This window comes from Protopterus annectens, chromosome 3.part1 (assembly GCF_019279795.1).
Source record: "Protopterus annectens isolate FY-2018-M chromosome 3.part1, PAN1.0, whole genome shotgun sequence".
Taxonomy (NCBI): Eukaryota; Metazoa; Chordata; order Ceratodontiformes; family Protopteridae; genus Protopterus; species Protopterus annectens.
The window spans coordinates 1,858,417,743-1,858,561,921 of NC_056732.1; positions in this window are offsets into that span (position 1 = coordinate 1,858,417,743).

Sequence of the window (144,179 nt, forward strand, 5' to 3'; positions counted from 1 at the left end):
GATTGGATGGGAGAAAGAAAATTCACCCGGGGGATCACATCAGTCACCCTGCTAGACAGGGGTGCAGGGAAGTAAATAGTGTGGGAAGAAATAGCCATGGAATTGTTATGGCTAGGCTTGTATAGGCCCTAGGGCCGATAGCCTAGTACCAACCTATGAACCTAAGAAAACATAAATTGTATTGCTGGAACTAAATTCATCCTCATGTCTTGGTGAGTAGCTTCACGTGGTAGACCCTATTTTCACAAAATCTCACCAAGGTGATACTGATATATAGACTAAAGTTTACATATCATGAAGAATGGTAAGTTAAACGAATAAAGATGGCTAAGTTCTCAGGTCCCAAGAAAAAAAGGTGTAGACTCCTTAGGACATGGAAGCATTCTTATAACAGGGTTAGGCTAGGCTGAAGGGGAGGATAGCCCCCCATTGTAGAAGGAAGAAGTAGTTTGTTAAAACCACAAACACTGACAGACCAAAAATAAGACATAAAGATGACAAAATGTTTTGTTGAGGATAAGGAAGAAGTTAGGTATTGTTAATATTATGAAAGAGGCCCAGATTTCCAAACAGAATATATTTAGAAAGATGAAGAAAGAAATTACAAGAAAGAAAAATACTTGCATAAAAAAAGCTTCAGATAATATTTGTATTCATTAATACAAAATGTATATAGATGATAAACCTTTGGGCTATCTGGAAAAAGAAGTGACAGAGGAAGTGCAAAAATATAAAGAACAAAACCTAGAGATTTTTGAAAGGTATAGCAAAGAAATATGGACATGGGAAAGAAAAATATATCATATGGTGTAATATTTATGCAAAGCAGAAAGCCAAACTAACCAATACAAAAAGTGGTTCCAAAGGTATTTGAAGAGAAATATATACAAAAGCAGCAAGATATGGAAACTTAAAAAAACATAAAAACAAAGGGGAATGTCAAAAAGATAATTAGCAAAGTAGAAGTTAATTCTGTGACACTGAAGGATTTAGTGTGGAGAATCTAATGCAGACAGTTTTCCAGCATGATTGAATTATGATTCCCCAGATTAAGGAGCAATAGGTGGAGCAGAAGGCATCTGGAGAACATTTACAACACGATGATGCTCTGGAGCTTTGTGTAGGAAATCAGTACAAAATCCAGATGAAGTTTCAAAGGAAGGAGCAAGAAACAATCAATGGGTTCCCATATGTAAGAACAGCAGATGAAGCAGGATATGTCACAGGAAGATTTTCTTGAAGCTTCTGAAGATTACTCACAGGAAACAGACAGCAAAGAAGAAGTACTCAATTCAGAAGGGAATGATTGAAGGGAAGACCTAATTGATTTAATAGAGATGGATAGACGTTTATTTATTTATCATTTTGTTGAGTGGGTTAGTAGCCCCTTTTCAGGGAAGACCTGACATGGCATTTTTACTACTAGGGGAGATTTAGCCAAGGCATTGGGGCACTTCTCCTGCTCTTTGTGATAGGTGTTGAGGGATCATTTACATCCACCTGAGCTACCACTGACTGAAGCAGATGGGTCCTCGGTTTAATGTGTTATCCGAAGTATTCTACATTCAGGAGTACAATCCCCATTTATACTGGACAGCAGCATCAGCACTCCATCTACCTGGTGTGGGAAGATATTAAGATAAATGAAAGAAAGAGATTACAGAAAGCAAATAAGACCCAATATGTGAGACCACTAGTAACACAGATGAACATAGTAATCAAGACTATTAAGAGAAATTCATGTGATGTAACTGAATAAATAAAATGTATTACTGTGCTGCTAAACTAATAACAGAGAAATTGTCCCACAAAAATATAGAGTAACAAAGGAAGGGAAGGAAACAAGTAAAATGCCACCATGGAAGCAATGAATGAGGAAAACTATAAAGAAATGAAGACAAGAAATTTCAGTGTTGGAAGAAAAATGTAGACATTGTAAAGCACAGCATCAAAACAGATGAAGATTTATCATACACTGTTGACAGTAGTAAGCAAAAAATATCCCCAGAAGCAGAAAAACTGGAAAGTATGCAGATAAATATAAAGGAATAGTACAAAATAAGCAAGTCATTGATGACCCAAAAAGATTTTATAGAAAATAGAGAAATAAAGCAAAAAGAACACCAGCTAAAAAAAAAAAAAAAAAAAAGAAAGAAATAGGCACACATTTTGGAGAAATATTTATGAAAACCCTGTTGAACAGAACAAAAATGCTGAATGGACAGAAAGAAGAATTAAAAGAAACAGTGAGGAGCTCCAACATAGAGGAGAGGAGACAAAATGGGCCAGAGAAACTGAGACAAAATTAAGAAATGCTCCTTACTGACAAAACCCCAGATCTAGACACAGTACTTAACTTAGAGATAAAAGCATTAACATCTTTACACAAAAATTTAACTCTGAGTAGGAATTATTTATATGAGCTTCCCAGATACCAACCTGCTAGCAAAATCTGCAAGTCAACCTAAGAGCTATAGAGAAATATCTTGCCTTCCGACAATATGCTAACTATATCTTGTAATGGATGCAGAGAGAGTTTATAATAATTTAGAAAAAAAAACTCAGGTATTACAATAGAAAAAAAGGGCAACAAAAGAAAGCCACATGGAACAAAGGAGTATTCATTCTTATATAAAACAATAATAAACAACTTTAAAAAAGGGAAATAATTTAAGTATAACATAGAGAGATTACAAAAAAGCATTTGACAGCATTCCACATTTGTGGATAAAGAAATGCTTACATATGTATAAGATACACCCTGCATTGATCAGTTACATTATAGTGAGTATGAAACAGTGGCAAACCACTTTGCAGCTGAGCTATAACAAAAGCCAAATATCCCAGGGATAAAAATTCTGAGGAGGATAGTCCAGGTTGATTATTTGTCACCACTGTTGTTTTGTCTTGCCCTTAACCCATTAAGCTATTTACTTAACAGATTAGGCTATAATTGCAGTTTGGCTCCCAGAAAACAACCTTATTTAAAGATATCTCATCTGATTTTTGTGGCTGACTTAGAAATGGTATAGTTCATCAGATGATGAATTGAAAGCACAACTTCAAATGGTTAAAACTTTCTCAGATGATACAATAATTAATTTTGGTCTTGATAAATGTGTAAAAGCAAAATTTAAACAGGAAAGCTGCAGAACCAAAAAATACCAACCTGTGGTAGCAATGTGATATAAAGGAACGTGAGCTGAAGGGAGTCTGTTAATATTTAGAAATAGGTGAAGGATCAAGCATGAACAATTGTGAAAAAAACTTAGTAAGGAATACTTCAGAAGATTAAAACTGATACTGAAAACAGCCTTAACACACAGGAATAAAGTTCAATCTATAAATCAATTGGCTCTTTGTTTTTTCTAACTTATACTTTTGGGGTGATCAACTATCCCCAAAAAGTATTGTATCAATTGGATATAAGAACAAGAAAAATATTTCATGCTTATTAAATGATATAGAAAATCAGTTTATATCAAGATTATATATTCCTCACTCTGAAGGAGGTATTGGCCTCCTCAAATTTGATTACACATATATATCTTCAGTCATGGACTATATAAACATCTACTAACCTAGCAAAAGCATTTAAATGTCATATGAGAATGGAAATCAAACCAAAAATCACACAGCAATTGAATGTTCCAGAAAACAAGGAAATGCCTCAACTGAGAAGGAAAGAAAACTTGAAAAGCAAAAAAATCTAGTTGGAGGTGCAGAGATCTCCTGGAACAACCTAATGTTGACCAAGATTTGATACAGGAATAGTTAAGGAGAGGTGAATTGATACAGATGGATGTAAGGTTAATAATGACGTCCCAGGATAGTGGATTATGTCCTAAATGGTTAACAAAACCCATAGACAGGGTAGGAGAAACAGACAAATGCAGGTTCTGTAAACAGAAATGGAAACAGTTGGACATCATGTTGTTGGGTGTGATGCACTCATGGGGAGGGTCTGCAAACTGAGGGGTACAATAATGTACAAAGTCTGCTGCACTGGGGATTATGCAAACACTACTATAAAGAAGTAACTGAGAAGCATTTGAAACATGAACCACAAAGCATTGTAGAGAATGACACAGTTTATATTACATGGAATCACCCTTTAACAACAGTTCAAATACTATATGTGAGAAATACAGATGTAATTGTCCATAAAAAAAAGTAGCATTGATCATTGAAATTGTTACATGTGATAATTATAGCGTCCTATGCACAGAGACACACAGAGTCATAAAATGCCAGAATTTGCAGGCAGAAATGAGAGCAATGTTGAAGAAAGATACCCAGACAGTTCCAATAGTATTAGGAGCAAAAGGTCAAATAAATAAAGTCCTTCTTAGATATGCTACCAATACATATAACTCCATATGACTTATATAAAGAGGGAATTCTGGTCACATTGCAAGTGCAGACAAGAGCACTGCTGGCTAAGATAAAGACTGAAGTAATACTAATGTAATGAGCTCTATTGTACCCTTACTTATGAATGGGGTCCATTCCCATCATGCTAGTAGAAACCCAAAATACTTGGAGAAATTAAGCCGAAAACAAAATGGTGCCTTCCCCATGAACCTTCAGTATAATAATATAACACGTAAATGTAATATCTGTGTGTGTGTGTGTGTGTGTGTGCATATGCATATATACAATATATGCATATACACACACACAGACACACACACACACACACACACACACACACACACACACACACACACACACACACACACACACACACACAAGCACACACACAGAGTTCCAAATATGGCTTCCTATTTCATAGCCCAGAAGGTTGGCTCATCGTAATCTAGCCTTCTTAAATATAATCTGACTATAGTTATCTATACTTTGATAAAGAACCACCAGGGCATGAAGGACTGTTTTAAATTCCCCATCTATATTGTTTCCCAGTTCCACAGAAGACTGTTCTGAAATAGCAGCTTTGCTCAGATGACATAACTGTAGATAATACCACAATGGCAGCATAGGGTAGCACTACAGCTTTGGTTTTGGCTCTGGAGAAATGTTATCAGAGTTTTGTTTCCTGCTGTTACAAAGTTCTTCTATTTGATAATATCCTCTTGAATCCAGTCCCACCATAATAATGGTTGCCCATCCACTATAGTCAGTGGATTCATCAAAATATGATCCCATTGCATAACCTTTCAGTAAGCATCCCTTTCTTTACCAAGTCAGTCCTTATGGTACAGTCATATCCTCCTGTGCCCCATACCTTTTTCCTTTCTCTGGGGGTGACGGTACTGAACTGCTGGGACAATAGGTATAGTGCAGGGATTACTTATAGTTGTTGGTGTCTATTTTGTCCTGCAGTCAATTGAGCTACATCTGAGGCAATGGTGTACTTCCATATGTCCAGTAGCCCAAACCTCCATATATCTTATGAGCTATCAATTTTTTCCTTGGCATCTTGGGTAGAGAGTTAGCTCATACATAGGAAAGGACTTCCTTCTGCAGTTTCTGCTTTAGTGGGTGGCATGTGAGCCCTGGTGTACAGAGTGGCCAAAAAATGTAGACAAGATTAACATCTTAATAGCAAAACTATGGTCTTAAAAAAGTAGTCTAATTACAGCCCATGAGGCAATCTTATTTATGCACTCCACTAACAGAGAACTTAAATTATCATTACTGATGTTACTAAATTGGTTGGCTATGTGAATTTCCAGGTATTTATGAACAGCAGCCCATTTAATTGCACAGTGACTCATACTGTTTTGTAGTGATAATCTACCAGCATTCAGTGGGGAAGAAGACTGATTTAACACAGCTGACTTTGAACCCCAGTGTTGCCACAAATTCATCAAAAATTGCAAAACCTCTGGGAGTTGTTGCTTTGGTGTTACTATCCCTTTGGTACTGCCATCTGCAAACCAGGTGTCTGCATATGTATTAAGTCTCCTTAATCCTTTTTTCCAAGAAAATATTTTATTAATTTAACATATTTACAATATATATATATATATATATATATATATATATATATATACAGAAGGGAAGGAATTCAACATCACATTTTGTTATATAATGATAGGAATACATTGAATATTCAAGATAATCATATACAGTTAGCACATTAAGAGTCTTGGTATTTCAAAAACAACATTTCAAGGTTATCCCAGCTACTAAAAGGCTACTAAAAGTCTTAGTATGATTTATAGATCTTATTCTGATCACTTCTTTTTTCAGTTTCACATAGAAGTGTATTTAAACTGAAAAATTATTTGAACATAGGAAATGAGTTTGATTTTTCCAATTTTTTGTAATAACTTTTCTAGTAACAACAAAAAGAGCCCACATCTTTCTTTTCTCCTTGGATTTTCCAGATGCAGGAAGTGGAACATTCATTAGTATTACTGATCTAGTTAAAGAAGAATTATCAGAACACAACTCCTTAAAAACTAATTTATCTTTTCCAAATATACATTTAATTTTTTACAATCCATAAACATATCCAGTCAGCTTTTACAGTTTTACTATATCTCCACAAAACTGAAAAAGTCATTTTACTAAACTTAGAAAAGGGAGAAGCAAACACTCTGTGTACATATTTTTACATAAAAACTTTCCAGTATAAACTTGAAGAAGTTTGACTAACAGATTTAAGTAACAAAGTTTTATTCTTATCCTCTACTGGGTCACTCGGTCCTCTACTACCTAAAAAGTTCCAAAATGTTTGCATTGAAATTATTATTATTATTATTATTATTATTATTATTATTATTATTATTATTATATTTAATTAACTTATATAGCTTTGGCAAGCTTCCTTTGTATCCTTGTTTCTGATTTGACTTCAGTAACATCATCCATATATTCATATAATGGGGGAAAATGTTCTGTTCCTCTTCACTCTTATTATCTACAAATTCATTTAATTTCTTACTGATGGGTAATACTAACTGGTTAAAGGATTCATCCAACTTATAAGCTTTCATTAAATAGTCTCACAACGTAGCTTTTCCCTTTTCAAAGCCTGTTTAGCAAATTAATTTCAATATTGTTCTGTCTCCTTAAATCTAGACATAGATGCAATGAGAAATCACAAAAATTTCCATTTTGATATTAGTGTAGTTTTAAAAATATATGTCTTAACTGTTTTAAGAATTGATTTCACATGTGCAGAGTCTAAATAATGAAATTAATTTCCTTCTAAAGTAAATTTTGTTAACCAGATCAAATGATGATTACACATTTCTAGTTTATCATCTTTAATAAACTTATACGACATTTAATATAATCGGCTCATGGATAGTTTTCCATTGACTAGTGTAAGTTGAGTCTGTCAAGAGTATAATTTAGCTGATGCCAGTACTTTAGCTTTGTTCTGTTCACTTGTATCTTCTATACTAGATATGCATCTAAAATCTCTGCTAAAATTAAACTGCCTTTCTAATAACTTTGTAGTAAGTTTAAGTGATCTTTAACCACTTTTGCACCTATTCTAGGGATCCAGTAAAAATTAGCCAGTGTATAGAGTTTGCCATTATATTTAGTTATCTCTCTCTCTCTCTCACACACACACACACACACACACACACACACATATATATATATATATATATATATATATATATATATATATATATATATATATATATACACACACACACACACACACACACACACACACACACATATATGGGTCCATTTTTTAATTTCGAAATTCCAAAATCCCAAAGTGCACAATATCAAACTCAAAACCTCAAGATTGCGGAATTGTGAAATAAAAAAAAAACATAAAAAACATGGTTTTGCAGGGGGCAAGCCCTCCTGTATCCCCTACACCCTCTGCAACTTTAATATACTAAGTCCTAGATCACACTACTTTTGGATCTGCCATTATATTTAATTAATACAAATGGGTACTTCCTTTTGGATCATTAAAGGATTCCATGAACTTAGACATTACAGTGGATTTTCATCAAAGTATAGCAGTTCCTCTCCTCTTTTTGTTAAAAGAAGCAGATGATAACATTTCATAACCTAAGTTATTTAAATATTGTATATCTTTGTCTATAAAGTGTTTCTCTTACAGGAATATAATGTCTGTATTTAATTTTAGATATCTCATTAATTATTTCTTTTCGTTGCTATTATTTAATCCATTTACATTAATAGATACTAGATTAAAACTATCCATACTGTGTATTAAAAATATTTCTTTTAAAAGATAATATGACACATTTGTCCACCATATTAATTTAATTATAAATAAGATTATAAAGCATTCCTCTGACACTATCTTAACATTCTAGACTTTTTTTAGTTCTTCTTTTCTACAAACTAAGCTACCAAATTCAAAAACAACAAAAACAAAGACAAGTCTACAGCTATAACTGCATATATTTCTAATAAAACACAACCTACCATGGATACCAAAGTTCCTAGTCTGCTCACTGAATAGTCAAACTACTAAATTATCATTCCATCTAGCAACACTTAAAAATGTATCAAACACCTAGCCAAAAGCTACCATGACTCACAAATAATTAATGTAATATTATATATAGGTCAAAATAATAAGAGACTATTAATTTACTGAATAAATATATTTCCCCATTACCACATGCAAGTTTAAGAATCCTCTTCTAGTAATCATAGATATTTAACAGTCCAACAAATAGCATTAGACATATATATATATATATATATATATATATATATATATATATATATATATATATATATATATATATATCATAAATTACAGTTTAATATTCCTAAATTATTCACTCATTCAACATTATTATAACAACATCTCTAAATAAATAAGTATAACAAACTGGGACCTGAAGAGATAAAGACATCTGTAAACTTACAGGTCACAGGTAATCTTATCATACTAAACTATACTACAAAACAGATATCACTGTACATATATATTTATCATGTCAAAAGGTACACACATAATTCATAGCTCTAACAAATTTCTGTAGCACTCAACACATATGTAAAAATCTGTAGCTTATTAAACTACTTTGTAAAAATGTGTACATTATTGAAGTCAAAGAGAATTTAGAATAGAATTTCTATGGAGTCAAAAATTACAGTCGATATTGTATTCAAAAATTATTAAGTGCTCAATTCAAACCCGTTCTCCTTTCCCAGATTCAAACATATTGAAAAGAAATACTTTACTTTCTATCAAAATGGATGCACTGATTCAGCATAAAACACTCAAGTTTTAGCTTTGACTTATAAAATGAGTTATTTCAGATAGTCTTAGTGAAAGTAATAGTATGCAACATGAAAAATTTCAAAGTTCACATAACCAAGCTTCAGATTTCAGCTTTTATATTATTCTGAAATATGTTATATGATTTTCTGTGTAAATTATATAAGATATTGAGCAGTCACATTTCTGCTATATGCAGGTATATATAATACACATCTTTCCTAAAAGCAGTTTATTATTTAAATATATTTTTATCTCATATTTTCTTACTAATATTCTATCTTATGCTATATATCTTGTATTTCAAAAATCTCTCATCAAAGAGCTATTTAATCATCAGCTGTCTATTAGAAATCATAATATGTGCACATATTTCTTAATTTACTGTTACTGGTCTTTTATTAATCTTGCATAGTAGATATTGCATTCCTGTATATATGCATATTATCCATAAGATGTTTACTCTTATTAATTCTAATGTTAGGAGCAATCTTGACTCTTTCTCTCTCTCTCTCTCTCTCTCTATATATATATATATATATATAAGAATTCCTGCTTATTAAATTTGAATACATATTTTTAGGCATTCTGAACTGCTGTTCTGTTCTAAGCTTTATGTTCTGACCTCAGAATTTGGCTGCAGCATGTGAAAATGACAACCCAGAGCACACAGCAGCTGTTAAATTCCTCTGTAAGTTACTCATTTTTCTTTTAAGATGTTCTAAAATGTAACAAAGTTCTAGCTTTACTTTTTTCAATCAGTATATACTGTTGATATGAATAGTTAAAATTAATAACATAACGGCATAAGCTATTAACATGTAGAATTTAAGCAAATTATATTTTACTACATTTCCATGTAAAACATTACTATAGCTTTTGTCTTTCCAATTATTCACTTGGAATAAAATAAAAGAGGTGTTATTTTGTGTAGATTTCTCCAATAAAAACGTTTTATTCTTTCACTGAAATCATTGATGAACTTTGACTTAGATTTTCTTTAGGACAGCTTAAAGTGGGGAAAAAATAATTCTAAAGTGATTGAACATTCTTTTGTTCTCAAGCTTCACTCTGTATGTCTGTCATAAATGATCTATGGAAAGAATATATTACACAAGAACAAAGAAAACAAAATTACCAGCACTTTAACACTTCTAATCAGCACATTACTTATATCTGACCCAACAACTGGCACATTAAGCAATGTTGAGCAAATAAAGTTACATTCTTATATAGCTTTAGAGTTACCAATTCTATTCCTTATAATATAATGACATTCTCTTACAGGAAGTATTTGTTTAACATTTTAGACATACACTTATAGGTTTAGTTGAATAAAATATATTAATTATTTCATTTGTTTAACATTTAGACATACACTTATAGGTTTAGTTAAATAAACTCTATAAAGTCTTTCATTGTAAGTATGGTAAACAGTGAGACTAACCCTTTATATTCTTTGTCATGAAAAAATATTTAGCGTATAATATAAATACATACTTACATGTGTTTTGAGGCTTAAACTCTGGTACATACCTTTTACTTAAAAGGCAAACTGATTGTTTCAGAAATATTAGTCCTGCAATTAGAGAAAAAGAGTAACTTGTTTTTATGCTTTTTAGTTTTGGAAGCAGTTTTTCAAGAATTCTGCTCACTCTGTCTCTTCAGGGATATACTGTTCCACTCCATTTCATCAGTATTATTAAGGATTTTATTGCTGCTTAGAGAAGTGAATGCCTCCTCCAGTATGTTAAATATTATTGTTTCTTCAGAAAAAAATAATTAGATTTTTGCAGGAAGCACCAAAGTAGCTTTAATATTATTCTTTTTAGGTTTCATGATCAGTGGCAAACAGGATTTACTTTTACTCATTACTTTACTGGAATAATCATTGTCAAATCTGATTACATGTTTACCTATTTTAATAGTTGGGCTGGACCATGCTGCTTTTAATATTTGATGTTTTTCTAAGCAAGACATGAACTTAACCATAATTGAGTGTGGTGGTGAGTTTTCCATCTTAGAATGTGTTTTGGGGACCTATGTTCTCTTTCAATTCAAACAGATAGAGTTTCAGGCAGATTTAATATTTTATGTAGTCAGGTAGTTAAGAAGTTTGTTATATTGTCTGCCTCATATTTTTCAGGTATTCCATAACTTTTAAAGTTATTTCATCTCAGTCTATTTGCTAGATCATTAAGTTTTTTTCATGAGCCAGTTATTTTGTTTTAAAAGAAATTCAGTCTGAGACTCACCTTCAGTTATTCTGCCTTCATGATCATTCAAAGTCTCTTCCATACTGATGATTTGTGTCCCTTGCTGTTTTATAACAGTTACAAAATGTTCTATCCTCTTTCTTGTCTCTTCTTTGAAATGTTCTAGTTTTGTTTCCAGCTTGTTTGTTTTAAGTACTGCATCCTGAAGACTAGATAGTATTGATTGGATGCATTTTTTAAACACAAGACTCCTGAATACTATTTCTTGAGTGACTCATGTTGAAGTCTCTTCTATCTTAACCAAACAGTTAAAATACTGACAGAAAAACTACATCTTTTGAAGAACTTAAAGCTATAAATCTTTTCTCTGACAATTAATGAATAAAATTAGTGAACAAATATCTTCAAATTTTATTTTTTTATTACATTTTCTGTCTGAGAAAGTTTTCAGTCACAGACCTTTAACCAGTTTCTGCTCTCAGTTAACCACCTTGGCTACACTCCAAGTCTCTTTAATCCTGATCACCCATTGCTGGTAGTTCTGAATATTATAATGAAGACTAAGGATGTCTATAGGTAGGACAGAGAGGAGTGGAGAAAGTCAGTAGCCTTGCTTCATGCCTATAAACAATTCAAAGGTCAGGGAGATGGTATTCTTTGTCACCACCATAGTCATGGGATTTGCATATAGTAACTGTCACCAGGCTATATATGATTCAGGAAATCTCATATTTCCTGGGACATGCCATAGATAGTCCCAGTGATGGGGTCAAAAAACCTTGTTAAAGTCTGTAAAAAGGGCTGCAGTTGATGGCTGATTTATTGAAGATTCATGAACATTCTGAGTATTCCTGGTATGCCCTGTAGGTCCCTACACACCCATGCTGCATATCATGAACAGTTCTAGATATAGCTTTTTTAAAGCCAAATTGCTAATGCCTTGGCTAGAATTTTAGCCTCTACAGGAAGCAACAATATGGGTCTGTAGGTCTGCACCTCCAATAAATCTTTGCCTATCTTGTAAAATGTAAAACTATTGGCTACTATTTTCTGATAGAGTAAGGTGGATTCTGTTTTACTTTCCATACAGAAAGTTAGGAGTGTAGGGGCTAGGTCAGTTTGAAACATTTTAAATATCTCTGGGGAATACCATCTGCTAATAGAGATTTTCCTTTAGGTCAATGTTTGGATTGCTTTTGCCTTATTTCCCTCCTTGTCAGCTCTTTACTTAGCATCTGTTTATCTGGGCTTGTCAGTTGGGCCAAAGAATGGCCTGATTAAATTAAAGCTAGCTAGGTTTTTCACAGAGGCTGGGTGAAAGCTTATATAAATTTTGTTAGAAAGTTTTATAATAAGGTTGACTTTTTGGGCACATTATACTTTCTCTCCCATTGCATCTTTCTTGCATAATATAGTATCAGACTACTTCCTTTCCCCTCTTCTCTGGGTTAATAATTTAGGGCTGTGAGTTTGCTTTGCCCAATATAGCAGTTTTGCTCCTTTTCTGCTAATTAGCTTCTTTATTTATGCTATTGATGATGCTCAGGAATGATCAGTTTCTGCAGCCAGTATTTACATAATGTTTCATGAAGGGTCACTATTTAATGAACGTATATTTCCATCCCATTATAGAACCCCCTGTTTTGTTTAATTGTTACAGTAAAGTCTTCCCTAAATTGTTCCCATTTATTTCATACTAACGTTATTTCCTTTTCCATTGTTTTACCACTAATGCCTGATGTATTGTGAAACCTGCTGTAACAAGTCCAGTTTACTGACCAATAGCAGGTTCACCCTAAACTGTTTCCTATCTGTACCCCAAAGAAATTAGTGCAGAGTCTAGCACCACCCAACTGTGGTCTAACAGACTGCCTGGGGGTTATCTATGAGGTGCTCATCCTACCTTTAAATAAGTTACTCATCAAGAAATAATAATTTCTGCTGGTAGTCCCAGTATTGGGAGAAAAAATAAGGGCATTCTCCAGCTTCTTGATGTAGTACCCACCATGCATCAAGAAGACAACGTTCTGCCAACCATGATTGGCATATACCTAATGTGCTTTACCAGTCCCGGTCTTCCTGCAGAGATCATATCCACAGCAAGGCCTACTACTGTCTCAAAGTCCCTGAAAGCAGATTGGGATCAATGTAGCATTCCTAAATCAGCCTAAAGGAGGAGGTAACATCTTGGTTCAGTCCATAGAAATTTTCATTGGATCAAAATACCCCAAGAGGTCATAACTTGTACTAGGAACCATCTATGTTTTTTTTTGTGTCAGTATGCTTAAAAGTTGCCATTCCAAATCATAATCAACTAATATGAACCCTCACAAGGAAGTATATGTGTTATGGATTCTAAGGGGATGCAGTTCCTGTCAGCCTGGGATGACATGGTGGCTAGACTACCCCACTTTGCCAGAGATGGTCTTCACCTGGCACCTCTACGCTTTTGGTTGCTAGCTAAGGCACTTGCCTCCCCCATAATGCCTTTTTTAGGCAAGGTCACAGCAACAAAATTCCCAATGTGAAAATATCAAACACAAAGAAACTAAGGGTTATGCTTTGAAATGCTAGGAGTTTAAATAATAAACTGCACTCTCTGGAAGCAGTCCTCTCCTTGGAAGATGTTGATGTCTGTGCAGTCATAGAAACCTGGCTCAAGGCAGCAGAAAGTACCCTGGCCTTGCAAGGCTACAATGCCTTCCACACTTTCAGACCGCAAATTGAAGGTGTGAGAACCAAAGGAGGTGGGGTATCTATCTTCACTAAAGGTAATTACACCTGTAGACTAGACTGGTTAAACAAGAAAATTCTATGGAGCTACTCCAAGTCCAAATTATCATGGGTAAGACCCCCCTTCATGTCATCATCAGTTACAGGTCCCCTTCCATCAACCAATATGCCCACACAGCTTATTTAGACCTACTTGGGACAATTAAGGTGCAACCTAACACCCTAGTCATGAGTTACTTCAACTATCCTTCCATTAATTGGGAAACTTATACAAGCCCAAACTCACTCGCACAAAAGTTCCTTGACTTTGTTAGTTCAAATACTCTGGAACAAATAGTGCACCACCCCCACAAGGAGGTCCAGTATTCTAGACCTGGTCCTCACCAGTATGAGTTACCAATGCAAAGTCTCAAGTTTAGAGCCTACACTGGCTAAATACAACCATAATTCAGTCATTTTTGAAGTAGCAATAGCACCAGAACTCCCCAAAGGAGAAGTCAGGCTAAAAAAACTTCATGAAAACTGACTCTACCCTCCTAAGGAAAGGTATAATCGTCTTCCAAGCTTCAGTTTCCACAGATGGTATTGACGGCTATACTAAGGTATGCATTGATGCCCTGTATAAACATCTACACAAATGTATAAACACAGCCATGCTAGATAGGATTAAATCAAGATCCTCAAGAAAAAAAAAACATCCTTGTGGACGTCTAGCATTAATAAATTGTACAATAAGTGAGAGAAGCTGCTGTCTAAAAATACAAACGTGAGAGCCCAGAACTGGAAGAGCACCCTCCGCAACCTAAAAAAGCATATAAGAGAATTCATAAAATCTTCAAAGAGCAACTATGAGAAAAGGTTTGCAAAAATAGCCAAAGATAACCATAAGGCTTTCTTCAGTTCATCTGCAACCTAAAAGGTGGGACTCAGATGTGTGCTTAACTAGCTGTGAATGGCATCACACACACTGACCCTATGGAAATTACAAACCTGCTAGTAGACAGATTTGGTGATATTTTCACTCCCTTACCCCCCTAAGTATACCACAAACCATGTCTTTATCATCTCTTCTCTTCATCTCCAAAAAGAAAGTCATCAATGCTCTCTCCAAGGCTAAGAACACAGCCTCCATGGCACCAGATGGCATTTCATGCTGCATTCTTAATGTTCTGAAACAAGAGCTAGCTACTTCATTAGGCACTCTATTCAACCATAGCCTGAGTACTGCTTTTGTCCCCACTGAATGGAAAACAGCAACTGTTATCCTCCTCCACAAGGGCAGCTCAGCAACAGACCCAGGTAACTACAGACCCATACGTTTAACCAGCCTTATCTGTAAGGCAATGAACAAATCATCATGGACCTCATAAATAAGGATATATGTGACCCCCAAACCCTGGATCCATCCCAGTTTGGTTTTGTCAAGGGCAGGTCATGCCTGCTAATCCTGGTGGACTTCTTTGAGAACATGACCAGAGCCAGTGATGAGGGCAAAGCTGTGCACACAGCCTATCTTGACTTCGCCAAGGCCTTCAACACTATCTCACATTCGGGCATCATTGATAAACTAACCCAGTTGAATATCAACCCCTATGTTGTCAGATAGGTTGCAAACTATCTCACAGATCAACAGCACTCAAAGTGGGAAACTCTACCTCTACTAGCAGACCTGTCACCAGTGGGTTCCCACAAGGGTCAGTGCTGGGCCCCCTCTTGTTTGGCATATACTTCTCAGAAGTCCAGGCCAAAATGGAGGGGCTGTGGCTAACCAAATTTGCAGATGACTGCAAATTAGGTGATACCATGGAATCTCCTAGAGATTTCAGTGCACTTCAAAAGGGACTTGCACAGACCAATGATTGGTGCCAAAGTTATGATCTTAAACTAAATGCTAAAAAATGCATCACCATTCCCTTCAGTAAAAACAATGTCCCTTCTGATTATAAAATAAACAATAATACCCTAAGTACCAATTCAGTAATGAGAGACCTGTGAACCTGTGACCTCAGCTTTGACCACCATGTGTCTACTGTTTTGAGGAAGGCATTCTATGCTGCTTACCTAATTAACAAAGGCATCGCCTCGAGAGCAAAAGAGGTTATACAAAGGTATGGCATCTAAGTCTAAGGAAGTCATTGTATCACTGTATTTGGCATTCATCAGACCTATCATTGAGTATAATGTCCCCTTTGGTATGTACCTAACCAGGCATATCCAACAACTGGAACGTCTACAGAGGTTCCTCACTAAAAGAATACAGGGAGTAAGTAAAATGTTTTATGCAGACAGCCTCAAAGCCTGATGCCTGTATTATGCCTCCTACAGGCTTTTGATGAGAGATCTATGCCTGACATACAGGGCATTGTCAGACCCCATTCTGATGGTCTTCCTACATATCCACAAAATAAACAGCACCAGGATTTCCCATTCTAAAGACTTAAACCTTGCCTGTGATATAAATAGGATCTGCTGGAGAGGTAGGTATGTATCCCAGAGACTAAAATGTCTATGGAACAGGCTCCCCATCCATGTGAAACAGAGTTCCTCCCAACCCACTTCAAATGCAACTTAGACAATTGGATGGGAAACCAGAAATTCATCCCTGGTTTGGCACCTATGTCTCTAATGGACACAGGTAACCTGTGAATGGTTCATCTCCCAAACCCCTGGTTACACTTATCAAAGGTATCAGAACTTGTCAGACACTTGGGATGCATGGCTAGGCTTAAAAAGGCCCTTGTGGTCATTAGCCTAGTAAGCACCTATGAACCAATAACTCCCCTGTACTGGTCCCTCATCAGGCCTATTACTGAATATAATATTGCCTTTGGTATGTACCATACCAGACATCTGCAGCAGTTTGAGAGACCTCATAAATTTTTAACTAAGAAAATTCAGGGTCTCCAGCACACGTCTTATACTGACAGACTGAAGTCACTGTCACTGTGCTCAGCAGTGTACAGACTACGTAGAGGTGACTCATGTCTGTGTTACAGGGCTACCTCTGACCCAAACCTAATGGAATTGCTGCACATCTGTAAGTCAAATGGGACAAGGGTCACCCATTCCAGGGACCTCAATCTAGCCTGCAACATAAACAGGACCTGCTGGAGAGTTAAACACATCTCTCAGAGGTTACCACTCCTCTGGAGTAGGCTTCCAATCCATATCAAGCAGAGCACCTCCATGACCCTGTTTAAGTACAGCTTGAGTGACCAGATGGGAAATTGTACATTAATGTCAGGGATTGCCCCGGGTTCTGTCCTGGACATGGGTAGTCCTTGCTAGAAAAACACTGGACAAAGATGATATCTCTCATCTAGTACTATATTGGGATTTAATGGCTATGCTTGTAGAGACACTCTGGTCAATAGCCTAGTAACATCCTATGAAACTATGAACCTATGAACAAGATACCATATATCATACCTTCCAGTTTTTTGAAAACATATAATAATGACATTTTATTCAGTTTTGTTTCCTGCAAGAAAGCCATAGAGAAGTAGCTTTGAAATCACCCCTGCAGTTTTATGTCCTGAGTTGGTCCCCTAAAATTCCACAACAAGAGGTTAATGTGATCTGCCAGGGCTTTTGGTCATTTCTCATTATACCACATATAAATAATTGATATTTAATATTTTGTAAGGTCCCAAAAGGACCTGGGTGAGATTAGCACCATATTGCTTTTCAGTCCTTTAACCTGAAATAAAACTGAGGATTGCCTCCTTAGGAAAAGACATACTTTACAACATTAGCATATTGTTACTATACCACCAACCAACCAGTCTCCAACTCCATCTGATGCTTCATTAACCTTTCCCTGAAGTATGAACACCACTGTTTTACAATAGGCAAAGCCAACTGTCTGCCAGTTCAGTAATGAGCCAGTCTAGTCATTGGCTGCCATCTCTTCTGACTCCTGAAAGAAAATTCCTGCCCTCCTCTTTTCTCTAGCTTACTTAGACAACCTCCATCATATAACTTTAGATCTCATAGCCACTCAGGACATCTCTTGCAAACACTGAAAACTAGACTGGGATACTCAAACCACTCCCTTTTTACCTTTGGATCCAAGCTCTAGACGGGATCTTCCCTCAAATCTTAAAGACCTCCTTAACTACAAACTTTAATGAACATTTCACAGCACAAGATGGTTGTGAATGCTGTGCTTCAGGTCACATGACCTAGCACCCCTAATCTGTGACACATACTGCCTATCATTTTCACTTCAGCATTTATTTTCTAAATCTTCACATGTCACTACTTTAACTGATGTAAATATTGCACATAGTGGTTTCTGTTTACTACCTTTTTAGTAGGTTCATAGATTCATAGATTAGTACTAAGCTAACTGCCTGTGCTAGCCATTTTAAGCCTAGCCAATTATCCCTTGTGAGACTCAAACCCTGCACCTTGTGTTTGTAAGGCAAACATCTTAACCATTAGACCACCCTCATGTTTTTTACTGTAGATTAATTGTTCTTTCATTTTTAGTGTCCTCTTTTAATGTATAAATTATTTTTCTTTTTTCCACTTGATGTGTGTTCACATTCTGGGCTAAGACTGAAATTAGTGCAATGGGATCAGGGCTCTACCCAAGTTAACAAACTGTATAAGTAAATAAAACATAAATAAATAAATGTATAAAAACCTCTTCTGATTATAAATCCAGTTGTGATTAAGGTACCTGAAAGAAAACAGCCATTTCGAAATACTATCTGTACAGTTCCAGGAGAATGCAGTCTGTGTCCATTTCATACCATCTGTGTGACAGGGCGTGGCCAGCTAATATTCCCTCAGAATTCTCTCAAATAGCAAAGTCTTTGCTGTATGAACCATATTCACACTATGACCCCCTCTTCATGGTCGGTACCAATTGACATGCAGATAATAATAGTAAATATGTACAAATGCCAATAGCACACACTATTAATCAAGTACTATCACTTAAAAAGCATTAAATGAAAACAGAAATATATGAAGTGACATTTTGAGCTATATTAACTAACATTTACAACCAGGGATTTACTCCTTTATACGGGTCAAGTACTATCCACATTTTGAATTATTGCATCGTTCAGTAACTGCATGCATATAGTAAGCATTTCAGACCAGAAAAGGAAACGTTTACCTTTAAAGGAGAGTAACATCCTTTAAGAAGACATCTAGGAGGCTTATGCATCCCATACTTGTTCTAGGATCAAAGCCGATGACCTATTTCCTGATATGGTCCATTCTCATGGTTCTGATTTCAGGTAGGAGAAATCCTTGTCGTAACAGAAGTAACAGCCTGTGTCACAGCTGCCCTGTTTTGCTCCCTTTTCAGCAGCTCAAGTTCATTATGTGATGGTTCTGGCTCTCTAAACTCCAATACAGCTTCTTCCTCCTAATTGAAGGTAGCAGCCAGGGGGAAGGAACCTGCTACATTGATGAATAGACTAATTTTAGTTTCTGTGTTTTTTTTTCTGAAACTGACGATGCACACTCAATTGTGTCTGACTGTGATGCAGTATTTTTTAAACATTTTCTTTCCTGGTTAATGACCAGTCGTCTTCAGGGATTGCAGTGGCTTCCTTTTGAAGGTGGTTTGCTGTTCCACTATCGCTCTGCATGACTTTGATGTAGGGGACTGTCATAGAAGGTAAACCTCCACTTGTGATGGAAACTCAAAGGACAGTTTCAATGATCCTCTCTGGACTTCTAATAAAGCCAGAAACTTAAGTTGTACTCAGTAGCCCCTGTCCTTAAACTGCTGTAGGGTTGGTGCAAAGCTCTTTCTTTTGATAAAGAGAGCCATGTTACAATCAAGTTTGCCAATGTAAGCCACCAGGTCTTCTCCCTCTATTCCCCTCTGCAAGCTGACTGCTCAAAGGTTGCTCCAATGAGAGTGATTCGCTGTGTCATCAGTCTTCAGCTTCAGCTTCTTATTTAGTGACTATAGTTCCTCCAGCTGGTTGGAACAGACATTAATAAACTTCTGATGTTCTAGGATATCCCAACTGTGCTGCTCAATTTTTTGGTAGCTTTACTGGTATGTTTATAGATAAAGAGATTATTACTAGGCTAATGACCACTAGGCCTTTCCAAGCCTAGCCACACACCTCAAATCATTTGGGTCCCAAGTACCATACAGGGACATGTTAGTAGGCAGGCAACTAAGGATTTTTAAGGGGGTGGTGTTAGTAGGGATAATACTTTTCTTATTGATGGCCTTTGTCCATAAAGGACATGGGAGCAGACCAGGGAGGAAATTTACAGTGTCCCATCAACCTGTCAAGATTTCATTTGAATAGAGTCAGTATGAACTCTGTTTTACACGGATGGGAAACCTATTACACAGTGCCAGGGATCCTTTTGGACACATATTTGTCTCTCCAGCTTGTTCTGTTTGTGTCACAAGTGCAGTTCAGATCTCCGGATCTAGTGTTTGTAGTGCTATTTGTTTTGTGCATGTGCAACAGATCCATCAGGACTGGGTCTGAGGAAGGCAAAGATACCCTCTCAGCAGTATGTAGAAAATTGAATACAGAAACAGAGCCTTTAGGTGATCGGTGTAGGAAAAGGTATTCATGCCCTAAATTCTCCTGCTGAGAATCTTTTGGGGGTGTTCCAACTGTTGCAATTGCCTGGTTAGATACATGCCAAAGGGAACATTGTATTCAATGATAGCTCTAATAGGGGCCACGTAGAGTGGTACTATAACTTCCTTGGATCTGAATGCCTTACTCTTACCTATCAGCTGGGTGTGAAAGAATGATTTTCATATTATCTTAGCTACATGTTGGTCAAAGACCATACTGCTGTCTACATATGTTACCAGAACCTTTACTACTGGGTTGACTCTTAAGGCATTTTATCAATGGAATAAGTAACTTGCATTGACAAAGGGCATTAATAGTGCCTTTTTTTTCACTGAGTTTTAGGCCATGGCTTTGGAACAAGTCATTTTTCGGTCTTAAATCCACTTGCAAGATGTTTGTGTCTTGAGTGTAATCTATAATAGCTCCCCAAATACAGTCATTCTATGAACTTGTTGAGCCAGAGGCCTTTAATGTTAGCCTTGACGTCTGAGAAGTAAACGCCAAACAGGAGTGGGCCCAGCACAGTACCCTGGAGTACCCCACTGGTAGCCGGTCTCTTGGTGGAGGTGGTCTCAACAATGTTGACTTCTTGGGTCCTGCCTGTGAGCCTGCCATCAATCCAGGGAGTTTTGTAAGGGTTTATGCCCAGATCCATGAGCTTGTCAAGAATGCCTGAGTGGGATACTGTATCAAATGCATTAGCTAAGTCAAGATACGCGGTATGCACTATTTTACCCTCGTCTATTGCCTTGGTGACCCTCTCAAAGGAGTCTATCAGGTTGAGTAGGCATGACCTTCTCTTAAGAAAGCCAAACTGGGATGAGCGCAGTGTATGTAGGTTGCCAGTGCCCTTGTTTATCATTTCCATGATACCTGTCTGTGACACATATTCCAAGAGATCCATTGTGTCTCTTTTCATACAGTCCAGTGAGGTATGTCTCAGGTCATTTACACCCACATGTACTGTGATGGAATCATATTAGTACCTGGGGTGCAATAACTTGAGTGCATGTCTAATATTGTGGATTTCGGCTCCAGATAGATAACTAACCATTATCTTCTCCTTGTGTAACCTGGTGAGTAGGACATCTGTGTGTCACAAAATGGGACCTAGTGAGTAGGACATCTGTGTGTCACACAATGGGGTCCTGTTGAATAGGGCATCTGTGTGTCACACAATGGGTCCTGGTGAGTAGGGCATCTGTGTGTCACACAATGGGTCCTGTTGAGTAGGGCATCTATGTGTCACACAATGGGTCCTGTTGAGTAGGGCATCTGTGTGTCACGCAATGGGTCCTGGTGAGTAGGGCATCTGTGTGTCACACAATGGCACCTGGTGAGTAGGGAATCTGTGTGTCACACAATGGGGTCCTGTTGAGTAGGGCATCTGTGTGTCACACAATGGGGTCCTGGTGAGTAGGGTATCTGTGTGTTACACAATGGGGTCCTGTTGAGTAGGGCATCTGTGTGTCACACAATGGGTCCTGATGAGTAGTGTCTCTAGTGCTTGCTGGCTGCAGGCTATTGTTTTAACTGAAGCCTTTCCTCTGTGTAATTATCTTTTGGTTAGTGGGGGCTGGTTCTTTTGTGTTCTTGTAAAAAAAAAAAGCTGTTCTGGTATTTAAGCCCTAACTTTGATAGGGTTTCTGTCTTTACACACAGTGCAGACTGGATAAGTTGTTGACTGCAACTGAGCTGAAAATATAAGTATCTTGATTTTTTTGATTATTTTTACAGATTACTGTTTTTAAAATTTAATATATATATAGCACTTTGTCTATTCTGTATCTTTACAAATCCTTATCTGTTTAAAAACTTTCATTTGTGTCTCTAGTGCTTGCTGGCTGTAGGCTATTGTTTTAACTGAAGCCTTTCCTCTGTGTGATGATCTTTTGGTTAGTGGGGGCTGGTTCTTTTGTGTTCTTGTAAAAAAAAAAAAAGCTGTTCTGGTATTTAAGCCCTACCTTTGATAGGGTTTCTGTCTTTACACACAGTGCAGACTGGATAAGTTGTTGACCGCAACTGAGCTGAAAATATAAGTATCTTGATTTTTTTTGAATATTTTTACAGATTATTGTTTTTAAAATTTAATATATATATAGCACTTTGTCTATTCTGTATCTTTACAAATCCTTATCTGTTTAAAAACTTTCATTTGTGTCTCTAGTGCTTGCTGGCTGCAGGCTATTGGTTTAACTGAAGCCTTTCCTCTGTGTGATTATCTTTTGGTTAGTGGGGGCTGGTTCTTTTGTGTTCTTGTAAAAAAAAAAAAAAAAAGCTGTCCTGGTATTTAAGCCGTAACTTTGATAGGGTTTCTGTCTTTACACACAGTGCAGACTGGATAAGTTGTTGACCGCAACTGAGCTGAAAATATAAGTATCTTGATTTTTTTTTGATTATTTTTACAGATTACTGTTTTTAAAATTTAATATATATATATATATATATAGCACTTTGTCTATTCTGTATCTTTACAAATCCTTATCTGTTTAAAAACTTTCATTTGTGTCTCTAGTGCTTGCTGGCTGTAGGCTTTTGGTTTAACTGAAGCCTTTCCTCTGTGTGATTATCTTTTGGTTAGTGGGGGCTGGTTCTTTTGTGTTCTTGTAAAAAAAAAAAAAAAAAGCTGTCCTGGTATTTAAGCCGTAACTTTGATAGGGTTTCTGTCTTTACACACAGTGCAGACTGGATAAGTTGTTGACCGCAACTGAGCTGAAAATATAAGTATCTTGATTTTTTTTTGATTATTTTTACAGATTTCTGGTTTTAAAATTTAATATATATATAGCACTTTGTCTATTCTGTATCTTTACAAATCCTTATCTGTTTAAAAACTTTCATTTGTGTCTCTAGTGCTTGCTGGCTGTAGGCTATTGGTTTAACTGAAGCCTTTCCTCTGTGTGATTATCTTTTGGTTAGTGGGGGCTGGTTCTTTTGTGTTCTTGTAACAAAAAAAAAAAAAGCTGTTCTGGTATTTAAGCCCTACCTTTGATAGGGTTTCTGTCTTTACACACAGTGCAGACTGGATAAGTTGCTGACCGCAACTGAGCTGAAAATATAAGTATCTTGATTTTTTTTGAATATTTTTACAGATTATTGTTTTTAAAATTTAATATATATATAGCACTTTGTCTATTCTGTATCTTTACAAATCCTTATCTGTTTAAAAACTTTCATTTGTGTCTCTAGTGCTTGCTGGCTGCTGGTTTAACTGAAGCCTTTCCTCTGTGTGATTATCTTTTGGTTAGTGGGGGCTGGTTCTTTTGTGTTCTTGTAAAAAAAAAAAAAAAAAAGCTGTCCTGGTATTTAAGCCGTAAATTTGATAGGGTTTCTGTCTTTACACACAGTGCAGACTGGATAAGTTGTTGACCGCAACTGAGCTGAAAATATAAGTATCTTGATTTTTTTTTATTATTTTTACAGATTACTGTTTTTAAAATTTAATATATATATATATAGCACTTTGTCTATTCTGTATCTTTACAAATCCTTATCTGTTTAAAAACTTTCATTTGTGTCTCTAGTGCTTGCTGGCTGTAGACTATTTTGTCCCACCCTCCCTCCCTGTTGGTGTCTTGCTCTTATACTTGGTGGCTTTGCAGTTGCCCGCCCCTGCTGTGACACTCCTCCCATTCTAGTGTCATTAGCTCATTCTGCCTAATACAGAGAGAACATTTGATAAGGCCTTCTGTTTCTCCTTTTTCCCTTTCAAAAAGTAAAACAAAACTTTTTTTTTTCTTTCGCCTGAACCTCCTTGTGTTCTAACTGTGCTTCTCAAACATTTTGGAAATATACAGTATATTTCAGAGCATTTATTATAATTGTAATAGCCTTAATATTGCTACAACTCAAGTGCTCTAGGTTGCACTGCATCTGAAGTGTTTGTGTGTTTTAGCTGCTTTTCTGTATATATAGACTTTTCTGTTTCTTTTACTAAATAAGCTCTGTAAAGTTGTTTTATTGCATTCCTGCCTGTATTTCTGAGGGTTTTTTTTGCACTTTTAAAGTTTGTTTTTGCTTAGTTTAATTGGTAGGCTACACACTCAAGTGCGCTAGCTGAATTAAAGCATTTACTTTGTTTCTGTACCTAATTTCTGCTACTTTGTAAAAAAAACATATATATATATATATATCCTTGTTTCCCGCCTTTACTGAACTAGAATAGTCCAGTCATCAGGTATTGCTGATCTCTGGGCTGTGTCATAGTTCCTGTGTTGCCCATATCCTTATTTGGATAGGAGGAAGCTTCTTTGTTCACCAGTGAGAGTGGGGAGCTCTGAGCAGCCTATCTGTCCCTTGAGGAGTGGTTCCAGCCCAGTGACCTGTAGCTTATGAGCCATTTTGTGTCATAGTTCCTGTGTTGCCCATATCCTTACTTGGATAGGAGGAAGCTTCTTTGTTCACCAGTGAGAGTGGGAAGCTCTGAGCAGCCTATCTGTCCCTTGAGGAGTGGTTCCAGCCCAGTGACCTGTAGCTTATGGGCCGTTTGGGGCCATTTCCTATCTCTTTCTAACCCCCTGCTTTAAAGCCAGCTTTAGCGCACTTTTGCACTTGTAATTTAAAGTTTGCCCTGTTTGTTGCATTTACCTGTTGAGGCTACACACTCAAGTACGCTAGCCTGTGTCACATATTTACTGCATTTTCCTGCTATTTGTTGAAAAAAAAGAAAAACAAAACAAAAAAAAAATTATCCTTGTTTCCCGTCTTTCCTAACCTAGAGTAGTCCAAATACAGGCTTTGCTGTATTCTGGACTTTTGGAAAGTTCCTGTGTTGCCATTTCCTTTCTTGGATAAAGGGAGGCTTCTTTGTTCACCAGTGGCAATGGGGAGCTTAGAGCAGCCTATATATCCCTGGAGGAGTGTTCCCAGCACAAGAGTCTGGTAGTCTATTGGCCATTCTGGGCCAATTTCTAGCTCTTTCAAGTCCCTCTGTATAAAACCCACTTTGGAGAGGTTTTTGTGCTTGTTACTATTCAGCCAAGCTCATCGTGGTCCTGCAGAGTGGTCCTGCTAACCTGATAAAGGTGTTTTTTCCTGCTACTACCTGGGCGACTGTCCGATCTAGCTAAACTGCAAATATTTCTGCTTCTAGAACTGTTTAAACTGTTTAAAGTTGTTTTTGCACCTGCACTTTTAAAGTTTGCCCTGTTTGTTGCATTTACCTGTTGAGGCTACACACTCAAGTGTGCTAGCCTGTGTTACATATTTACTGCATGTTCCTGCTATTTGTTGAAAAAAAGAAAAACAAAAAAAAAATTATCCTTGCTTCCCGTCTTTCCTGACCTAGAGTAGTCCAAATACAGGCTTTGCTGTATTCTGGACTTTTGGAAAGTTCCTGTGTTGCCCATTTCCTTTCTTGGATAGAGGGAGGTTTCTTTGTTCACCAGTGGCAGTGGGGAACTTAGAGCAGCCTATCTATCCCTGGAGAAGTGTTCCCAGCACAAGAATCTGGTAGTCTATTGGCCGTTTTGGGCCAATTTCTAGCTCTTTCAAGTCCCCCTGTATAAAACCCGCTTTGGCAAGGTTTTTGCATTTGTTACTACTCAGCCAAGCTCATTTTGGTCCGGCAGAGTGGTGCTAGCAGCAGAGAAGCCAAAAGAGCGACTGCTAACCTGATAAAAGTGTTTTTTCCTGCTACTACCTGGGCGACTGTCCGATCTAGCTAAACTGCAAATATTTCTGCTTCTTGAACTGTTTTAAACTGTCTAAAGTTGTTTTTGCACCTGCACTTTTAAAGTTTATCCTGTTTGTTACATTTACTTGTTGAGGCTACACACTTAAGTGCGCTAGCCTGTGTTACATATTTATTGCACTTTCCTGCTGTTTGTTGCAAAAAAGAAAAAAAAAAAGTTATCCTTGTTTCCCATCTTTCCTGACCTAGAGTAGTCCAAATACAGGCTTTGCTGTATTCTGGACTTTTGGAAAGTTCCTGTGTTGCCATTTCCTTTCTTGGATAGAGGGAGGCTTCTTTGTTCACCAGTGGCAGTGGGGAGCTTGGAGCAGCCTGTCTGTCCCTGGAGGAGTGTTCCCAGCACAGGAATCTGGTAGTCTGTTGGCTGTTTTGGGCCAATTTCTAGCTCTTTCAAGTCCGCCTGTATAAAACTCGCTGTAGCGCGGCTTTGCATGATTTTGTGCATAGTGCGGCATCGAGCAGCGCCGCTTATTTGGGTTTGAGCCTTGGAACTGATCTAGTTCTCATAATAAACACCCTATTCCTACGCTAAAGCCTAGCACTTGCTCACTAAAGCAAGTATATAAGTCAGCACTAAAAAATTAAAAGCACTACACCCTCACAAACTCCCCTTGAGTAACTTGTTCCCCATTGGCCCTTTTTTCAATTATAAAGGAATTCCCAATACTATTCTAGCATGTCCAAAGGTCAGTTGTCAATCTCCTCTCTGGTCCAGCTGGTGAACCTGGGAATCTTGAGGCAATGTTACAATTGCCTAATGTACACAGACAACCCTCTCCTCCTTCCAACAAATTCCAACACATGTGAGAGATGCAACCATATAGCCAAACTGGAGGCTAAGCTCTCTCAACTCAGTACTGGCGTAACCAGTCAGGAGGAGAAGGAAACCACACTCACTACAATTCCAGTCTCACATAGACCTACCATGACAGCAAACCAAACACATAAACACACAAAAACATACTTGGTAGCTCTAAATAAAAATCTGCCTAAGCAGCAGAGACCTCCAAAGCAGACACCCATGCAACCGCTACCCCAAAACAAAACACGTGCAACACATAGCTCACAAAGCCAGTGTGCCGAACAGTCACAGCCCTTAAGGCTAAACAACACACCTGATACACTTGTAATAGGTGACTCTATCATCAGGCACACTGACATCCCGCTCACCAGGCTGAACAAGGAGAAGGTCACGGTGAGCTGCCTATCGGGCACTAGGATCCGCCACATAACACAAGCACTCAGGTCACTCCAAGGCAAGTACAAATATGACTCAGTCATTGTCCATGCTGGTGTGAATGACCTGAGACGTACCTACCTGGACTACATGAAAAGAGACATAGAGGAGCTCTCTGAGCATGTAGCCCAGGCCGGTATGACCCTGACCTTGAGTAGCATCTTACCCTCACCAAGAATGATGCCACAGTATGAAGACAAGATTATCAATTTCAACAATTGGCTTAAGTATTGGTGTCATTCAAAGGGGATCCAATGCCTGTCAGCCTGGGATGACATCCGCTACAAGCCACGATGCTTCGCTAGGGACGGCTTACACCTGTCACCCCTGGGCTTTCGGATATTGGCAAAGGCTCTTGCTACCCCCATAGTGCCTTTTTTAGGCAAGGCTCAAAAGACAAACCCACCTCCATAGGTATCACAAGGGATAAGAAGCTAAGAGTAATGCTACTCAATGCCAGAAGTCTAAACCTCAAGATGCACGCACTCGAAACTCTCCTTAGCATGGAGAACATTGATATCTGTGCAGTAACAGAAACCTGGTTCAAGGCTCCCGAGAGCACCCCAGCACTACCAGGTTATACCTCATACCATGCTTTTCGGTCCCAAAACTTGGACGGAATCACAAGAGGAGGGGGAGTGTCAATATTCATCAAAGATACCCACACCTCCAGGTTGGTGGTACAGCACAAAGCATCAGAGACTATCCATGTGCAACTAACAGTGGGTAAAACTGCCTTCCAGTTTATAGCCTGCTACAGACCACCCTCCCAAACCCAGGAACCCCACTCAGCCTTCCTGAGAACACTAGAAAATATGAAGGTCTCTCCGAACACCATTATATTGGGTGACGTCAACTACCCAACCATAGACTGGGAGCATTACTCTAGCTCCAACACCCTAGCCCAAAGGTTCCTAGAATTTATAAACTCAAATGCTATGGAACAACTTGTTACCCCTCCCACAAGAGGTGAAAACATACTGGACCTGATCATCACCAACATGGGGACTCTATGCTCCAGACCAGAAGTGTATCCCTCACTGGTAAGATCAGACCATAAACTAATCTCACTGGATATTCACATCCCGACCCCGACCCATGCCCAGAAAACCACAGTGAAAAACTTCTCTAAAGCAAACTTCACACTCCTCAAAACTGAGGTGGAATCCTTCAAAGCCCCCGGGCCTGTGGATAATACGGCCCAGACCACAAAATCCTTTATAAACGCATTCTATGAACACCTTCAGGAATGCATGGATCATGCAATCCCAAATAAAACCAAGACCCAATCCTCCAAAGGCAGACATCCTGTCTGGTGGACCCCAGCCCTAAACAAACTATACAATAGAAGGAGGAAGCTACTACATGACAGAGCAAAATCCCAAAAAGGGAAGGCATCTCTGATCAGTATTAGCAAAAAACTACGGGCACTCATAAAATCGTCTAAGGCCAGCTTCGAGAGAAAAATTGCACAGGACACTAAGGATAATCACAAGGCTTTCTTTAGTTATGTTAGGAACCTGGGTGGGAATTCCCAGATTTGCTCAGAATTAGTCCAAAATGACAAAAAATACACCGAACCCACAGACATTGCCAACATCCTAGCTGACAGGTTCAGCACAAACTCCCCCCCCTCCCCACCAAAAGGGCTAATATCTATCCCAGCAGAATGCTGCCCCCCTGACATCTCAGATGTTCAGGTAAGAGCTGCCCTCTCCAAAGCAAGAAACACAGCATCAATGGGACCAGACGGTGTCCCGGGCTGCGTCCTACATGAACTCCAAGAAGAGCTAAACCCAAACCTAAAACTACTGTTCAATCTCAGCCTTACTACAGGATATGTACCCAAAGAGTGGCGTACAGCAACAGTGGTCCCTCTCCACAAAGGTGGTGCCTCAACGGATCCTGGAAACTATCGCCCCATAAGTCTCACTAGCTTGGTCTGCAAAGCTATGGAAAGGATCATCGTGGACCTTATAAATAAAGATATTGGGGACCTACAGACACTGGATCCTACCCAGTTCGGCTTTGTTAAGGGCAGATCCTGCTTCTTAAACCTGGTTGATTTCTTTGAAACAGTCACCAAGGCCATTGACAATGGAAAGGTGGTCCACACAGCCTACCTGGACCTCGCAAAAGCCTTCGCTACAATACCCCACTCGGGCATTATAGATAAGCTCACCAGCTTAAATATAAACCCCTATGTCACTAGATGGGTTGCAAACTGGCTCAAGGACAGAACCCAAATGGTTAGAATAGCTGGAGCCATGTCAGACTCCAAACCAGTTACAAGTGGCATCCCACAAGGCTCAGTCTTGTGACCTCTCTTGTTCAGTATATATTTCTCGGAGGTACAGGCCAACATGGAAGGACTGTGGCTGACCAAGTTCGCAGATGACTGCAAACTGGGCACCATAATAGACTCTCCAGCCGACACAAGCATCCTCCAAAAAGGCCTCATAGAAACAGACAACTGGTGCCAGAGCCATGGCCTCAAGCTAAACGCCAAAACGTGTATAGTCATCCCCTTTGGCAAAAACAAAGTGCCCACAAATTACCACATAGGTGGTAATCCATTAAGTACAGAAGAAGTAATTAGGGACCTGGGGACCCAAGTTGATAGCAATCTCTCATTTGACAACCACGTGGCCAAAGTGGTTAGGAAAACATTTTATATAGCCCACCTAATCATGAAGGGATTCACATCTAGATCAGGGGAGGTCATCGTGCCTCTTTACTCATCCCTCATCAGGCCCATAATTGAGTACAATGCCCCTTTTGGGATGTACCTTACCAGACACCTGCAGCAACTGGAAAGACACCAAAAGTACCTCACCAAGAGGATCACGGGGCTCAAACAGATGCCGTATGCTGCCCGGTTAAAGAAACTCCAGCTCTACTCAGTGGCATACCGCCTGCTCAGAGGCGATCTGTGCCTGACTTATAAAGCCATGTCCAACCCGGAATTAATGGACATGCTGCACCTCAGAAAATTCAAATCCCATCGAGCTACGCGCTCGAGGGACTTAAACCTCAGCACTGAAATAAATAGGACATGCTGGAGGGACAGATTCATAACCCAGAGGCTCCCTTCACTCTGGAATAAAATCCCAGTCCAGGTTAGGCAGAGTCCCTCATTGACTCTCTTCAAGAGGAATCTTGATGAGTGGATGGGGGATCATAGGTTTACCCCGGGTATCACTTCTGTGTCACTGTTAGACAGAGGCACAGTATACTAACCTCGAAAAAGGGCATAGCAAAATTAATTTAAAATGGGTGGCGAAAGCCATACACACTCTGGCTAGGCTTATAAATGCCCTAGGGCAGATAGCCTAGTATGAACCTATGAACCTATCAGTGTGTCATACAATAGGTCCTGCTGAGTAGGGCATCTGTGGTTCACACAATGGGTCCTGGTGAGTCGGGCATCTGCGTGTCACACAATGGGTCCTTTTGAGTAGGGCATCTGTGTGTCACACAATGGGTCCTGGTGAGTAAGGCATCTGTGTGTCACACAATGGGATCCTGTTGAGTAGGGCATCTGTGTATCACACAATGGGTCCTGGTGAGTAGGGCATCTGTGTGTCACACAATGGGTCCTGGTAAATAGGGCATCTGTGTGTCACACAATGGGTCCTGGTAAGTAGGGCATCTATGTGTCACACAATGGGTCCTGGTGAGTAGGGCATCTGTGTGTTACAAAATGGGGTCCTGTTGAGTAGGGCATCTGTGTGTCACACAATGGGTCCTGGTGAGTAGGGCATCAGCGTGTTACACAATGGGTCCTGCTGAGTAGGGCATCTGTGTGTCACACAATGGGTCTTGGTAAGTAGGGCATCTGCGTGTCACACAATGGGACCTGGTGAGTAGGGCATCTGTGTGTCACACAATGGGTCCTGGTGAGAAGGGCATCTGTGTGTCACACAATGGGTCCTGGTGAGAAGGGTATCTGTGTGTCACACAATGGGGTCCTGTTGAGTAGGGCACACAATGGGGTCCTGTTGAGTAGGGCATCTGTGTGTCACACAATGGGACCTAGTGAGTAGGGCATCTGTGTGTCACACAATGGGGTCCTGTTGAGTAGGGCACACAATGGGGTCCTGTTGAGTAGGGCATCTGTGTGTCACACAATGGGACCTAGTGAGTAGGGCATCTGTGTGTTACACAATGGAGTCCCCGATGACAAGCATAGTAGGTAAAGTGTACTCTTGACTTATACACTTTGCACTTAGGGGGACCATTAGGAGTAGGCTTGTGTGAGATGTTTGGTGTTTCAACAATTCATAGTTTCATAAATGTTACCAGGCTAATGACTCAAGGGGCCTTTCTAAGTCTAGCCAAGTTTTCCCAAAAGAATAATGATGTCCTGCATCCAAACAGGATGTTGAGGGCCAGGCATTTATAAGTTACCTCTGTCCATAAGGGACATGGGTGCCAGGCCCAGTGTAAATATCCTGTTCCCCATCCACTAGTCTAGGTTGTGCTTAAACTGGGTAACAGACAAACTCAGCTTCACATGGATGGTAAGCCTGTTCCATAGGAGGGGCTGTCTCTGGGACACATATCTGTCTCTCCAGCATGTTCTGTTTATGTCACAGACAAAAGTCACGTCCCTAGACCTTATACTTCTGGTACTCTTTGACTTACAAATATGTAGGAGATTCATAAGTGTGGGATTTGAAAATGCCTTGTAAACCAGGCATAGATCACCCCTCAGCACTCTATAGGAGACTGAGTAGAAGAAAAGGACTTTAAACTGTTCATAAATCAGGTTTGTTATGCCTTGTATTGTTTTTGTAAGTAACCTTTGAGGTCGCTCTAGTTGCTGCATATGCCTAGTTAGGTACATACCAAAGGGAGCATTGTACTCTATGATGGGTCACATAATGGCAGAGTACAATGGATAATGACCTCTTTGGATCTAGATGCCATGCTATTACCTATAAGTTGTGCAACATAAAAGGATTTCCTCACCACCGTGGCCATATGGTGGTCAGTGGTAAGGCTACTAACTATGTGTGTACCCAGATCCCTGACCACCGGGTCAGCTATTAGGGGTGTTGCATTTGATGTATGCTTTACTGATTGCTGAGAAGCAGTGTTGCCATTAGGTGGCTTTAGAGGTCTTTGAGATTTGGGAAAGGTTCTTTTAAGCACCTCAGCATAAGACAGTATGCGTGATGGATGTAGTGTTGGTACTCTTGGCAATCTCATTTGTGTGTAAGATCTTTACCTCCAAGGAAGTGCTGTTATCTACATCTCTCACATAATATGATACTTTATTTGAGGATTAACTGGTTATCTGACAACATGAGACAATTGCTACATTGCCTTGGGGTGCCCAATTCTTCAAAGATGGCCACAGAGACATTTGGAAATTGCTTATCCATTTTGTCTGGTCCTGTAATAGGGCTGACTGTTAAGAATTAAGGATTAAATTTTAACAGGGCCCCCCTAGGGTACTTTTTGGGGTAAAAGGGAGGATGTTATATAATGCTAGTGAATGGTAGTGCTATTTAATGAATAAGCTAGCTGCTCTAAGCTTATTTCTACACAAGCAACTTGTAGTTTATTGGCCATTTTGGGTCAATTCCTGGCTCTTTTCAACCCCCTGCTATAAAGCCCGTTTTTGCGCACTTTTTCACTTGTAAAAGACTCAGCACAGCTCCTCGTGGTGTCCTGCAGAATTCTACAAGCAGCAGAGAGTGAAAGAGTGACTTTCCTTGATTTTTAAGTATTTTTTCTGGCTTTCGCTTTAATTACTGCATCTCGACTGCATTTCGCCTAAAAAACAGCTCTGCATATTGTTTTTACTGTACTTGTGTAGATTCTAAACTGTTAGCACTTTAAAAAGTTATTTTTGTCTAAATTTAACTGTTAGGCTAACACACTCAAGTGCGCTAGCCGTTTTATAGTATTTATTGTTTGCTACTGTATTTTTTTCTCCTGTCTCTGTAAAAAAAACAAAAAAAACAAAAACATATCCTTGTTTTCCCGCTTTTCTGAACTAGAATAGTCCAGTCTTCAGATTTTGCTGATCTCTGGGCTTTGTCTTAGTTCCTGTGCTATCCATATCCTTATTTGGATAAGAGGAAGCTTCTTTGTTCACCAGTGGGAGTGGGGAGCACTGAGCAACCTATTTGTCCCTAGAGGATTGGTTCCAGCCCAGCAACTTGTAGTTTATTGGCCATTTTGGGTCAATTCCTGGCTCTTTTCAACCCCCTGCTATAAAGCCTGTTTTTGCACGCTTTTGCATGAAGTTGCTCATAGAGCAGCATCGGGCAGCGCTGGTTAATCAAGTTTAAACTATTTCTGGCTCCGTAAAGTCTGCTCTTCAATTTTTCCTTACAACTGCTCTACTTGCAATCTAAACAGCCTATACTCTATCTGAAAAGCTCAGCACTTGCTCCTAAAGCATTTTGTATACAGGTAAAGCACTCTTAAACAAAAGAAAGTACTTCATTCACCTAAATTCCCTTGAGTACCCATTTCCCTATAGGTCCTTTCTGACTCAGTTACACAGCAATCTTTTTCACTATTCTAGCATGTCGAAGGGTCAGTTGCTGGCGTCCTCTCCTGTTCAGCTGGTGAATCTGGGAATCTTGAGACAATGTTACAATTGCCTCATGTACACAGACAACCCTCTCCTCCTCCCAACAAATACAAATATATGCGAGAGATGCAACTATATAGCCAAACTGGAGGCTGAGCTCTCTCAACTCAGTACTGGCAAGACCAGTCAGGAGGAGAAGGTAACCATGCACACCACAAACCCAGTCTCACATAGAACTATCACAACTGCAAACCAAACACATAAACACACAAAAACATACTCGGAGGCGCTGATTAAAAATCTACCAAAACAACAGAGGCCTCCAAAGCAGACACCCAAGCAACTGCCACCTCAAGACATAGCACATGCAACACATATTTCACAAAGTCATTGTCCTAAACAGTCACAGCCCTTAAGGCCAAACAACATGCCAGACACTGTTGTAATAGGTGACTCCATAGTCAGACACACTGACGTCCTGTTCACCAGACTGAACAAGGAAAAGGTCACAGTAAGCTGCCTGTTGGGAGCTAGAATCTGCCACATAACACAAGCACTCAGGTCACTCCACAGCAAGTACAAATATGACTCAGTCATTGTACATGCTGGTGTGAACGACCTGAGACGTACCTCCCTGGACTACATGAAAAGAGACATAGAGGAGCTCTCTGATTATGTAGCCCAGGCCGGTATGACCCTGACCCTGAGCAGCATCCTACCCTCACCAAGAATGATGCCACAGTACAAAGACAAAATGATGGGTGGGAGGTTGGCATAATGGTTAAGGTGTTCACCTGACAAACACAAGGTCCAGGGTTTGATTCTCAGATGGGGTAAATGGCTAGGCTTAAAATGGCCCACAAAGGCAGTTAGCCTAGTATTAACCTATGAACCTATGAACCTATGATCAGTTTTAACAATTGGCTTAATTACTGGTGTCATTCTAAGGGGATCCAATGTCTGTCTGCTTGGGATGACATGCTTGACTATCCACGCTGCTTCACAAGGGATGGCTTGCACCTGTCACCCCTGGGCTTCCGGATATTGGCCAAGGCTCTTGCCACCCCCATAGTGCCTTTTTTAGGCAAGGCTCAGATGAAAAACCTACCTCCCTAGAAAACACAAGTGGAAAAAAACTAAGGGTAATGCTGCTCAATGCCAGAAGTCTAAACCTCAAGATGCACGCTCTTGAAGCCCTCCTCAGTATGGAGAACATCGATGTCTGTGCAGTGACTGAAACCTGGTTCAAGGCTCCTGAGAGCACCCCAGCACTATCAGGTTTTACCTCATATCATGCTTTCCGGCACCAAAACTTGGACCGAACCACAAAAGGAGGGGTAGTATCCATATTCATCAAAGATACCCACACCTCCAGGTTAGTGGCAATGCACGAAGCATCGGAGACCATCCAGGTGCAACTAACCATAGGCAAAACTGCCTTACAGTTTGTAGCATGCTACAGACCACCCTCTCAAACTCAGGAACCCACACAGCCTTCCTGAAGACACTGGAGAGTATGAATGTCTCTCCAAATACCATCATATTGGGAGACTTCAACTACCCAAACATAGACTGGGAACATTACTCAAGCCCCAACACTCTAGCCCAAAGGTTCCTAGAATTCATAAACTCAAATGCGATGGAACAACTAGTCACCATTCCCACAAGAGGAGACAATATACTAGACCTGATCATCACAAACATGGGGACAAAATGCTCCACACCAGAAGTATATCCCTCATTGGTAAGATCAGACCATAAATTAATCTTACTGGAAATCCACATCCCGCCCCCATCCCCTGCACAAAAGACCACAGTGAAGAACTTCTCAAAAGCCAACTTCACACTTCTTAAGACTGAAGTGGTATCCTTCAAGGCCCCTGGGCCAGCAGAAACCACAACCCACACCGCTGAATCCTTTACAAATGCCTTCTACGGGCACCTTCAAGAATGCATGGATCATGCAATCCCAAATAAAACCAAGACCCATTCCCCCAAAGGCAGGTGCCCGGTCTGGTGGACCCCAGCCATAAACAAACTATACAACAGGAGGAGGAAGCTAATACATGACAGAGCAAAATCCCTAAAAGGGATGGCATTTCTGATTAGTACTAGCCAAAAACTACGATCACTCATAAAATCATCCAAGGCCAAATTTGAGAGAAAAATCGCAAAAGACACAAAAGACAATCACAAGGCCTTCTTTAGCTCTGTTAGAAACCTGGGTTGAAACTCCCAGATATGCTCAGAGTTAGTCCAAAATGACACAAAATACACTGAACCCACTGACATTGCAACATTCTGGCAGACAGGTTCAGTGCAAATTTCTCCTCCCCCTCCCCCCCAAAAAGAGAAATAACTATCCCAGCAGAGTGTTAGCCTCCCTAACATCTCAGATGCCCAGGTGAGAGCCATCCTCTCTAAAGCTAAAAAACACAGCATCAATGGGACCGGACGGTGTCCCGGGCTGTGTGCTACATGAACTCCAAGAGGAACTAAACCCACACATAAGGCTGCTGTTTAATCTTAGCCTTACTACAGGATACGTACCCAAAGAGTGGGGTATGGCAACAGTGGTCCCACTTCACAAAGGAGGTGCTTCTATGGACCCTGGAAATTACCGCCCCATAAACTTGACGAGCCTGGTCTGCAAAGCTATGGAGAGGATCATTATGGAACTCATAAACAAAGACATTGGGGACCTACAGACATTGGATCCTACCCAATTTGGCTTTGTCAAGGGCAGATCCTGCCTTTTGAACTTGGTCGACTTTTTTGAAACAGTCACTAAAGCCATTGATGAGGGTAAGGCAGTTCACACAGCCTACCATGACCTTACAAAAGCCTTTGACACATTACCCCACTCGGGTATCATAGACAAACTCACCAGCTTAAATGTAAACCCATATGTCACAAGATGGGTTGCAAACTGGCTCAAGGACAGAACCCACAGGGTCAGAGTTGCTGGAGCTATGTCAGACTCTATGCCAGTCACAAACGGTGTCCCACAGGGCTCAGTCCTGGGACCCCTCTTGTTCGGCATTTATTTTTCCGAGGTACAGGCAAACATAGGAGGATTGTGGCTGACAAAGTTCGCAGATGACTGCAAACTGGGTGCCATAATTGATACTCCAGCGGACACAAACATCCTTCAGAGAGGCCTCATAGAAACGGATAATTGGTGCCAGAGCCATGGCCTTAAGCTGAATGCCAAAAAATGTATAGTCATACCCTTTGGGAAAAACAAGGTACCCACAAATTACCACATAGGTGGTAATCCATTGAGTACGGAAGAGGTAATCAGGGACCTAGGGACCCAGATTGACAATAACCTCTCATTTGACACTCACATTGCCAAAGTGGTTAGGAAGACCTTCTATATTGCCCACCTTATCATGAAGGGTTTCACATCTAGATCAAGAGAGGTCATTGTGCCCCTGTACTCTTCTCTTATCAGGCCAATGATTGAGTACAATGCCCCATTTGGGATGTATCTTACCCGACACCTGCAGCAGTTGGAAAGACCCCAAAAGTTCCTCACCAAGAGGATAAAGGGTCTTAAACATATGTTATATGCTGCCCGACTGAAAAAACTCCAGCTCTATTCAGTCGCATACCGCCTACTCAGAGGTGACCTGTGCCTAACGTACAAGGCCATGTCCAACCTGGAATTAATGGACATGCTCCACCTCAGAAAATCCAAATCCATCAGAGCCACGAGAGCAAGAGACTTAAACCTCAACACAGAAATAAATAGGACGTGCTGGAGGGACAGATTCATAACCCAGAGGCTCCCTACACTCTGGAACAGAATCCCAATCCATGTTAGGCAGAGCCCCTCACTAACTCTATTCAAGAGAAATCTTGACGAGTGGATGGGAGATCATAAGTTTACCCCGGGGGTCATCTCTGTGTCACTACTAGACAGAGGCACAGTAAACTAAACCCTAAATGGGCATAGTATTCTCATCCTAAGGGGTGGTGAAAGCCACACACACTCTGGCTAGGCTTATAAATGCCCTAGGGCAGATAGCCAAGTACAAACCTATGAACCTATGACACACTGCTTAACAGGTTTTGGATCTAATCCTAACTTTATAAATAAATGTTATTGTTTAGGCATTTGCTACTATACAGGACTCTGTTAACTGCCACAGCTCAGTGGACAGCTTGAAAAATAACTCATATGCCCTCTAGCCAATAAATAACTACACTTTGAGCTTCCTCCAGTGCTTCCTAAATGAGAGAGCCCAGGTAAACACCTTCTGCCACCAGACGTCTGACCTTGGAATCTGTTATTGTAAAAGCACAGCATAAGCAGCACACAAGTGCACATTAAACAACAAACAACTGCTAAACAATGAAGTTTCATTCACTCTTCTGTAAAGAGATTTGGAGGCACACAGACCAGAAAAGGCAGCAAACAGAAATTACTGTTTTTGTGACAACATTAAATACATACAGTACTTTAAAAATGCTCAAAAAACAGTAGTGATTAATGTGTAAAGCAAGTACAGTCCAATTAATCAAGAAACTATTCTTAAATTGGCTTTTATGGCTATGGATGCAGTTGAAACACTAGAAAAGCATTGCAGAGTTCTCTATAAGTGAAACATGTATCTCTAACATCTGTTTGAACATCTCGTTGTAAAGAGGTGAGGGATGTCAGCAATGTGTGAGCAATCTATTGCATTTTCCCCTCCACCTCTTCTTGCTTTAGATTTCCCTTTCATTGCCATGTCTGTCATGAGATTAGCCATTTCTCAATCAGTACCATGTCTTGACTTAGTCAGCTTCTCCTTACTTCGATAAGGCACTATAGTATATGGACTGACAGTGTATTAGCCTTTTTCTGACAGTGATGTCAATTTCCTAGGCAAAGATTTGGTTGAAATGGTGCCAGGCTAATGAACTTCCTACATTTACATTAATTTCCCTGGACATCACCAACCACACCCTGTAACTCACAGTTATGGAAGTAAATCAGGTGCAAAAGTAGAAATCAATGCATCTGGGAGACAATTACTTGGAAATGTATATAAAGATGAGGATAAAATAGTAGCAAATAATGTTAGAATAGGGCTTGAGGGATTTGTATCAAATGAGTAAAAGGAAAGCAAGCAGTTTGACAAACCAGTAAACAAGACTAGCAGAACATTATTGTACTTAGGAAGATTAATCAGTGGTAGGTAACACAAAGGTATTGTCTCTCTGTACAGAGAAGTGGTAAGGACCTACCTGCAGTACTGTGTGATAATCTGGAGACCTAGCATTCAGCAGGATATGGACATGGTGGAAGTAGTACAGAGGACAGCAGCAAACGTATTATTTATTTAACATTTGTTGACTGGGAAAGTCCAACTAGAACAGAGCATATTTTCAGCGGAGGCCTAGGGAGAAATGCTCCAGGCATGTCTTTGGAATGTGGCAGGTAACCAGAGTACCCAGAGGAAACCCACCCAAATGCAGGGAGGACATACAAACTCCACACAGAAGGCACCCCAGATGAGAATCGAACCAGGGAACCTCTTGCTGTGAGGCGACAACATTAACCACTGCACCACTGCACCACAAAAATAGTGTCTTCAAAAGAAATGTTATAAAGAAATACTATGAGGGTTTAATATATACAGTCATGCATGAGGAAGATAGAAAGGAAACCAGACAGAACCATTTAAGCACTCTAAGGGAATCTGTAGAGTACTTGTCTTTCAAAAAAATCACATGAGAAACAGAGATCATGATTTTATTCATTTATTTATTAATTTATTTGACACTTGTTAACCGGGTTAGTCTGACTGGACAAAAGCCCTTTTTCAGCATAGACCCAAGGAGAAAAGCTCCAAACATAAAAACATACAAAACTTACACAAATACAAAACTTAAACATATACAAACAGAAATAAAGAGCTAAACATTATTAATGATAACAAGTAATTTGGGTGATATAAAAGATATAAATCATAAACAATTACAAAACAGAATGCAAAGCTTAAAACTAATTATGCTAACAGGAATTTGTGAGGTTTACCAACAGCAACCAGTCAGATTAAGATAAGAATAAAAACAGAACATAGAATAAAAATGATTTGATGATACAAGCTGTAAAAATCAAGGCAGATAGCTCAAAAGCATTTTTATTGTGATTATTATTTTTATTGTGTTGGTTAAGCACAATATTTAACTTATCTAGAAGGCAAGGAATTAACAAATGTGTTCAGCCAAGCAGTTCTTTTCTCCTTATCTGTCTTGAAAAGTCTGTTTTTCTGTGATCAACAGTGACTAATCAAACTGCACTGTGTGGGGCTTTAACACTTATTTATTTATGGGTCTATATCACATTGTCGAAGTTTTACAATTTCGAACGCTATATGGTTGAACCCATATGTTCAAAGTTGTAAAACTTCGAAAACTTAAAAATAAATAAATAAATAAATTACCTGGCAGTTGTAAGCGGGGGCAAGCACACCTGCACCACTCACATCCCCTGCTCTTTAAATATACCAATGCCGAGACCGCACTACAATGCAGTACAGTGTGGAAAGGGAAGATTTGTCTTTACTACACTGTAGCGTGATATCAGAGTTAGTATGTTTAAAGAGAAGGGGGTGTAGGGGTGCAGGGGGGCTTGCCCCCCTGCTTACAACTGTCAGGTTGTTGTTGTTGTTGTGTCTTTCGGCTTATCCCAGTTAGGGGTCACCACAGCTGAACTCCGGGCCGCTAATGATGGCAGCTGATTTTTAAGTGCCGAGTTGCCAGCCCTGATGCACAACCTTCAACGAAGGGATGCCCATTTACGCATTTCTCCACGCAGAAGATGCTCTACCTGAGAATCGAACCGGACAGCATCTTACTGTGAAGCAACAACGCTCTTTTATTATTTTTACATTTTTTTTAAGTTTTCAAAGTTTTACAACTTCGAACATATGGGTTCGACCATATAGCGTTTGAAGTTGCAAAACTTTGACAACGTGATATACACCCTTTATTTGTTTATAGTGCAGTTTGCAGACTGACCAGGACTCCTTTTACATTCTGGATCTACCTTACAACTTTGTTGTACCCAATCAGACTGCATGTAATTAGGCAGGACACCTGAAAAAGTGATTGTTTATGCACGATAATAACAAAGTTTAGGATTATTCCTTTCTCTATTGTTAATGCCGAACTTAGCAAGCAAGTACTTTCCTTTGTTGTGACTGTTACAGTTTGAGTTGTTAAGGATCAAACACGGGAGCATGTGTTACAGTCTGTAGAAATAATTCACACACCTCTCTCAACTATACAGATTTTCTCAGAATGTCCAGATGTTTTATTTATATTTTTAGTCTGTTCCTCACAAAAATTATGTTTTTTTTGACAAATCACTAGGATGATCTAAGGATTAAATTTTCTAAATAATGACATGCATTTGATTTTCAGACTTCATATCCTCCATAAAATGCATGATAACACAAATCCTATTATTGTAGCAACTTTCTAATTTTAAAAGAGCAATATTTAAAATGTGCCCCTATTTTTGGGTCTTCCCCCCATTATGTCAGGTTTTGTCCAGATTTCTTGTGCTAACAAGCTGAGAGGTATGAGTCACAAAAACAGGAAGAAGGGAAGTGGAATGGTATATAACCTGCACTGCTTTGCTTAGCTCACAGCACAGATTCCTCTAGTAAAATTGTCCTGGCAGTGGGAGGTTAAAGCTGGATGTGCCAGCCTATCTTATTAAATATTTATACAAACTCCTCCTTTATATTATTTTCTCACAGTATTAGCTCATGAATATTAATCAATGTGGAAGCTCTGTGTAGGGACACAGTTGTCAGACACACAGGAAGTATTTACTTGAAAAAGTTGAGAGAACTTTGGCTGTTGAGCACAGAATTACTTTATTTTTTTCTTCTTTTGTGATTGTTGTCACTCATCTGATAACCCTTACAACTGTCGTTTTTTTGATTTCTTGAACAGTGTGATTAATCATGAAGCTGGAGGTAAGATCTGAGCCGATTAGTAAGTGTTTCTGTAACAACTAACCTTTGTTGTGCAGATCAGAGACATCAGGCCTTGTGTTTGTGAATGGTGTAGTTTGTGCTGTTGGGTTGGGATGAAGCTGTAATAAAGACTTACTTTCTACAGAAAGCTGCAGAAGAAATGTTAATGTTCAGGGACATAAGTTTTTCATTTTTTTTCAGAGAAAAATAGCACAAGATCACAAATCTTAACTTAATGATAAAAGAAGATTTTCATGCAGGTTGGCATTTTGTGCAACAGCACTCATTGATGGCAACCTGTGTTTCTTCTCATATTTCCTACTTGTAATGCTGTCAGTTTGCTTTCTTGAGTGGTCCCTACCAAGACTCTGTTTTAATTGTACATTAGTAGATGTATCAGAAAATGATAGAAGTTTGTGTTGGTGGGGAGAAGCTATTTCATACACTGAGGGGTTCAGTGGAAATGGATGTGTAGTACATATAAAGCTTCAGTGGAAACTAATTTTCTGTGAATGATTGTTTATTTTAAAGCAGGAATGCAGAAAGTGCAGCTGCACACACACACACACACACACACACACACACACACACACACACACACACACACACACACACACACACACACACACACACACACACACACACACACACTTTTCCTTATAGTAATAGCTGTTTTTCTGCTGTAATATTTTGCATTAAACATTTGCATTAAACATTTTCAGTTATCTAACTTGTTTATGAATATATGCATTTTCCAGTCAGATTAAATACACACACACACTTTTTTGTTGTTAACTTGCTTAGTTTTCCAAATCATGTTTCTGCATGTTTGGCTTTCTTGCCTAGTTTATGAAGACTATGGTACAGGCTACATAACTAAGGGCAGAAAGTATAAAATAGTGATCATCACATTAAGACTAGTTGTAACAGAGGTAATACAAGTGCATCAGGTGAAACTTTGTAGTCAACATCAAGGTGTGACAGGTAATCTTAAATGACTTTAGCTGTGATGTTCCAGAGATCTCAGACCTGGTTATACAGAGATATTGTAACAAGTGTATCAGGTGAAACTTTGTAGTCAACATCAAGGTGTTGGCAGGTAACCTTAAATGACTTTAGCTGTGATGCTTCAGAGACCTCCTACCAGAGATGTTGTTAATGCATTTAGCAGCTGATGAAGGTAGACATATATTGTTAGACTGTATGGTACTGTCATATTCTATAAAAATTAACAACATAAGTTTAAAGAAAAATAAACAATAAAGGGTGTTAAGAAGCAGAAATTTATTTCATCAGAAAAGAACCCTTTTCCCGTTTGTATATTTGTTTCAGGGGGACTTTGGCAGGTGTAAATGTGTCTGCACAGTTATTTGCATATTATTAAGCTGTAGTACTTATGTCAGAGAGTCCATATAAAACATATGCTTGTCCTCTCATTCATTTTCTAATTACTTGCTTGCAGAACAAGTAATCCTGAATGGGGCATAAACACCCCCATAGGATGGACACACTCAACTTACCTTCACATAGCATTTACACAGTTCAGAAATATAGACAAACTCTGTTTCACCTCTGGAATGTTTTGGGGTTGTGGGAAGAAACTGTATGGTACATACATGACCATGTGAAGACCCCCTCATAGAAGGGTCTACATTATATGTTCGATGTTTCAAAATTTCAAACCTCATATCATTGAACTTATATGAGCGAAGTTTTAAAACTTCGAACATGTAATAAAAAAAAACTTATCTGAATGCTGCACCGCCCCCACACCCCCTGCTACTTAAATATACCAACTTCGAGATCGCACTACAGTGAAGTAAAGGGAAATATTCCCTATGGCAATCTCACTTCACTGAAGTGCGATCTCGGAGTTGGTATATTTAGGTTGTGGGGGTGCAGGGGTGCTTGCCCCCTGCTCACAGCATTCAGGTAGGTTTCTTTTCTTTCTTTTTACATGTTTGAAGTTTTAAAACTTCATTCATATAAGTTCGAAGTTTTGAAAATTCAAACATATAATATAGACCCTCATAGAAAAGCAGATAACTACATTGAAGACCCAAGATCCATGAGAAAGCAGTACTGACCTTTGCATAACTGTTTAAAAAAAGAATCCTGGCAAGTGACTAAAATACCAGATTACAAAATCAGAGCACTGTCTATTGCCATGGTAACATATCTCAGTTTATAACTTTCATTGTTGCTTTAATGCTACAGTCAGAAGGCCATAACCTTGTTGCGTTTATATACATATATATATATATATATATATATATATATATATATATATATATATATATATATATATATATATGTGTGTGTGTATGTATGTATGTATGTGTGTATATATATATATATATATATATATATATATATATATATATCTATATAAAAGAGAGAGAGAATTTGTGAGGGAGGTTTCAGTTGCTTAAAATAAGCAAAAAAAAAAATAAAACAGTTACTTTTGGTTAGTTTTTGAGTTACTTTATTTCTTTTCTGAAAGATTATAGTGAGGTTATATCCCTCATGTTGTGTGGGAGATTGTTCCAGGAATCATCTTATGTTTTGTGAATGATTTTTCTCTAAGTGTCATGTAATATTTAGATCTGATTACAGAGGTCATAATTGTATTTGTGATGGAGTAGGGAATCCTTCTTATTTACAGACTGTTCTTTAGCAGTGGGTTGCCACACTGATGGACCATTTGGAAGGTTTTGATTTAGGAGAAAAGTTTCTCTGTGTCTAACAGGTAGCAAACTGGACTTGGTAAAGGTTATACAGTGGGCTGTCTTCTAGGACTTACATGTAGTATATCTTTAGTTTTTTTTTTTTTTTTGAAGTATATGTTTTGTGAAGAAAGAAGGACAGATAGTGGTTAGCCAAGGCAGTAGTACATTGATTGCAAGAGGCTGCCTAGATTCCTTTATGAATAGATTTGAAATAATGTAAGCTACTTTTCATTGAAAAAGAACTTTTTGTACTTGAAGTTCAAAGTGAGTCAGGAATGATAGTAACTGATATAATGTGAGGCTTAGATCTTTGTGTTGGGTAACAGGAAATTGTTCTCCCCCAAGGTAAGTGAAGAGCTAAGTGACCATTTGAAGTGTTGAACAGCATTGTGGATTTTCAAAGCCTTGGCTAAGTCAAGATAGGTTGTATGCACTGTTTTACCTTCATCCAGGGCTTTGGTGACATTCTCAGAAAAGTCCATCAGGTTTAATAAGCATGATCTACCCATAACAAAGCCAAGTTGGGTTGGGTCAAGAGCTTGAAGGTCACCAAAGTTTTCGTCGATAAGGTCCATGATGATTCTCTCAATGGCCTTGCAGATAAGGATGTTTAGGCTTATGGGTCTATAGTTCACAGGGTCAGTTGATGGACCCCATTTGAGCAAGAAAATTACTGTTGCTGTTTTCCAGTCTTGCTGGGACAAAGCCAGTACTTTGACTGTGTTTGAAGTGAGTGCCAGATGGTACCGCTAGATCCTGTTTTAGACTATTTAGTACGCAGCCTGGGATATTATCCAGTCCCATACATGCTGTGTTTTTGGCCATGGAGAGTGTGGTTATGACCTGCTGCTTGGAGATACTAGGTAGAGGACTGGTTCATAGGTAGGTACTAGGCTATCTGCCCGAGGGCATTTATAAGCCTAGCCAGAGTGTGTCAGCTTTCACTTCCACATTGATTAATTAATTGAGCCTCTGTCAAGAAGAGTCAATGAAGTGATCCCAGGGGTGTATTTTCTGTTACCCATCCACTCATCAAGGTTTCTCTTGAAGAGTGTTAGTGAGGGGCTCTGCCTAATGTAGTTAGGAATTTTGTTCCAAAGCATGGGGAGTCTCTGAGACAGGAATCTATCCCTCCAGATGTTCTATTTATTGTTGTGGCGAGGTTTAGCTCACTAGAGCAAGTGGCTCGCAGTGACTTGGATTTCTTTAGATGGAGCATGTCCATCAATTCTGAATTGGGCATGGCTTTGTAAGTCAGGCATAGATTACCTCTGAGTAAGCAATATGCCACTGAGTACAGCTGGAGTTTTTCCAGTCGGGCTGCATAGGACATATGTTTGAGACCAGTAAACCTCTTGGTGAGGTACTTTTGTGGTCTTTCCAGCTGTTGGAAGTGTCTTGTGAGGTACATCCCAAATGGGGCATTGTACTCTATGATGGGTCTGATGAGTGACGAGTAGAGGGGCGCTATATCCTCTTTATTTCTAGATGCGAACCCTTTAGTAATTAGATGGGCTACATAGAAGGATTTCCTAACTACTTTAGCAATATGATTGTTAAAGGAGAGATTACTATCTACCTGGGTCCCCAGATCTCTTATTACCTCTTCTGTATTAATAGGGCTGCCACCTATGTGGTAATTCATGGGTGTTTTGTATTTCCCAAACGGGATGACTATACATTTTTTGGCATTTAGCTTGAGACCATGACTTTGACACCAGGTGTCCGTCTCAGTAAGGCCCTTTTGGAAAATGTCTGTGTCAGCCGGAGAGTCAGTTATGGCTCCCAGTTTGCAGTCATCAGTGAACTTGTTAGCCATAGTTCTCCTGTGTTTGCCTGTACTTCTGAGAAGTATATGCCGAACATTAGGGGTCCCAGGACTGAGCTTTGTGGGGCACCACTTGTGACTGGTTTAGAGTCGGACCTGGAGCCCGCTATTCTTACTGTGTGAGTTCTGTCTCTAAGCCAGTTGGCAACCCATCTCGTGACGTAGGGGTTTATGTTCAGGCTGGTGAGTTTTTCTATAATTTCCGAGTGGGGAATGGTGTCAGAAGCCTTGGCGAGGTCAAGGTAGGCTGTGTGAACTACCTTTCCCTCATCTATGGCTTTGGTGACTGTCTCGAAGAAGTCATCCAGGTTTAGTAGGCATGATCTGCCCTTAACAAAGCCGAACTGTGTCGGGTCAAGTGTTTGGAGGTTCCCAATGTCTTTGTTAATGAGTTCCATGATGATGCGCTCCATAACCTTGCAGACCAGGCTAGTCAGGCCAGGTATACTTTGAGGTATGTCTGGTGGGAAAGGGGGGGGGGGGATGGCAGTTGAAGTTTGTGCCAAATCTGTCTGCTGGCAGGTTGGTAATGTCCTCAAGTTCAGTATGAGTGGTACTGTCCACTACAAGTTTGGCACAAAGCTGGGCATTCCCTTTTAGGGACATAGCTAAAGAATTCCTTGTGATTATCCTTGGCTAGGGATGCTAGTTTAGCTTCATAACCGGCTTTAGAGAAGTTTACAAGATATTTGTTTGCTTGTTCAAGCTGTGGAGGGTGTTTTTCCTCTGCTGAGTCATTTTCTTTTTGTTCTTAGACATTATCCTGTTTATGCTTGATGTCCACCAGGGTGGCATGTTTTTTGTGAGGACCTTGTTTTGATCTGTTCATGTACAGCTAAGTCTATACATTTGTATAGGTGTTTATACAAATGTTCACCTCTGTATAGGAGTCATTATTGACAGTGGTAGTAGGGGGTTTGAAACCATTTATGCCATCGCTTAGGAGGCTGTAGTTTGCTTTGGAGAAATAATTCATCTTTTTTTGCTCTGGGGGGGGGGCAGGTGTGATTGTTACTTCGAATGTGATTGATTTATGATCAGACCTTACCAGAGAGAGCAACACAGGGGTAGTGCTGAGAACCCCGTATGTTGGTGAGCACTGAGTTAGGATATTCAAGCCCCTTGTGGGGAAATGTAGAAATGAAGTGCTACTGGAAGATGAGATTCATAGGTAACTGCAAGGTTAGCTGCCCTTGTGGGACAGTTTCCCTTCCAACGGTGAGAATCAAACCTTGTATGGTGTCTCTAGGAGGCAAATACCTTATCCAGTATACCAACCTCCTAAGCAGACGATAGGATATGAGCCCACAATCCCTGGCTTAAGAGACCAATGCCTCATCCATTAGGGGATTGGTTTGCTTTGGTGATTTGTCAGCATAAAGAAGACATTTTCAGGTGGGAAGGTCTGAGGGACAGCCATTTAAATATTAAAAATAGTAATGGGCCAAGTACTGATCCCTGAGGGATACTGATATTCATGTTGGTATAAGTACAAATATTTTGAGAAAAAAACAGAAAGTGCTTTTAGAGAGAGTCAGAAACCAAGATACAAATTTCTGCACAGAGGCTGCAGTCCTGTAATGATCGAGCAATAGATGGTGGTTCACAGTTTCAAAGGCTCTTGAAGATCTACAAAAATGGCACCTCTCAGAAAACCCATTATGATATCAGAGAATATAACCAGTTAGGGCAATATGGGTGCTTTACTTTCTCCTAAAACCATATAATTGATCAGAAATACCATATTTTGTATGTTGGGAAGGATTTTTATAAAGTAGTTTTCCAAGGATTTATAGCAAACATTTTGGCAAGAGCGTAACAATTGTTAAGTACCCTTATTAAGAATTGTTAAGGTCTGGTCTTACCCTACATTAGTGCTGAACTGCTCAATATCTGAGTTGTTTGGCTTCTGCTACATGTACAATCAACTGCATTACTACCTGAGTTAAGTACAAACTTGCAGTGTTAAAGATTGTACTGCATTTTATTTTATTTTTCTGTCTATTTAATTGTTTCATTGGTTTTTGTCTCTCTCTAGTTATTTATTTTTCTATTTAGTTGTGTCATGTAATACTGTGGTCTCTCTGCAGTTAGTTTCCCACCCCCCTCCATGTTCTTGTTCTGGTATTAATCTTGGTGGCTTTGGAATTGCCCGCCCCTCCTGTAAATTTGTGTTTAAACACTCCTCCTGGGTCTATCTCATTTGCTCACTCAGCCGAGTACAGTGAGATCATATTTTGTCTTCAGACACTCCTACCAGTCCCATTTGTTCATCTCTATTCCAGTCTAGATGACTTTATCTGCTTGGCTCAGAAACACCATTACTTTAATCTACCATCAGGACAAAGTGTCTTTACCTTCCAGAATAAAGGCTCACTCTACTAGATCGATAGCTACCTCAGTGGCCTTTCACTCCAGAGCCTCAATGGATGATATCTGCACAGCAGCCACTTGGGCAAGACCTCATACCTTTATCACTCATTACAAATTGGATTTGGCCTCCAGGGGACGAGCATCTTTTGGTTCTATGGTGCCCAGGAATGTCCTTCCTTAGGGCCACCCAGGACTTAAGTAGCTGGGGACTCGGTCCTGACAGTAAGGAATTAATAAAGATTTACAACATCAGATAAAGAAGTTATGTCTTACCATAAAGTTCCATCTGTGTTGCAGATCTTTATTCATTCATTACTTCCTGCCCTTCTTCCCCCGGCCTGGACTGCTGGTTGCCTTTAGGATTTCCTTATTAGTTAAGGTATTTGCTCAGACACAGCCTCCTACTATCACTTTTATTACTTCTATACTATAATGGCTGGCAAACTTGGTCTGAAGAGACTATGAGAGGGGCATTGTGGGTAGGTCTTAGCTGAGAGTTTTTGGCTGGTGTGAGTTTGGTAATGGCCGTGTCTGTTCTGAGGATGGAACCAAAGTCCTAACAGTAATGAATGAATAAAGATCTACAACACAGATGGAATGTTATGGTAAGACATAACTTCTTTTTTATCATATGTATCTCACATAAAGTTTCCCTCATGCCTCACTGCTAAGTATAAAGCATCCTTATCCTGTGTATGTCATATAAAGTCACCCATACACCTCAGTGTTAGGTATTTCATAAACCATCCTTATCCTGTGTATGTCATATAAAGTCACCCATACACCTCAGTGTTAGGTATTTCATAAACCATCCTTATCCTGTGTATCTCACATAAAGTCTCCCCGCACCTCAGTGCTAGGGATAAACCATCCTCATCCTGTATATCTTGTATAAGGTCTTGTGTACAGATCGGTAAATGCTGTTTTATACACCAGCCAGTATCTTGTCTGTCTCCTTTAAAAATCTGTGCTTATGTTTTACACTTCAGTAGAGTCACGTCTGTTTCCTGCTTATCTTATATAAAGTTTTCTCTTCAGATCAGTGCTTACTATTTCATATACAAGACAGTAACTTTCTTTTCCTGTGGGTCTCAGAAACCCGCTGTAAATATCACTGCTTGATATGTCATACACCAGTGGGGTCCCATCCGTAGTCTTTGTAGTTCTTACAAGGTCCCTTATACAGCTGTAGGGTTACTAGTTTGTGCCCCAGACAAATCTCTTCCTTATTCTTTGTGTCTCCTGTAAGGTCTCCTGCAGGTGTGTCATCTCTGGTTCATGCACTAGTACGGTCATGTCCTTATTCTTTGTATCTCCTGTAAGGTCTCATGTACAGGTGTATTATCAGGGTGTGTCTTCACTGGTTCATACACCAGTACTGTTAGATCTTTATTCTTTGCTTCTCATGTAAGGCCTTGTTTACAGGTGTATAGTCACTGCTTCACTCACCAATACAATCACTTCCTTATTGTTTGCATCTCATGTAAATTCTCAAGTACAGGTGTGGCTCATGTACTAGTATGGTCATGTCCTTCTTCGTTGTATCATCATTAGGGTCTCGAGTACATGTATACTGTCAAAAGTTCATGCACCAGTGCGGTCACATTCTTATTCTTTGTATCTCCTGTAAGGTGTCATGTACAGGTGTATTATCAGTGGTTCATGCACCAGTACAGTCACATCCTTATTCTTTGTATGTCCTGTAAGGTCTCATGTACAGGTGTGTCATCACTGGTTCATGCACCAGTACGGTCACTTCCTTATTCTTTGCATCTCTTGTAAGGTCTTGTGGACAGGTGTATTGTCACTGGTTCATGCACCAGTACGGTCACTTCTTTATTCTTTGTACGTCCTGTAAGGTGTCATTTACAGGTGTGTTATCTTTGGTCCATGCACCAGTTTGATCACTTCCTTATTATTTGTATCTCATATAAGATTAGTGTTTAGTGTTTCATACAACAGCACAATCACTTGCTTGCCCTGATTATGTCACGTAACGTTTTGCACATGGATCAGTGTGCACTATTTAATATGCTGGTACAGTTGCGTCCTTGTCTTGGATGTCTTAGAAAATCTCTTTCTTAAAGATTGGTGTTTATTTTTTTATTCCTCAATATAGTTTTATTTATTATTATTATTTTGTTTGCAGTTTGTTTGCCAGGATAGTCCATTAGTCCACAAGGAGTCCATTTTCAATGGAGTCCTGGGGAGAAAAGCTCCAGAAAAATACAAATACATAGTACACGTTGCACATATACATTACAGATTATCTGATAAGAATACAAAGTAAATATGATAAGAAAAAGTTAATGATGGAATACAGCAGTATAATTCATTAAACAGCAATAAAAAACTTCTTCTTTCGGCTTTTCCCGGTTAGGGGTCACCACAGTGGATCACCTGTCCGCTCAAGACACACACACACTCACGCCTAGGGCCAATTTAGAGTGCCCAATCCACCTACAGCATGTCTTTGGGATGTGGGAGGAAACTGGAGCCCCTGGAGGAAACCCATGCAACCACAGGGAGGTCATCCAGACTCCGCACAGAAGGCACCCCAGACAAGGATCGAACCAGAGAACCTCTTGCTGTGAGGCAACAAAGCTAACCATTGCACTACCGTGGCCACCCATTAAACAGCAATAAAAAACACTTTTGAAAAAAAATAAAAGTAGCAGCAAAGGGTAACTGTTAAGTAGTTGGTCAAATAGTTCAATAGAGCTGTAAATCTATAGGAGGCAGTGATGGCGTATTTATTTCTAGGAGAGTAGGAAGTGGTATTAGAAGGATTAGGTAGGATGGGAACAGGAGCACTTCCACTGTGAAATTAGGTTTGAGTACAACAAGGTTTTAAATGAGGAGAAACTGTTAGTGATGTGGATAGGAGATGGTAGAGAATTCCGGAGGTGTGCAAGAAAGGACATTAGGTGATTTCCAGCTGGTTGTGTGGGTTTCTTCAATTTAATTAGTTTTTGGGAATTAGATCTTAGAAGAGAGAGATTGTAAATGAGTTTATGTGCTTGGATGAGTTGGGTGTAAGTGAGGAGGTTAAGTAGCTCAAGCCACTTTAGTTGTTGAAGAGAATTACAATGGTGAGAAATGACTCTTGTGACCTGCCACAAATTTTGATATCTTGTTGTAGCAAGAGGAGAGTTTTGTTTTGAGGGAGGATTGCGGGTTGGTGAGGATAGATGCACCATATAGGAGGGATGGGATGAGATAAGTATTGGCTAGTATAAGCCTGGTGTTAGGAGAGATTTGACAATTATGGCGGTATAGCATATCAATTTTTGGGGTTTTTATATTTACTTGTAAATGTTTGTCGAATTTTAGTTGATCATCTAGGAGTACTCCTAGTAGTTTAGTGGCAGAGACTATTTCTAGGGGAATATTGTTTTTGCTGGTGATTATGAGTGGATGTTTATCTAGGGAGGAGGTTTTGGAGGCGGTGAATTACATAAGTTTAGTTTTGGTTGCATTGAGAGCCAGATGGTTGTCTAGCATCCACTGCTCAGTAGAGGAAAAGGTGCTTTGAGTAATCTTATTTGGAGTGGGGATAGAAGGGGAGGAGCAGATAATGGTAGAATTGTCAGCATATTGCATGAGACTGAAGTTTGGAATGGCTAGGTATAAGTTGTTAATGAATATATTGAATAGTAGGGTGTCTAAAATGGAACCTTGGGGACACCTGTGGGAGTATTAAGGAAGGGAGCTGCTTGTTGTCTGGTTGTGAGGTAGCTGGAGAACCACTTGGCACAGGACGGGGAAAGGTTTAGTTTAGAGAGTGTATTAAGAAGCAGGTTGTGGGAAATAGTGTCAAATGCCTTGGAGAGGTCGAGGAGAAGGGTGGACACGAAATGGCCGGAATTGCAGACTTTAATTGTTTCACGGAAGGAGACGAGGGCAGTGGAGGTGCTGTGACCGGGTCTGAATCCATGCTGTGTAGGGGTAAGAATCTGGTTGTTGATGAGATAGGGTAAGAGTTGTTGGTAGATAATTTTTTCAAGAAGTTTAGAAATGGGGGATAAGCTATCACTAGGGCGGACATTTGGAATGTCGTCATTATTGCCTCCTTTATGTAGAGGAATAATAAAGACTTTCTTCCAGAGCTGGGGGACCTGGCTTTCTGAGATAGCCCGATTAATTAGTATGCTGATAGGGAGAGCAATGGCTTCTGTGGCTACTTTTAGGAAGTAGGAGGGAATTTCATCAGGGACATTGGAACCAGGTTTTAATTTAAGGAGAAGTTTTTTTGGTGGATATAGAGATGGGATTGATGGAAAAGGGTGGAGGGTGGGGGCAAGGGATGGTAGGGGAGGAAGGGATGGGTGCAGGCTGAGGAGGGGTCACAGAGGTGTTGGTGAAGGACAATGTTAGCTTGCTTATGGAGTCTATGAAGAAAGAGTTAAGAAAGAGTTAAATTGGGTGGCTAAGTCCATATCCATGTCAGAGGCATCTGGGTTAGGGCAAGGGTTTCTTTTTTTCCTGGGTTGAGGAGAGATGCTATTCCTTTCCAAAATAGTTTGGGATTGGTGTTGTGGTTGGTTTGGAGTGTGGAGAAATAGGCTTTGTGGTCTGAGGTAATACTTTTTTTCACTTTATTTCATAGTGTTTTATATTCATTAAGGGTGATAGTGGTTTTATTTTTATGGTAATGTGTCCAGGCTTTGTCACGGAGTCACTTAGTAGCTAAAGTGTTTTTGGTTAACCAGGGTACAGGGTTACTCTGTGTATGTTTTGTTTATAGAGGGGCAAAGGAGTTGAGCAAGTTTGTGAAACTAGAGTTAAAGTAGGAGAGAGCATTATCTGTGGGGAAGAGTCTTTAATGGGTTCCAGTTTGTGCTTTTTAGTGCATTTGAGAAGGTTTCAGATTTGAAGTTTTTTAGGCAGCGAGTGGAAATATAGGTGTGAGTTAGTTGAATGGAAGAGGAAAGATGGCAGGCAAAAGTGGGGAAGTGGCCAACTGGTGGGTCTGGGAGAATACCACTATCAGAAATATAGTGAGGATGGGATACTAGAATCCAGTCAATTGTACTTCCAGTAATGGAGTTCTTGGAAGACCTGCTAGTGGAATTGATTAGTTGTGTAAAGTTATATAAGTTAATATTGAGTGAGTTAGTGGGAGCTTGGATTGTGGCCCAGTTTATGTTCACATCCCCCAGGATTATGGTTTCATGAGTAATGTTGGTGGAGATCCAGGAGAATATCTTCAAGGGATGAGATGTTGTCACCAGGGGGAATATAGAGGGAGAGAACAAATATGAGTTTATGCTTGTTTAGGTGGAGTAGGGCTGGTATTATTTCTGCCTTGCCAAATTTGGGAAACGGTTTTGTATAGGGGGTGACTAAGAGGGATGCAGAGTAAAGGAGTGGTACACCCCCCCCTTTTTTTTGTGTTCTGTCATTCCTTAACATGTGGTAGTTGGGAGGAGTTATTTCAGAATCTTTTATGTGGGGCTTAAGCCAGGTTTCTGAGATGGAGGCTGGTTATGTAGAAACCAGGCATGAGGTTTGGAATTTTATTACATAGGCTCTGAGTATTTAGAGCTGAAAAGTGGTGGAGTTTATCTGTTGCTTGGGGGGTGGTGTTGGGGGGCTGGATTCAGTGTGGTAGAGGTGCCTGGGTCTGGGTGGATATCCCCAGAGAGAAGGATAGAGATAAAATGATAGACGAGACATTTGGTTTGTTTGGGGTGTAGTATACAGGTAGAGAGTTTTGTGGACATTAGACTAGTGTAGTTGGAACAGTGTTTTTAGAGTTAAGTAGGAGTCTGTAGGGGAAGAGCATGCTAGTGTTGAGGGGATAGAGACTGGGAGCTATAAGGGTAACAGTAAATGTGTACTTTGTAGAGGATGGGGTAATGGTGTGAAATGGGGGAGTTGTTTGCATTAGTAGGTTAGGAGATATAGTTTAGGTAAGTTAAGGTAATTAGACGTATCATTTGAGTAAGTAGGGATAGAGGCTTTGAGGGTCATGATGTTGGTTTTAGGATGGTAGTAAGGGGTGAGTTAAGTTGGGAACTTAGTTTATTTGATTAAGAGATTATGGTTTAGGTTAATTGTTTGGTAGTTTATCAGGATAAGTAGTGTTTGGCAGTAAACTCTGAAGGGTAGGCTTACTTTAATGGGTGAACTGTGGGAGGGGATTTTGGGGGTATGATAGGTAATTTGGATTGGATAGTGGAAGTGATGGGAGTGGCTAGTTAAGTATAAGTATAGAGATACTGAGGGTGGGTTGGATTTGGGAGCAGGGTAGGGGGGTGGAGTGAGCCGGCAGGGCGAACGAAGCAAGTCGATCAAAGGGAAGGAAGAATCAACATCAACAAATGTCAAAAGATGTTGTACTCTTAACATATACTGGAAAAATCACGCAGATAAAAATAAGCAAAAAGGTTTATTTTACATGCATGGAGACATGCTACAAAGTACATGGTATGTCAGCAGTCTAATTTCTGTACACTTCACATGGGTTTTTATACCCTTCTCTGCACGTACACAGTAGCTGGTTACTAGACAAGGAATTTCAGTCAAGGCTATAAATTCACATACTGGAGCCTTAGATGGTCAGAGGTCAGTCACAAGATAAGCTTGTGCCTGGACCAAGGTAACATCTGTGCATTCCTCTTTGGTCAGCAAATTCTTTACAAGAAAAACAGCTTATTTTAACTTGCTTCTTTGCACGCAATGCAATTTCACATTTTAACCCTTACTATACATGATACAAAGATGTTGAACACAAAGATTCTTACTACATTTCCCCCCTTACAACACTTTGTATCATAAGTAATACATTTTATTCATACAGTTTTTCGCATGACTTGTGTTCTGTATATTCAGAATAATAAGCTTTAGTTGCATTGGCAGACAATACACTTGATATTATCATTCGGATGCAAGGAATGCAACAACAACCCAACAGTAGGAATATAATGGCACCAACACATATAGCAATTAAGACATTCATAAGTACTGTTCCCCAATTTCCAAACCAGTTTTGGAAAAAGTCAGTTAATGGATTCTGTCCTGGTTTTGTAAGTTCAGAAACTTGTTGTAGGATCTCCAGATGGCTGTTAATGTCATATTCGTTGTCTGTAATGAATGGACAACACTGCTAAGTACCTCCTTCGCGCTAGGGGAAGTCGAAAGCCATACTGATTCTGCAATACTACAGTCCTCATTGCAGTTAACTCATCCGTCACCAATTCTAGCACAGAAAAAGTTGCATTGCTCAGGGTTTTTAACAGTTTTCTGAGCTCCCAAATGGATTTTACTGTCCCATACGCTGGAAGAATACCAGCCCAGGAAATAACATCATCGCCCAAGTCCATGTGTGATAGCCCCTTGCTGCTACTATGGGCCAAATCGTGGTGATAGATCCAGGATGCATCAATGTTACCTACGGGATTAACAGGTTTATTAACAGCACGTACATTTCGTATTTTACCTTGGGGAAGAGAAAATGTATGTCTTATAGCTGGTGCTAAATAACCCAAAAAGCAACTGCCTGACCAATTCCTGGGGAAGAGAAAATGTATGTCTTATAGCTGGTGCTAAATAACCCAAAAAGCAACTGCCTGACCAATTCCTTGGTAACCATTTGTATGCTTTTCTACCACAGATAAAATAACAATTATTTACTTTAAGTGTAATATTGAGTGGAACAGAGTGATTTCCTTTGTCTTGCAGCCCTTTAAACAAAAGATCATACACAGATAACATTTTTTCAAAGAAACTTGTGCCATTAACAAGCCCTGTACTATTAACAAGCACTCTTATAGGCTTGAAACTCGTTGCACAGTGCCCATCTATTGTACAGTTATGAATTATTGTTACATTACACTGACTCCATCCAACCGTAATCTTGCCAAATCTTTGAAAACATACAGTTCCATTCTGGCGACCCATGAGGGGTAATGCTATTTTATCCTTTAAGGCTACGTTTGAAGTTTCAAATAGTAAATTAGTCCATGTATCATTTGCCCCAAAGGGACTGTACCTAACATTAGACCACCATGTACAGTAGGGATAGCCGTGCATATCCAACAATTTGAAACATTAAAAGATAGAGCATATGCATCATCTCTCTTTACTTGGCTAGTCTTGTTTGAAAATAAAACGCCAAAACAGAAAAGTAACACTCACACTTATTAGTAACAAAATTATTTTGGAATGCTTTTGTGGGAAGGGCTGCTCCCTTCCAGTATTTCTCTGCATTGCTACGATAGTCAGATATTCATACAAAACAAGATTACTACTAATCAGTGTTCCTCAGGGGAACTCAAGTTTTGTCCAGTTTAAACTGTTTTACCAGTTTACAGTGTGTCAGATGGATCCATGATGTTCGTTCTTTGATTCGGATTGCTGTAGGTGTTGCGATCAAAACCTGGTATGGACCTTCCCACTTAGGCGAGGCCCAGGTTTTCCTCTTGACAATTTTAATCCAAATCCAGTTCCCGGGTTTCACTTCCAGGATCCTGTTGTTCTGATCTGAAAAGCAATCATTCGTTAAAGAAGTGTTAGTTCTGGTCAGCAATTTCCTCATGTAATCTGCTATCTCTTCACCCCCTCAGGCAAAAGATTTTGCCACTGTGGGACGTAATAAGGTCTCCCGTATAATAGTTCAAATGGTGTGACCCCTTTTGAGGTGGGAGTGGTACGCATGGACAGGAGTGCGAGAGGTGCGGAGTTTATCGAAGACTGATGTGTCTCGGCCATGAGTTTACGTAACTTGCCTTTGAGCTTGCCATTATGGCATTCAACCAAGCCTGCTGACTGTGGGTGGTAGGCACAATGATGTTTTAACTCGATCTGAAAAACGGCGGCCAACTTTTGAATAACTTGGTTTACTTAAAATGTGTGCCATTATCAGAATAGATGCGTAGGTAGCCCAAAATGAGGGATAATGTTATTTGTAAGGGCCTTGGCTACCGACAGTGCATCTGGGTGTGCTACCGGAAAAGCTTCAACCCATTTTGTAAAAGCGTCAGTAATGACTAACACAAATCGCTTCTGTTGAACAGGAGTTAGTTCAATAAAATCCATGCAAATTGTGTGAAATGGATACGGAGGCAGCGGAAAAGCTGCTGGGGTGATCCGCACCCCACCACCATGGTATTGTGCACAAAGCAGGCACGATAAACAAAATCATTTAGCATATGCTATAAAGCCCTTGGTCCAGAAAATTTGCTGGATCATTTGAACCATAGCAGCAGGGCCCAGATGAGATGGGCCATGCGTCACTAATGAGGCATACCTAAAAAGGTTTGTTGGCAAGACATACTTATCATTTGGACCTACAAAAACTCCCTGCTTTTGAATAGCCCCATATTTAACCCATCGCTGTTTTTCCTGAACTGTACTAAGTTCCTGCATTACCTGTAAAGTTTGTAGATCAAATTTATCTGTAGGGTGAAGTTCCTTTTGTGTGGTCTCGAGTGCAAAGGTAGAGGTTAAGGCTACACTTTTAGCAGTTTTGTCAGCCAGTGCATTTCCAAGTGATACTGGATCCTTGGCATTCGTGGTGCGCTTGCAGATGGCCAGACCCGTGGCAGTTGGACAGCTTTTAAGAGGCTAAGGATTAAATCCTTGTGGGTTATTTCCTTCCTGAGGCCGTAACCATTCCCCTATTTTTCCATTGCTGTGCAAAGACATGGACCATGGAAAAAGCATACTGACTATCTGTGTAGATAGTAACTGCCTTATCCTTGGAAATGGTGCATGCTCTGGACAAAGCAATCAATTTGGCCGCTTGTGCGGACAGGTTCCTGGAGGGTCTTGCCTCTAGTACCGTAGTCTCAGTTGTGACTGCATAACCCACTTGTGTAATGCCTGCCTCATTTTTACATGCTGACCCATCTACAAACAGGGTCCAATCTGAATTTGCCAAAGGTTGGTCCTTAAGGTCTCATTAGAGTATATCAAATCTAAACACGTGAGGGGCACCATCGTCAGCTGTAGGTAACAGCGTGGCTGGATTAAGAGTGGTGCATCGCTCAATGGTCATGTGTGGTTGTGATAGTAACGTTGTCATGCAGGATAAGTGTCTGCTAGGAGAGAGAAAGGTAACTTTATCCTGTAGTAGTATTACCGCGACAGAGTGTGGTACTTGTAAGTTAAGGTCATGAAACAAAACTAGTGTCGCAGATGCTTGCACAGCCTGTGCGGCTGCGACTACTGCTTGTACACAGTGTGGCAAAGATCGTGCCACTGTGTCCAATTTACTAGAATAAAAAGCTAATGGTCTCAACTTATCCCCATAAGTTTGCAACAGAACCAATGTCATAAAGCCCTGCTTACAATCTGCTGTCTGAACAAAGGGTTTTGTATAGTCAGGGAAGCTAAGTGTTGCAGATCCTGCTATCAACTGCTTTACCCTAGTAAATGCCTGTATTGCCTTATCCGTCCATTGCAGCGCATCATGTGCTGCCATGGGAAGTGCGAAAATAAGTTTAGAACGTGGACTTACTTCCTCTGCATAGTTGGGAATCCAACTACGACAAAAATTTGTTATTCCTAAAAATGACATCATTTCTTTTTTTTGTGCTGGGCATTGGTGCCTGTAAAATGGCTTCTTTTCTATAGTTATCTAGTTGTCTACCAGCAATTGAAATGGTATAGCCTAGATACCGTACTTCAGTTTTACAAAATTGTAATTTAGATTTATTTACCTTATGTCCCTCTTTCGCCAAAAAATGCAATAACCGAATAGTTTAGGACTCACAGACAGCCTCCGTGGGTGCAGCCAGTAAGATGTCGCGCGTGCAATAGTAGATGACAGCCATGCTCTGGTTGAAACTGTGCCAGGTTTGTCGACATTTCTTGCGAAAAGATTGTAGGGCTTTCACAATATCCCTGCGGCAGTCGTGTGTATGTGTACTGCTTGCTGCTCATAAGTAAAGGCCAAAACCTAAACCTACTATCTTCCTGTAGGGGAATAGAAAAGAATGCATTACTAATGTCAATAACAGAAAAATACTTATCCGTGGGAAGGATATTATTTAACAAAACAGATGGATCTGGGACCACAGGAGCCCTTGGCACTACAGCAGCATTTACAGCCTGCAGATCCTGTACCATTCTCCATGTCCTGTCCGGTTTCCTTACTGGGAACAAGGGTGTGTTACACGGTGAATCTGTACATGGAATTAAAACCCCAGCTCTCAGTAGAGCCGTGATCACTGGTAAAATGCCTTCTTCTGCCTTTTTACTTAATGGATACTGACGCTTATGAGGTCTAAAATCGGATTTTGGAGTTATTTTAACCTGTCCTGCTGTTTTCATTAGCCCAATGTCATGGTGTCCTAGGGGCCATAAGGATTTTGGTACTGACTGTAGTTTCAATTCTTCTTGTGGGGTCAGAAAGCATAGTCAGGATGGCATGCCTCCTGTCGGTGTTAACCGATCTTCTCGAAGATGTACCGTTGGTCTGGCCTGGGTCACCCAATTTAACTTCTGTACCTGAACCCCCTTACCTGCCAGCTATTCTGGTGTCATCTTTGACCAATCGGTAACTTTTTTCCCAACTACATACCATGCCGTTTGTTCTTCCCTAGTCACAGATACATGTGGGATTGAGGCATTTTGAAAAAGCTGTTGCATGTCTCTTGTGAGACTACAAGTAACTGCGGAGTTCCCTGCCCTGCCCCAATAAAGATTTTGTAATAGGATCCTGGTCACCTTGTGTTTAAAAAATTGTTCCTCATACTTGGGATCAGGTCCCACACTTTTCTTGTAATACATTGTACAGTGTAGTTGTTTGGCAGCCTCTGGTAACTGAATAGCCGTACTATATTTGCTCAAAGCTAGGTTAGTTAACTCATTGGCCACGCTTTGTGGTCCTGTTTCAATAAGATCATTACTATACCAGTAATGTAAATCCCCTTGCCCTACCTGCAACATTTCATCCTGGATTTTCATACGCTTAGCCAAGATTCCTGATGCAGTTGGTACTGCTGCTATTCTAAAAACATGCATCAGATCCCTTCCTAATAAGTTAACAGGGCAAATCCGAGAGACAATCACCCGAAATCTAATGGTTTGATTAGTTTCAGGGTCCGTAAACCATAAAGGTTTAGACAAAGGTTCCTTATAGATGCGCGTCGCCGCTTTGACTAATACATAGTCATCAGTAGTCACATTGGACGGCACTGCAGTGTGTTTCAATAAGGTCCTAGAAACCCCTGAGTCACATAGAAATTTTACGTCCCTCCCTTCAACCTGTAATATGATTACCGGTTGCACTTCTAACTGCATAGTTGTAGCTAGAGCTGTCAGGCTAACAACCTGATATTCACCTTTTTCTGAAAAATCAGTTATCTCATGTTCCCATCCTGCACATTCCCCTTTACCTTCCTCAAAATCATCCTCATTCTGTATTACTGGCTCTTGCCAGTCGACCTCAGCACCTGGGTCTGGTTCGTCCGTGCTGCCATCATATAGTCATGCTGAACTATGATCTGGAGCAGCAGCGGATTTCCGGATTCGCAATCTCTTGCGAAATGCCCTTCTTACTGCATTTAAAACATTTCCCCCCTCTTGTCTGCCTCGTAATCTTCAAAATGTCCTACATTCCCTCTCCCTCTGCCTCTACCCGTCCTTCCTCTACCTCTGTTCGACGGACTTACATTAACATAAGTTCATCCGCTCACCGTAAAGGTTTGAGCCTGTTTTCTTTTCTTTTCCTCAAGATATTTATCTGCATGTAAGGGGATATTAGTCTGTGGACAGGGTATGTACTTTAGCTTCTTTTTGTTTTACTCTGATTTGTCTGTACTACGGTTCACGTAGTTCCAGAGTCTCCTCTGCTTGTTTTTTGTAAAACTGGAGGGTATTTTTCCCTGCTTCTCTGCCTCCTGTAAAACTGGAGGACACCTTTTCTTGATTTTCTGCTTCTTTTCTTGATACTGGGGTGGACCGACCATTTCTTTAGGGACTTCTGGATACAAGGGTGGGGCTGTCGGTTTACAACAGACAACAGATGTCTCATCTTCTTTATGGACAAAAAATGCACCTTTTGCACTTGAGCCACCACTTTCCTTATTCGAAAATTGTTCCCTATGCCTCTTATTAGCTTCTTTTAACCATTTCTGTGCTTGAGGGAATCCCACCTTTACTGGATTTTTAACTTTGCCTCCTGCGATCCCCTTGAGATCTCTCACCAAATTTTGACATTCTGATCTATTTAAGTTATTACTAAATCCATAATTTGTCTTTCATTTTTTATGTATTTTAAGTTTTTTTTTTTTCTTGGATGTAATTTAAACATATATTCCTCATCTTCAGTCCTTTTATTTAAGCAGTCCTTACTAGCACAACAACTGCTTCCTATTCTCATTTTTCTTATTTAAAAGAAAACTGTTTCCTTTCCTGAGATCTCTACGGTCTTTTGTAAAATTTAAACAAAAGAAATTCCTTTATGACTAGTCCCTTAAAAAAAGTACTTTTATAAATGTAAAGCTTACCGTACTGCATGGATCTTCCGCCTGTTAAATCACCGTCCACAGATCGAATCTAAGAGTGACTGGCCTCTACTTACGACTTCTTCATCGGAGGTCTTTCCGTTCAAAGGAGCCCGAGATTCGTTCTCCCTTCCTGTACAGGTTTTTCAGTCCCTCTTATGCGATTCGTACCGTGGAGAGGTGGCCCCGTTCTTGGCGCCAGAAATGTCAAAAGATTTTGTACTCTTAACATATACTGGAAGAATCACACAGATAAAAATAAGCAAAAAGGTTTATTTTACATGCATGGAGACATGCTACAAAGTACATGGTATGTCAGCAGTCTAATTTTTGTACACTTCACATGGGTTTTTATACCATTCTCTGCACGTACACAGTAGCTGGTTACTAGACAAGGAATTTCAGTCAAGGCTATAAATTCACATACTGGAGCCTTAGATGGTCAGAGGTCAGTCACAAGATAAGCTTGTGCCTGGACCAAGGTAACATCTGTGCATTCCTCTTTGGTCAGCAAATTTTTACAAGAAAAACAGCTTATTTTAACTTGCTTCTTTGCACACAATGCAATTTCACATTTTAACCCTTACTATACATGATACAAAGATGTTGAACACAAAGATTCTTACTACAACAAACAAATAAAAAAAATCAGTGGAGAGGAAGGTAAGTTCAGAGGAAAGTATGTAAGGGGGGTAAGGGGCGCATTAGCAGTGGTATAGGGAAAAAGGATTAGAGTGGTTCAGAGAGGTAAAGATGGCGCCACCGGAAGGAAGGGAAAGTTAGAGTCTGGGGGAGGGGTTGGAAAGAAAAGAAAGTGAAGGAAACTGGGGGGTAGGGGGATGGATGGTCACAGTGGCCTTAGCTGGTTGGAACCAGTACTGACCAGGCCAGGTCAGCAGTGTAAAACAGCACTGAAAATAACAATCAGAAAGGAAGCAACTGTGAAAACCAGAGCTGAAGATGTAAAAAGAGAGCAAGCCAGAGATGGAAATGTTGCAGATATAAATTTAAAAACAGGAGACAAAGGGTACAGGAAATGTGCTAGGGGTAAAATAACACTCTAGAATGTGTCTGGCAACATTAAACCTGCATATACTGGAACTATTAAGAGTTAAAATAACATTAAACTAAAAGTTATTGGTAGTTTTGTTAGTTAAAGCAACAAGGAATATGGTAGACTGCTGGCTTTGTGCTTCCTCCTGGTGGCCAAAGTAAGTTACTGCAGCCAGAAAAGCTAACCTGTGTATATGCTCACCTGCCCTGTAGTAATCCTTTAAATTATAAGGAGCAGTTCACTTTTTAAAAAGCTGGTTCACTTGCTTTTCCTGCATATCTCATATAAAGTCTCATATAGATGAGTGCTTACTATTTTATGTAACAGTATAGTCACTTCATTGTATTGTATATTTCTCTTGCATAGTTATTTTTCAACTTTGAAAGCCTGTGGCTGATGTCTTATTGGTTTAAGGGTTTATACTTTTTACCAGTACCTTTTCTGTGTGGTGACTAAACAACGAAGGCTGAGTTTTCAGAGCTAATTGCTACCATTTGAATGCTTAAAGGTTTGCTTATTTTAAAGATAGAATAAGGTGTATTTTTGTTTTGTTAGTTTGACTCACTGGTAGTGCTGTACAGTTACCTTGGGAGGTGAGTGTTTGAGCTGGAGGCTTGCCATAACCCCCCTGTATTTATCCCCATTCTGAAAAAGTGTGTGTGTGTGTGTGTGTGTGTGTGTGTGTGTGTGTGTGTGTGTGTGTGTGTGTAGAAAATAATTCTGGTCAAGTTTTAGTTACAGTTGGTAGGGCTGCACTGAAATGTACTGCACTTATTCTGAGGCGTGTGAAATCCTAGTTTTGTAGTTTGTAGCTCATTTGAGTATAACAGGGTTTGACTGCTATCTAAGGCAGCAGTGCATATTTACAATTTAACCCTAAAGGCCAATTGCATTTGTATACTAACTGCTACAAGTCAGTGGTGGGTGTCATACCAGATTTTGCTGGTTCAGTTGCACATAAATATTGACATCAGTGGTGCAGGAATAAAAGCATGTAGCCCCTGTATGCAACACTGTAAATGAGCTGGGGGTAGTCCTGTCCTAGTAAAAGAATACTTAAACTGCTTCTTGTGGAATTACCAGTGTCCTTACAATAAAAAATAGGGGTACAAGTTAAGTAATTGTTACCTATTGGCTTCAAAAATTCATCCATCTATCTAGCTGGAGCTTGTACTTCTGCCAACAAAACATTTGGCTTCTAGGTTCATAGGTTAGTACTAGGCTAACTGCCCTTGCGAGCCATTTTAAGCCTAGCCAGTTATCCCCTGTGAGATTCAAACCCTGTACTTTGTGTTTGTAAGGCAAACACCTTAACCATTAGGCCACTCTCCCATCCGAGGACATGTTTGTTCAGTTAATGGAAAACAGAAAATCTTAGATCCTTTGCCTAGGGAACTTTATCCGTGATATGTCAGTCTTCTTTGAAGTTTTCACTCAGGTATGTGGAACAACCAAATTTACTTTTGCAATAGTCTGCTTAAAGAAGAGGGCAGTCATAAAAAAAAATCTGCTAATTTGGGTCCTTACTTCTCAAACCATGAACTCAAAGACCTGTGATGTACTAAACATGCTGTAAGTGATCATTTTGCCTTATTTGTCATTTGGTCACATTTTTTGCTTTTCCCAGCCATAGATAGATAAATAACTAGGATTCAGAAAGAAACTGGAGCATGACACATACATCTGTATGATGCAGAACAGCATAGTCTGTAAGGTCATAGACTTTTGTCCTCTCATTGATAATGTGCTTCATTACTGTGTCAACACAGTCCTTGAGATCCTCAACAGTCTGGTCCTCAAAAATGGATGGCTGAGCACCTGAAAAGAAACTAACAATTTCCAGGAACAGATTATGGGATCAGTACTATGTGGCCAAATGGGATCATCATAGGATCTTAGGATATACAAGGCAAGTCTGACCAGAGGCCATGTGTGCCTTATCACTACCCAAACCTAAGTTCCACCACCTTTTGACCAGAGGCCAAGTGTACCTTGCAGTAGCCAGCCTTAGGCTCCACCACCATGTGTGCCTTACACTACCCAGCCTTAGGCTCTACCACCTTTAGCAAGGAGGGTGATTCCTTTGAGTCTTGTTGTAAATTTAGGAACACCCACCCAAATGTCTTAGTTTCATTTGAAGGGTGGCATTGTGACACACTAACTGACATGCTGGGGAAGCCTATACCAGAGTAAGGGGAGGAACTGGGTAAGGAACCCCTCTCTTTATCTAGTTTTATTTGTTTGTTGATGAAGGTTGAGATTGCTTAATCTGGTGTTGGCAGCACAATTTGACTTGTTGAGGAAGAGAACAACTGGATCTCTAAAGACAGAGTTAGCTTGGCACAGGTCTGCCCTCAGAAGCTTGTACGACACTTGAGTATAATAAGGACTCCAGTCTGTTCTTGTATCTAAGGTTTTTGAGTCCACAAATCCTTTTTATAAGAACATCTGGCTTTTCGGGGTTTTTAACATGTCTAGCCAGATACAAGCTGAGGGGTGCATTATATTCAGTAATTGGTCTGACTAGGGTCCTTAGTTTTTGAGACACTCCATTGGTAATTAGTTGTGAAATGCAGAGTCAGCACTTGCCCTATCCTTTGAGAATCATCACCCCTGTGCTGAGATCACTGATTCATATGGTAAAGTGGTGTTTTCAGTGAGGGTGAACTAAGATGCAAAGTGTTTCAGCTTCCTGGAGCGGATAATGCTGCATTTAGTTTGATCCCTTTTCTGTGCACCATGGATTAGCTTTAGTTCCTTCATTTTAAAGGATATATGTATCCAAAGGGAATTTAAAAACCACACCCAAATTATAGTCGTCAACAATCTGTGTTAACCGGAGATCACAGTTGTCAGTTTGAAGGTCTGAAATATAGATGACAAACAGAAGAGGACCCAGCACTCATCCCTGGGGGACATCACTGGTTACTTTTTGTCTGCCTTAGGAGGCTTCATCCATTCAGATAGTGCGTGTGTTCTGTCCATACACCATTAGGCTATCCCATCCTGCCTCATAGGGATTTATATTTAAGGCCATCAACTTATAAACAATTCTGTCATGTGGTATGATATAAAATGCCTTGGCCAGGTGATGGTAGGCCGCAGGAAAGGTGTAACCACTGTCATCAGTTTCTTTGAGAGGGACACACAAGTGGTCAAGACCAAGTCACCTAGAGCCATGTTTTACACCTGTGATTGGCCAGCCCTGTCACAGCATGCAGTCTGTAATCTATGTTCTCCTATGTTGAAGATTCTGCACACCACACTAGATGCCCGAATCACTTAGTGTCTACAACTCTTCCTCCTTTAGGCCACCATGTAGAGTCTGTGATGCTGCCACAGCTCCATGTATTGCTGAGTTTGAGATATAAACACTCAGTTTGTGTTTTGGAGGTGAAATGAATCTCACAGAAACAAAGGGAGAACACACAAACTCCAAACAAGCATTGTCGGAGGTCAGGATCCAACCTTGTAACTTGTGCATGGAAGGCGAAGACCTTAACCATTATGCCAACTGGTCTCACAAAGAAAACCCCACAGAAGCTGTCCTGCCCCAGACACAGCCTATCATGAGAGAAGAAGAAGAGCCCACCATAGAAGAAGTAAGAACAGCACAAAGGAAAATGCAGTCAGGGAAAGCAACAGGTTCCGATGAGGTTATAGCAGAAATGATGGGGGAGATGGGGGAAAAATGGATCCTGAGGGTACTCGTAGCAGTCTGGAGATGAAGGCGTATCCCAGATGACTGGAGAATAATCATACTACTAGGTGGTGCTGAATAGTTTAAGCCCAACCAACTTTCTAAATTCTGAGCATTATTTTGCCTCTGTAGCTGAAAAGGGGGTTATTTTATCTTGTCAAGTGCCATTTGCACAGTCATAATGCTATGTTTTGACATTGTTTCAGATCATTGATTGAACCATGTCAATGAAAAGTGTGGAATTTTCAAGTGTGGAACACTGCGCCATCATGAAGTTCCTATTCCTGGAGAAGAAAACTCCAAAGGAAATCCATGAATGTATGATGCAAGCATCGAGTGACAGGTGCCCTTCTTACCTGAACTGTGAAGAAGTGGTGTGCAAACTTTTGGTGTGAAGATTTCAAGACCAAAAATGCAGCAAAGTCTAAGAGGCCTCAAACAGTGTCATGACCTGATTTTGGCAGATCAGCGAATATCAGCTATAGATACCCAGGGAACGTGTTGGGTTTATAATCCATGAGTAGCTGGGTATGCAGAAGCTGGCAGCCAAGTGGGGGGCCAAATGTTTGATTGCCTACTAGAAAACACCTTGAGGGGACACTTCCAAGTTAATTCTGTGGCATTTTCATCAAGCTGGTGCAGACGTTTTGGAATGACTAGTTACTGTTGATGAAACTTGGTTACACCACTATGATCCTGAGACAAAACAACAGTCCATGCAATGGTGGCACTCGGGTTCACCAAGGGCAAGGAAGGTCAAGACCCAAAACTCAGAAGGAAAGGTCATGGCCACAGTGTTTTGGGATCATGATCAGATGTTTTAATGACTTTCTTCCAAGGGGCCAAACAGTTAATGCAGAATACTGCTGTAACTTGTTGTGCCGATTAAAGGAGACATTGAAAGACAAAAGGAGAGTGAAGCTGCAGAAAGGAATTCTGTTTTTGCAAGATAATGCACTTGTTCACAAGACTGCCTGAACTATGAATGTTTTGATGAAATTGGGGTTTTGTGCATAGACCACCCACCCTACCCATATGACTATTTCCTGTTTCCAGACCTTAAGTGTTTGAAAGGGTGGCAGGTTTTGAGAGATTCGGAGGTGATTGGAGCAGTGTTTCAGTGACCAGACTTCATACTTTTTTTGGCAGGGTTACAGAAATTTCAGACATGATGTGCCAAGTGTGTTGTACTTTGGGGTGAATATGTTGAATAACTTGTAAGTTTCATGGCCCCACATCATTCCCTTCTTAGTCAGTCTTAGAACTTTTTAGCACCCCCTCGTAGTGCCAGTTTACAAGAACAAAGAGGACATCAACAACTGTGGGCAGTACAGAGGTGTCAACACATTGCATGAATGTTCTGTAGATGGTGATTGATAAATGGATGAACAGAAGAGCAGAAAGTAAGATGGGAGATGAGCAGTTTTAATTTGGATCAGGATGCAGCACAATTGACCCGATGTTTGTAGTGAGACAGATACATGAGAAGAAGCTAGAGATGAGGAGAGTCCAGCTGGGCCTTCCTAGACTTGGAGAAACCATATGACAAGGTCCCAAGAAAGCTGATTTGGGCAGTATTGCAGAGGTTCGAAGTCCCAGAAACATTGGTAGAATTAGTGCACACTATGTACTAGCACCCAATGACTTAAGTAGGAACAGTGTTCGGTCTGACAGAGGAGAGTTCTCAGTGGGAATGGGTGTGCACCAGGGTTCAGCTGTGAGCCCACTGCTGCTCGTACTGGTGATAGATTAGGTTTGAGGGGAAAGATCAGCAAAGTTACTGTATGCAAATGATGTGGCACTGCAAGCAGACTCTGAGGAAGAACTTCTGCAGTAGATAGGGAAATGGTATGCAAAATGTAGGGCACATGAGATGAAACTATAGATAAGACAGTCGTAATGGCAGCAAATTGGGGAAATCAGAAGAAGCTGAGAATTGAGATAGAAAGGAAGATAGTGGAACAGGATAACCGCTTCAAGTTTCTAGAAGGGCTGGTTGAGGAGAAGGGAAGTCTGAATCAAGGGGTCAAAGCTAGAAACAAAGGGGCTACAGTCAACTGGCATAAAGTGTTAGGTGTAGTGTGTAATAGAAGAATGCCAAAGAAGGTGAAAAGTAACGTGTACAAAACAGTAGTGCGACCAATACTACTGTATGGTACAGAAACCTGGGGAGTAAAGGCAGAGCAAATGAGGAAGCTAGAGGTGATGGAGATGAAGTGCCTGAGATGGGTGGTGGGATACACACTAATGTATAGACGAAGAAATGAGGACATACGAGCAGAAGTCAGAATAGCTCCAGTTGCAGAACAAAATATCAAAGAGAACAGATTACTGTGTTTCAGGCACATGTGTAGAAAAGCAGAAGGCAGTCTGGTGAAGAAGATTTGGGACAAACAGGAAGAAGGTAAGAGGAAGCGAGGATGTCCAGCAGAAAGTTGGATGGATTGTGTGAAAGAAGATCTGTGACAGTCCAGTATGTGTGTGTGTAAAAGAAGGCAGGAGTATGGCATTAAATCAAGAGAGATGACATTTAACACGGCACCCCAACCCCATGTAGAAAATGGGGGAAAAGGGGTTGGTAATGATGATGATGACTCAAGTGGTCAAGGTTCAGCATGCAGGACCTGTCATTATATAAAGCCAAGTTGTAGTGGGTCTAACTTAACTGGACGGTGCAGTGGTGCAGCAGTTGCATGTCGCCTCACAGCAAGAGGTTCTCCAGTTCAATTCTCGGCTGTAGTGCCTTCTGTACAGAGTCTGCATGGCCTCCCTGAATTTGTGTGGGTTTCCAGGTGATCCAATTTATTCCCACTTTATAAAGACCTGTGTCTGGAGCATTTCTTCCTGGGACTCCACTGAAAATTGGCTTTGTTCCGAGTCGGACTTTCCCAGTAACCAAATGTTAAATAATGGTGAAATAAATTGGATCACCTGGAAACCCACACAAATTCAGGGAGGCCATGCAGACTCTGTACAGAAGGCACTACAGCCGAGAATTGAACTGGAGAACCTCTTGCTGTGAGGCGACATGCTAAATAAAATAAATAAATAAAGTAATCAGAGTTTTGATGTTGTGATTTATGAAGTCAATAATGACACACTCCATGGCTTTACTAGTAAGACTCATGAAGCTGATTGGTCTGTAGTTCCCTGGGACCATGGTAAGTCCTGTCATATCAGTGTGCTACGATTCAGACACATAGCCTATAGCAGGAAGTTAGGTAAAGAGTCTCAGGAGGTGATCTTGTGCTTATTTAGCAATGTTTATTAGGCAACCAGCTATGTGGTCTGTGCCAGTGAAGAAAATGGTCTTGGTTTTTGAGAGTATTTTTTAAGACAATATTCTTTAGTGAGGAAAGTGACTCAAGGAAGGTGTGAAATGGGATGATAGCTTTCAGGGGAGAAATTTGCTGCAAGCTTGTTAACCAGTATATTTGTAATATCCTTTGGGTCTGAGTGGGAGACGCCATTATAGGGAAGCTTACAGCAGACTTGAAGGTTATTTCTTAGTTTTCTCATGTAACTGAAGAAGGATTGTAGTTATCCTTTACTTCACTGCTAGTATTAATTTGTGTGATGTTTTGCTGGTCTTTATAGTTGCTTTCAATATCCTTGTGAGGTTTTTAGTACTATTTTGATAGGTTTATAGCCATAAAAGGCACTTTAAGGAGATTTTCCTTCTGTTATACAGTTTATATCAGTAGACAACGATTTATTTTTGTATTTACCACAACACTTTTTTACAAGGGTGTGGTATACTGACCTTTAAAACATGGGTCTGCTAGAGAGAGAGAGAGACATTAGAAGGATAGGTGAAGTCTGTAAGGATTAAAAACGTGCTGCTTATAAGGATATCCTGTATGAATGCCAGGCATTTATCTTGGTCATCTGGAGCCATACAGAGTGAATGATATCAGGCTGTGCGTTGGAAAATACATTTCCCTAAGATGACCTGTAGTTCAATAAGCCCAATGGGTGGGTATTTGGGTATCTGTTTTGAAGGGTTATTTTCTCTATTGTACCTTGGCACTCCACCACCATTTCAGGTGGATTTGAAGGTGTGGTGGGTTTTGCTGTCTAAGGATTTGAATCATGTCTTGCCAACATGGACATGTTCCAAATGCAGACCTGCCTCAAGGTCAGGCAGTTTATTGTTAAGCTTTCTTGTGTTGAGTAGCAGGGAAGCAATTGTCCCAGAGTCAAAATCAGCTCATGGTGACTCCATTGGTAGACCCCATAGGGCTTTAGCAGCTTGTATTACTAAAGTAGATTGCCAAGCATTTTTTTTCCACACAGTTACTGCTGCTGCCCAGTTGTGCCCCATTCAAATTTTGAACCCAGGTCTACCAGTTGATAATCCTTTGCCTTAATGATTGTGCTATTAGGCTGTGTGTTGAGTAGAGTAACCTTGATGTAATCTGTTTTGGTTTTGTAGGTGTCATCAAATTGTGATGTTCATTAGATGACCTTTGCAAAACCAATGGGGGCGGCAAGAGCTTAGTACAGTATGTGAAAACTCTTGAACAAAAGATGTAGTTGGACTGTTGATTATTTTGTCCCAGGGTGATGCATGTCTATATCAATGTTTCTCATGAGTGGGTGTCAAATGAGAAAACAGCTGTGGAAGTAGTACTCCAGTGATGCTGTGGTCCCAACATCACACACGCAAATTGATTGTTGTGAGATTGGAATTCTCATCTTTCTAATTATACAGTGTAGAATACACAGTACTTAACACAAGAACCACTGCACAAGTCTGACTTCTATGGTATCGGAGTGCATTTTACAGAGAACGATATCAGCAATGTGTTGCAGAGAAGATGATATCGGGACAAGGGTCTGACCTCTACATTAATAAAGACCCTGCAAGCTGCAGTTATAATATTCAGCCTAAACAGTTCAAAGCAACACAATCCAGGAAAGCTGTAACTAAACTATTCTGCCTAAACAGTTTACCCAACCACCATTGTACAAGCTGCCAGTTTGTCTAAATTAAAATATGGTGAATGATTATATGGCATATGTTTTTTAAAGTATGCATTCAAAGGCCAAAAAAGATGAACTAAGGGAAAGTTTACAACTTACAGGTGTCAGAGGCATGGCCTCATGCTCAATGCCAAAAAGTGCATTGTCATCCCCTTTGGTAAAAACTCTGTACCCATGAACTACCGCATAAATGTCAGTCTACTTAATGCTGAATGTGTGATAAGAGACCTGGGGACCCAGGTGGACAGTAGTCTCTCCTTTAATAATCACATCGCCACAGTAGTCAGGAAATCCTTCTATGTGGCACACCTCATCACAAAAGGGTTCTCATCCAGGAAAAAAGAGGTCATTGTTCCGCTCTACTTGGCACTCATTAGCCCATTATAGAGTACAATGCTCCTTTTGAAATGTACCTCACAAGACTCTGCAGCAGCTGGAAAGGCCACAGAAGGTACCTCACAAAGAGGATTACTGGCCTCAAACAGATGCCCTACACTGACTGCCTCAAAAAACTCCAGCTTTACTCTGTAGCATATCGCCTACTCCAAGGAGATCTCTGCCTAACATATAAAGCTATGTTAAACCCACAGCTGTTGGACATGCTACACCTAAAGAAATCTGAATCCCTCCGAGCTACACGCTCTAGGGACATAAACCTTGTCACTACAATAAACAGGACACGCTGGAGGGATAGATTCCTGTCCCAGAGACTTCCTATACTCTGGAACAAGCTCTCCATCTATGTCAAACAAAGTTCCTCGTTAGCACTCTTCAAGATAAATCTGGATGAGTGGATGGGAAATAGGAAATACAACCCGGGGATCACTTCTGTGTCTCTGCTCGACAGGGGCACAGGAAATTTAACTTTCTTGGGTGGTGTAAGCCAGGGAACCTTTTTGGCTAGGCTTACTTAGGCCCATGGGCTGATAGCCTAGTACTTACCTATGAACCTATGTGAGTGAGTCAACTCAGAAAATACATGGTCTTATTTCCTCAGATTCATCAAATTTGTGATTTTGTTTGTAGATACCCTCTAAAATTAATCATCAACAGAAGAATCAGGGAAGGATTTTGTTTCATTTCTGTGAAAAAAAAATCTTATTTTTCTCTCCCTCTTTTAAAATTTGAAGGATCCATAGTGATACACTGACACACACACACGCACACACACACACACACACATATATACACACACACACGCACACATATATAGACACACACACATGTATTGAAGGAGCCATAGTGACACACTGATTGTCTTTATCTTGCAGACAAATACCAACACAAAAGTTATGCTAAAAGGAAACTTTGTTTGCAGTGGGTAAGTTCACCTGCACCACAATTTTGTGTTAGAATCCCACACATATCCTGATTTGTATATAACCTCTGTGGCTACACAACATTGAAGAAAAGTCCACATTCCAACTCCACCTAATGTGGCTTTCAGTGAAATTGTGCCACAGTATTGTCAGTCCATGACTGATTACCTGTCTAGTTCCCGAACTTAACACCTTGATTAAGTGTAAAACTTTCCCAGGTATCCTAACTCCTCCTCTTTTTTTCTACACTTCTGTGTTTGAAATGCCCCTCTCCTGAACTCCTTTGCATTGCAGTACATAAGTATAGTTACGTCCACCAACTCTCGTAGGCCGCAGTTTCATTTTATGAAGTGTTTCATTGTCTTGCATGCATTTTGCTGGAATTTTGTTCTTTTCCTTGGCCTTTAATGTCGTAATCATTTTGAATTTTTTAATCCTGTCTTCATACTCATTATTTTTTTACCTTTCTCTTTTCACTGTTTTATTCCTTTTGGACCATTCTGTGTAAGTCTTGCAGGCAGACACATTTGTTCTCCATATGTTCTTGATAATTTTTGGATTATTAGGCATTAATACATTCATAGGTCAGACTTAACCTCTAATCTTTTTGCAGTTTTACCAAATAAATGCAAATGTCTGATTGACTTATCAAGAATTACATTTTCAGTCCTTGGAAACTGCCTATGTGATCAGGTCTTTGTCCTTGTGTAACCGTTAATTACCTGAATGTGTAAAATCCCTTCAGGGCAGTAGTACCAGTTATAATCTTATTTCAGTTTGTGTTTGTAACACTCTTCTGGTAATTCTTGAAGTAGATTAAATGTTTTCTTTTCATACTTGGCTTCTAGCAAATATTTTGTTAGCATTGCTAAATGTGTAGACATTGATGTTTATCTAGGCATGACTTGCAGTGGACTCCCCATATTTTGCTGTGAATTTAAAGAACTTTCTTTCTGTTTGACCCTCTCACTAGTCCTATTCTGGCTTTAATGTCAGTTGTGGTCATTTCTGAAGTCTAATTCCTGGACAGTGTGGTGCCCCTTGTAGTCCTGACTTAGTCTGGTTCTTGAGCCCTACTGCTCCAAAGGTTTTTTCTACACGGTTTTATTTCATAAGAAATATCTCCGTAAACCTTGTCAAAGATGTAGAGTTTAATCTGCACATGACTTACTATGACCTCCTTGTGTTTACTTCCAAGTTGTGTTTAACTCTCTCACCAGCCTGGTCCTAGCTTTGGTGCCAGTTGTGGGTATAGTTTACATTTTGAGCATCCTTGGGAGATTTGCAGATATTGATGCAGGCCTCTATTTGTTCCGCTGACCTAACCATTGTGGAACACTTTCGTCATGATTCCAAGCTGAATGGAATATTTCTTGTTGGACTGTCTCACCAGCCCAGTCTGTCTTATGTGTCAGTTTCTAGTTTTATGTCTTTTGGGATTGAATCAGCTGATGCCTGCCTTCTACACTGTTTCAGCTTTGGTGCTTAGGACAGGACTTTTCTTAGGTCATTCTCTTCAAATTGCTCTCCTCAGCATCGATCCCTCAAAAGCCCACTGACAACTTACTTTTTATAAGTGTTTATTGAGGGATTCAGGCTAATGTAGGTAATAGGTCCACCGCGTGTGGGCTTTAGGCACACATCCCTTCCTGCTTCCAGAAGGAATGTGGAATGCAACTCAAAGTACATGTTTAAAAACAGAGAATGACAAAATGATGGAAAATATAAGAACATTGTCAAAGAGATTGTAAAATCTGTCGACTTTAATGAACTAGGAAATTTACCCCGGGGATCACATCAGTCACCCTGGTAGACAGAGGTCCAGAGAAGTAAGTACAGTGGGAATAAATAGCCAGGGAATTGTTATGGCAGTATAGGCCCTAGGGCTGATAGCCTAGTACCAACCTATGAACTATATTGCAGAATTCTACAACATGTATGTTTGTTTCAGGAAAAAGTGAGATGTAAGATGTGTGTTGTCTTTATTTAAATTATTGTTGCGACTAGCATGTTGGACATGCAGTGTGGTTTTCTTTGCACTAGACTGCTTCAAACATCACATGTGATGTGGGGAATTTAGAAAATTATGTGAAGGTATAATTCACGCTTGTAAATAGGGACATATCTCCAAAACATATTGACATCCTAAATCAGGCCTGAAAATAAGAGCATTCCCACCAAAATAGGTACAGCTGAGAGGTCTGTTTGGTGTCTGCACTAATGATGCCTGTCTTTGTTCTGTTTGGTACCTGCACTATCGATGCCTGGCTTTGGTCTGTCTGGGACCTGCACTATTGATGCCTGCCTTTGGTCTGTTTGGTACCTGCACTATTGATGCCTGCCTTTGGTCTGTTTGGTACCTGCACTATCAGTGCCTGGCTTTGGTCTGTTTGGTAACTGCACTATCAGTGCCTGTCTTTGGTCTGTTTGGTACCTGCACTATCGATGCCTGTCTTTGGTCTGTCTGGTACCTGCACTATTGCTGCCTGCCTTTGGTCTGTTTGGTACCTGCACTATTGATGCCTGCCTTTGGTCTGTCTGGTACCTGCACTATTGCTGCTTGTCTTTGGTCTGTTTGGTACCTACATTATCAGTGTCTGCCTTTGGTCTGTTTGGTACCTACACTATCAGTGCCTGTCTTTGGTCTGTTTGGTACCGGCACTATCGATGCCTGTCTTTGGTCTATTTGGTACCGGCACTATTGATGCCTGGCTTTGGCATTCATTTGGCTTTGAATAACCTGCAGCTGAGGACATTTTTCTGTCTGGGTGCTGCTGGCACCCAGCCCACTTTTGAGTTGGACTTGTAGACACTGGAACCCTTTCATCACTGTGATGGTCAGTGTTGGCTGCACTTTGGTGCTGACAAGACTTTTCAGAGTTGAGGTTTTTGGCACTGATGAGGTTTTCAGTAGGAGATGAAATTCTTCCTTGAAGTGGTTTCTTTGTTTTCAGAATGATATTTTGATCCTTTCCTCAACACCTGGATTGCTTTTAAATTTTAAATAGTGAATGGAAATCTCCTTGATCTGGCAGTTAACACAGAGGACTAAACTCAGACTTGTTAATGAGCCACTTCCTATTTAAGGGATACAGGGTTTGAATCTTTCCACCTTCATTTGCCTATTGTGTGACATTGAGCAAGTCACTTAACCAGAAAGTACTTGTGCTCCTTCTTAGGTTTGGTCAGGGCCTGTTGTCTGACATATTCTGCAGTTATGCAGAGTCTGTCCTCCTCCTGCTCCTGTATGGAGGGTGGGGCTATTCAGTAGCTAGGTGGATCCTAGTTGTGTTTGCCTTTTTATCCGTATTCCGGAAAGTTCTCTTTGGGGTACTACTTTCAGTATAATGTCTGACTTTTCCTTACTATCCTGCAGCCAGTGTTCTCTACTAAGGTTCACCCAGGAATTGTATTGTGACATATTCTGAGGTTTTCCTCTCTACTAAGGTTCACCCAGGAATTGTATTGTGACATATTCTGTGGTTTTCCTCTCTACTAAGGTTCACCCAGGAATTGTATTGTGACATATTCTGTGGTTTTCCTCTCTACTAAGGTTCACCCAGGAATTGTATTGTGACATATTCTGTGGTTTTCCTCTCTACTAAGGTTCACCCAGGAATTGTATTGTGACATATTCTGTGGTTTTCCTCTCTACTAAAGTTCACCCAGGAATTGTATTGTGACATATTCTGTGGTTTTCCTCTCTACTAAGGTTCACCCAGGAATTGTATTGTGACATATTCTGTGGTTTTCCTCTCTACTAAGGTTCACCCAGGAATTGTATTGTGACATATTCTGTGGTTTTCCTCTACTAAGGTTCACCCAGGAATTGTATTGTGACATATTCTGTGGTTTTCCTCTCTACTAAGGTTCACCCAGGAATTGTATTGTGACATATTCTGTGGTTTTCCTCTCTACTAAGGTTCACCCAGGAATTGTATTGTGACATATTCTGTGGTTTTCCTCTCTACTAAGGTTCACCCAGGAATTGTATTGTGACATATTCTGTGGTTTTCCTCTCTACTAAGGTTCACCCAGGAATTGTATTGTGACATATTCTGTGGTTTTCCTCTCTACTAAGGTTCACCCAGGAATTGTATTGTGACATATTCTGTGATTTTCCTCTCTACTAAGGTTCACCCAGGAATTGTATTGTGACATATTCTGTGGTTTTCCTCTCTACTAAGGTTCACCCAGGAATTGTATTGTGACATATTCTATGATTTTCCTGAACCTTTAAATCTTCTCCTCCTTATCCTTTATGGAAGACGGCAGTGTTGTGCAGGTGGGTACGGGAGTGTTGTGCAGGTGGGTGCTTACCTATTTCTTTTCAGTCTTTTGCTTTTTGTCAGTTATATAAGAACTCAGTCTCCCTCCTGTACTGATCAGGGAAAGACACTGAAATACCTTGTACAGTCTTCTATTTATATAAGTATGTTTTTTTTTATTTATGCATGTTATTTTCCATACCTTGAATTTATTTTTATGTAGGGCAGTGGACTGATTGTTGGATTTCAGTAGGGTGGACATGACCACTGCAGTAGCAGTCGGTTCCCCAGTGTGGTGAACATGAGCACTGCAGTCAGTGGTGGTGAACATGATGACTGCAGCCACTTCCCATCAGTGGTGGTGAACCTTTCTGTTTTAATGATGTATCTGGTTGTTTATACCTGATCAGTTATTGTCAGTAGACCTTCTTTCCTTCTGAAGTTGCTGTACAGATATGGTTAGGCATTCGTCTCTGTAAACTAACTCTCTGCTTTGTTTTTTTTTTTTCCATCTGGATATAAGACTGCTTATTCCTCCTGTTATTTTGACCCTTCAAGGACAGCTAGAGAGTCAGGTGCCATTGTTCTTCTACTGAAATGGTCCATCCTATTATCTTTGACATGATGGTACAGATGAGGCTGCCTATCCTACATATCCAGGAGACGAGATGGAGGAGCAGTGCAGCAAAACCACTTGCCTTGGAATTGAGAGTTTACTGCTCTGGAGGAGCAAAGGCCAGAAGTAGTGTGGGAATTCTGGTGAGGGATTTCATCAGAATTAGTGACAAACTCATGGCAGTCAGACTCCAGTGTAAGGATAGGGCAGTATTCATAATGTCAGCCTATGCCCCACAGCAGGGTTGTGATAGTGAGGAAAAGAGTGCATTCAGACATCAGTTGCAGGACCTACTAGATAAAGAAGTACAACATTAATTTGTGTTAAGTGACTGAATGCACATATCTGGGCAGGCAGAACAGAAAATAGGGACTGCCTGGGTCCACTTGGGTGGGACAGGAAGAGGCCATTCTAGTCTTCTTTGTGGAAAATGGCTTGTTGGTGACTCAACAAATGGTTCAGGAAGTGAGACAATCACAAGGTCACATACAAGAGTAGTCAACATACAACTCAGATATGCTTCTTTCTAATAAGGAAGGAGCACTGGGATAAAATCAGCGGTTGCAAAGTCACCCCCCAGTGAAACAGTCAGCCTACAACATAAACCACTGGTTGCCATGATTAGCTTTAACCAGTAGTCACAAAAGTCTCTAAGGTAAACAGAGACTAAGCTGAAGGCCTGAAAGTTGACTGGATAAAAACTACAAGAGTTCAAAGAATTAGTTAGGGCTGTAGCACCTCAGAAGAAAGAAGAAATAGGTGGAGTTGAAGAATGGCAGCACCTCATAACAGCATCTGTGAAGACTGTAGAACAGATATGAGACTGAGACAGGTAGGGGAATAAGATATATAAGGAAAACTGGTGGTGTAATACAGAAGTTCAAGAAGTCATCAAAAGAAAGGAGTGCAAGAAAAAGTGGGAGGTAGAAAAGATGGACCAGGCTAGGAAGGAATACTGGTTTGCTAACAAAGATGCCAAGAGAGGTGCAGCAATAGCAAAGAACTAGGCATCAGAGACACTCTACCAGCCTCTGGAAAGTGTGTCATTAGATGGCACAAATAAGCTGTATCAAGCTACAAAGCAAAGACAGAACAATAAAGAAGATAGTCACCCTTCATAAGGAATGCCAGCAACAACCTGCTAACCAGTCCACAGGATGTCAAAGGCAGAAGGAAGGAGTATTTCCAGCAGCTTCTAAATGAAGAAAACTCCACAGAAGCTGTACGTCCTGAGATTCAGCCTGTGATGAAAGAAGAGGAGCCCACCATAGAAGAAGTAAGAGGAAGACTAAGGAAAAATAAGTCAGGGAAAGCAGCAGGCTTATATGAGGTTACAGCAGATATGATTAAGATGCTGGGTGTGGTAAGGGAAAAATGGCTCCAGAAGGCACTCATAGCAGTATGTAGAGAAATGTACATCTCAGATGACAGGAAAATAAGCATACTATTGTAAGTGTTCATGAATAAGGGGGACATTCACAACTGTGGGCAGTACAGAGGTATCAAACTCCTTTCACACATACTATTGTAAGTGTTCATGAATAAGGGGGACATTCACAACTGTGGGCAGTACAGAGGTATCAAACTCCTGTCACACATACTATTGTAAGTGTTCATGAATAAGAGGGACATTCACAACTGTGGGCAGTACAGAGGTATCAAACTCCTGCCACACATACTATTGTAAGTGTTCATGAATAAGGGGGACATTCACAACTGTGGGCAGTACAGAGGTATCAAACTCATGACACACAGCAATGAATACCCAGAATAGTAGAGAATAAGACAGGAGATGAGCAGTCTGGATTCAGACCAGGATGCTGCATAACTGACCTGATGTTTGCAGTGACACAGATTGTGGAGAAGATGTTAGAGACGAGGAAACAGTCCAACTGGGCATTCTTAGACTTTGAGAAAGCATATGACAGAGTACAAGGAAAGCTGATTTGGGTAGTTCTGCTATGGTTCTTAGTCCCAGAAACATTGGTAGAATTAGTACAGAAACATTGGTAGAATTAGTACAGGCTATCTACAAAGACCCAATTACTCAAGTATAAGCAGTGTTTGGTCTCACAAAGGGGGTCCCAGTGGGATCAGCTGTGATCTGACTGCAGTTCATATGGGTGATGGACAGCATTAGCAAACGGGTCAAAGAGGACAAATCAACAAAGTTGTTATAAGTAGACAATATGGCATTATATACAGACTCCGAGCAAGAACCTCAGCAAAGGATAGAGGAATGGAGTGCAAACTGAAGGCACATAGGATGAACCTGAGTACAGGTAAAGCAGCTGTAATGGCAGCAAATGGGGGAAGTCAATAGAAGCTGAGAATTGCGATAGAAGGGAAAGTATTGGAACAGATTAAAAGCTTCAGATATCTGGGAGAGGTGGCTGAAGAGAAGGGAAGTCTGAATGAGGAGGGTCAAAGCTAGAATCAGAGGGGCTGCAGCCACTGGCATAGAGTGTGAGGGGTAGTGTATGGCCGAAGAATACCAAAGAAGCTGAAAAGTAAGGTGTACAAAACAATGGTGTGACCACAGCTTGACACACAAAACCTGGACAGTAAAGACAAAAGTTGAACAAGCCTGAGGCGTTGGAGATGTGTGGTATGACTCACACTGTTGGACAGATGAAGAAATGAGGGCATCAGAGCAGAAACCAAAGTAGCTCTAATTGCAGATAAGGTCAAAGAGAACAGATTACAGTGCACAGGCACCTTATGGAATAAAGATATCTTCTTAGTAACAATTGACGTAGTTGACTTCTTTACCTCCATTCCTAGACAGGAAGGGATGGAGATGTTTGCTGATTGTTTTTGGACAAATACCAAGTTTTTGAATGATAAAGTAAATGTAGTTATGGATTTTATGGCTATTATTTTGGATCACAATTATATATTTTTTAAAGGGGAATACTTCAAGCAGCACAAAGGTGAAGTAATGGGAGCATCATGCACTCCCATTTATGTGAACCTGGTCCTTTTAGAGTGGGAGAACAACAAGGTGTTTAATAGTGAGTATTTTTGGTATGTTAAACTGTACGTCCATTTCTTGGACGATATTTTCATTCTTTGGAGTAATACTGAAGGTAAAGTTTGTGAATCTATTGATTATTTAAATGGAACTACTAATTTTTTGAGATTTACACATTCCAGTAGTGGGAGTGGTATCAATCATTTGGACACATTTATTCAGAAGATGGATAATGGATTTAAATCTAGTGTGTTCAGAAAATCCACCTTCAGTAATTCATGCTTGGAATATAGAAGTAGTCATCCTTATCACCAAAAGAGAAATATTGTTAAAGGGCAGTTCATCCAGGTAGCCCAGATGACTTCTAGGGTTGAAGACCTCTATGTTGAGTTAATGAAAGTGGCTGAGATGTTTTTAGAGAAAGGGTATCCAAGTAAGTTGGTATATGATCACATGGAATATGTGCAGAAAAAGTAGGGTAACAAATATAAACCTCTTTTGGGTAAACCATCCACAGAAAGGGATATGATGGTGGAACAGGATGAGGATAGGGATAAAAATTATGAGAGAGCCATGGTCATACCTTTTTGGGGTATGGCATTTGAAGTCAGGAAGACAGTGGAGGATAATTGGGCAATTTTAAGAAATAATCCCACTTTATGGTCTGTGGTTGGCCCAAAACTCACTTTCGTCTTTAATACTAGAGTTAATCTTAAGAAAATGTTTTGAAGGAATTCCAAAAAGTAAGACTGGACTGAAATATGGGACTTCAAGATGTGGGACATGTTCACAGTGTAAATATACGTGGACGAGTACTATACTGTAAGTAATAAGTTTAAAACTAAGGTACGTTTGTCAGAGGCAATTGTCAAATTGGAATAAGTTTTTATGTAGGCAAAACTGAGAGAGGGTTAAGGGACAGGATGTATGAACGTCTATATCAGATTTCAACATGTAATAACAGTAATGCACTTTATAAACATTCCACCATTTGTGTAGACAATGTAGGGTTTTCTTTTGGAATTCTAGAACGGGTTATACCCAGTCCCGGGGGGGGTAACTTTAGAAATTATATAGAAGAGAGGGAGGTGAAATGGCAGATTAAATTACAGGCAAGTTTTTATCCAGGGTTAAATGAAATTATCTCCATTAAACCTATCCTCAATAAAAAGGCAGTTTTAGGATAAATTATGTGTTTTTATGTGGAAGGATGTTGTATATTGTATTTTCAAAACAACTTTTCATATTTTTATTATAAACAGTTATGTTTTATAGTGTTTTTTAGAATGGGCCTTTAAAATTTAATTGATTGTGTGACGTCATTTAAGTAGGATAAAATAAATTAATTGAGTGCTTTTAGTGAGTTGATTCTGATGAATTCCCCGGTTTAGGGGATGAAAGCGCTAAATCCGTATGGTTGTGCAGTTATTATTAATAAATAGAACATATAGGTTTATAGGTTGGTAGTAGGCTATCAGCCCTAGGGCCTATACAAGCCTAGCCATAAAAATTCCATGGCTATTTCTTCCCACAATATTTACTTCCCTGGACCCCTGTCTAGCAGGGCGACTGACGTGATCCCCGGGGTGAATTTCCTATCTCCCTTCCAATCGTCAAGGTTCCTTCTGAAGAGGGCCAAAGAAGCACTCTGCTTGACATGTATGGGCAGTCTATTCCAGAGTCTGGGGAATCTCTGGGTCAGGAACCTATCCCTCCAGCATGTTTTGTTCATTGTGATGGCAAAGTTTAGATCCTTGGAGCATGTGGCTCTGAGGGAATGGGATTTCTTTAATTGTAGCATGTCCAACAGCTCTGGGTTTGACATGGCCTTGTATGTTAAGCAGAGATTGCCTCTGAGTAGATGATATGCGACAGAGTATAACTGGAGTTTTTTTAGATGGTCAACATAGGGCATCTTCTTTAGGCCTGTGATTCTTTAGTGAGATATTTCTGAAGCCTTTCCAGTTGTTGCAGATGCCTTGAGCGGTACATACCAAACGGCGAGTTGTATTCTATAATGGGTCTAATGAGGGATGAGTACAGTGGGACAGTGACCTCCTTTTTTCTGGATGAAAAGCCCTTAGTGATGAGGTGTGCCACATAGAAGGATTTCCTGACTGTTGTGGCGATGTGGTTATCGAAGGTGAGACCACTGTCCACCTGTGTCCCTAAGTCTCTTTTGGTGTTTAGTGTACTGCCACCTATGTAGTAATTCCTGGCTGTGCTTGTATTTATCAGGCTGTGGATGGTAATTCATTACTGAAACTAAGCAGAAATTCCTTAAGATTCCAAGAGCGGGATAAGTTATTTCTTACACTTATTTCATTGAATTGCACTTATGTAATGCTTATAATTGTGCTATACAGTTAATCTACTAAATTTTGCACTGTTATAAAGCTTTTTTTACTGTTTCACTGCATTTATGTACTGTTTTATACTGTTTTAACTGTATTTTTCATTGCTAGATACTGTTTCATTGCTCTAATTGCATGTTTACTGAATTAGTTAACTGTAAACTGCTTTTTCATACTGAGAGTTGTATTTTCTGTTTGTAAGTGCTCTATATGTGCTTTTCTGCGCATTTTATGAGGTTTCTAAGTTCTAGTCTAATCTGTTTGCAGTTAAAAGCATTCTCTAGAGTCTGCTTGCTCCTTGATCTGTTTAAAACTTTTATTTAGTGGCTACACCCCCTTCCTTTTGTTGTGGTGTTCTTATACTTGGTGGCCTTGCAGTTTCCCACCCATACTGTATATCTGATCTGTGACACTCCTCCCAGTCTAGTGTCATTAGTTCATTCAATCTAATAGAGAACATTTGTGAAGGCCAACCCACTCAGATTCTTAACCTTGAATTAACTTCTGTTCTAGCTTTCTCCATTTCCACTTTACTGAAAAAAAAATTCTAAGAAGTGTAGTCCAGATGCAGATTTGCTGTATCCAGGACTGTTTGTAAGTTCCTGAGCCCCCCCCCCCCACTTTACTAGGGTTAAACTATTCCTGGCGCCATAAAGTCTGCTCTTCAATTTTCCCTTGCAATTAACCAGCTTTTTAGTTTTAGAACTCAAATCTGTTTCTTTGAGCTCAGCACTTATTCAGAACTCATTGTAAGCACTAAATAAGCTACAAATTACTACAGCACTCAATTTTCCTCACTTGTGTAGAGGAAAACAGTTTTTAGTACTTAATAAATAAGCACCTATTCAGGCATGTCTAAAGGTCAGCTCCCGGTGTTTTCTGCTCCCGGTGTTTTCTCCTGTCTACCTGATGAATCTGGGCATCTCAGGGCAATGCAGCAATTGCCTCATGTATACAGAAAACCCTCTCCTCCTACCACCCAGCACTATAACCTGTGAAAGATGCACTTATATAGCCAAACCGGAAGTAGAACTCTTCATCGAAGACTGGACTAGACAGTCAAGAGGAGAAGGTAACCACTTGCACCACACCACACTCATCACATAGTCCTTCAAAACGTACACGTAGAAGCACAAAACACACGCCTACATTCACGGAGGCTCTCAATAATAATCTGTCCAAACAAACAAGATGTCCAAAGCAGAAATGCAAGCAACCACCACCCCCCAACATAACCCAAATGACACATAGCCCACAAACTCAGTGTGCCACTCAACTATAGCCCATAAAGCATAACACTCTAGTCATAGGTGACTCTATAGTCAAGCACACTGATGTTCCACTCACCAGGCTAAACAAGGAGAAAGTTACTGTCAGCTGCCTGTCGGGTGCCAGGATCCGTCACATAACGCACGCAGTCAGGTCACTCCACAACAAGTACAAATATGACTCTGTCATTGTCCATGTTGGTGTGAATGACCTGTGACATACCTCCCTGGACTACATGAAAAGAGACATGGAGGAGCTCTCTGATCTTGTAGCCCAGGCAGGTATGACCCTAGGCCTGAGTAGCATCCTGCCATCACCCAGAATTATACCACAGTACAAGGACAAAATTATTGACTTCAGCAATTGGCTAAGCTTCTGGTGTCATTCTAAGGGAATCCAGTTTCTGTCTACCTGGGATGACATGATCGACAGACCACGATGCTTTGCCAGAGATGGCCTGCACCTGTTGCCCTTGGGATTCCGGATACTGGCAAAGGCTCTTGCCACCCCTGTATTGCCTTTTTTAGGCAAGGTTCAAGTGACAAATTCACCACCGTAACAGGCACAAGCAAGCAAAATCTGAGGGTAATGCTACTCAATGCTAGAAGTCTAAACCTCAAAATGCACTCACTTGAGGCATTCCGTAAAATGGAGAACATCGACATCTGTGCAGTGACAGTGACCTGGTTCAAAGCTCCAGAGAGCACCCCTGCATTACCAGGCAATAATTCATACCACACCTTTTGGCCACCTAATCCGGACCGAAACACGGCAGAGGCGTGTCCATATTCATTAAGGATATCCACACCTCCAAGCTAGTTGCTCAGCATTATGCATCCGAGATTATCCAAGTTCATTTAACTCTGGGCAAGAAAGCAATCCAGATTGTAGCTTGCTACAGACCCTCCACCATGCTCCAGGATTCCCACTCTTTTCTTGATACACTGGAAAATATTAGGGTACATCCCAGCACCCTAATAATGGGTGATTTCAACTACCCCACTATTAACTGGGAAAACTACTCGTGTACCAACTCTTTTGCTCAACATTTTCTGGAATTCATAAATTCCAATGCCCTGGATCAACTTATCCACACCCCCACCAGGGGCAGCAGTATCCTAAACCTGGTCATCACCAACATGGGCGACCGGAGTTCTACACCAGAGGTCAATTCCTTGTTAGTCAGATCCGACCACAAGCTAATCACCCTAGACATCCACATCCCGCCCCCCACCCCCATTAGGGAAACAACCATAAAAAATTTCTCCAAAGCCAACTTCACGCTTCTTAAGACAGAAGTGGCAAACTTCAAGACACCCATGCAGATGGACAATAGAGGTATGACTGCTGAATCCTACACAAATGCACTTTATAAGCATTTACACAAGTGCATGGATCGTGCTATCCTTAACAGAACCAAGATCCTATCCTCCAAAAAAAGGAAGCCAATCTGGTGGTCTTCTGCCTTAAACAAACTCTACAACAGAAGAAAGAAACTGTTGCAAAAAAGTAAAATCCCATGATTGGAGGAACTCCATGGTCAGCCTCAGTAAGAAGCAGAGATCCCTCATAAAATCCTGCAAAGCTAGTTATGAAAACGAAATTGCCACTGATTCTAAATACAACCACAAAGCATTCTATAGCTATGTCAAGAATCTCAATGGCAACACTCGGATCTGCTCTGAGTTGCAGCACAATGGCACTAAATATACAGAACCAACTGATATTGCCAATATGCTGGCAGATAGGTTCAGTGTTAACTTTACCCCACTCTCACCCCCTAAAGGGCCCATCTCTATAGCGGAAGAATGCAAAGTTCCTGTAATCATGGCTGCACAGGTAAAAACCTCACTCTCCAAAGCCAAGAACACAGCATCCATGGGACATGACAACATCCCAGGCTGCCTTCTACACAAACTACAGAATGAAATGGCACCCCACCTAAGTACCATGTTCAGTCATAGCCTCACCTCAGGCTTTGTGCCCATTGAATGGCGCACTGTGACGGTTATCCCACTTCACAAAGGGGGAGTCACGACAGACCTCGGGAACTACCGCCCCATTAGCCTGATGAGCCTGGTCTGCAAGGCCATGGAACATATCATCATGGAACTCATAAACAAAGACATTGGAGATCTCCAAACTCTGGACCCCACAAAGTTTGGGTTTGTAAAAGGCAGATCATGTCTCCTAAACCTGATAGACTTCTTTGAACAAAGACATAGATGAGGGTAAGGTGGTTCACACAGCCTATCTAGATCTCGCCAAGGCGTTCAACATCATCCCCCGCTGTGGAATTATAGATAAACTCACTAAACTAGGTATAAATCACTATGTCACAACTGGCTCACTGACAGAACCCACACTGTGAAAGCAGCAGACTCCAAATCAGACTTCAGACCAGTGACAAGTGGAGTACCACAGGGTTCAGTCCTGTGTCCTCTCCTGTTTGGTATCTACTTCTCTGAAGTACAGGCTAACACAGAAGGTCTTTGGCTAACTAAGTTCGCAGATGACTGCAAACTAGGAGCCATAATTGAAACTCCTAATGATGTGGACATCCTACAAAAGGGCCTTACTGAGACAGATGCCTGGTGTCAAAGTCATGGCCTCAAGCTCAATGCCAAAATGTGCATTGTCATCCCCTTTGGTAAAAACTCTGTACCCATGAATTACCACATAGGCAGTAGTCTACTTAACACCAAAAGTGTGATAAGAGACCTTGGGACCCAGGTGGACAGTAGTCTCTCCTTTGATAATCACATTGCCACAGTAGTCAGGAAATCCTTCTCCATGCCACACCTCATCACAAAAGGTTTCTCATCCAGGAAAAAAGTGGTCATTGTTCCCCTCTACTCGACACTCATTAAACCCATTATACAGTACAACGCCCCTTTTGGTATGTACCTCACAAGACATCTACAACAACTGGAATGGCCGCAGAAATACCTCACGAAGAGGATTACCGGCCTCAAACAGATGCCCTACGCAGACCATTTAAAAAAAATCCAGCTTTACTCCTTTGCATATCGCCTACTCTGAGGCGATCTCTGCCTAACATACAAAGCTATGTCAAACCCAGAGCTGCTGGACATGCTCCACTTAAAGAACATGAGAAAGTTTCAGTGGGTTTGAGAAATTCTTGGAACCATCACATTCGTCCCCTGGAAACAAATGTTCCTTTTCTTCGTTATTTAAAAAGGGACTCGCCTGGAGATCTCAACTATCACCCTCAGTCAAGGGGTGCACTTGCAGATTCCTACACCCAAACAGCATCTTTACACAAATGCATCAGATCCAGATTGGGGAGCGATACTTCAAAGTACCAACATATCAAAGTACAGGGGCAGTGGTCCATTCAAGAAAGAAAGGACCACATCAACCTAAAAGAGTTAAAGCCCTTACCCCAGTGATTCAGGCCTTTCAAGAGATCCTTCTGCCAGGCACACTGAAGGTTATCACAGACAACATGACAGTCCTGTGGTACATAAATAGGGACGAACAAGGTCCTACCCTCTTTGCAGTCTGGTCCTGGGCAACAGCTTTACAGATTAATTTACAGGCAGTTTACATTCCATCAGAAGACAATGTGATGGCAGACACCCTGTGCAGGACCTTAACAGCCTCCCACAAATGGATGCTTCACAGAGAGGTATTTCTGGATCTAGTTCACAGGTGGGGTATTTCTCAGGTAGATCTATTTGCTTCCTCCCAGAACAGACAGATGTCCCTCTTTTGCACAAGGCTTCCCCATCCACAAGCATGGAAGATGGACACCTTCTCCTTTTCATGGGAGGGAATCTTCCTTAATACCTTCCCCCAGTTTCCTTTGATTTACAAAGTCGTCCTGAAAATTCAGAAGGACAAACCAAAAATCCTGTTGGTGATGCCCTTGTGGCCAAGACCGCATTGGTTTCCCCTACTTTTCACTTTAGCCCAGGGCAGTCACCACAGGTTACCTCACCGCTTCTACCTACTCACACAAGACAAGGGGTCTCTCATTCATCCCCACCTCCTCAATCTCAATCTGACACTGTGGGTGATAGAGTTCTGATCCCTTTCAGGCACCTATACTCAGAGGGACGCACTCAGTGTTCTGCAGGAGGCCAGAAAGCCAAGTACTATTTATTTAAATGGAAAAGATTCTCCAACTGGTGCCTTAAGAGTAAACAGGACCCATCTCAAGCTTCTGTTCCAGTGGTCCTTTCCTACCTGTGAGTTACTCCATTCAGGGTTGACTTACTCTTCAGTAAAACTGCATCTCTCTGCTGTATCAGCTTGCCTTCCCTTGACTCCACCAATGTCTTCCAGGTTAGATGTCAAGCTGTTTCTGAAAGGGGTTCTTCATATTAGACCTCCTCGTAAGCAGAGTTCTCCACCTTGGGATCTTAACTTTGTGCTGGAAAAACTTACACTGGCTTCTTTTGAACCAGCCCATTCTTCTTCTGTTAAACTCTGTACTTGGAAAACAGACTTGTTGGTGGCTCTCACTTCTGCCAGGAGGGTGTCTGAGATTCAAGCCATTATGGCTTCACCTCCCTACCACGTTTTCCATAAGGATAGGGTCTCCCTAAGAAGTAACCATTCCTTCATGCCAAATTAGTTAATGATATATCCTTAAACCAGACCATAAACTTGCCCGTCTTCTACCCTCAGCGACAGAACTCTTCAGAAAGGACTTTGCATTCCCTGGATGTTCATAGGCAACTGAGGTTCTACTTAGACAAGACCAAATGATTCAGACACTCTCTGATCAACTGTTTGTCTGCTTTCATCCTAGGGCCCTGGGCAAGCCCATGTCTAAGCAGTTGCCTCTTGGATTTCTAAGGCTAATGCTTTTGCTATGCCTTTCATGGGATACCTATGAGTTGCTCTGTCAAAGCCCATTCCACCAGAGCAGCTTCCTCTTCAGCAGCCTTTTCTGAGGGCATTGATTACCCTTATCTTCTGGAGGTAGCAGCCTGGTCCTCTGCACATACCTTCACCAAGCGTTACAAATTAAATTCCTTCTCCAGGTCTAGAAGCAGCAGCCTGGTCCTCTACACATACCTTCACCAAGCATTGCAAATTAAACTCCTTCTCCAGGTCTAGAAGCAGCAGCCTGGTCCTCTGCACATACCTTCACCAAGCATTGCAAATTAGACACCTTCTCCAGGTCTAGAAGCAGCAGCCTGGTCCTCTGCACATACCTTCACCAAGCGTTGCAAATTAAACTCCTTCTCCAGGTCTAGAAGCAGCAGCCTGGTCCTCTGCACATACCTTCACCAAGCGTTGCAAATTAAACTCCTTCTCCAGGTCTAGAACAGGGTTTTCTATATCTGTTCTGCAGGGTCTCATTGACCTTGCTCCCCTTCCTACCTCCCCCCCACATTTCTACCTAGAGAGCTTTGGTACTCTCCCTAAGGTTAAGAATACTGCAACATGAAAATAGAAGGACATAGAATAGTTGTGTAAGAACTTACCATAACCATAGATGTCCTTCTTCCATGTTGCCATATTCAATCCCACCACCTACCCCCTTTCATTGACCATATTACCAACTGTGTCCTTTCCCTGACTACTGGCTTGGTGTCTGGAGGGGTTTTGTGTTGTACTCCTCCTTTTCCTGGGGGCTGTCTCTATGCAGCAGCCAGTTCTGAATTGGGTATGTGCAGATGTCACAGATATAGCTGGCATCAGTTTATGGCTCTTCATGCTACATCGCACATACCCCTGTTTTCAAGACTTTGGTATACTGGCCGGATGTCCGGTGCTGCAGACAGCAACTCCCTAAGGTTAAGAATACTGCAACATGGAAGAGAAGGACATCTAGGGTTATGGTAAGTTCTTACATAACTATTTTTTATACTGATACTGAATGAGCAAAACTCATTGTTGTGGTTGTTAACCCACTCCTGAGATAGTTGAATTTTTAAAAATCTGACACTGAACAGGAAGAAAGTAGTAGTTCTTAACCTTGACAAATTACCATCTAGTACAACTGGACATTTTAACATAGCTGGTTACATTCCTGTTGAAACCATTTATGTTCATCTCTGTGCACAATAAATGAAGAGCAAGTAAATTGTGTGTGTTTTCAGGTGCCAAAAAACTTTGAAGATGTTGCTGTTGAGTTTTCAAGTGAGGAGTGGAAGATGCTGAGTGAACAGGACAAAGATCTACACAGGGAGGTGATGGTATGGAACTATGAGAGCATGGTTTCTTTAGGTAAGGGGATCTCAAAGGTACATCATTACTGACTGAAATTCAAATGTTATTCATATTTCTTTACAATAAGAACTGTTTCAGTAAGAACAGTTTCATTTACAACACTACATGAGCAGTGCAAAAATCTTCTTAGAAGTGCATTTTTATCTTGAGGACTGCACTTGCACGTACTAATAGTGATATTACATGAGTTGACAGTATTACATGGTTAGAAGAATCTGTATCCAAGTGTTTATTCCTGTCTGAATATTAAAGTGTGGTGTACTACATAGAGTTTCTCCAGTTCATTCAGGCTGTTTAATATTTCTGGTGTTTTGTTACTTTTTAATTCATAATTGCACAGGAACCCATCACTGGGAATTCTAGACATAACCTAATGTCCATTTTAACAGTAATATTACAAAACAGGAAACTAGTGGTAGCTGTTACCCAACAGTGATTTTCACTACATCAACTGTATTATTGCTTTAAATCCTTAAATGCAGGTACCACGTTGTCTTGAGACTGTATTAAGCACAACAATAACTCCATTTTCCTACATTTTATCATTTAAAGCTATTTTTCAGTGACGGTAAAATACTTTTTCTACTTTAGAATTAATTTGGGTAAAATATTTTTTTATTTTCTACCGATTTAAATTAACTGAACTAATAGCTATAATTTTTACTATGAAGACTTGTGTGTGGCTATTTTACATGCAATTTCCCTTCCATTCCTTCTGTAACGTATGGGGTGTATAACTTTAAATATGCTAATAATTAAGTCACAGGGAGTTGCATGTCATGTGGCACAGATTTATGCATTTATATGCTAATGACCAAGTCACAAGGAGTTGCATGTCATGCGGTACAGATTCATGCATTCGTATGCTAATGATTATGCCACTAGAAGTTGCATGTCATGTGGTACAGATTCATACATTCATATGCTAATGATTATGCCACTAGGAGTTGCTTGTCGTGTGGTAGAGAGTCATGCATTCATGTGCTGATGACGAAGTCACAGGGAGTTGCATGTCATGTGGTACAGATTTATGCATTCATATGCTAATGACCAAGTCACAGGGAGTTGCTTGTCATGTGGTACAGATTCATACATTCATATGCTAATGACTAAGTCACGGGGAGATGCATGTCATGTAGTACAGAGTCATGCATTCGTATGCTAATAACTATGCCACAGGGAGTTACATGTCATGTGGTACAGATTCATGCATTCATATGCTAATGATTATGCCACTAGGAGTTGCATGTCATGTGGTACAGAGTCATGCATTCATGTACTAATGATCAAGTCACAGAGAGTTGCATGTCATGTGGTACAGATTCATACATTCATGCGCTAATGACTAAGTCACAGCGAGATGCATGGCATGTAGTACAGAGTCATGCATTCGTATGCTAATGACCAAGTCCCAGGGAGTTGCATGTCGTGGTACAGATTTATACATTCATATGCTAATGACTAAGTCACAGGGAGATGCATGTCCTGTAGTACAGATTTATACATTCATATGCTAATGACTAAGTTGCAGGGAGTTGCATGTATTGTGGTACAGAGTCATGCATTCTTTATTAACTCTGTCAGATTAAACACTTCATGGAGGCTGGTGCTTACCTGGCGTGTTTATGTTGCCCTACAGAGTATCCTGATCAACATCTGCATATTCCATGGTATTACAGCGGGGAAACGCATTTGTTAAATAAATAAATCTATTTAATTTCAAGCTTTTATCTGTTTGGAAATGCAGAGGAAATTAAGTCGCAATTGGAATAATGCTCTATTTGCAGCTACCAGGAATTTAGTTACTGCACTTCAGTTTTTAAAAATAATGGAAGTTTGTATCCAGATATTTGATTTGTTTCTCACTAAGAGCTGTTAACTGGGAAGGTTGAAAAGGCACTCTGTGCTACACTGCTGCATTTCACTAGCGAAGCCTTGAAGATATTATTTTTTCTTGAAGAAGTGAAAGAAAAAATAACAACACTTGTAGCAGTTCAGGACTTTTTACAAGCCTTAAAGTAATCTGTCATAAGGGCACAAGATCTGAGAATGACTGCCATTTTTTATATTACTAAACAGAGGAATCGAGTTAAAGGCTACAGATTAGGTGATCTGCATAATTCATGAATAAGTAGCATAAAATAATGATCATACCAGAAGCATCCATTAAGACCCCAGGCCTGACCTTATCAAAAGCTGTGAAAGTGTGCAGAATGAGTGAAATAATTAGTATACAGTTTAAAGAATTAGCTAAGAAAATACGATAAATGTGAGTCAACAAAACAGCAAACAGTGAAAGATATGCATAAACCATTTTACAGAGTTCTTACAGTAATAGAAACAATAAAGATACTTGTGAGGTGCAGAGTTAATGTCATGCAGTTGAAATTCATACCTTATATACATGTAGAGAAAAGCATGAAAGGAAGCATTGTCATGCTACTAATCAGTTTTTCAGATTTGTTGCTATGAAGAACCATTATTCAGGGATATATAAAAAGAAAGATGGTCCCCTTGATTCACGAATGTTAATATTCCATGCAGGAACAGTGTAGCTGCTCCTACACGGAATATGGCCGCCGAGCAATCCAGGAACGTGCTGTTTTGACATGCATAAGCCTGCCTACACTGTTCCTGCACAGAAACCAGTGCAGAATGCTAATTACCTCATTTGCCAGTGAAAACAATGCAAATGGGGGTGAATTAGCGATTATGCAAGCAGGCAGGTATCCGTGCAGGAACAGTGTAAGTCGCAGAAATGTACTCGGCTACTAACAGAGTACATTTCTGCCAAAATGACAACTAAGGCATGACAGCTCAAATAAAAGCATGTAGTATAAGCTGTATGCATGCCAATGGCCAAATATATGGCCATTGGCATGGAAAAGTGTTTAATTTTTATAAAAATTATTTTTTTTGGGGGCTGATCTCAGCCATTTAAGCATAGGGCAACAGCGGCAAATGGGATCATGGCAAAAATAAAAAAAAAAAACGTGAAAAAATGATTTTAAGGAAATTCTGCATTTTGCCATTATAGTCTATGGCATGCAGAATGCAGAATCAAAACAATACCAGGGAACAGTGGTTGTCAAGGGGAAAGGCTCTGTGTGATTGCAGTAACTATGGATTAAGGCAGTGGGGTATGTAAATGAGGAGAAATTTACTGAATTACAAAAAAACATGTAGATGCTATAATATGATCGTATAGGTAGGAGGAGCAGCTGACATGAAAGTGGGATGTGTCATGCTTGGTGTAAGCACATTGGAGCTCTGTGGCCCCTGTTTGCACTCAGCTAAGCACAGCTAAGCAAGGGGGGGGGTCTCAGGCTGCTTGACAGTGCGTAGCTGAGTGAAGAAACAGTAAGCGTGTTCTCATCCAGGACAGGGCCTTTTCTTCATGTTTACACTTGAATGAATCACTAACAAGGGACTCTGCAAACCATAATGGGCCATCCAAAGCACTCAAGAACATAGCTGGCAGGTGGCTGCAGGGCTGAAAACTGGAGAAAATGCTACTATATGAAAAAAAAGGAACTAGCAGAATAAAGGGAAATTAAGTACAAATCAGTAATGAGAATCTGCATACCATAGTGAGCCATTCAAAGCACTCAGTAACATAGCTGGCAGCTGGAATGTATCATACTCAGCCAATCACACAGGCAGCATCTGCAGCACACCACTATAAAGTATGGAAACACCTTTTAGTCTGGTTTTTCCCACAAACTCTGCGCCATTGGAGTACACTTGGGAATTTTAACTGACAAAATGCTAGGAGCTGCTGTCTCTTTGATACATCAGTATGTGCTAGAGGCTGAGGGTGGTGAGGAGAATAATGCTGACAACCGGCTCAGACTGAGGAGGAGGATAAGAGTGTTCTGGCCCAGGGTAACGTATCAGGGGCTACATGATCTGGAGATAGTAGAGCACTACAGGGTGGACAGGGACATACTTCAGCAACTTGTTGAGCTGTGCCGGCCTTGCCTCAGAGCCAGAATGAACAGAGGGGAACCCATCCCAGTGGATATCAAGGTATGTGTAGCCTTAAGAATACTAGCTACAGGTACTTTCCAAAGACCTACTGGGGACATCATAGGTGTCTCACAGGCATCTGCATCCAGTGTACTCCACTATTTCGTGGATGCCATGTTACCATGCGCCAGTGAGCACATATACTTTCCCCACACCCTTGAGGAGTTGACCAGCAATATGCCCCTCTTCCACCATGTAGCTGAATACCCGGAGGTACTGGGTGCTATAGACTGCACACACATAGGTTCATAGGTTCATAGGTTTATACTAGGCTATCTGCCCTAAGGCATTTTACTGTGCCCATTAGTTTGTTGTGCCTCTGTCCAGCAGTGACACAGAGATGATTCCCGGGTTAAACCTACGACATCCACATCAAACCACCACCCAGTGAGCAGGGTAGGGTCTACATAAACCGCAAGGGCTTCACCTCCTTCAGTTGCCAGGTCGTGTGCATTGCTCAGGGCATTGTCATGAATGTGTGTGTTGGCAGCCCTGGAAGCGATCACGACTCCCACATCTGGCATTCCTCACAGCTGTATCAGGGATTTGCTGGGGGGACATCCCATATGGCCATCTGGTGGGGGTGCTGGCTATGCACTGGAGCTATGGATGATGACACCCATTAGAAATGCACACACACACATTCAAGAACGCCATAATGAGGCAAACGCACAAACCAGGATCATTGTAGAGAATGTGTTTGGGATGCTCAAGTCTGTTTCGCTGCCTGGACATATCTGGTGGAGCCTTGGAGTATTCTCCAGTCACATGTGCTCACATGTTCATAGTATATCCCATGCTACACAGTATGATCCTGCGGAAACAGCTGCAGCAGGAACAGGATGGGGAAGGGCCACAAAGCCCCCCACCATTGCCAAGGTCCTCACAGGCACAGAGGGACTCAGATGAAGAATCCCCTGAGCCAGCCCCTGTAGGCAGACGGAGGTATGTCCAGTATGGCCTGGCCTTGGCAAAGAGGCAAGGCATAGCACACACACTGACACTGTATGCATCCAGGGACTGACAGCTCTCTCTACTTGCACACACAGTAAAAATGGATGACACACACATCACTCTGCCTGTAACTTAGCATGTATAGGCAGTGTACTGTGTGCATCCAACATAGCCAGCCCTCAAGCACTGTCCACACAACCACTGCAGGCACAAGGTAAGTCAGTCATCTAAAAATAAATTAATGTATCAGTATATTGTGGTAGCATATGTATGGTATTGCTGCATGCATGCAACGGAATGGGGTGAACTACTGGTGGGATAGCAGCAGACAACTGACAGAGGGACCAGATGGCTTAGTGGTTAAAGTCTTCACCTCCCATGCACTCAGTACAAGTTTCGATCCTGACCTCCGACCAATGGCTGTTTGGAGTTTGCATGTTCTCTCTGTGTCTCCCTGGGATTTCTCCCATGTCTGAAAAACATGCTGAGTGTTTCCATCTCAAACTCACCAATGAATGGAATTGTGGGCAGCAGCACAGACTCTACATGATGCTCTATAGGGGGAAGAGTTGTACAGACCAACCGCTTTGGGCATTTACTGTGGTGAGCGGTATCCTCAAGATAGGAGAACACAGATCACAGATTGCGCACCGTGGCAGGGCTAGCCACTCGGTATAAAATATGGCTCTAGGTGTTTCAGTCATGTTGACTAATGTCACGAAAAAATGGGCATAGGTAGTTACCGGTGATAAGTGGGTTGAGGACCCGGCCTACTCTGACCCACGCTAGGGACCCATGCTAATTGTGAGAGGGGTATATGTGCCCCCTATTGGCCAGTGTGTGCCCGCCATAAAGCCCAGCAGCCCTGGGTCAAATAAACAACTGGTTGGTTGGTCTGAAACCACACAAAAGACCAGTGAAAACAGCTCTACTTTCTGGTTGGTTGGTGTCTAGTTGCCCAGCCTGGGATACCTGGAATAGCTCTGTTGAGCGAAAGCTGGTTGTAAAACCAACCAACCTGCCAAACATGAACTGAGAATTGCTACGCTTAATGTAGGTTCACTGACTGGATCCAGCTTGGAAGTGGATGACATGATGATACGGAGGAGGCTGGACATCCTATGTATCCAAGAGATGAGATGGAAGGGCAGTGCAGCAAAGCCATTTGGCTTGGGATCCAGAGTCTACTACTCAGGGGGAGGGCAGGCTAGAAATGGTATAGGAATTGTGGTGAGAGAGAGGCTTCACCAGACTCATGGCAGTCAGACTTCAGTGTAATGATAGGGCAGTATTCATAATCTCAGCCTATGCCCCACAGCAGGATTGTGATAGTGAGGAAGAGTGCATTCAGACAGCAGTTGGAGGACCTACTAGATAAAGCAGGACAACATGAATTGGTATTGATAATGGGTGACATAAATGCACATATCGGGACAGACAGAATAGCCTATGAGGACTGCCTGGGCTCATGGGTGGGGCAACAGAAATTTAGAAGGAGAAGCCATTCTAGACTTCTGTCTGGCAAATGGCTTGATAATAGCCAATACATGGTTCAGAAAGAGAGACAGTCACACGATCACATACAAGAGTAGCCAACATGCAACTCAGGTAGACTTCCTCCTAGTAAGGAAAAGAGATGTATCTCACCGACATCTGCAGCAATTGGAGAGACCCCCAAAAGTTCCTCACCAAAAGGAAAGGGACTCCAAAATCTAATGCTATGCTGCCAGATTTGAGAAACTCCAGCTCTATTCAGTCGCATACCATCTGCTCAGAGGTGACATGCCACTAGCAAGCGAAGAGCAACCCCTTAAACCCGGATATAAATATAAATGGGGGGATAGATTTATTCACTCAGAGACTCACTATGCTATGGGAATAAAATAAATCATGGTGAGGCAGAGCACACCGCTGACTCTGTTCAAGAGAGAAATCTAGACCTGTGGATGGGAGATGAAGGTTGTTACCCGGAATCATCTCCTGTGCACTGCTGGACAGAGGCACAACAAACTAATGGGGCTAGTATAAACCTATGAACCTATGAACCAGGGTAGAATCCATGATTGCAAAGTCATCCTCAGTGAAACAGTCGGCCCACAGCATAAACCACTAGTTACCACAATCAGCTGTAAGCAGTTGTAAGAGAAGGCTCTAAGGTCAACAGAGACCAGGCTGAAGACCTAGAAGTTGACAGGAGAGAAAGTACAACAGTTCAATGAATTACTCAGGACTCTAGCACCCCAAGAAGAGGAGGAAACAGGTGGAGTTGAAAAAGAATGGCAGTGCCTAAAAACAGCATGCGTTAGGACTACAGAAAAGATATGTGGCCAAGCCAGGTATGGAAATAATGTACATTAGGAAAGCTGGTGGTGAAATGCCGAAGTCCAGGAAGTCATCAAAAGAAAGAGGCGTGCAGGAAGAAGTGGGAGACAGAAAAGACTGACCATGCTAGGAAGGACTACTGGTTGGCTAACAAAGAAGCTAAGAAAGAAGTTGCAATAGCAAAGAATAGGGCATCAGCGACTCTATACCAACTTCTGGAAAGTGACTCAGTAAGGGGCACAAAGAAACTATACCAGGTTGCAAGGTAAAGACAGAAAGATAAAGAAGATGGTCAGACACCCTTCATAAGGGATGCCAGCAACAACCTGCTCCCCAGTCCAGGGGACATCAAAGGCAGATGGAAGGAGTATTTCCAGCAGCTTCTGAATGAAGAAAGCCCCACAGAAGCTGTACTGCCCCAGAAACAGCCTACAATGAAAGAAGAAAAGGAGCCCACCCTAGAAGAACTAAGAACAGCAGTAAGGAAGATGAAGTCAGGGAAAGCAGCAGGCTCAGATGAGGTCACAGCAGATATGATACAGATGTTGGGTGAGATAGGGGAGAAATGGCTCCTGAGGGTACTAATAGTGGTGTGGAGAGAAAGGCGTATCCCAGATGACTGGAGAATAAGGATACTCGTGCCAGTGTACAAGAACAAAGGGGACATCCACAACTGTGGGCAGTACAGAGGCATCAAACTCCTATCACATTGCATGAAAGTTCTGGAGAGGGTGATGGATAAATGGATACACAAAGTAGTAGAATGTAAGATGGGAGATGAGCAGTTTGGATTCAGCTCAGGATGCAGCACAATTGATCCTACGTTTGCATCGAGACAGATACTTGAGAATAAGCTAGAGATGAGGAAAGAGTCCAACTGGGCTTTCCTAAACTTGGAGAAAGCATATGACAAGGTCCCAAGAAAGCTGATCTGGGAAGTACTGCAGTAGTTTGAAGTCCCAGAAACATTGGTAGAATTAGTGCAGGCTATGTACAAGGACCCAACGAAATAGTGAAAAATAAATACTATATACGAAAAACAACAGGCAGGAATCTACACAATCTTTTATTCACCTCTAGTTAGGCTAGAGGTGAATAAAGGATTGTGTGGATTCCTGCCTGTTGTTTTTCGTATGTACAAGGACCCAATGACTCAAGTACAAACAGTGTTTGACCTCACAGATGGGTTCCCAGTGGGTATGGGTGTACATCAGGGTTCAGCTCTGAGCCCACTGCTGTTCATACTGGTGATGGACTACATTAGCAAACAGGTTGGAGGGGACGGATCAACAAAGCTGCTGTATGCAGACGATGTGGCAGTGCAGGCAGACTCTGAGCTAGAACTTCAGCAAAGGATAGGAGAATGGAATGCAAATCTGAAGGCACACATAATGAAACTAAGTACAGATAAGACTGTGTTAATGGCAGCAAACTGAGAAATCAGAAGAAGCTGAGAACAGAGATATAAGGGAAGATAGTAGAACAGGTAAACAGCTTCAAGTATCTGGGAGGGGTAGTTGAGGAGAAGGGTAGTCTGAATAAAGAGGTCAAAGCTAGAATCAAAGGGGCTGCAGCCAACTGGCATAGAGTTTTAGGTATAGTCTAACAGAAGACTGCCAAAGAAGCTGAAAAGTAAGGTGTATAAGACAGTGGTGCAACCAGTACTACTGTATGATACAGAAACCTGGGCAGTAAAGGCAGAACAGTTGAAGAAGCTAGAGGTGATGGAAATGAAGTGCCTGAGAAAGGTGGTAGGATGCACACTGTGGGACAGACAAAGAAGTGAGGACATAAGAGTAAAAGCCAAAGTAGCTCCAATTGCAGGAAAGATCAAAGAGAACAGATTACAGTGGTTTGGGCACATGTGTGGAAAAGCAGAAGACAATCTGGTGAGGAAGATTTGGGACAGACAGGAAGAAGGTAAGAGAAAGTGAGGACATCCAGCAAAGAGTTCGATGGATTGTGTGAAAGAAGATCTGTGACAGTCGGGCATGAGTATTGAAGAAGGCAGGAGTGTGGCACTGGATCAAGAGAGTTGGCGACAGTTAACACGATATCCCAACCCCATGTAGAGAAATGGGAAAAAGGGGGTGATGATGATGATGATGATGATGAACTGACAGCTGTGTGGGACACCAGGAAATGTCTGCCCAATACTGGCCTCCACAAACTATGCTGTAGTACCCAAGGTGGCAAATCCCACTGCAGTATATGTGTGGGGCCAACTAACTAGGGGGGGTCAGAAGTGACAGGCATGGATGTCAGTGTGAAAAACCCCAGAAAAATGTCTGGCAAAGGCCCACAAATGGTGGCAATGTTGTACTATTCCCTACAGACTCACACAGTGATAGCACAGCAGGTCTGGCAGTTGCAGTAAGGCTATGAAGGGTAAGAAGTCTAAAACTCAAATGTTATGCCATTACAATCTGACCTGTGGTCTTTACTGTTATACCTCTAGTCCCCAAGACAGGGCAGAATACTATGCTAAATGGAACCAAAATGTAAATCAAATATCAGCACAGTCTGTGCAAATGTGTACAGTTGACAGGTGTGTCCCCCATGTTGTTGTTTGTCTTTTTGGCTTTTCCTAGTTAGGGGTCGCCACAGTGGAACTCCGGTCCGCTAATGATTGGCAGTAGATTTTTTTTTATGCTGCCAAGTTGCCAGCCTGACACCCAACCTTCAACGAAGGCACACCCATTCACTCTTAGTCTTTCGAACGCCATTCGACCGCGGGGAGAACATGCAGATTCTACATAGAAGGCACTCCAGATGAGAATCGAACCGGAGAACCTCTTGCTGTGAGGCAACAACGCTACCACTGCAGCACTGCGGCTTGCCCACAGAAATGCAGTAACATGTATATTTGCAGGGAAATAGCAGCATAGCACACAGTAGCAGGGCTGTCCCAGTACACATGAAAACATGTTGCATGTCCAGAATATGCACAGGTCAATGAGCTATATGTGTATGTGTGGTAGATCTGGCCAGCATGTTCTCCTGCCTGTTGTCTCTTACTGCCATAGGTACAGTGCTGTCTTTGACAGGGCCATGTGCAGATAACTGCAGTGCCAAATATGCACGTCAGTGACACCTATTGCTCTCCCACTGACATACCTGGAAATCACAGTGCTATGTGGAATATACTGCACATATAATGAACTTCTTGAAGGCTGTGTAGTCAAGGTGCTAAGGCTTCTGTGAATATATTGGTAATGTTGCCAGTGGTTATTTTCAATAATGCCTTTGTTTTTATGTTTGCTTTTACATATAATGGACATGCCTGCACGGTAGAATGCACTCTGTACCCACACCCATAACTCCCAAACTCTGAGAGCAATATGTCTACACAAGGGCAGAAATAAAAGTGGAACAAAGGCACAATGATAGGCATATGTTGTAGATATCGCCCTTACATACTGAGAAAGCTGGTAGTGTGACGGGTTTTCAGTTGTGAGATTTGTCTGAAGGTTATGTAGCCTGAAACAGTAATGTGTTGTCACTATTTTGTAATGTCACTCTTCAGTTAAATGTAACTAACTTGCATTACAAACACAACTCTATGTAGCTTGGATGAAACCTCTAGCCCAACACCTGGACAATCTGATAAGAAATGTACATTTGAGAGGTATGGCCACACCAGGATATGACATTGCAAGTTAGAAAGATACCACACAAGCAGGGGATCCCCAGCCAGTATACCTACCAGGTTTATACAGCACATCATCACTCATCTGGCTGTAGCCACACCTCCCAAATGGCCATGTTGGGCAAGAATGTACATAGCTGGCCTTATAATATTGGTCTACGCATCATACAACTAGTATTCCTCTGGTAAAGCATTGTGATTATCTCAGGATGTCTGTCACTAGGTAATGACACAATACATTGCAGTGTCAGACAACAGATATGTCAGAAAATGTCTGATAAACAACCCCATTACCCCGAGGAAAGTCCTGTATACTCCTGAGAGCTGTGGCTGTAGCACACAAAACCCCTGACTGGAGTACACTTACCTTTGGAATGGAGTCCCACAATAACTATAGAAGGTCACACTGGGCATGCTCATACACTTACAGAATCACAGGACATGTTGGAACCCACATCGGATTATATGACAGTATTGTGTATATATGTCTGTGCATACAGACAGCTATGTACACCTTAACTGTCCCTACACACACACACACACACACACACACACACACACACACACACACACACACACACACGATTACCCTCAGCCAGCTGTAGGTGGCCCAGATGTGAAATATCTGCATCTGTTGCATGTGATACACACACATATGTATATGGGCAACAGATAATAATATATGGCAAGCATACACACACACACACAGATGTGGGGAAGTGTGAGACAGAGGGGGACACTGACAGTGTGAGTTACACACGGATACTCTGAATTTCATACAGTGATGTCCTGCTTTGGACAGTGGTATACCATTTGTAAACAGTTGCATGTGCCAGCATGAAAGGTGAGCCCCATTGTGTAATAGTAGTGAGACTGGGCTTTTAATAACACATCACCTGCCTGTGTGTGTGCGTGTCTGTAGGTTGAAGTATTAGGAGACTATTCCCACTCAGTACACTTTACATTGCCCTATTTCACAGGATCTATGCTGCCATTCACCTTAGAAATACCATTGCGCACCTATCACCCCTTTAAGCTGTGTAGCTCATGTGATAAATGCGTATCTCTGTTGTACAAATAACTAGATAGGTAGGGGTTCTTATCTCAATACTGGCAACTGTGTGTGTGTGTGTGTGTGTGTGTGTGTGTGTGTGTGTGTGTGTGTGTGCGCACACGCGAGACTGAGGGAATGTGTGTTTGTTAGTTTGTGGGTGAAACAGTTTTAGGCCATTCCCATCCATATCACTTCCCAGTGTCTCACTTTATCAGTTCTGCTGATGTCATTCCCCTTATCGGCACCTTTGGCCAATTGTCAGCCCAGTAAGCTCAGTAGTGTGTGCAATAACTGCATAACATTGTAGTACAAACAACTACATAGGCAGGGGTACCACTCTCAGGTCCGGCAAATGTATGTGTGGGTGTAGAAGTGTGTGTGTATGTTTGTAGGAAGACATATTTTGATAGGTTTCCCACCATACCTCTCAACCTGGAAACATCAAAAATCTGGACAAAGGTCCATGAAAAATATGTGCAAATCTGTATGCTGATTAACATAAAATTTGCATACGTAATTATGTAACCCCCACCCACTCCTGTGGAATTGTGGGATACCTACTTTCAAATGCAAACTGAAGAACAGACAATCAAAATATGGCCCCAGCCCAGACCCTGTAGTAAATGGTAACCATTTTTTTAATGTGTAGCAATGATGTTCACTGGGAAGAGAGAAGATGATGAACCTTAGGGTTTTGTTTTTGGTGACTTGCAGTATGTGGGTTTTGTGGTAAAAATAGGGCATTTAATAGCAGGAAATATTCTAATCTTAGCAAAAGAATATTATAGTTTGCTAGGACCTCCAAAATTCATTCTCCATGGCTTACACCTACTAATCAGTGGCGTAGCCTGAGTTTGTGCCGCCCGAGGCTGTGTTTGAGTTTGCTGCCCTTCCCCACTCACAAATCATGGTCGAATGGGGACCCCATGCACAATGTGCATACTGCTTTACTTCTACAATGATTATTTGGATTTCATTTAAAACTTTCATTTTACATTTTATAGCACAAACACTAATAGACATCTGCTAAACAAAGCAATACAGTCTCACAATGAAAATAGATTTAGCATTAAATTTTCTCTGCCCTTGAAATTCACATTCATTGAAACAGGATTGAGACCTACATTTAAAGAAAATGCATCTGGCCAGTGCAGGATAAAGACTACAACTACTTTTAAGCTGTTTTCAAATCATAGGCTCCTTGCACATGAAACATGCATGTGTTCTTTGATACACCTTCCTGATTGTATTAAATTACATTCCTTGTATAATACAGCACACTTGTTAGAGCGCATCATAAATTTGTTTTGAATATTTTTCCAGTAAGCAATGAAGCAAAATGTATGAACCAGTAATGACAAAATTGCCCAATTCAGAACATTTCCATCATAAAAGTCTATGCAAAGTTCTACAATCCACCAGTATAAGTAAATATGCACAATCTATACAGAAGTAAAAGTCATCTAAATAATTCCACATTAAAGAGATCTGTAAGATCTGTAACTAATGATGAGGTTGCTGTTAGCAAACAAAGTAATATTTAATCTACAAATAAAGTGCCTGTTGCCCTTGAGCAATAAATTGCCTATGTTACATTAAAAAAAATGATAAGCTAGTAATATTGCAATAGGGAATGGCTGTCAAACTGATAGCAGGTTCATAGTTACTCAGTATCTCCACCAAAGAGGACATTCTCAGGACTGCAGCATCCACCCCATTTAAAAGTACAACACAATACAGTAACAGCAATCCATATACTTACTGTGGGAGTACAACTCACAGCCTTCTGCATCATAAGCAAGTATTCTACCTGTTGTGCTACTAACAACACAAACAGACTTGGCATAAGCAGCACTAAACGTCTCTCACCCTGAAGAACTATGCAGCAGAAGAAATCTGGAAAAAGCCAAAATTTATTTGGGGGCTAAAGCCAAAAACCAGGGACATAGTTTAAACATTGCTTGTATAATCTTAGGAAAGTTGCTAGAATAAAATGTTTTGTATTACCATGCATTTCATGAAAGACAGGAAGTTTCACACACACACACACACACACACACACACACACACACACACACACACACACACACACACACACAAACAATGTTTAAGTAAAAGCTCAAAAGTACTGTCATTAAGTAAAAGCAGAAGAATGGTGCCAGAATACAATATGAACTATCTATGTGTCACAAAGCTATCAGAGATGCTCTGCCCCCTCAATGACACTGCTCTAAGTCAGATGGTCACCCAAGTGCCTCATACTTTCATCAGACTTTGTTTTCAAACAGTCATATTATTACAATTTATTAATGTGCCACAAATGTATTTTACATGTTATCTGTATTACTATACTATGTGAAATTAGAACACAAGAGAGAGAAATACTGTACTCTACTGCAAAAAACAGTTTTTGGCAGGAGTCTGTAGAATGTGTACTCTGAAATTTATTCTGCCTATAATAGGCAGAGTCTGTCCTAGTGTCTTTGCCTTAAAGCAATGGTGGAGACCTTCCTTCTTCTAATCATGTTACTTGGCATAATATGCTATTTACCGTTTTATCCTGGGCTGTAATATTTTGTAAGATACTCTGAACACCGGAAATGTGTCAAATAAATAAATGATCATTGACTGCATCTTATTTCATATGAGCTTGAATGTTGTCATTGCCCATATCTGTCCCAAAATATTATGCCCCACAGGTGTTATATGAAATTAACTTCTGCATAACATTTACTGTATTAGTTTGCCAAGTAAAGTGATAAAGTGAATACATTGAAAATCTGGAGAAGAAGTAATTGGAAAATATAAAAATTACAAGTCTATTTCATCAGCAATCATAGCCTTGTAACCAAATTTTTAATCTGTTTTTGAAACATAGTTAACAAGTTTTCTTAGCAAAGGATCCACCGTTCCCTCCAGCAGGACAATCTCCAAACAGTTGCATGGAATTTGGTGGAATACTATCATCTTTATTTCTGTTTCTCCTGCCTCATCCTTCCCTGCTCTACTGAACAAACATCTTTAACCTGTTGTGCTACAGTTCAAGTGTAAATCAACATTCATCACTGATATATTTGCTTGTTTTAATCTTGCATTATGGCTATGAAACACCTAAAATCAGAACATTTATACAGACAATTATATAGTGCATTCGTTTTCTATTTTATGGAAGCCCACTTTCTGTATACATAGAATACTTATCCAGCAACTGATCGGTCATGCCGTTTCTCTGTCACACACAAATGCCTGCCTGCTGCTAAGTAAAAGTGTTTCTCCTTCCGTTTTGCAGCCATTAATTCTCTCGCAGACTCTCACGCAGATATAAGTTTAGGAGGAGGAAACCTGCAGCAGAGTGCAGCCGTTAAGTAAAATAAGCGTTTCTCTGACTCGCACGTAGACGTTTTACTTTTAATACATTTCTTAATTGGTGGAGGAATGAGGAAGCCTGCAGCAGTTAAGCAAATAAGCGTTTCTCTCGCACGGCTAAGTTTAGAAGGAAGAGGAAGCCTGCAGCCGTTAATTCTCTTGCATGATGCACATAAGTTTAGGTTAGGAGGAGGAAGCCCACAGCAGAGTGCAGCTGTTAAATAAAATAAGCATTTCTCTGACTCACCGCTCACACACAGTTTTACTTTTAATACATTTTGTACCTAGTGGAGGAACGAGGAAGCCTGCAGCCATTAAGCAAATAAGTGTTTCTCACCCACGGCTAAGTTTAGAAAAAGGAGGAAGCTTGCAGTCATTAATTCTCTTCCACGATGCACTTAAGTATAAGTTTGGAGGAGGAAGCCTGCAGCAGAGTATAGCCGTTAAGTTAAATAAGAATTTCTCTGACTCACGCTCACACATTTAAGTTTTACTTTTAATTTTAATACATTTTTTACCTGGTGGAGGAAGCCTGCAGCCATTAAGCGAATACGTCTTTCCGCACACACATGTAGTAAGTCCATTTCTGTTTACATGTTTGGAGGAGGGGCCAGGGAAGAAAAATGTGCTGCCTGTATGCACTGCCGCAGCCTAACCACAAACTGGCCTGCAGAAGCTGACGTTATTGCGCACACCTTGCACATGGTGATGTTAGGAGAAAGAAATTGCAAACCCCCCCCAGGAAAGTTGGGAATTAAAGGGGTCACATGGGAATTTGTGACACCCCAATATTTTGCCCTCAAAACTGGTATTTACCGATAAATTTGGTACGGTTGAGAGGTATGTTTCCCACTCAGTGCCCTACTTTATCAGTCCTGCTGATGTCATTCCCTTATCAGCACCTTTGGCCAGTTGTCAGCCCAGCAAGCTCTGTAGTGTGTGCGATTACTGCGTAACACTGTAGTACAAATAACTAGGCAAGGGTTCTAATCTCAGTACTGGCACCTGTGTGTGTGTGCGTTTGGTTTAAGAATCATATTGTGTGTGGGTAATACCATTTTGAGTTGTGTACCACCCTGTATACTTCCCATCACTCTTTACAAGGTCTGCTGATATCATTCACCTTAGAAGTACCTTGGGACATGGTGAAATCATATAAGCTCCGTGGTGTGTTGATAACTGAGTAACACTGTAGTAGAAATAACTAGATAGGTAGGGGTTCAATCTTAATACCGGCAACTGTGTGCTTGGGTTAAAAATCATATTGTGTGTGGGTTATACCATTTTGAGTTGTGTACCACCCTGTACACTTCTCATCAACGTACTTTACAAGGCCTGCTGATGTCATTCACCTTAGAAATACCTTGGGGACAAGGTGAAATCAAATAACGTCCATGGCGCATCTGATAACTGCGTAACACTATCATATAAATAACTAGATAGGTAGGGGTTCTAAGCTCAATACTGGCAAGTGTGTGTGTGTGTGTGTGTGTGTGTGTGTGTGTGTGTGTGTGTGTGTGTGTGTATATCATATCCTGTGTGAGCTATACCATTTTGATGTGTGTACCATCCATGCCTATGTACCACCTCTCATTAGCATTACTTTATATAGCATGTTAATGGCATCTGCTTCACATGCAGCATGTTAAACCATTATACAGGCCATACCAGTCATCTCTACAGATGTCTGTGGAATAGCCAGATGTTTGCTACAAAGGTGCAGGGTTGGTTTGAGTCTCACAAGGGATAATTGGCTAAGCTTAAAATGGCTTGCAAGGGCAGTTAGCTTAGTACTAAACTATGAACTATGAACTATATGTGGTCTTTGTCCCCTAACAATGGCCATGTATGTGATATCGTTGCCAAATTGGTCACAGTTAGTATACTGACACACATGCCAGCATTGGATTTCATACCTGACTGAAGCATCATGCTGATGCAACGTCTGTTACCCTATCACTTGTCCAGGCTTGTAGGAGCAGTAGATGACTCCAGTCGCTATTTCTGGTGGGTTATCTCATATGTCTGCTGCCAGCTGTGTTTGTGTTACTGTATACACATCCCCTGTGTCAGTCTTTACTGTGTGCATGCGAAGGATATACCATTTTATCTCCCTGTTCCATCCTGTGAACTTGGCAATACATACCACAAACCTGTCATACATAGTACCATGCATGCCCTCACCAACTGCATCAGGGATGAGTGTATAGGAAAGAAATGGCAGAGGCAACAGGTGTTGACAGGTATATCTGTTGCAGTTAATCTAATGACTACGCTTGTGAGGGACCTACTGAAAGTGCTCCAGTAACTTGTTTTGTATGTATGAGCCTGTGGTACTACACAACACTGAAGTGACATGTCTGAAGGCTACCTGTATGTGATAAGGGGTATAAGGTCACACTGTCTGACAGTGTCCCTCACACACAGCTGCATGCATACACACCTAATAAATGTATATATAAAGCTGTACCTTGGCTATGAAATGGTTGGTGTATTTCCACTCTACCGTACCCCATGTTGGTAATGTCTGCAGGGCCACAGCCTGCAGACACACAGACACCTGGAACACAAACAGAATACAGCATGTCAGACTACATTCAGTCAGTGGTACAAACAGCAGTAATGCATCATGGCTAATAAGGTACATACACCTTTATGTGTACCCATAACAAATGCAAGCATACAGCACCTTACACAGTGTTACATAGCTACACTGTACTATATCCAACCTGTGCATCAGATCCATATTAGCATCTCCCTGCATTGATGGTATGGATGACAGGGATGTGGCACAGGTATCATCATATGCACAGGGTGTGGTGTGGGTTTGCCAGATGCCTAGGCTGAGCCATACGGTTGACATCATGTGTGTGTGTTTGGAGGGGTATGCTATAGATGACCTATGAAGAGGTGCTGTGTGTGTTTAGAGGTGATCTGCCTGTGATACAGATGTGTGTGTGTGTGTGTGTGTGTGTGTGTGTGTGTGTGTGTGTGTGTGTGTGTGTGTGTGTGTGTATGCACATATTCATGCCATGTAGCTGCCCTACACTGGGGTATGTTGGACAGCTGTGGACCGTACATGGCAGGGTCTCCAGTTCACTGTCTCCGGCCATGGACATGGGAACTGGTCCTGTCAGGGGGTCTCACTGGCACCACCAAGCCAAAAGCCAGATGCACTACTGCTTCCTGATGGCAGCTGCTGTCTGCTGGATCCGTGTCCCTGATGGGACTGGCCAGGACCACGTGCCCATGGCCTGCTCCATTGTGATGTGGACAGCAACCCCCCTTCAGTAGGGCTGGTGTCACTGCCACTATGTTTATGTTGGTGCTGACCTATGTTCATGTGGCGACATCCATCTCTTACCACAAGGTCTAGCACAGATATGCCAAGATCGAGGATTGCCAGGGTCTCACCCCACTGCCTATTCATGACCTCAGTATTTTGACGTGTGGCCTCAAGATGGTGATGTATGTCACCATGTAAAGCAGGAAGAGTTGCATCCAACACCCTGAGTATCTGTCTAGTGTTGCGGTCACTGTGCTTGTGCATCCATGACAGCCCGAAACATGCATCTGGTGACACTTGCTGTGGCACTTGTGACAACGGCTTGATGGACAGCAGTCCTCCTTCGGGCATGCCTGTCCATTTGTCTGTGTGGGACCTCACCAGCAGTCTGGCTATGGCTAGTGGCTACAGTCACACTTGCCATACTCAGCACACTAGCTTGTTCCATGCCACCACCTGACAACTGTCCATTATCTGTGGTTGCTGGGGACGGAGCATGTGTGGGCATTGTGATTATGTGCGGGGACATTGTGGAGTGCTGTGGGATGGCAACCGATGGCATGGATTCGGCACCTGATAGCACCACCTGTGCCTGACCATAGCCATCATCATTGCCAGAGTCTGCAGAGACACTGACATCAGATGCTGTGTGGGAGGGACCATGACCACCTGTGGGGGGAAGACAACATATGTAAATTAATACCTGCACTATAACGTTTGCTGCTGCACACACACTCACATGCGCGCGCACACACCCACACACACACACACACACACACACACACACACACACACACACACACACACACACACACACATACAGGTGAGATGGCAGACAGGCATTACACAGAACTCACAATAGCCAATTGGTGACATTCACAACACAGTCAGACCACTACATATACACTCTGGACAGGCTCTTTACAGCATGCAGTGCATCCCTTTCCACTTAATTTTACTACTTATATACACCTCTGTGATACGTAAGTGGTGTTAGTAGGTGATGGGACTTCAAGTAGCACACACTGCACTTATGTACACATAATTGCTGTTCACCTGTATAGCACAGTGGCAACTCCTACAGAACATACCTCTCTACTGTGCAGAGTGTCGCTAAATGTCTACATGTGTGGCTCGTATTTCTGGTCTGTTCTTCATAAATCCTGTGTTTGTCTGACACATTACTGGGATGATCTGAGGACAGGTGTCATTAATTAATGAAATTTTTGGGTTTCACACTAAAACCTGCAGTACATGTATGTTATAACAGAACCAGTTACACTAATAACCTCCCAAGCTTACAGTGGATATCATAGGTGTAGACACCCCTGTTCACATGCCAGGTTTGTCTGATGTATAATATGAGACCACAGAAATCATGTAATAACATTTCCCACCTTTAATGTGACCTATAACTTGTGTAATACAATTGAAGAACAAACACATCGGTTATGGGTAACATATAGAAGTCGAAATACGTACAATAGGCTGGGTGCTTGACTGTGCACACTCTTAAAGTACTACTTTGTTAAAGCACCTTTGAACATCATAACAGCAGTCAGTCCTCTTGGTAAGGTGTGTATCAGCATGCCACATCTCGACTTAGCAATGTTGGTACACTCTCCCTGCAGAAGTCCTCCAACTCTGTCAGATTGCAAGGGCATCTCTTTTGCACAGCCCTCTGCAGGGCACCCCACAGATTTTCTATGGTATGTAGATGTGGACTGTGGCTGGGCCATTCCTAAACATGTATTATCTTGTGGTGAATTCCATCCTGTTTGGATTTGGATGTATGGTTTAGGTCATTGTTGTGTGGAAAGGTGTAATTCCTCTCCAGCCACAGCTTTCTAGCAGACACATGAAGATTTTGGGCCAAAAGGGACTGGTATTTGGAACTGTTCCTAACCCCCTCCGCCTTGGCTAAAGGCCCACTTCCAGCTTATGAACAACAACCCCAAAGCAGGACACTGCCATCACCATGTTTCACCATGGGGATGGTGTTCCTTTGGTGATGTACAGTGTTGTTATTGTGCCAAACAAACCTTTTGGTATTGTGGCCAAAAAGTGCAACCTTGGTGTCATTCCACCAGAACACATTTCCCCATATACTTTTGGGAGACCTGATGTATTGTTCTTGAGAAATTCGCCAGACCTGGATGTTGTGTGTGTGAAAAGGCTTTCATCTTCCATCCCTACCCCATAGGCCAGACATGTGGAAAATACGGGAGGTTGTTGTCACATGTAGAATACAGGCCGTACTTGCCAGAGTCCTGCAACTCCTTTTGTGTTGCTGTAGGTCTCCTGGCAGCCACCCTGACCAGTTTGGGTCTTGTCTTTTCCACACATTTGTAGTGATGTCCAGTTCTTTGCAATGTCACTGTTGGCCAATATTTTCACCACCTATTGATGACTCTCTTCACTGTGTTCTGTGGTACATGCAATGCTGTGGAAATGTGTGTGTGTACCCAAAAAGATGCAATGCTGTAATTATATCAAAAGGTACTTCAACGCAGTATTACCTTCATATAGGTCATATGAATGTTTGGAAGGCTTTGGAAATGTTTTATTGTGCTGTCATTTTTATATATCACAAATACCTGGCATTCTAACACGTGTGTGTACACCACCATATTTATATGCAACATATAACACTAATATGTACAATATGACCCTAGGTTTGGGCCTTTATCCCTCCATTTTGTCAGTCTTTGTCCAGATTTCTTCCAATGACAGGTTGTGAGGTATGCTACAGCTATGTGGCATCTGCAAATAGGCCTTTGTGATGACCACTGTGATGCAATGCAGTTAACCCCACCACAAGTGAACATGCAGATATCACAATATGGCTGAGAGCAACAGTTGTGTGTACCGTCAAGTGCATGACCTTAACATGCCTGGGGTACTGGTGAGCCACAACAGGAAAATCCCATACTCACCGGCTTCAGGCTGCTGTCCCACATGCAGACCAGAGGTACCTATGTAGTTGTGGGGGAGAGGTATTGTCAGGAGACTCAGATTTGGCATTGGTACAAGATGAATGCTACTTTTCTGCACATGTACATTACAAGCTGTGATATTACACAATTTGCTGTCCTTCACCACAGATGTGCACTTGTGTGCATTACTAAAACCCACCCACAAATGTAGTTTGAACTGATATATGCATCTAGATACTCTATAAAAGACAGTATGAGTGCAACACAATTAACTCATTAACCCCAACTGCCGTCTCATAGCACCTCTGTGCTTACATCCATGCGCCCTATGAGATGATAGAAATTGCAAGCCATTACCCCCGAGTACCTTCCACAGACGCATGAAAATATAATGTAGATTTGTATATCAGCTTAGTGTAAAACACGCTGAAATCATAACTAAATTTGTTATTTACCTAATATAGTTACGATTCAGCATGTTTTCCTATACTGCTCACATTAAACTTTTAGGAGAAAATCTCCTTTCAAAAGTGTTTGCTCAAGCAAGTGGTGGCAGCCAATCGGATTCCTGCAATCCAAGCCACCACTTGCATAACACCTCCACCCCATCAAAGTTTCTTTTGTCATACCCAAATAAATAGAGGGTCCAGCAGGAGGTATTTCCTTTTTTTTTTTGCTTATACTTGCTGATTTTATCTGCTACTGGATTCCTTTTATTTGGGTACGGATTGCAAGGATTGCTGTTGCAGAATCCACCTCAGAACTTCCCGTTCCCCTTCTGCTGAACTTCTTTTCCCAAGAATGACTTTTCTTGTCCTTCAGGTAAGCAATTTATTATTTATTGGGCTAAGAAGTCAGTTACCGACTAAAAAATACTGTATTTCTTTATATTCTGCCTATATTGTTGGAATTGCTCGTGAACTGATGATTAATTGAACTATTCTGCTTTCTATGATATGAAGTCTGAAATTCAAATGTAAGGGTAATTGAATGATCATAGTAGGTGTGCTCTGTGTGCTGCAAAAAAACAAGCTGGATTGTATTTGTTTGATTGTATTATTTATTGGGTGTGCGTGAAGAAGTCAGCATAAAAAATACTGTTTTTCTTTGGGATTTCTGTACCACATAATCCATTCAGCAATGCCGTAAAAGTAATGCTGTGATTGTGTAGTGTTTTATTTTAAAATTTTTACTCTGTTTAGTAGCATTCTTGGTTTGTACATGTTTTTCTCGGTGCCCCTTTTAGTTATTTTGTGTCGGTTAGTAGCTGACTTAAATATTTTATATTCTTTATCCCTCCAAGAGGAGAGCTTGCTAGGCTAATGCTATTGCCTCCCTCTCTTCCTGTTTAACCATTTTTTTTTTGTTATTATTACGATGCTATAAGGAATGGCCATTTTTTTTTTGGTGACTGGAAATCATGTGTGTTTCCTTGCATGGTACTGTCTTATTTTCACTGAAAGCTGCAAATGCTTATTACGGCTACGATTATTTATGTATGCTGTTGGAATTGTTCATGAACTGATTAATTCCACTGTTCTGCTTTCTCTGATATGAAGTCTGAAATTCAAATGTAAGGGTAATTGAATGATGATGATGATGGTGGATGGGCTCCGCCTGCTGCGAAAAACTCAGCCGGATTATATCCGTTTGATTTAGGGTATGAGGGTGGAATGAGAATAGTAAGGTTTGGGGTGTTTGGAAACTGAAATCATTTACAAAGCTGTATAAGGACAAGTAGCGTTATCTTTTACCCCCTCAGAATATCTTTGTATGGAACATTTTCATAAAGTAAATAAATTAAAGGTTCGAGAAAAGTCGATAGGAAGTGTTTTTGGTTACTGGAGTTGTCCCCAAACTTGACATTCTCTGTGTGGGCATCAGACACTGTATTGTGGAGCCTTGTAACTTGAGAAAGTGAGTCTAAAGGTAGTTGCTAGCAAAGCACAGAGCAGGCACTATGCTGCTGATGCAGTGTAGTACACTTTGGTTTGTTATCGTTGTGTGATTGTGATTGATGTCACTTGCCATCTAACAGTCTCTCAAGTGTTTTCTGGGTTTGGTAGCCCAGGGCTCGTTTGGTTGTTAATACATGGATGGCTTGGAGAGAAAACAGTAACACTGCTGTATGTTTATGACTGGAGTGAGTTTGGCAGTCTTGAAATAGCTCAGAATTGGTCGGTCATTTAGTTTTCCACAGAGATGACAGTAAATGAGGAATTATGTTTATGTAAGCTATGAGTTGGCATTTAGTGTCTAGAAAAAAAAAATCATACTTCAGTATGTGATTTCACCATTGGCAGCGAACTAGGAGGGAAGCAGTGACATAGAGTGGGCTATGCAACATCCGGATCTGAAAAGTTAAAGTCCTGTTTGTTTCTTGGAACCTCTTCAAGAGGGTTTGAAGTTTAGTGGCTGAGTGCCATGTCTGTTGAGAGAATTCCTCATTGATTTAATGATAGTAGTTTAATATACACTATAAATGTATTATTTACATTACAACAGAGTATTTGGAAAACTAAGAGAGCAATCCTCTCTGGCTGTCGTTACTACTTAGGCTAACATTATTTGATGTATTCTGCTCAATCAGATGTTTTTTAAGCATAGACACACAATCAATATTTCCCACATATGTACTTGTTTTCCATTCTAGTGGAGTTAAAAGATGTTGTTGGTTGTCCTACAAACACAGCAAGACCCTGTGAATAGCGCTGGATCAAACCATTAAGCTTGATAGACATTGTCTGTAACACTAGTCCCCCAGCAAATAGGAGTTATTTTTCCAGATTGCACTTAGCTGTGTAAATTGTTGCTGTATGCTAATGGAGTGCGAGGTGCTTGATGCCTTAATTTTCTTTTTATGATTTTGGTAATTGGTAGTGCCACTAGAATGTGTTCATCTTCTTTACATAAGAGCAGACTAGGAAAGGTTAGTGTGTGTGTGTGTACGTGTGTGTGTGTGTGTGTCTGTGTCTGTGTGTGTCTGTGTCTGTGTGTGTGTGTGTGTGTGTGTGTGTGTGACTGACACTGCACTGATAAAATGAGTTAAAGTTCATGTCAGTGGTCAGAATTTGGCAACATTAATGCGTATTATACTCTCCTTTGCATAAGCTATGAGATTTTGCACACAGTAGCCTTCCTGTTACAAAGTGTAGGTACCAAGATTCAGTAATTGGGTTCATGTTCTCAGTACTAGCCTTAAAATTTACAGTTTGCAGTTTCGTATATTATTTTTGTCCCACTTGTGTGACCCCAGACTCTGCTGTTTTTGCTTTCTAAGTCCCAGGCAGTTAGGGTGGGATTTTGAAATAATGGTGAAGGTGTTTGCCTTACAGCCACAAGGTGCAGGGTTTGATTCTCACATGGGGTAATTCACTGGGCTTACAAGGGCAGTTAGCCTTGTACTAATCTATGAACCTATGTAAGGCTTTTGTTTTTTTTCATTAAATGGCTGGGGGCTTCCTGGTTGAGAGAGATGCTTGACTTTGACTTTATGCATAGCTAAATGTAAGAGTATTCTTTGAATCTTGCAGGTATTGCCTTGGATGTCAACTGTACTAAATGTAAACATTTCCTGCCTGTATGGTGGTAACAGGAGCACTCTAAAGAGAGAGATTGTACATGGATCTCTTATGACCCATAATCTAGTTTCAGCTCATAATTTTGGCTTGCGACTTCTAGAAAAGTTTGGTACATTACAGTACAATTTCAGAAATTGTTTTCCAATTTTTTTTAGCTAGGTTTTTCAACTTGAGGCAGTAGTACAGTGCTCCTAATTTTGGGGCCTTTGTCCTTGTGTGTTTTTTGACATTTTCTTTGATCCTGAAAGTAACAGGCTTGAGTGTTCAACTTCTGAAGACTGGCAGTGGTGATCGAGTGGAACATTTTGTTGCAGAGAGTAAAAGAACAATGCCTGTAACTGATATTTTTATAGAAATTTAAACTTTTTAATTCCACAGTCTCCCAAGCAGTAGTATTTTTCAGTTTTAGATGTAGTGCAGAGAGTAACTGCTGATTTGTGCTAGAGAATTATGGTGTTAGCTTGGAAATTGTTACACTGAAACAAACTTTCTGCATAAGTTGAGTTGTAAAATGGGATGCATAAAGACACTTGTCTGGGGTGTGTGTTTGGTGGGGAAAGTCTGACTGGGTGGCAGCCCATTTTCAGCAGAAGCCTGGGGGAAAAAGCTCCAGAGTGTTAAAAAAATGTTAAGAACGATACTGCCTATGACAGTACTACTTTACTGTATGCCATAGACTTTGTACTTGTAGAATGGAATGGTAAAGGGTGTTAATAACCAGTCAACATTTACATGTATTAAACGGCTTGCTTCAAGGCAAAATCAGATAACTTATGGATGGAGAGTGATTTGTTACTACTATCAGATCTCTATAATGCAAAAATGCATCAGCACAATTAACCCTGAATTGTATGCCTCTCAGCATCATAAAGGTCTTCAAGAATAATTACTGGAATGCGGCATCTGATAGTGTGTCTTATATGTATTGCTGCATGGTGACCAGGCTATTATTTTATTACAGGTGTTACTGTCATACTGAATTAGTATTATCTATCCACATCATAATAATTTTAGATGAGGACTAAAATCAGTAGGCTATGGGTTCTATTCCACTACAGGTGATAGTATGACATTTTTACATTTCTGACACTGCACTGCAGCATTAGGCAGATGTTCTTCATCTCACATTGCTGCAGTCCTTACACTTGGGTAGTCCGCTGTCCTCGGTCGGCCCGAATATCAAAGTATAAGGCTGACGTCGGTCAAGGCGCATTAGACTGACATCAGGACGTCAGGGTACAAATGCGCATGACCGACGTCATATCCTTAGTCTTTTTTGCCGCATGGTCCGATGCAGAAGCAGCGTTGCAAGTGCCGTTCGGCGTTCTGAAATTTTTCGAATTCGGAGTTTCAGACCGAGTCAAAGTTGGCTAAGTACCCGTTGGGAATATTTTAGTTTTTCTTGCCTCAGTGGTTTACCGGATGTCAGAAAAAGTGAATAACTGTATTTCTTGTGGGAAACAGATACCGCATAGAGATTATCATAATTTGTGTATACCTTGTTTGGGACCTGAGCACGACGTTGTTGGGTGTCGCTTTTGTGCTAGGTTCAATAAACGCACTATTAAGCGTAGGTTAGATTGTGCCAGGTTGGTCTTCGGGAAGCGGTGCAACTATAATATGCCGTCGGATGCTCCGACGCCTGCTTCTTCGAAGAAGCGCAAAGACAAAGCAGCTAAACCCAGACTAGAAGAGTCGTCCGAACCGGACGCCGGTTCTTTAGAGGCGTCAGTGGAACCGGTGGTTCCGACGGAGGCCTCTCTGGAGTCCCAGGGGGGAACTTTGATTTTGCAGGATGTGGCCTCCCAGGAGGCAGGTCAGGCTGAAGGGGCTTCTCAGGTAACTGTACTCCCCTCCCTTCCTAAGGTGACTAGGCCCTCTCCTTCTGTTTCCAAGGCTTCTCCCAGAGGCAGGTCAGGTATAGCTTCTGTGGGTGTCACTCCTAGCTCTTCAGGTTCTGTGCCCAAGAAGCACATGCTTAAAATGGCAGAAGATTTAATTACCTTGTTTAGAGGTTCTATGCCCCCTCCTGATAAGAGGCCTAGAGTGGAACCAGAGTTGGGGGGTTATGAGCAGGCTTCGGATGTGTCTGAGTCTTCGGCTGAAGACTTACAGGAGTATTCTCCTTATTCTGATTCTGATGTGGATGATTCTACTCCTTCTGCTTCTCCTCCTGAGGATTTTTCTTTTTCAGAGACTCTTCATTCCATGAGGGAGCACTTTTAGTGGGAAGGTCAGGATTTTTCTGATTCCAGGAAAAGGCTTAGAGAATTTTTGCTTTTACCCCAGCATAGGCCTTTGGCTATACCTCCTGTTCTGGATGTTGTGGAAGATGTGTTTGCAGAGGCCTCTCTTAATCCTGATTCTTTGCCTCCTGCTCCTGTTAAACCGGATAGGTATTACAGGGTGCCTGAAGCTCATAAGTATCTGTTTAAGAGTCCTAGGGCAGACCCAGAAACTGTTAGTCAGGGGCCTAAGGGTGTTAAGGCTTCTGTTGTTAAAAATCCGGTTCCTCCAGATAAAGAGGCCAGGGCTTTGGATAGATGGGGAAAGAAAGTCTATACTTCCTCCACTCTAGCTATGAGGGCTTTGAATTGCCAGTTTCACATGTTGAAATACCAAAACTATCTACTTTCTCAATTGAAGTCTAAGGTAGATGCTCTGGCGGAAGGTATTGAGTGTAAAGAGTTACAAGATTTAGTACATGTTTCTGAGCAGGTGGGTAAGCATTCTTTGCAATGTGGTTTTGATGCTGTACAGGCCTCGTCTAGGGTGGCTGCCACTGGCTCAGTTCTTCGCAGGCATGCCTGGCTAAGGGATCAGAATTTATCTGACCATGTTAAGTCAAGGATTTTAGATGCTCCTTTACAATCTGATGTGTTGTTTGGTTCGCCTGTTGAGGCAGTCTTGAAGAAAATGGAAGACAAGGCTAAGTCTATGCAGACTGTTAAGGAATTTTGCAGGTTCAGCCTCAAGTTTAGTAGGAATTGGCCTACCAAAGGGTGGACGTATCCTTCTTATGATTCCCAGTCTAGGGGTAGATCTAGACGTGGTAGGGGCAGAGCTCAGGGCTCTTTCAGGCCTAGAACAGGGAGTTCACCTGCACAGTCTTCGGGTGAGGTCAGGGGTCAGTCCTTTCGTAAACAGACCCAATGACCTACCTTTTCAGCTGCCAGAGCCTTCTCGTCTGGCAGCACCTTTGGGAGGAAGGTTGGCGCTTTTCAAGGAAAATTGGAGTTTACTTACCCAAGACAGATGGGTATTGGACATTATATACCACGGTTACAGGTTTTATTTCCATACCTTGCCTCCTTTCAAAGGCATGCCAAACATTCCTCCTCAACAAAGAATAGAGGCTCGCAAACAAATTTCTCAGTTACTTCAAATAGGGGCCATACAGCCGGTCCCTATGCCAGAAGTGGGCCTAGGATTTTATTCTCGCCTGTTCCTAGTACCAAAGAAGGGGAACACGTGGAGACCAATTTTGGATTTATCTGTCCTCAACACTTATCTGGACATTCCCAAGTTCAAAATGTTGACGTTACAACAGCTTTTACCTCTGCTGGGCAAAGATCATTGGATGGTAACCTTGGATCTCAAGGAGGCTTACCTTCATGTTCCTATCAGACTGAGTTGCAGGAAGTATCTGCGTTTTCGGGCTGGGACTTCTCATTATCAGTTCTCTGCATTGCCCTTTGGCTTATCTACTGCGCCCAGAGTGTTCATGAAAGTTCTGGCTCCAGTGATAGCTTTCTTCAGGCTAAAAGGAATACAAATCTATCCTTATTTGGACGATTGCCTGATTCTGGCTCAAGGAAGGGACGAGCTTCTTCATCATCTGGAATATGTGATAGCAGTGCTAAGATGCCTGGGGTATTCTGTGAACGAAATAAAGTCCAGTCTAGTACCCTCTCAGGACATGTGCTTTCTGGGTGTAAGACTGAATACAGCATCCCAGATGGCCTTTTTGACCCCGGACAAACAAAGAATCTTTCCCTTTACTTTCATCAATTGTCTCATCAGTCCAGGCTGACTGCAAGGACAGTCCTTCAAGCCTTGGGGTTCATGGCATCTTGTATTCTGGTGCTTCCCAATGCCAAACTGCATATGAGGAAGTTGCAATGGTATCTCAAGAATGTATGGACACAGCACTGCCAGGATCTGGACACTGTCATTCAAATAATACCTTGCATTCGAAAGGAATTTTTGTGGTGGGCTCAGGAATGTCACCTAAACAAGGGACTCTCTGTGACCCGGCCAGAGGCGTGTCAGATTCTAACGACAGATGCCTCAGACAAAGCTTGGGGAGCTCATCTGAATGGAAAGTGGATACAAGACAAGTGGCCTGCCAGACTACAACATCTACATATCTACTTGAAAGAGATGTTAGCAGTCCAATTTGCATTAATAGCTTTCAAGGATCTACTTCTTCCAGGGCAGGTGTTGATTCTAACAGACAACACAACTGTCATGTGGTACATCAACAAGCAGGGAACACATTCCTATCCTCTATGCAGGCAAGCAATGTTTTGTGGGAGACTGCTCTCAGTTTACAGCTCAATCTTCAGGCAAGGTTTCTGCGGAGCACAGAACTCCTTAGCAGATGTGTTGAGCAGGCAATTATGGATCCCCACGAGTGGAAATTGGATCCTCATGTATTTCAGACATTGACAGTGTCATGGGGAACTCCAGACATAGATCTGTTCGCTTCTCCACTAAACCACCAGCTGCCAAAGTTTTGCACGAAAAGGTTTCATCCCACAGCTTGGAAAGTGGATGCTCTTTCTTTCAATTGGAGAAATCTTCATGTGTATGCCTTTCCACCTCTGCCTCTCCTCCCAAAGGTACTTCTAAAGGTCAGACAGGACAAGCCAAGGATGATTTTAATAGCTCCAGATTGGCCTCGACAGCACTGGTACCCATTACTGAGAAGTCTGGCAGGAGCCTCCATGGCCTTTACCTTTGATTCCACACCTGTTGTCTCAGGAGGACAGTCATTTACTCAATGTCAAGCTTCACTCTCTACACCTAACAGCCTGGCATATTCTGTTTTGAACCATAGAGGGTCTCAACTTCCACAGCAAGTTTTGAATGTGATTTTGGAAGCTAGAAGGCCTAGTACCAGGAAAGTGTACGCAGATAAATGGAAGAGATTTTTATTTTGGAGTGCAGCAAAGGATTTTGATGTTTCTGAGCCTAATTTAAGTGTGGCTCTTCAATATCTTACTGAGTTATTGGACAAGGGTCTGTCCTTCTCTTCTATTAAGGTTCATGCTGCAGCAATTTCAGCTCACTATGACTGTGTTCCACCATTGTTTTCTCATCCTTTATTCAAGCAATTTCTTAGAGGGGCAAAGAATATAAGACCCCCACGTAGAGCTCCTACTCCTGCTTGGGATCTCAATTTTGTGTTGGAGAAACTCACTCTACAACCTTTTGAGCCTGCAGCTACTACAGAGTTGAAATATTTATCATGGAAAACTGCTTTTTTGTTGGCCTTTACCTCTGCAAGAAGGGTTTCTGAATTGCAGGCCCTTATTTGAGCCTTTCTTAATTTTCCATAAGGATAGGGTATCTTTGCGTACTAATCCTTCCTTTATGCCTAAAGTGGTTTCTAGTGTGGCTTTAAATCAAACTATTCATTTGCCTACTTTTTATGCAAATCCCCAAAATAAAGGGGAAAAGATTCTGCACACTTTAGATGTACACAGGCAGTTGCGTTATTATTTAAGCAGGACTAAGGTGTTCAGGCAGTCTCAGCAGTTATTTGTTTCTTTTGCTTTGAGTTCTCAGGGTAAGCCTGTGTCAAAACAAACTATTTCTAAGTGTATTGGGTTTTGCATTGCATTTTGTTATTCCCATCATGGCAAAGAGATTCCAGCTGGGATTAGGCCTCATTCCACTAGGGCTACTGCCACTTCAACAGCTTTTTTAAGGGGGGTGGCAACTAAGGATATTTTGGAGGCAGCTACTTGGAGTTCAGTACATACTTTCTCTAAGCATTACCACCTTCCACTTTACTCTAAATCTAGGGCTGGTTTTGCCACTGCTATTTTACAGGGCATTTTGGCAGCTCCTGCTTCTTTATAGTTTTGCCATCCTCCCTTACCTCTGCTTTGGGATTCTACCCAAGTGTAAGGACTGCAGCAATGTGAGACGAAGAACATAGTACAGTTTTGTACCTACCATAAATGTAGATGTTCGAAGATCCACATTGCTGCAGTCCTCCCTCCTTCCCCTCTGTAGTTAGAGGCGGTTGTGTGGGTTGGATTGTAATTATTGTATATATTGTATACATTGTACATATTATTAGTGCTAGGGTGGTTGGTTGGTTGTTTGCTGTCTTTTGGTTTTGACCTTTCTTTTTAGGGTCTTCTGACATCTGGGGCAAGAAAAGACTGAGGATATGACGTCGGTCATGCGCATTTGTACCCTGACGTCCTGATGTCAGTCTAATGCGCCTTGACCGACGTCAGCCTTATACTTTGATATTCGGGCCGACCGAGGACAGCGGACTACCCAAGTGTAAGGACTGCAGCAATGTGGATCTTCGAACATCTACATTTATGGTAGGTACAAAACTGTACTTTCTGCACTGCTCAGTATGATGTTCTTCATCTTTCACTGTTGCAGTCATTACATTTGGGTAATCCTGCTGGCAGGTTGCCCTGAATTCCAAAGTCTTGGGTCATGCGTCGGCTGCTGTCACCCCTTCCCTGACGTCAGGCTGTCAGGGGTATAAAAGAAGCAGCCAACGCCATTTTCTTTAGTCTTTCTTGCCGCGTGGTGCCCGAAGCAGAAGCAGTTCGCAAGTGCCAGTCAGCCGACTCCTGAGATTTTCGTGTTTGAGTTTCAGATTCGAAGTCTTCACTAAAGCTAAATACCCCGTTGGGGAAACTTTTTTCTTGCTCCAGACCGATGTCAGAAAAAGTAAATAATTGTATTTCTTGTGGAAAGCATATACCTCATAAGGATTTTCATTCTTACTGTATTCCTTGCCTAGGCCCTGATCACAACGTTTGTAATTGTCGGTTTTGTGCTAGATTTAACCAACGCACTATTAAGCGTCGGTATGATTTTGCTTTAAACTATTTTGGACGCTGCTTTAATTATCCAAAAATGTCGTCGGATAGCCATCCAACTACCGGAGTTCACAAAAAGTGCAAAGAAAAGGAGAGAGAGAGACAACCGAGGCCCAAAACTGACGATGAAGCTTCTCCTAAGCCAGTCGCTGGTTCGCCGGTTCTCAGTGAGGCGCTTTCGCAGCCCCTGATGCCCGGTACTTTAGAGTCGCAGGCCGCTACTGACTCCCACGTGGAGTCGGCCATGCCACTGGAAACTCAAGGTATTGGAGCCTCGGATACTATTCCTTCAGATGGGTCTGGAGCCGCTGAGCAGGTACCGGCTTCTGAGGGTGTATTCAGACCTAAACATCTTTACATTAAACCAACTTCAGCTTCAAAGGCAAAGACTAAAGCACCTTCTAAAGCACAGAGACAAACTCAAGAGCCACGTGGTCAGGCCTCTATGCCCAAAAAACAGATGCTCAAAATGGCCAAAGACTTGATTACCTTGATCAGGGGTTCCCATCCCCCTCCTGATGCGAGGCCTAGGCAAGAGACTGACTTTGAATCTTCAGATCAGGTTTCCATTTCCTCTGATTCCTCTACTGATCAGGAATATTCTCTTCCCTCCTATGAGGATTCTGATGCTGAAGAATCTATACCTTCAGCTTCTCCTCCAGAGAGCTATTCTTTTGAGGAAACCTTGCATACCATGAGGGAGCATTTCCACTGGGAGAGCCAAGATTTTTCAGAACCTAAATAGAGGCTCAGGGATTTCCTTTTACTACCTCAACACAGGCCACTAGCCATCCCACCTGTATTAGACATTGTAGATGATGTGTTTTCGGAGTCTAGTCTTACCCCTGACTCCTTACCTCCAGCTCCTGTTAGGCCTGACAGATATTACAGGGTTCCTGACTCTCATAAATTCCTTTTTAAAAACCCTGCTGCAGACCCAGAAACTATTTCTCAGGGTCCCAAAGGAGTTAAGGCTTGCACTGCGAAAAACCCTACCCCCTCTGACAGAGATTCTAGGGCACTGGATATATGGGGGGAAAAAAGGTTTACACATCTGCTACTTTGGCTATAAGGGCCTTAAACTGTCAGTCTCATATGCTCAAATATCAGCAACATGTCATGGCATTGCTTAAACAGAAAATGTTGTTAAACTCTGAATGTGCAGAAAACAAGGAAATGCAGGATTTATTGCATGCAGCTGAACAAGTTGGAAAGCATACTTTGCAATGTGGTTTTGATTCTTTGGAGGCTTCCTACAGGGTCGCAGTTACAGGTACTGTAATTAGGAGGCATGCTTGGTTAAAGGAACAAAATCTGCCTGATCATGTCAAAGTTAAACTATTAGATGCACCTTTACAGCATGATACTTTGTTTGGGGTTAAGGCAGAAGTGTTAAAGAAAATGGAGGACAAAGCTAAATCTATGCAAACTGTCAAAGATTTTTTACAAGTACAGACACCTAGGTTTAGTAGACACTGGCCAACAAAGAATTGGTCCTTTCCTGTGTCAGACAGACCACAAAGGGGCAGATCCAGACGCCCTAGAGGCAGATCCCAGGTGCAAGGTTCATACAGGTCAAAGCAATGGGGTGCTTCTACCTCCAAAGTTGGAAAAGACAAATCACAACCATACAGGAAACAGTCCCAATGACTTCCCCTTACCTGCACCAAGCACTTATCTTCTGGCAGCATCCTTAGGGGGAAAATTAGCACTTTTTTCTCAAAATTGTCACATTATAACCCAGGACAAGTGGGTTCTAAATGTCGTGTCGCAAGGCTACAAGTTCCATTTCCATACTCTGCCAAAGGAAACGGCTGGCCAGATCTGCCAAAAAATCAATGGTCAGAGGCACAAAAACAAGTCTCATCCCTCATAGATATGGGGGCAATTCAACAAGTACCAGAGCAAGAGCAGGGACAATGATTTTACTCAAGACTGTTCTTGGTACCCAGAAAGGACAAGGCCTGGAGGCCAGTACTGGACCTATCTATTCTAAACACATTCCTGGATATACCAAAATTCCAGATGTTGACTTTGCAGCAGCTTCTTCCCATGCTGGACAAGAATGCTTGGCTTGTAACTTTAGACCTAAAAGAGGCATACCTGCATGTCCCAATCAGACAATTCTGCAGAATATACCTCAGATTCAAGGCTGGCTCAATGCATTACCAATTCTCTGCACTGCCCTTTGGCTTATCTACTGCACCCAGTGTCTTTAGAAAGTGCCTGTCACCAGTAATTGCATTCTGCAGACAAAGAGGAATAAAAATATATCCTTACTTAGACGACTGTCTAATTCAAGCAGAGAACAGGGACATTCTTCTACAGCATCTGGCATCTGTGAAAAGACTTCTAACATGCCTAGTGTACACAGTCACCGAAAAGAAATCAAAACTAGTACCCTCTCAAAAGATAATATTCCTGGGTGAAAGCTTAAATACAACTGGCCCAGATGGTTTATCTCACGCCAGACAAACAAAGGCAACTGACTACCTATTTCAAAGTGTTGGCAACAAAGGCCCATTTATCTGCAAGAAAAATTCTGCAGGCTTTGGGCTTCATGGCATCCTGCATCCTACTAATTCCATATGCAAGACTGCATATGAAGAAACTTCAATGGTACCTAAAAAGTGTTTGGACTCAACATTGCCACAGCCTGGAAACTATGATTACGCTCATCCCCTTCCTGCAACAGGAGTTTTGATGGTGGGCAAAGGCTTGTCACCAAAACAAGGGACAGCCATTCACTTTACCCCCAGCAACGGATGCTTCAGATTATGCCTGGGGGCCTACATGGCAGGAAGATGCATTCAGGGCACATGGTCCTCAAACCAAATGCATCTACATATCAATCAAAAAGAGATGCTAGCTGTTCAAAATGCCCTGACAGCATTCAAGGACCTACTTCATCCAGGACAACTACTGATAAAGCAGACAACACCATGGTCATGTGGTATATAAACAAGCAGGAGGGTACACATTCTTACCTCCTTTGCAGACTGGCCATGACTTTGTGGGACACAGCATTGACTTACCAAGTACATCTACAGGCACAATTCCTGCCAGGAAGGAAAAATACTCTGGCAGATGAACTAAGCAGAAACCTCATGGATCCCCACGAGTGGCAGCTGGATCCAAAAGTCTTCAACATGATAACAAGGAAATGAGGATGCCCGGACATAGATCTAGTTGCCTCCTCTCATAACTACAAACTAAAAAGATTCTGCACAAGGAATTATCACAGACAAGCATGGAAAGTGGACGCCCTATCTTTCAGCTGGAAAAACCTATCAGTATATGCCTTTCCCCCTCTGCCTCTCCTCCCCATGGTACTCCTAAAGGTCAGACAGGAGAAGCCAAAGATGATACTGATTGCCCCAGACTGGCCCCGCCAGTACTGGTATCCGATACTAAGAAACTTGTCTGAATGCCCAGCTTGGACCTTACTTCAGATACCTCATCTACTGTCCCAGCAAAACAATCAGATCCTGCACAGCCAACTCAGGACTTTAAACCTGGCAGCATGGCGGATAATGTAGTCATACTAAACACACGTCTCAGTAAAGCTGTGATGGATGTCATTTTGAAAGCCAGAAGGCCTAGTACTAGAAAATCTTATGCTGGAAGATGGAAGAGATTCTGTGGTTGCAACCAGGCACAAGGAACTGATACATCTCTGCCAAATATTCCTCAGATTTTGCAATACTTAACTGAGATGCCGGACAAAGGCCTATCTTTTTCATCTATGAAAATTCATGCCTCTGCCATTTCAGCTTATTACAATGTAGAGCCCCCAATCTTTTCTCATCCCTTATTAAAGCAGTACCTCAGAGGGGCAAAAAATTGTAAGGCCTCCAAGGAGATCACCAGTGCCTGCATGGGACCTCAACTATCTTGGAAAAACTCACCCTGCCTCCTTTTGAGCCAGCTGCTACTGCTAATATAAAGCTTTTATCTTGGAAAACAGCGCTGCTCCTAGCAATAACTTCTGCAAGACGAGTTTCAGAGCTACAGGCACTCATGGCTGTAGAACTTTTTATCATTTTGTATCCAGACAGGGTCTCTCTGTGGACAAACCCAACATTTATGCCTAAGGTGGTGTCCAGTGTGGCTCTTAACCAAACTATTTACCTGCCAACTTTTTATCCAAATCCACAGAACAAGGAGAAGAGAATTCTGCATTTGTTGGACGTACACAGACAGCTTAGATTCTACTTGGTCAGAACCAAAGGTTTCAGAAAGACAGCAATTACTAGTGACATATGCTGCAGGATCACAAGGGAAGGCTATTTCAAAGTGGATAGGCCACTGTATTCATTTCTGCTATGTGCACCATGGCAAGCCAGTGCCTAAGGGCATTAGGCCACATTCAACCAGAGCTGCAGCCACTTCACCAGCCTTTCTCAGGGGAGTACCAACCAAGGACATTTTAGAGGCAGCTACTTGGAGTCCAGTGCACACCTTTACAAAGCACTATCATCTGCCACTCTACTCTAAATCCAGGGCAGGCTTTGCCATGGCAGTTCTGCAGGGCCTCATAGCCGCTCCTAATGCTGTTTAGCTCCAGCCTCCCAACCTTAGATTTGGGACTTTTGTAATGACTGCAACAGTGAAACACAAAGAACTTAGTACAGTTGTGTACACTTACCATAAATGTAGATGTTCGAGTGTATTCACTGTTGCAGTCCAGGTTACCCACCCGCCATCCCCCCACTTTCTTCTGATGGAACCCATCTTTACTTCTCTGATTTATACAGCCTATGTGGTGTATTTGCTTGTAGATGAAGGTAAAGTTTATATTGGTGCTTGTAATTATATATATATATATATATATATATATATATATATATATATATATATATATAAATTTTGGCAACCCTTTTATGAGGCACCTGACATTGGGGGCAAGAAAAACTAAAGAAAATGGCGTTGGCTGCTTCTTTTATACCACTGACGTCCTGACGTCAGGGAAGGGGCAACAGCAGCCAACGCGGGACCCAGGAATTTGGAATTCAGGCCGACTGAGGGCAACCTGCCAGCAGGATTACCCAAATGTAATGACTGCAACAGTGAATACACTCGAACATCTACATTTATGGTAAGTGTACACAACTGTACTTTATCTTTTGGATGAGATGTTAATCAGAAACCTTTGCTTCATGCAGTAAAACTATTAAGTAAATGGGGACTTGTTGTAGTAATGTTCTCAGTGCTCAGATTGCTTTTCTATAAATTGGGGGAGTTCAGCCAGCCAAGAACCGAACACTTGTCGTTTTCACTTAGCAAAGTAAATCGCAATGGAATGGGGTGTGCAATAACTGGACATTGACTATGCTAAATCTGTGTTGTCTGCATCTGTATTAATTAGTTGGTTCCTGGAAAAATGCAGACCTGTCCTCTTCATTGTTTGAACTTCTGCTGATTCCCTTAGTATATCGAACTGTACCATTTTGCTGGTCAGAGCTGTTTTTACCGTCCTTGCTGTATTTTGTTTGTTTTAGCTGACCATTCAGTCTGCGGTTTAAAGGACCCTGAGATAATTTATTCTGCTGGAAATTGTTGCTGGATTATTTTAGTGTTGGGGGTGGTTGTAACTTATTGATTTGTGAGTAAATGAATGAGAGAAGGACAGACAGAAAGAGGGAGACAATGACAGAGAGATGGAGGAAAAGGATACACGAGTGGAAGAATGAATGAGGGAGATGATGGGGTGAAGGTTTCCTTTTTGTTCTTGTGCATACATGGACATAATACTCAAGGGGGTCACATGGCAAACGTTTCATTTTGGGGCTTGTGCATACTTGACAGGACTAGTTTTGTAAATTCCACTCAGTTTATTTAGTTGTAATAGCAGGAGGTATTTTTTGGCAGGGATAATTAAGGAGAATGTGGTTTATGTCTGTAAATGGCAGCTAACACCTATGGAGGTGTTTCATTTTGGTTCTTGTGCATGCTTCGAAGTAATAATGGGTCACGTGGCTAATGTTGCATTCTCATGCATGTGGATAGTAGGTCAGACTGCAAAAGGGGTCACTGGGGAGATGTCTCAGTTTGGTGCTGTTGCATACTCACACGTCAGAAACAGAAGTTATGCACTCACCATAATGTTCCATCTGTGGTGTCCATTTTTTTCATTCTTCATCAACTACCTACCTTCCAAACCCGATTTTTTTTCTTCCTGTGTGTATGTGTGTGTGTGTGTGTGTGTGTGTGTGTGTGTGTGTGTGTGTGTGTGTGTGTGTGTGTGTGTGTATATATATATATATATATATATATATATATATATATATATATATATACATGTATTTTATATATATCTATATATATATATATATATCTACACACACACACACACACACACACACACATATATATATATATATATATATATATATATATATATATATATATATATGTACACATATATGTCTTGCTAGACCGACTACTACAATTTGATCAGTATGACAGCGGTCTCACTTGGGAGATAGGGTGATGAATCTGCATATTTTGTCTGTAGTTCATTCAGAAGGGAATTTTTTTCATTATTTCTTTTCTTACAGGTGGATGGAGTGGTAGCTAACATATATTTTGGACATTTTTCCACGCTTTGTCAGTCATGTGTGGAAATTAGGTGGTAGGAGGAAGGGCTCAGTAATATCTAAGTGTTCTACTATTTCTACTGAATTATAATATACTATTTCTACTGATATCATAATGAATGCCTACTAAAAAGGTTATGTGTAGCAATTATCACCTGTGTCTGACATGCATAACTTTCAAGTGATATGCAGACCATTATTACATTAACAAAAACTGCAGTTCCACTACAGCACTGAGTAATTATCACTTTTCGGGTAAAACTCTCAGCAGCTCTCACTGTTGATTAGAGGTCATTATCATATTGATGAATGCACAAGATAGAATTAGTTTTTTGTCTTTGTGGAGTCGTTTCAAGCCATCCCCCACCATTTTTTTCTATCAGTTTTACAGTTTACCCAGCCACCATGGATATTATGATCCACCTGGATTGCAGTTGGGAACTTGGAGACTCTTCAGCTCAGTCCCATAGTTCTGCTGTCCCAGGTAAGGATGACCCCAGGGGTGCCACTGTGATGCAGTGTTTCCCTCCGGTAAAGGACACATGCAAAAATACAAAGCCTGGTTCAGTATTGGTCTTTTCACATGCTGTCTTGGTGTAGCTCTCCACTCATTCTCCCTCCCTTCAGGTGTAGTAAATGTATGTAAGTCAGGGCAAGACCCTTTACATTAGCTCCCCCCTTTGAGTCCTTATGGCCATTGCCGAAAGGAGACATGTAAATGGAAAAGCAGACTGCTGGCATTGCATGCAATTGGGGGTCATTGCTGCTGCCAGCAGTCTGAGTGGGTAGCCAGCACCGGTAGGGGACACTTCAGATGCCCACGAGTTGAAGCCCCATGCCTGTCCTTGGCATATTACTGGAGTGGCGGTCCTTACCCTGCTTATTCCGTTTATATGTGCCTTTCTGTACCCCCTTGTCAGTCATTATGTGTAATTTGGTGTTTTCACAGGTGGTAGGTATGTACCTCTGCAGTGTTCTCACCACTTATGTACCTTATGAAATGAATAATGCCCCTGTGGATTGGAGTGAAGATTTGGATGGTCTAACCAGGTAATGCACTATGATATACATATGTATGTAGTCTTCCAATACATCTGTCAAACATCAGTAGTAATCTGCTTGCATTTTCTTTCCTGTGCAGGTTCGTCCACCTTCTGATACTGACATGGCTTCACAATCAGGAGAACGACAAGTGAGAGTGTGGGTATGTGGCCATTCCTACAGTCACTGGGCTGCCAACCATGCCTCCAAAGCTGAAAACCACTACAACTTGAGCTTCCCCGCATCCAGTGTGAAGGTGTACTGGATTGCAAGAAGAGGTATGCATTGGAGCGGAGTACTGCAGTTGTTTGAAGAGAAGTGTTCCATCTACCCTGAACCTGACATCATTGTGCTGCACATTGAAGGGAATGATGTGATCAGTCAACCACTCGAAAGGCTACGGTTTTAAATCAGGGCAATTTTTGAACACCTGCAGTTGTGGCCACTTTGTCATTTTGTGTGGTCTGACATAATTCCTTGCCAGATGTGAAAAATGTGAAAAAACGGGCAGAGCACAAGGCCAGATGTTTACAGAATGTGTTCATGCGTGGCTTAGTGCATAGGGTTGGTGGATCTAGAATCTGTCCTGACAGCATCACCGTAGAAGATGTTCACCTGTTCAGAAGGAATGGTGTCCACCTAACTGAGGAGGGCATTGCATTGTTCTTGACTGACCTCCACAATGGTGTGAGGAGAGCTATGCAGGATTGGTAACATGCAGCTTGTGAGAAGAATGGAAAACACCCATGACCAAGTAGGACCACTATAGTAAGTAAAACTCTATTATGAAATGTGTTGTGTAAAATATAATATTTTTCTGAGTTTGGCATATAACTGTGAGAAGGAGCAGGTGAAGATGCTGAGAAAGAACAACTGTTTCAGGAGAGTGCTACCATGTACAATCGAATATGTCAGTAACCATCCTGCAATACTTCTTTTTTTATTCTTCTTTTATCAGGTATGTGTAGAGTTTAGATGACAGGAAGGGCTTAGTAATAGAACTTGATCCCTTCGGCCCATTACTGAATGGTCACATGTAAAGAGAAAAGGCATAGGTAAGGCAGACTTACCTGAAGGAGGTCGTGAGACTGTAGTGGTATTAGCTGTCTGAGTGGGTAGCCAGCACAGGTACAAACAAAGTTTGTTTCGGACTTAGGTTATGGAAATTATGATTTCTTTCATATTTTGGTAAATAACTTTGCAATGGAGCATGTCATTGTGCCAAGTAATACCTTGTTTTGAAGACAGTATTACTCCTTACAACATGGTAAAATAACTGTGTCTGTGCACTGTACACATGTACAGATATCACAGTTTGTTTAGTCTTATGAAAATTATACATTTACAATACTTCTCATTATTATGCCCATATCTTTGCAAGGGAGCATGGTGATGACACAAATGATGCATCATCTTGAAGCTGACATTGAACCACACAACATGTACACTGATATGTAGCCTCTGTCTCTTACCGGTGATGAGATATTATGCTTTGTTTATTTATCAGGTAAGAGAAATATTATATTAATCATATTTCTGTGAATCTCTCTATAAAGGAACATCACACAGTAATGGTTAAGGTATCATTTTGAAGCTGACATTCACACAAACAAATTAAATACAAATTGTATGGGTCTACATACATTGACCAGGATATTGTGCTTTGCTTTTCCAAAAAGGTAAAAAATATGCACAGTATCAGCACATTTACACTGTTGGAAAGGTCAGTGTCTGCTGAACAACTTTCACATTTACATTTTTAGTCTAGCTCTTATAGTTATGAACATTTGTTTTTTGTATGGTATTACAAATGGATTTTCTGAAAATGAGCTCAGGCTGCACTATTGTTCCTATGGTGGAATTAATAAGCAGGCAGTTTGTTCTGAGCTGCTCCGGAGTGAATGAGTTAAAATGATGTTCACTGTGGCCTTACCTCGATGGTCCTCAGCTGTTGCCTGGGTGCCACCCACCTCCACGACTTGTATGTCATCTGTTGGCTGTTGTGTGGGGGCTGCCCTAAGGTTGGCAAGGAGCTCTCAGTTGCCATAAGTTGGGGCTGTATGGCTGGACCCCCCACTTGTACCTGTATGGTCCCTGGCCATGGCAGCAGCCCTTTGCTGGGCATGACGTATCAGGTCAGTTGCATGATGCCTGAACTGATCATATGTGCGGCTATGGTGGCCCATGGTGTTTACTCTGTGGACAAGTTCATACCACAGGGCAGTCTGCTCCCACAGATTTTGCCGGCTACCTCTGAACATCACCCCATGGTGCTGGATGATGGTGTCACAGATGGCTGCATTTTCATCAGCTGAGTAAGCAGGCTGGTGCTGCATGTCACCTGGAAGACATAAACAGCGAAACACATCACAGTACATCAGACATTGCTCAAAGATATTTACAAAAACACATCAACATTGACTATCATTAGCTACCACTTACAACCACATCATACCCCTGCCATCTGTCAGCACAGTTTGAACCTGCATTGCACTCCTGGACCTTATATGTCATGTTCCCCCAGTGAGGGCCGGTACATTGCACAAACCACCATTCATCATTCACATTTGTGTAGAGGGATGAGAGTGGCCGTCTTCCATGCAGATGGAATGTCAATAGTGCTCAGGCTTTGCTAGCATACAGTGTGTAATAGAGCTGGAAGCATATGCCTGAATTCATGTACGATGCAGACAGGAATGTTATCAGGTTCCCATGGAGAATTGCTTTTGTTGACTTTGATTAGGCAGTATACACCTGCTCCCTGATCATGAGGGGAGGGATGTGGGTGCTGTGCATATCCACCTATAGTGATGTTGAGCCGGGGGGTGGGTGATGTTTGCCCTAAACCTGTCTGCAGCAGGTTGGCTCTAGCTATTGTCTGTGTATGTGGTGTGACTGACCACCATTACAGGGTGGGCTGAGTTGTTGCCTCTGAGATTGCAGACATATGTGAAGACTGCCTTGTAATTGGCCTTGGTGGATGTGTCCAATTTGTAGTCATAGCTAGCCTTACAGTAATATATCTGTGACCTTGTATACTCATTCAGACAAAGATTGACTTGCTGCCAAGTTGGTGCCTGCTCCTACTTTGCCCTGTAAAGGCAATATTATGACCGATTATGTGGTTTGTGTATTGCTACTGCCCAGCAAAAGGGATTACTCTACCCTGGTGGAGGCAGATTTTACAAGTAAGGTATTGTTGAGTCCATACAGCTATGTAGGTGGTCATATAACTCTTTGTAGTAGGCATGGACACAAGGTCATAACACAGTTGGACACCTCTCTAATTTCAACTGGATAATCATGCTTATTCTAGTAACCATGTCTGTGTCAGGGCAATGCAACAACCAGTAGCTGTTGAAATCGAACTCTGGATGCACAGAAATGAGATTACATATGTGTACAAACATGCACAGCATGAGATTACACACGTGTACAAACATGTACAGCATGAGATTACACACGTGTACAAACATGTACAGCATGAGATTACACGTGTGCAAACATGTACATCATAAGATTACACACATATACATCATGAGATTACACATGTGTACAGCATGTACAGCATGAGATTACACACGTGTGCAACATGTACAGCATGAGATTACACATGTGTACAAACATGTACAGCATGAGATTACACACGTGTACAAACATGTACAGCATGAGATTACACGTGTGCAAACATGTACATCATAAGATTACACACATATACAGCATGAGATTACACATGTGTACAGCATGTACAGCATGAGATTACACACGTGTACAACATGTACAGCATGAGATTACACATGTGTACATGTACAGCATGAGATTACACGTGTACAAACATGTACAGCATGAGATTACACACATATACAGCATGAGATTACACACGTGTACATGTACAGCATGAGATTACACATGTGTACATGTACAGCATGAGATTACACACGTGTACAATATGTACATCCTATTTATCTGCCATTTTGCATCCCATGTCTGTTGTTGTGATGCAGCCAGGTACACCTACTCATACATGTGCATGGGTGTAATACCTGATATACATTTCTGTTCTATGTCAGTATGGCACACTGTCTGTATTAATACTGTTGGTGCTCAGTCATTCCTCTAAACATGTTAGAGCAGGACATCTGGAGGACGCCTCACATACGTGGGGTGTAATGGGCCAAGATTAGTGACACTTTTGTAATATTGCTGTAACACACTTAAGTCATTTGATAGCACAGTAGCCTTTGCATTCACAGACATACCCTGGAGGATGTCCAACACTCATATGGCAGGAAGAGAGGAGAAAGGCTAAAAGTGTGGTAGTGAGGGTAGGAACTCTTAATGTTGGCAGCATGACTGGTATAGGGACAGAACTGGCTGTTATGATGGACAGAACGAAGGATGATATATTGTGTGTGCAATAGGCAAGATGGAAGGGGAGTAAGGCTAGGTGTTTCGGAGGTTGGTCTAAATTCTTTTATCATGGTGTGTATGGCAGGAGAAATGGTGTAGGGGTTATCCTGAAGGAGCAGTATGCCAAGAGTGTTTTTGGAGGTGAAAAGAGTGTCGGATAGAATGTTGTTTATGAAGCTGGAAATTGGTGGTGTAATGATGACTGTTGTTAGTGCATATGCTCCACAGGCTGGGTGTGCGATGGATGAGAAAGAAAAATGTTGGAGTGAGTGGGATGAAGTGGTGATGCCCATTCACTGGCCTAGCTATCAAGGAGTGTCTGTCCTCACCAGTAACACCAGTAAGGGACGTCCACATAGGGGAGGATAACAAATACACACCCAGTAAGGTACACTTTCCCTTAAGAGCACACAGAGATCACAGTCAGTCTGGGGTTGGTCTCTTCCATTCTTTCCAAATCCCCAATAAGACTGGCACAGCTATAGGGTCCAGATCTCAGCCTAGTGGTCAAGCTAAAAAAATCTAGCATCCTCTCTGTCCAACCAGTGCTTCGTATCCCTGCCCAAGTACCTGACCACACACGCATGCGCACACACACACACACACACACACACACACACACACACACACACACACACACACAGACACTTTGGGATATGAGTTACATACAAACACACAGCCACTCCTGGGGAAGGCTGGCACAGGTTCTCTAGCTGTGTCCATTTTACCCAGACTATACAGTAGTACCACTTGCCATGAATCACTAATATCAGCTACTAATAAGGCCCTTATCCAAGGGTGTCCAATTATTACTGTGCAATATTATTATCCAAATGGTAAGTGTGACTGAACAGCAAAGGTTATTGGAGTGACTTGGACAGTATTACTATATACATGCAATGTACTATAGAGCTTAAATTATCTCTACATAAAACAGCCACAGTTGAAAGGTTTAACAATATTTACTAATAAATAATAAAAACACAAGACAATACTTCTTACTATACAGTGCTAGTCAAGAGTTCAGAAATCACAGAGAAATACTTGAATAATACAGTAGAAACGTTCTGACATCAATACAGACAAAAACTAATCTAATCTTCTTATTTCCTAGCTATGTATAAGAGAAAACACAGTTCTAAAATAAACATACATATAGAGCATAGGCAGAGTGCTGGTGATGTTGGATGTTCTCAAGACAAATTCAGAATGCTCTGAGTCTTTCTGTCCTTAAATTGATAACACAGTACCAGTGACTCGTTTCATATTACATCATTATTATCCGTTTTCCCGGGCTAAAAGAAGCTCATAGTGTAACAGCCTTTTTGATCTTGCACCTGGTCAGGAAGCTACAGCAATAAAAGACATTACACATGTAAATTCTAACAATTAACTCTAGCCTCAAAACAAAAGCAAGAATTCCTTCATCCAGACATCTCGGCTCCTGGTTTGTGCTGAAACAATTATACAATGCTTGACTTATCAGCTTTCCTACAGCAAAGTGCACTGTTGTTACATTTAACACAATTTTCTTCCATTTAGGAGAACAAGCCTGTGGCTTATATTAATATTTACAAATGACAGAATTATCTACAAAATTCTATCTGGCTAGGCTGGCAGCCTTCACCTATCTTCACATATCTTCCCTTATCGTCACATATCTTCCCCCTCCCTGGAGAACTCAAGCTAGTTTTCCAAGTGACCTTTGGGAAATGTTGCTTGAGAGGGTTAGGTCTAGCTGAGTATACCTTACCCATTCCCTGTCTTGAGACCCCATTTGCGTTGGCAGGATTATAGGATTGTCAGGATTATAGGCAGGACTCCTATAATCCTATAGAGACCCCATTTGCATTGGCATTGTTACTCCCACTGATGTGCTGCACTGACATATATGCTTGCAACCCTAGGCTCCATTTTATCAACTTGGCATTTTGCTGGCTGGCTCTGTGCAACCATGTCAGGGGATTGTCATCTGTCACTACAGTGAATTTTCTTCCATACTCACAGTAAGATGCTGTCCGGTTCGATTCTCAGCTAGAGCGTCTTCTATGTGGAGACATGCGTGAATGGGCATACCTTCGTTGAAGGTTGTGCATCAGGCCTGGCAAGCTGGTGCGTAAAAATCAACTGCCAATCATTAGCGGACTGGAGTTCCGCTGTGGCGACCCCTAACTGGGAAAAGCCAAAAGACACAACAACAACAGATAAGGCTGAAGTTTCTGCAGTGCCCACACTATGGCTAGACATTCCTTTTCTACATCTGCATAACATTTCTCCCTGGGTTGGAGCCTATGACTGAGATAAACCACGGGGTGCTCTTCTCCCTCTAAAGAAATCTAAGTACAGCCCCCACTCCATGGTTCAAAGCATCCACCTGTACAATAAATTCCTTGCTGTAATCTAGACTGGCTAACACAGGTGGTCCTCCTAAAGCTTCTTTAAGCTTCTGGAATGCCTGCTCACAGGCCTGTTTTTCATTGGCTGGTCTGTGAGGGGAGCAGTTATGATACTGTAACTGGGGACAAACTTTCTGTAGTGCCCTGCTGTCCCTAAAAATACCCTCACCTGCTTTTTGGTAACAAGTGCAAGCCATGCCTGAATGGCTTCTACTTTGGCAGGTTCTGGCCTGATATTACCACTCCCCACTCTGTCCCAGGTAGGAGACCTCTGCCATACCCACCTGACATTTGCTGGGCGGTCAACCCTGCACTCTGTAGTCTGCCCAGCACCTCCCTGATAGGTTGAATGTGCTCTTGCCAGGAATGGCTGTAGATGGCAATATCGTCTAGATAAGCAAAGGCCAAACCCTCCTGCTAGGATATGATCTACCAGCCTCTGGAAAGTCACTGGGACATTTTTCATCCCAAAGGGCATCTTTGTGAACTCATACAAGCCAAAAGGAGTCACAAAGGTTGACTTCTCTCTAGTACTGGGAGTCAAGGGCACCTGCTAGTAACCCTTGGTAAAATCAATGGTTGTAAGATACTTAGTCCCACCCAGCTGCTATAGGGCTTCATCTGTCATAGGCATGGGGTAAGCATCTGACTCTGACTATTTAATTTCATGTAGTCCACACAGAACCTGGTGCTGCCATTCTTCTTTGGCACCAGCACCACTGGGGAGGCCAAGGGACTGTTGGCCTTCTGAATTATCCCTAGTTACAACATTTCCTATATCTCCTCCCTCAGAGTCTGTTTGACTCTCTCAGGCACCCTATAAGAGGCCTGCCTAATAGGCTTTTGTAGTCCTGTATCCACCTGGTGCTGCACCAGGTGGGTGCAACCTGGTTTCCCAGTGAACATGTCCCCAAACTCCTGTAACACTGCTCGGATTACTCGAACCGGGATAGGAGATAGCTGCTGGGACATTGCTACCCGTTCCACTGAGGTGTCATTCCGAGCCTCACCGAGGAGATTAGTCACCAGATCTCCCTCAGACTCCTACAATCCACTGAAAATACTCAGCACAAGGGTCTCCCTATCATGGTAAGGTTTCATCATGTTAACATGGTACAACTTGTGCTCCTGCCTTTCAGTTCTACCATGTAGTTAACATCACTTACTTTCCTTACCACCTTGTAGGGTCCCTCCCAAGCTACTTGCAGCTTGTTGTGTCTGACAGGAATGAGAGCCATTACCTGCTGCCCTACAGAATACTCTCCAGCTCAAGTGTTCCTGTCATACCATACGTTTTTTCTGTTGTTGGGCTTCTGCCAGGTTCTTCTGGGCCAAGCCCATGGGTTCCTGAGCCTTATTCTGAGGTATAGGACACATGCCACAGCAGATTCCTTGTGAGGTTCACACTCACCTTCCCACTCATCACTAATTAAATCTAGGGGTCCCCTCACCCTATGCCCATACAGCAACTCAAAGGGTGAAAAACCTGTGGATTTCTGGGGAACCTCTCTGTAAGCAAGCAACAGATGGGGCAAATATTTGTCCCACTCCCTCTTAAACTGGTCTGAAAATGCCCGTAGCATGGACTTGATTGTAGAGTTTAACCTCTCAACCAGACCGTTAATCTGGGGATGGTAGGGTGTGGTCTTCAGGTGCTTCACCCCACAGTACTTCCACAGACAAGCCAGCAGGTCTGACATGAAATTGGGCACCTGTGTCAGTCAGCATTTCTTTTGGGAAACCTACCCTGCTGAAAATCTAAGCATTTGCCACATTTTCTGCCTCAGTGGAGGACAAAGCCACTGCCTCAGGGTATCTTGTAGCATATTCTACTACCACTAGGATATAATTTTTGCCCTGGCACTTGGGGTACTTAGAGGTCCTACAATATCCATAGCTAGCCTCTGAAATGGCTACTCAATCACTGGCAAAGACATCATAGGAGCACTCACCTTGTTGCCTGTCTTGCCTACCTTTTGGCACTGCTCACAGGTCCTGTATTGCCCTGTTACATTTCTGGAAATTCCAAGCCAATAGAAGTTCTGCATAATATGTCTCTTTGTACATTTTATGCACATATGACCTGGAAAGGGAATATCATGGGCTATGGCTAGAAATGCTAGACGGTAGGCTCTAGGCACTACCAACTGCTGTATTCTTTCACCTTCTAGGCCTCCCTCAGGGGTCCACTCTCTGTACAGTAGCACTTTGTCCCAGTATACAGATTCCTCCTTCCCTTGAGAATCAGGTTCCTCACTAGCTACCTGCCTCAGGCCTTGCAGTGTAGGGTCTGAGAGCTGAGCCTGTCTCTCAACTCTCTCTTTGTAACCCTTTCCAGCTCCCATTCCACAGGAAGTCTGGCATCCTCTGAGAGTGGTGCTTCACTGTCAGTCTGGGTACTACTACTCACCTCTACCTTTGCAGTCACTCTGTCCAAGGGAACATCAGTACCCACAAGCAGCTGTGGCTCACCTTCAGTCTCATTCCTACAGTGTAGCTTCCTCCCTGAAGTAACCACCTCACCAGTCCTGGCTGCAGATATGCTGTCTGGGTCTCCCCCAGGCTACCAGACTCACATGCTTGTCTCGAAGCCTGACTGCATGTAACTGCATTAACACATGATACTGCCTCATCTGAATCTGTCCCCATCAGTACATCTGCAGAATGGTAGTTCGGTACCCTTGTTGCCTCAAGACAACCTACTACTGGCATTTTGCCCTTCCCACTTACTCACCTTTTGTTCCCCACCTTGCCTGCCTGGACATCTGTGTGCCACATGGCCCCACTGGTTGCATTCAAAACATTTAACCCTAGGTCCTGGAAGTGTACCTGGACTAGTGGCTTCCCCTGCTACTAGCAGATTCTGTTGGAGCAGTCTGGGCTACCCACCATGAGTTCCTTTAGACACATGAGCAGTACTGTGGGTCCCTTTCCTGTGCAGGGATGTCCTGCTTGCTAGGTATAGGTCTCCCTTCTTTCCAAACTCATCTGAAGTAGCACATTGTCTATCAGCTAACCAGATCATCATGTCCTCAGGCAAAGTTCTAAGGGCTTGTTCCCTCACTAAAAGGTCTGCCAGCCCTTCAGAAGTGGTGACCTGACATCCACTCACCCACCTATGAAAGTAAGTGCTCAGTTCAGCAACGTATTCACATACACTTTCATCTGCCTTGCAACTATGCTCACAAAACTTTTTCTTATAAGTTGCATGTGTTAGCTTAAAAAAATCTAACAAACAGTTCTTAACAGCAGTATAATCAAAGTATTCACAATCAGCAAGTTTAGATAAAACAGTTACAGCTTTACCATGGGGTAATGGGGTCAAGAACTGTACCCAGAGCCTTTGTTCAACATCATACTGTTTACATACCCTCTCAAACATATGAATGAAACTATCAAATTATCCCCCTCTGTAAACTGCAGAAAACATTTACTGACCTTTTGTGCTTCTGGGGTCCAGTTACTCCCTTCCCATTACCTCCATGACTCTGGCGAAGAGTCAGCATCTCTGTCTCATGCTGCTTCTGCCTCTCCTTTTCCTCAGCTTCCAGGTGTAGGAGTTTCTCATTCTCCTCAGCCTGCAGACATATCAGTCTCCCAGCTGCTTCAATTTCCAAATGCTTGGCCTCCAACTCAAGTCTCTTTAGCTCCAGATGGAATTTTAAGTCCTCTGCACAAAGGTTCAGCTGTCCATTCCCTGAATGTTGTACATCTCCACGGTCAGTCTGATTGTCCTCCTGGTTGCTGTTTTCTGATGCAGCTGTGACCAAAGCTGCTATCATGTCTGCCTTAGGTTTCCCTGCACCAGTCCTTTAGCCTGGCACATCTCAGCCAACTGACTCCTTGTCAGCCTGCCATGCTGCTGACATGCTTGTCTGCTCTACCTGACTAAGCTAACAAAATAAATAAAACAATTGTGATCTAAAATCTGAGAATTCACTACATGGCTGATTTAGAGTACAAAAACACCTTCAGTGATCACTGTACACAAGCTACTGGAATTTACACTACCCACACCACTACAAGCCAATTAGTATTTGCCAACCAATTAATATGTGGTGTGGATATCCCACCACTGCCAAACAATTAATATGTGATGCCTGTGCACTGGCCCAGCAATCAAGGAGCCACAATCCTCACAACTAACACCAGTGAGGCGTCCACATAGGGGTCTGGGTCTGGTCTCTTCCTTTCTCTCCAGATCCCCAATAAGACTCCCCACTGGCACAACTATAGGGTCCAGATCTCAGCCTAGTGGTCAAGCTAAAACCTCCAGCACCCTCTCTGTCCAGCCAGTGCTTCGTGTCCCTGACAAGTAGCTGACACACGCACACACTTTGGGATACGAGTTATATACAAACACACAGACACTCCTGGGGAAGGCTGGCACAGGTTCTCTAGCTGAGCCCCTTTTACCTAGACTATACAGTAGTACCACTTGTCACCAACCACTAATATCAGCTACTAATAAGGCCCTTATCAAAGGGTGTCCAATTATTACTGTGCAATATTATTATACAAATGGCAAGTGTGACTGAACAGCAAAGCTTTTTGGAGTGACTTGGACAGTATCACTATATACAGGCAATGTACTCTAGAGCTTAAATTATCTCTACATAAAACAGCTACAGTTGAAAGGTTTAAAAATATTTAATAATAAATAATACAAACACAAGACAATACTTTTTACTACACAGTGCTAGTCAAGAGTTCAGAGATCACAGAGAAATACTTAAAATAATACAGTAGAAAAGTTCTGACATCAGTACAGAAAAAAATAATCTAATCTTCCTGTTTCCTAGCTATATCTAAGAGAAAACACAGTTCTAAAATAAACTTACATATAGAGCATAGGTAGAGTGATGGTGATGTTGGATGTTCTCGAGACAAATGCAAAATGCTCAGAGGCTCTCTGTCCTTAAATTGATAGCACAGTACCACTGACTCATTTCAGATGACATCATTATTTTCTGTTTTCCCAGGCTAAGAGAAACTCAGAGTGTAACATGCCTTTTGATCTTGCACCTGGTCAGGAAGCTACAGCAATAAAAGACATCACATATGCAAATTCTAGCAATTAACTCTAGTCTCAAAACAAAAGCAAGAATTCCTTCATACAGACATCTTGGATCCTGGTTTTGTGATGAACAATTATACAATGCTTGACTTATCAGCTTTTCTACAGCAGAGTGCACTGTTGTTACATTTTTGCAGTTTCACATTTAATACAATTTTCTTCCATTTAAGAGAACCAGCCTGTGGCTTATATTAATATTTACAAATGACAGAATTATACAAAATTCTATCTGGCTAGGCTGGCAGCCTTCACCTATCTTCACAACTGTGCCCAAGGTTGAGAGAGTGGTATTTGGAGCAGATTTCAATGGGCTTGTTGGTGAAGGGAACAGAGATGATGAGGTGATGGGTAGGTATGGTGTTAAGCAAAGGAATGCAGAAGGTGAGATGGTAGTGGAATTTGAAAAAAAGGGTGGCCATGGCTATGGTGAATACGTATTTTAACAAGATGGAGGAGCATAGGGTGACATACAAGAATGGAAGGAGATGCACACAGATGGATTATATCCAATGCAGGAGGGCCAGTTTGAAGGAGATGAGACTGTAAAGTGGTGACAGGGGAAAGTGTAGTTAGGCAGCATAGAATTTTGGTCTGTAGGATGATGGTGATCAAGAAGGGGAGGGAGAGTGTGAGGGCAGCACCAAGGATCAAATGGTGGAAACTGAAAAAGGTTGATTGTGATGTGGAGTTGAGGGAAGAGGTCAGACAGGCACTGAGTGGCAGTGAAGAGTTACCGACTATCTGGGTAACTACACCAGAGCTGGTAAGGGAGACAACTAGAATGGTATTTGGCGTGACATCTGGACAGAAGAAGGAGGACAAGGACACCTGGTGGTGGAATGAAGAAGTACAGGAGAGTATACAGAGAAAGAGGTTGACAAAGCAGAAGTGGGGTTGTCAGATGAATAAAGTAGACAGGAGTATAAGGACATGAGGTGCATGGCAAAGAGATAGGTGGCAAAGACTAAGAATGAGACATATGAAGAGGTGTATGAAAGGTCAGACACTAAGGATGGAGAAAAGGACCCATACCAATTGGCTAGACAGAGGGACCGAGC